The following is a 140,137-nucleotide window of genomic DNA, read 5'->3' as shown; positions in this document are numbered from 1 at the left end:
GCTAAAAAAATTCATTTTTTTCTTAAAATTTTTTAGTAATCCACTTTATAACTTTTTAGTGTGTATTATCCTACTAGTCCATTGATAATACATACAATTATAAAAATTTCAAATTTATTGAGAAAAAACAAAAACAATGAAATTTTAGCGAGACCAATACAGGCAATGGATTTAAAATTTAAAAAATATTTGAAACTCATTCATTTTCTTTATTGTTTAGGTGCTATATTTGATCCTAGAATTAAAATAACAGGTTTAGAAAATGATTTAGACACGTTAACTGAAAATTTACAAAACGAAACATATGTCAATCAACTAGGAGAGGTAAGAAAGTGACTTGCAAAGGTATATTTGCAATATGAAAACAGGTATGGAAACCAACAAAGAGGTAAAATACCCGGAGAAGTTGCATCAGAAGAAACAAATGAAGACTTCGACTCCTAGAGTGTACTTAATAGGCCAAAGGAACCCGAACCCGAAGCACAGTCTCCTCTTCAGAGGCACCAACAACGAATGTACTGTCCTCCATGCAATTACAGAGTAATGAGCTTCACTAATATTTAGAAACCCTCGAAGTGTTACCAACAGATCCACAACAAAGAACCAACTTTGATGTCTTAGAATATTGGAAAACCAAAAAAATGTATTTTTCCAGTATTATCAAAACTTGTCTTAGATGTTTTCTTTGTTCCTGTCTCAACCGTCTCATCCGTACAAACATTTAGTGCAAATGAAAGAAATTTAAATGAAAGCACTAAACTTTCACAAAAAATTATTAAAGTCCTCACATGTCTTCGAGATTGGGAACGATTGTGTCATCAAGATCAATACAAGGTTGTCGACGATACTTTAATATAATCATTTCAATTTTATAATATAGATGATACGGATGAGGAAGGTCTTAGTCATCCCCCAAATTAGTTGTTTTGTAAATTATAACTTATAAATTAATTGTCAATTATTACACTTTTTTTTCCTTACCAAGTTTTTGTCCCATTGGGTTTTTCTTGGTAAGGTTTTTAACGAAACAATAATTATTGTAATTTCTTATTTTATTTTTTGATAAATGAATAAATCTAATTTTTCTTGTATTACAATTTCATTATATTAAAATTAAATTAATATTTGAAATGTTAACAAAAAAAAAAAATTAATTGAATTATTGATATCTGAAAAGTTAACTAAAAGGTAAAAAAAATTTAAAAAAAAAAAAAAAAAAAAAATTATAGGCTAACTCGGCCCAGCCCACATCAAAACTCGTCGGGTTAGGGTTGACAGGCCGGGCTGGGCCAACCTTTTTGGCCAAGAGGCAGGCCTAGAGCGACTCGCCCTTGTTGGGAGGCCGGGCGGGTTATTTTTCCACCTTTATCCTAATGACGCAACCGTTCCCAATCTCAAAGACGTGAGGACTTCAATCATTTTTTGTGAAAGTTTAATCCTCCTTTCATTTAAAATTCTTCAACTTGCACTAAATGTTTGTTCGGATGAGACGGTTAAGACAGGAACAGAGAAAACATTCAAGACAAGTCTTGATAATACCGAAAAAATACATTTTCTGGTTTTCCAATATTCTAAGCATCAAAGTTGACTCTTTGTTGTGGATCTGCTGGTAACACTTCAGGGGTTCTCAAATATTGGTGAAGTTCATTACTCTGTAACTGCATGAAGGACAGTACATTCGTTGTTGATGCTTCTGAAGAGGAGACTGTGCTTTGGGTTCGGGTCCTCTTTGGCCTATTAAGTGCACTCCAGGAGTCGAAGTCTTCATTTGTTTCTTCTGATGCAACTTCCCCGGGTATTTCGCCTCCTTATTGGTTTCCATACTTGATTGGCATATGTTTCGTTTTGTAAATTTTCAGCTAATGTGTCTAAACCATTTTCTAAACCTGCTACTTTAATTCTAGGATCAAATATAACACCTAAACAATAAAGAAAATGAATGAGTTTCCAATATTTTTTAAATTTTAATTCCATTGTCTGTATTGATCCCGCTCAAAATTTCATTGTTTCTGTTTTTTCTAAATAAATCTGAAATTTTTATAATTATATGTATTACCAATGAACTAATAGGATAATACACTAGAAAGTTGTAAAGTAGATTAGCAAAAAAATTTAAAAAAAAGAATAAATTTTTTTAACTATATGTCAATCATTTTCTACCAAATAATGAAGACCTCTATTATTAGCTACAAAATAACTAATTAAATTTGCACAAGGTAAATATGAATCAAGCATTAAATAAGTACTATTTCATCTAATAGACATGTCTAATGCAAAAGTTCTAAAAGACATATTTGATTTTATACAAACATCTTGAAATTCAACATTTCTTTTATTACTACTAGTAATCCAAGCTAAAGAATCCTTAATTCTATCAATATTATTTCTAATTTTTTTCATACCACTTTTCATAATTAAATTAATAATGTGACATACACAACGTTGGTAAAAAAACTTCAAATTGTCATAAAAATGAAAATTAATTTAAAAAACATCTATAACTATACTATTAGCACTTGTATTATTTAAAGTTAAACTTATCACTTTATTAACAACATCATAATCTTCTAAAACTTCAACAATTTTATTATAAATTTGTTGACCACTATGATCCACATCCATTAATCTAAATCTCAATAAAGATTTATTTAATTTACATTTGTTATCAAAATAATGACTAGTCACACAAATATAATTTTATTTAGCCCTACCACTCCAAATATCAACGGTTAAAGCTACACTAAAATGACAACTATATATTTTATTTTTTAATTCTAATTTCATTTTCTCAAACAATTTTATTAAATCATTTTTAGTTACAGTTTTAGAATAACTTTTAAATCCTGAAAAAATAAATTTTTAATAAATCTTTCAAACTATTTATCTTCAACCATATTAATAGGTTGATCAGTTGCAGCAATATACAAAGTTAATTGTTTCCTATATACATCAGAATTATAACGTCAAGTAATACCCATATTAATTATTTGAGTTTGATTAGTTTCTCTATTTCCATGTTGAGTAATATGCTTATTAGTATGTATTTTTAAAGTACTAGTATCATTACCTGAATCAGCTTTATAAATATTTCCATAATACTTGCATCTTGCTTTCTTCACTTGAACTCTATTTTCTGTCTCGTAAAACTTATCGAAATGCACCCAAACGTCTCATTATGCATGTCGTCGGTTTCGACAACAACTGGTGAATCCGCTTCTGCTTGAGATGAAGTTGGACGAGAACGACTTCTAGAACTACCGGGAGCTGTAGCAGCATGGGAAGGAATCGAGAAAATATTATGAGGTGTATCTAGAGGTGGAAAAGTGACCCGCCCGGCCCGGCCTGGCCCAGCCCGCGGCGGGTTACTTTGTTTGGCGGGCCGGGCCTAACCCGCCCGCTAGCAAAGGCAGGTCGGGTTAGGCCCGCCATTTTCTTCAAAATGGCTGGCCCAGCCCGGCCCGCCAGCCCTAACCCGCCGGGTTAGGTGGCGGGCTGGGCCGGGTTAGCCCGATTTTCCTTTTTTTTTTTTTTGTTTTTTTATTGAACTTTTCAAATAAATAATTATAAATATAATTGTTTTTAATTAACTTTTCAAATATCAATAATTCAATTCAATTTTTTTGTTTGTTAACATTTCAAATATTAATTCAATTTTGATACAATAAAATTCGAGATAAGAAAAATATTCTTTATCAAAAAATAAATAAGAAATTATAAAAATTATTGCCTCGTTAAAAACCTCACCAAGAAAAACCCAATGAGAGAAAACTTGGTAAAGAAAAAGAGTGCAATAATTGACAATTAATTTACAAATTACATTTTACAAAACAACTAATTTGGGGTGGTTCACTAGGACCTCCTCATCTGTATATCTATATTACAAATTGAAACGATTCTACTAAAGTATTGTCGATAACCTCGTATTGATCTTGATGGCGCGATCGTTCCCAATCTCGAAGACATGTGAGGATCAATCATTTTTGGAGCAAGTTTAGTCTCTTTCATTTAAAATCCTCACTTGCACTAAATGTTTGTTCGGATGAGACGGTTGAGACAGGAACAGCGAAAACATCCAAGGCAAGTCTTGATAATACCGAAAAAATACATTTTGGCTCTCCAATCTTAAGATATCAAAGTGACCTGTTGAAAACATTTCGGAGGTTGCAAATATTTTTGAAGTTCATTATCTGGACTCCATGGAGGATAGTATATTAGTTGTTGTTGTTGTTGTTGTTGGTGGTGGTGGTGTTCTGAAGAGGAGGTTGCCGCTGTGCTTCGGATTCAGGTCCTCTTGGCCTATTTGCATTCCAAGAGTATAAGTCTCATTGCTGTTTCTTCTGCTACAATTCTCTGGATATTTCGCTTCTTGCGACTGCGGGTTCCCATATTGTTTCATATTGGAAATATATTCGAAAAGACTATTTTTTACCTCTCCTATTTGATTGACAAATGATTGCGTTTTGAATTTTCACTTAAATTGTCAAAACCATTTCTAAACGTGCTAATTTAATTCTAGGCAAATATAGCACCTAACTAAAGAAAAGGAATGGGTTCCCAATATTTCAAAAAAAAAAATTTCATTGCTTTATTGGTGCATTTAAAATTTCATTGTCTCTATTTTTTGTAAATAACTCAGAAATTTTTATAATTGTATGTATACCAATGGACTAGTAGGATAATACACACCAGAAAGTTGTAAAGTAGATTGGTAAAAACTTGAGAAAAGAATGAAATACTTTAGCTATCTTCCAATCATTTTCAACCAAATAATGAGGACCTCTATTATTTGCTACAAATAAAATTATATTAGCATAGGTAAACATGAACAAGCATTAAATAGTACTTTCCATCTAACAGACATATCTAATGCAACAGTTTAGGAGACATATTTGATTTTATACAAACTTCTTGAAATTCCATTTCTTTTATTACTTCCAGTAATCCAAGCTAAAGATTCCCTAATTCTATCAATATTTTTTTAATTGTTTTCATACACTTTTCACAATTAATAATTAGAACATGACATGCACAACGTTGGTGAAAAAACTTCAATTGTTAATAAAGGAATTAGTTTGAAAAAAATCTATAGCTTTACTATTAAAACTTGCATTATCTAAAGTTAAACTTATCACTTTTCAATAATATCATAATCTTCTAAAACTTCAACAATTTTATTATAGATTTCTAAACCACTATGATCCAATCCATTAATCTAAATCCTAATAAAGATTTATTTAATTTAAATTCATACAAAATAATGATAGTAACACAATATAATCTGTTAGCTCTACCACTCCAAATCGGCAGTTAGAGCCACACTAATATGACAAGTATGAAATTATTTTTTTAATTTAATTTCATTTTTTTAAACAATTTATTAAATCATTTCTAGTTGCAGTTTAGAAAACTTTTAAATCCTGGAAAAAATGAATTGAACAAATCTTTCAAAATATTTATCTTCAGCCATATTAATAGGTTGATCAGCTGCAGCAATATATAAAGCTAACTGTTCCCTATATACATCAGAATTATAACACCAAGTAGTACCCATATTAGTTATTTGAGTTTGATTACTTTCTCTATTTCCATGTTGATTAATATGTTTATTAGCATGCCTTTTTAAAGTACTAGTACCATTACCTGAACAGTTTAAAACCTTTGCACATATTTGCATCTTGCTTTTGACTTGAACGCCATTTTCTGTCTCGTAAAACTGTCGAAATACGCCCAAACGTCTGATGTGTGTCTGTCTTCGCTTTCGACGGCAGTTGATGTCCGCCTTGCTTGAGATGAAGTTGGACGAGGACGACGATTACGAGGACGACTTCTAGACCTAGTTAGTAAATACGGGTACGGCAAAAAAACGGTACGGGAATTTTACGGGTAGATACGGCAATGGTGAAAAATACGTTTGTAAAAATCGGTCATAAAATTGATATGGAAAAAATACGATTCGGATAATAACGGGTTTAATACGAACATTGTCAATAATACGTTTTGAAAAATACGGCAATAGCAACTTGGTTTTAGCACTTTTCAAAACATCCCCATTTAAATAATCCATGTGGTCGACCCTACAATATTTTCCTTTTAATTTAAAGTATATTTGAACAATAACTAAGACAGTATTTTTATCCTTAATTTTATAGCTACGCATACAAAGTTTGAATTCAATTAGTATAATTGTTTTATTTTCTGAATTAATGGACAGTACATTCAAAGTCAAATAATAATAGTGTTATGAAATCTAAAAACATGACAAAGTGCACATGGGTTTACAATTGCAGTTGGCGTTGGTGTAAACTGATGGTTTGTTGTTTTTCTTCTTCTTTAAGCCTGCCAATTCCAAATCCAAGCCCGACAATATTATTTATGAATTCATGCTTTTCTTTTGCAGTTTTGCCTTTACCTTTTGCTTTCATAGAGATCTTTAGTCTTTCATTTTGACCCATACACACACAAAACAACATAACTAAATGAAATATTTGTTAAAACAGATACCAAATATAACCTCACAAGCATTCATCAAACATGTTTCAAACAAATCTATCAATCCACCAACATAACAAATCCATCAATCCACCAGCCCCTATTACTACTACTCACACACCAACACCAACACAAACCAAACAAATCACCAACATACAAGATTCAAGAGAGTTAAAAAGAGAAGAGAAGAAGTGTGTAGCTTGAGGCTTGAAGAGTTGAAGTCTTGGACTTAAAGCTTGGAGAAGAGAGTTAAAATTTAAAAAGAGAAGAAAAGAAGAGATCAAGACTCAGAGTCAAGAGATGAAGAAAAAAGAGTTGAATTGTTGAAGATTTGAAGAAGAGATGAAGAATGTGGAAGAGAGAACCGAGAAAGAGGAGAAGGAGATTTTTTTTAATTTTAGTCAAACCCCACCAAAACGACGTCGTTTTGCCTTATCATGTAATTATTTTTTTGTCTACAAAAATTCGGCAAAAATTCGGCAATAATTCGGGTATAATTCGCGAATTATACGGATAGAGTATATAATTCGCGAATTATACGGCAGCCCTAATAAAATACGTGAATTCGCGTATAAAAACGCGAATTTACTAACTAGGCTTCTAGAACCACCGGGAGCTGTTGGAATCGACGAAATATTTTAAGATGTATCGGATTCTGAGACTGGGATTGGGACAGCGGGACTATTTGAATCTCCTGCATTCATAGTAAAATCAGCGGAACTAGGACTAGAATAGTAGTTTTCTTCATCATTGAAATTAAGGGGAGAGTCTATCCATTGTAGTTGAAAAAAAAATTGATGTAGAAGAAATAAAAATTAAAGAAAGAGAATTGGAATATGGAAATTGGAATTTTGAAAATTGGAAATATGAATTAAAAATTGCAAAAACTAATAAAAATTAATCCATTGTAGTTGAAAAAAAAATTGATGTAGAAGAAATAAAAATTAAAGAAAGAGAATTGGAATATGGAAATTGGAATATGAATTGAAAATTGCAAAAACTAATAAAAATTAAAATAAGAGCAAATTGATAACAAAAAGATTAAGAGAATAAATGAATAATTGAGAGAATAGAGATTAGAGAATATGAGAGAATGAGAGAATTTGAGTTGTGAGAAAAATATGAGAGTTTAGGGCCAATTTATAGAAAAAAAATGGGGAAAGGAAATGACGAAAAAGACCCCTCCAACGGCTATATTTTAAGGGTAAAAGTGTAATTTAAAAAACTAAATTAATTTTGTATTTTTTTAAAAAAAAAATTTTTTGCCCAACCCGCCAACGGCCAACCCAGCGGGTTGGTTGTTGGCAACAGCCAACCCGCGGGTTGGCACACCCAACCCGCCCGCAACCCGCCGGGTTACGGTCCTCCTGCAGAGAGGACAAAATAGCAACCCACGGGCCGGCGGGTTGCCATTTTGCAACCCGGCCCGCCCGAGGGTTGCTAGCGGGTTGGGCTCAACCCGGCCCGCCATTAAGGCGGGCCAGGCTCAACCCTCTTTTTACCGGGCCGGGTTAGGGTTGACCCGCCTAACCCGGCCCATTTTTTCCACCTCTAGGTGTATCGGATTCTGAGACTAGAAAAGCAACACTATTTGAATCTATTGCATTTATGTTAGTAAATTCAGGAAGACTAAGATAGTTTTCTTCATCATCGAAATCGATAGGATAAAAATATATATCCATTGTAGTTAAAAAAAAAAAAATTGATAAAGAAAAAATAAAAAGTTAAAGAAGGAGAATTGGAATTTGGAAATATGAATTGAAAATTGCAAAAACTAATAAAAATTAAAATGAGAGCAAATTGACAACAAAAATAATAATTGAGAGATTTCAATAGAGATTAGAGAAAATGAGAGAATGAGAGAATTTGGGATGTGAGAAAATATGAGTTTAGTCCTTATTTATAAAAAAAAAAAAAAAAAGGAAAAAAATGACAAAAAAGACCCCTCTAACTAATATAAAACGGCTATATATCAAAGGTAAAATGGATATTTGCAAAAAAAAAAATTATTTTTTAATTTTTTTCATCCAACCCGACAGGTTGACCGTTGGGCAACGACCAACCCGCCAAGTTGAAAACTCCCAACCCGATGGGTTGGAGGGTTTTTTTTTTTAAATAAAAAATTTAACTTATCGGGTTGACATATTAAAACCCGGCCCGCTTGACGAGGTATATGCGGGTCGGGTTCAACCCAGCCCACCTTTTAGGCGGTCTAGATTGAACCCGTCTTAATGCGGGCCAGGTTAGGATTGACCCGCCTAACCTGACCCATTTGTTCCACCTCTAAATTCACATCCACAAGTTCTTCTCTCCAGCCGGATGTCTTCTTCCTACTCCAAGGTCTTCCATGACTAGAGATGTTTGATCGTTGTTCTCCTGTTATTCGATCCGAATCAGGTTCGAACTCACTGTCGTCATTCTTAGTCGATCCATGTTCAGATGAATTGTAGTTCGAATCCACTAGTTCGAACGTTGATGTGTACGCGAATCTTCCAATGGTGCTTTGCTTTTTAAAAATGTCCTCATATAACTCCTTATACTAAAGTCCCTTACGAAAGAACTGCGTCGCCTATTTGTTATGTTGGTAACGAAAACAGACATACATTAATATGTGTTTGTCAAGGAAAAAGGCGTAAAACGTACGATGTCATAAATTAATATGAATTAAAAATATGAAAAGTTACCTTGACATATTCTCTCCAAACCTCTATAAAACATGCTGGCATTTGGTGCTGATGATCCCACCCAAAACGTGTGTGTTGCATAAGTTTGCGCCAAGCATTATAGGTATTTTTCAACCAGAGGAACTTAGAAACTAGTTGTCCTACGTCGAGCTTCTTCCCAACCAACGGTTCCAAATCAGCCAACATATTCTAGTAATCCATCGTTTTAATTGTAGTACCATGGCATTTTTCACACGCTCGGACAACAGAATCAAAAATTGGTGGGTCATCTCATCGGACCAGCTAACGTTATTACTCATCTAACAACAGTACGGCGGAACGACAAACAAAATTGAGACATTGTAATAATAAAGCAAACACAACAACACTCACATACGCAAATTAGACCCTCATAAACTAAACGTAGAGAAACTGTTACCTTGTTTGATCTGACACTACTTGAAAGCGTCAATACATGAGAAGATATGGGCAGGGTTGACCAACAACGTCTACAACAGACTCGAAGTCTATAAAAACATTGAAACTGCCTCCTTTACCTATAGTAGTATTGAATCCTACGACATAGCACTTTCATTACAAACACATCTCTTCATACGACAACTCCAAACCTGCAAAACAAATGGATATTTTATATTAGTAACAGTTAATTACAGAATTAACAAAAACAATATGATTTAACAATCTCAAAACGCACCGTTTTGAAAATATTTCCAAATGTTACAAAAAAAAAATAAACAAATTAAATTAACATAATATATTGTGATTTAAAATAAAAAATAGACGCCCCAACTACAAATTTCATGTTATCGGAACTTGATGATAAAATAGTCAAACCCAATTTTACAAATTTTGATTAACGAAATTGCCCCTTTCACATTTCTTTACCTATTAAAAAGGCATTTTAACCTATTTCAAATAAATTTCTTTTTACTGCAAATTACCCTTTCACATTTTCATGTAGTTCACATATTTCATATCATTTTCGTCTCCCCCCTCATCTTCCCTTTTTATTTTTTTGACCTTTTGATAAATCCAAACCCGTTTGGAACTTTGGTGGCTCTTGGTTGGAGGTGGGTGGCCGACGGTAACTTCACTGGGAAATGTGCACCGATGTTGGCAATCGGAAGATGGTGGCCTCGGGTTGGAGGGTGGCCGACGATGGGTGAACTTCACCACAAAAGGTGCGCCGACGGTGGTTAAAAAGGATGCTGGGCTCGGGTTGGATGAGGAAACCGAGATGGTGGCAGATCTTCAGTTCTGGGCGCCGGTGGTCGCGCTCGAAACTGGTGGCCTGGGGTTGGAGCAGGGTGGCCCAAGGTGGTCCGAAGAACTCGAAAATGGTGGCCGGTGATCATGGTCGTACCTGCTGGCCTCGGTTTGTCGGAAGAAACCGAAAGATGGTGGAGTTTCTTGAGTCTTAAGCGGCGGAAGACGGTGTTTTTGGGTGGTGTTTTTGTATGCAGGTGGAAGAGAGTGTTATGGTGGTTGTAACGTGGAAGGGGATGGCGGTACGTTTGTAATTTTTGAAGAATAAATATGGAAGAGGGTGGCGGCGGTTCTGATCTTTGAAGAATAATGTGGAAGCCGTGGTATAAGGTGGAAGTCGTAGATAAGCTGAAGAAGGAGAAAGAAGAGGAAAGAAGGAAAAAAAAGTAAACTGCCGTCACAGGTTTCCGATCTTTGAAGAGAAGGTGGAAGCCAAACTGAAGAAGGAGAAAAAAGAAGAACGAAGCAAAAATAAATAAATAAACTGTGGCTGTGATCTTTGAAGAAGAAGATGGCAAGGGATATATGAAGGTGGACCGTGGAAGAAAACTGAGAGGAAGGAAAAAAAAAAAAAAAAAAAGGAGAAAACATAAAAAAGGTCTGCACCGCCGCCTGCATAACCAGAAGTCAGGAATCAAATCTAAAATCTGATTTCCTGAATAATGCTTATTTAAAAAATCAGATTACAAAAAGTTAAATATAATAAGGAAACAAACGGCTTCCGTCTGGTCACGTGCGCTACAAGCTGTCCAAATCAGTTTCTAATTCTGTTTTAACATAAGGAAAATGATAGAGTTATCGAAAAGTTTACATCGAATTTATGTATCGAATAATGTGATAAAATCTTGACTATTGATTAATATTAATTGATAATAAATTAATGATCAAGATTTTACTACGTTATTCGGTGCACAAATTCAGTACACACCCGTCGATAACTGTAGCATTACTCTTTAACTGCGTTTGTTTCAGTTTTGGGAATACTACTTTTAGTATTCTCAAAAAAGTTAAACAGTAAAATACCCAAAAATTCAGATTTTTGAGAATACTACTCCCAATATTATTCAACTTTTTTTAAACCCCTTAAATTTGATAATTTAATTAAATATCCCTAAATATTTTTTTTAAAATTACAAAAACACCCCAATAATCCACATTTACCAAATTCCGGCCACCACCACCGGAAAATGGCCAGAATCTGGTAGGATGGCGCACTGCCGGCTGAATCTGGCCGGTAGTGCGCCGATCTAGCCTTTTCCGGCCAGATCCACGGTGGATCTGGCCGGAAAAGGTCAGATCTAAGGCCAAAGATCTGGTCGTTGGCCGTAACAGTCGGTCATGACGGCCAACAAACGGTCGCCGTCAACGACGACCGTTTGTTGGCCGTCGTTGAGAGCAAATACGGCCAGATCTGGCCGGAAAAGGCCATATCGGCGCATGACCGGCAAGATCCAGCCGGTTATGCGCCCATAAGGTGACTTTGGCCACCTCCGGTGGTGGTGGCCGACTGGGGGTGTTTGAGGGTGGATTAGGGGTATTTTTGTTCACTTTTAATGTTTTATTATAGGGGGTATTTTGTAAAAAAATAAATATATAGGGTATTTTATTAATTTATAAATCCTACATCGTAATACCCGCTCAATTCAACTTTTTTTTAACTTTTTTCAAAAAACTTTTCCCAAAACCCCCAAATTTTGAACCAAACAGAGCCTTTAACATTATTATTATTATTATTATTATTATTATTATTATTATTATGATTGAATTTGTTTTTATTCTCAATATTCATTTTTATTAATTAATTCATATTTACCGTAAAAATTATGTATTTTAGACGACACCGCAAAAATGATACATTTGGACAGACAAATACTATATATGCAAACACAAATCAGTAAAATCACATTTATCTCCCTCTATACACACACACGCACTGAAGTACTTGACTATTTGACTAAACACTCTTAACAGTAACATTGAAAGGAGATGCTCCTCAGCTTCATCATCTTCTTTGCTGGTTCTAGCCGCCCCGAATCCACCTTTGCATAAACGGGATTGAACATTTGTTGTTTTAACAAGGAAAGCATAATAATTTCACTCTTATATTTAGAGGTAACATGCATGCAAGATAGTTTTTTTCAATTTGAGAAATTTTATCTTATTCTTGGAAAAAGTTAAAAGGATATAGTTTGTCTCTTAGGATTTACTTATATAAGACAAGAAATAAAGAACAAATTGAAATTATTTGAAGGTGGTGAACGTACTCTCTTCGAAAGACTCTTTTTCAAGTAATCAGTGACTAAGAGTGTTCGTAGTATTGAATATCCATGATAACTGAAATACAATTACAGCAAAGAGATGGAGGAAAAAAATCACTTCATGGCTTTCCAAGTGCAAAATAGAGGGGACCATGTGCCTATTTCTTCAAAGTTTTCTTCCTGACCAGTGGAAATCACGGTCACTCAGTCTTGGGCACTCGGGTCATGCATAAGTTTTTAAATCAACAAAGAGTAATGAGATTTAAAAGCAAAAGTTCACCATTGAAGCTTCAGGAGTGACCAGTTTTGAGCACAACGAAAACATCTAACCTTTAAACAAAAGAAAAGAAAATGTATTTAATGATTAAATCTAGACATTGGAGCACAACCAGCAACAAAAAATAAAATGGAGTCTCTCAAGAAGTTCTGACAAGTTTCACAGACCAAAAATCAAAACTCTAAATTACAATTATAATCAGTTGGAGAGTTTAGTACTCCCATTTCTTCATTTCCATACCATCTGGAGGACTTCCTTCTACCTTCTTGGAACCAACTTCTTTCCAGTTTGTAGAGAGCACTGTCCCATTTGACTCCACCTGTAAAACAGGATCAACAACATTAAGATTTGACACATATTACAGGTTAGAATTAACACATAGATGGGGCCAAATTTTCTTACAAAAGATTTTTTCATGGCTCTTCTTGTGTCCTCATCAGCATCGGCATAAATGTCTTGGAAAAACTTGTTCAAAGCTGCATCACCATCTAGCTTCTCATCCTTTTCCTGGAAGACAGGTGACAAAGAATCATGCCTTTTACAGAGATGTATTTCTGAAGAGAAGTTCTCATAAACATAGAAACCAAAAAAAAAACCTAAATTTTAGGCACACCTCTTTCTTCACTTGAGCTTCAAGCTTATCCCAATCTTTTGTAGGTTTTGAGGATGGGTAAGTTGGTCGTTGAGATCCAGTAACTGCAAAATCAGTCGCAAGTATTATACTTGTTGAAAGGGATATAAGAAGAATGTTAAAGTCGGCAAGCCAATCACGACATTGGTACTGAAGCAACCACAAAAAAGTTCAGGCACAAGCTTTTCATTAGCTACCAAGTATCCTAGTCTACCCACCGGGTTCCCACCTCATAAACCCTGAAACTAAGCAGTTTGTCAAACATCACAAACAGTTCCTTCTATTTTCAAGAATAATAATGGGCTCCCCTGTATTATTTTCTCACTAATTACTAAAGAGACCTAAGCCATTTTATCATTAATGTCATCTGACTACCAAACATTAACAAGCCCATCAAAATTTCAAACTGAACCAATCAAAGTATTAATTATGCCGTCTAGTAGCAGAGCAGACATATGGCTACCAGACAAGAAAATTCTGAACCCTATTTGTTAAAAATATATGCATTTTGACAAACAAAAACAAAAGGCAGGTATATGAGTTTCAACATCTTCAATGACAAGGATTTTACAGTACTGCTGCAACAGAAAAAAATTCATTCTAGCTTCCCTGACCACAAATTAGAGATTTAAAACATTATTGTAGTTCTCCACATGGATTTACATCATGAACTCTATCAAGTAACTTATAAGTTGATCCAGCGTCTTACTTTAAGATTTTAAATTATATGCGCACAGGTGCATGATAATGTCTTCATGTAAGTGAAGTGAGTGACAAAAAATGTGACCCAAACACAAGATAACCTTGACATCAAAGTGAGATCTGAAGAAATTGTTATATTACAAGAACATCAACCTACCAGATGATACATTAACCCTTTGCAAAACTGGATTTTCCTTGGTGAATTCAAGAGCTGTCCAATGTATTGGTTCAGCTTTTGCGAGACGGATTTCAACTTTGGTAGACAACACATCATATCTGCACTTCGTGGGTATTATCTGTTTGCAAAAGACCAAAAAGTACAATAAGGATCAAAGACAAGTAAAAATTAATGAGCAAATGGTTCCAAAAAAGACAAAACAAATCCACTGCCAGCTAAGGCAAGAACATAAATCAAGACTTTATTCGCCACGCAAATAAATAAAATTTTCTGTTTAAAAAGATTTCCTAATTCTTAATCCCACACCATTATCAAAATCTAATGAAATTCATGAATTCTATGATTTTCCCTCCATCATCAAGTAAGAAATTCTAAATGTTGATATACTTCTGATTACTTACTGAAATCAATAACTACTGCAATACCTTTCCAAATAAGCGAGGTTGAAAATGATATGCCTCTTCACCGGGAACATCAATGCTAACACTTAGCTATAAAGCAAAAAAAAAAAAAAAAAAAAAAAAAAAAAAAAAAAAAAAAAAAAATTAGCCTTTGCCTGGTTTATCTATCTTTACCCAAAACATTAAAGAAATGAACCACAACACAGGTGAATAAGAATTGATGTGCATCATACTATCTGTTCACCGAAGTCAACAGAAACATTTTTGGCTGGTATCCCTTTGAAATATAGTCACGACACTTCCTCAGGCTTCTGGTAATGTTCATGCCTGACAGATGTCAAATAATGGTTACCAATTATCCCAATACAGTTTATATGAGAACATAAATCTATGACTATGAGATCCGCTATAATTCTATCCATATATAATCTGATCTCCAAATCATACTTGCCAGATCCAGTTTCTTTTTCTCTCCTTTTTTCCCTTCTGAAGTAACTCTCATCAACTATTATTATCTGATGTGAAGTTTTAGAAGTAATACAATAATATAAAAAATCCCCTATGGATATGAAATGGTTAATTTGCAAATATGTTTGTATTCTCCCTGTTTTAAAGCAAAAAATAACCATCAGAATTGGATCATCTTTTGAAATAAGCTTTTATTTGAGCATATATGAAATTGTGAGAAGAACACAATGGTAATATATGGTTAAAAGTCAAGTCTTAATCCTTTTTCCTACCTATCAATCACAAATTTTAGTGTTGTTCAGTTAAAAGCTGAAATTAGTAGAATTGTGGTCCATATATCAGTCACGTTCCCTTTCCTTCATTAATTAAATAAATTTACCATAGTATTACAACACAAAATCATAGGTAACATAGCTTGTGAGATGTTCAGGATAAAGTCTATCATACAAAAGATGAGGTTCACCTACTACAAGCCCTTAAAATTGTTTTGTCATGGAACCAAATATTGAATTGTCTTTTTGTTGTGAAACGGTATTAAAAAGCAAGCTTTAAAACTTATGTTCTAATAATACAGTTAGAAGGCATGCTTAACAAGGCTGTGAGTAAAGGACAATTGCTTAATTTTTGCAAGCTTGGCATGTTTGATATCTTACTCTAACTTAAGGAGAGTGATAGATTATAACAAGTTCAGGCCAATATATGAAGGTTGTGAATATCTGTTGATTAATGTATCAAGGTTGTCCCCTATTCTAGAGAGATAAATCACCTTCATTCTCAATCTGTTATCCTTTCCTTCTCTTCCTTTTGCAAATCTAACAATGGCATTGCAAAGGAATTAAAAGAAAATATCATAACTCATTCACACTCAAATCCCAAAATGTAAATGCAATCTACAAGAATGTGAAAACTACGAAGAGCAGATGATATTGACTTCTCGATGTACAGGACTTATTAAATTCAGAAAAGTCTAAACAAGAACAAATTTTAGCACAAACCTGAATTTTGGTTTGGCTACTGGTATCACTGTCCCCTGGTTGGGAAAGTTCAATTCTGGCTGAGCATCTCTTGTAGATACATCTGTTGGAGGCTTTTCTGATAAATCCTTTTGCAAATCACCACATTCCTCTGAAAAGAAACGCAAGGTCTTTAACTAAGATTAGAAGGTCACTAGATATTTTCATTAATCTGAAATTACTCTTTGGGTATTTCTTCTCTCTCCCTAAAATTTCTTGGTACCAAAAGGGTTCTACAGCATCTCAGGTTGATATAGGTCAATAAGCCTTCATTACTTGCACAATGAAAGAAACAGAAAAATAAAAAAAGCAGAAGAAAACTACAAACCAGCTATGCGCTCATTGCACTCTTCTATTAGGTTGGTGAATCTTGATTCTCCCGGTGACAGTGTGGCACCTGTTTCCAAGGCTGCCTTCGCAGTCTGATATTCCTCAAGCTTCATGCAAGCAGTGCTGCACATGAAAACGGAAGAATAAGGAAAATCAATTGGCAAGATTCCATCAACAAAAAACACCATACAAAGCACACAATTTACCCTCCAATCACATCAATAAACAACCAATGAGAGTCAAATGATACAAAACATGACATCCACGTAATGGACAAACAAACTAGTTTATTTTTCTTTTCAAAATAAAATGGGCAATGGTAACTGAAACTAAAGGTCCTTAAAACTGCTAACCCATAATCAGCCCTGAAAACATCATTCTTACCCAAATTTGGACACTAATAGAACCAAATCATTCAGCTTATATATTTCAAAATTATCCTTGTCAAAACTCCAATTCTCAACAAAACTGACAGAGTTGCTAATTGATTGCCTCTACAACTCGAAGGGCGGTCCAATCTCTCACAAGCTCATAAGTACAGAAGATATTTACCAAATCGTTGATTAAATAACAATGAAGAGATTCATCCACTAATGCGATAATATGAATACCATAATCTTATAATTGGCAGTAATAATTAAAAAGGAACATCTCAACAAATGATTAAAATACAAAAAAACAAAAACAAAAAAGCATCAATCAAAAATCTAATTGAAGTATACGTGACTCACGCTTTACGCAAGTAGGCTTTGGGCATTGAAGAGTCCAACTTAATTGCTTTGTTTGCATCCGACACAGCCTCTGCACGCAAAATAACAGTTAACAAAATAAGTTTATTAATTTTCAAAATTGGACACTGGATAATAAAAACTTTAAAACAATTCAAAGAAGGTGGAAAGATACCAGTAAAATTTAGGAGTTTGATGTTGGCTTGAGCGCGGTCAGCATATAACTCAGCGTTATTAGGGTTAATATCGATGGCTTGGGAGTACAGATCCACTGCAAGCTGAAAGTGGTCGTCGATGAAGGCCTCTTTAGCTTTCTTTTCGAGATCGGTAGCCATTGCAGAGTTGTAGTTTACAGAGAAGGAGAACTGAAACGAAGGGTCTAGAAGAGAATTGGAGCGACCGTGTTGTGCGAGAGTATGATTGACTTGATGAATTTATAAAGACGAAACGATAAATAAAAAGAGTACCAAACTACCAATTATTATTCCATTTCTTATTTAATTATTAATTCAGTCATTGGTCCGTATTAAGCTTGTTTAATTTACCATTTTACCCTTCAAACTCTGGACTTTTCACTTTTCAGGGGTGTCAATTGGAAATTTCCGATAATTCTCCGGTCCCTAATTCAGCGCCTTTTTTAAAATAATATTAATTAGATTAATTTATTTTTTTAAAAATAAGGTAAAGCAAGTATTAGTATCTGGATGAGAATCGCTTTCATTATTTTGATTTGGTCGAATGAACAAGTTAAGAATCCTGAGATTTTTATTTTTTCCATTTTTTGAGCATTCAAGAAAAGTATCATCCACAGTTAGACGCTGCATCTAAATTTCCTTGATGTTGCAAGAAAGATTCATTCATCCAACTTTCTAGAAATTTCCATCTTCAATTGACTTTCTCAATCATACAATTCCAAGTCAACAATTAATAGTACTTTCACACAACTCCTGCGAAATTTCATTCATAACCCGTTAAATTTTGAAGTACATATGGGATAGGTTTGAAATAATCTGATTCTGAGCTGGAAAACCAGCTGAGAAATTATTTTAAATTCAATTTAACCAATTTTATTTTACAGAAAATTCTCTACCAAGTTGTTGTTAGTGAGATTATTTAATTGAATACTACCAAGTTGACATATAAATTTTAATTTGGAAATGGTGGTGATAATGTTTTTAGAAAGGAAAGGGCGTTTACTCGTAAGCTTCGTTGATGCTTCTGTCCTGCGGAAATTAAGTTCCATGAAGCAGCAGTGTGAATGATAAATGCAAAAGTCTTGACTGATTTGTTAAAATGTGAAAGCCAACTTTCTAGCAGATTTACTTGACTATTCAAGGTAAAATAATTGGGTTGTGAGCTTAAAAGTTTCTCTCTAGGAAATTAGTAACTTCTCTGAATTTTCAGTTTTTTTTGTTTTTTTTTTTTTTTTTCAATGATCAGGGGTGTCCGGCCCTGGGACTCTAGAACTATCAGTTGGATGAGAATTCCAGTAGTCACCTTTATTAAGGATCAAGGTGAATTGAATTTAAAATCTCTTAAATGATATATCCAAATATCCTAATTAACTATTCGATCACCCAGTGCTGGTCATAAGCTTAATTCTCAGTTTATGGCTTTTACTAGCAAAATAACAAATTAAGTAATAGTAAATTCCAAAACTCTTTGACATTGTAAATTTCATTTAGAACCCTATATTATGCAGGTGAGATTAACACTTTTCTTCAAAAGATTACCCTTGAGACCTTTGCTTTGGTAGTCGCATTTTATGCTGAGGCAAGAAAATGCACAATTCTTTGAGCCTCATAAATAATAACGTTATTATATTTACCTTTTAAAATCAAACATTACATAAAAGATTTACCACGTGATGACATAAAGTCATAATGGAAGAAAGTACATGCACTAAATATTGATAGCTCTTATGTGCACAATAGTCCTTATGGTACAATAATTTCTATCTTGGGCACAAACACTTTGAATTAAACCTTATTCTAACTTAGTTATTCTTAACACTCTTTTTATATAATTTATAATAATTAAGTAGTCTTCAAAACTTTTATAAAAAATATTATTTCTTACAAAGGAGGGAAAAACAATCATATAACAGTCACCACCAAGAACACCACCACCAACGGCCTTGAAACCATTGGGGATAACTGCCACTAAGTAACTAAGTTCTTCTTAATGAAAATCTCAGCAGTTACACTTATCCCTTGTACAACAAAAAACCATGTCACTTCCCACGTAGGAAGCACACGTAAAAGATGATAAAAAATCGTTTTATGCATAAAACTTGAGACAACAAATGTGATAATGACACTTGGATATTGAGTTCATTTTTCTCTAATTATACGACCAAGTATACATTGTACTATATTATATACATTAAGGCGTAGAATATCTGTGACCATAAGGTTCTATCTGCAGCCCCAAAATTTTTTTAATAAGGTGGCTAGATGGGGCTTGTTGAATTGTGGCTCGAGCTCAAAGCCAAAAATACAAGCTAGGGTAGCACGCATGGTTAGGATAATTTCAAGTGAAAGATACACTCGGTAAAAATGAAGGATTAAGAGTGCTTTGTGATGTATATATTGACGATAGCCATAGACTAGAAGTAACATAACTACAAGTACAATTTTGATGACTAGTTTGATATATTTAGAAACTTGATGTGATTTTTGGATTGGACTGCAGATTTGGGGAGATGGGTTTGGTTTTATTTTGATGGGAAGAGAAGCTACCAAGATAAAATGGAAGAGTTTATTAGGTTGAGATAAGGGGCCTTGACCAACGGCAAAGAAGAGGAGTTTGAAGTTGGCAAGCCATGTGAGATAGAAAGAGGTGCAACCGGTGAGATTGAGAGAAGAGAGGCTTGAAGGGAGAGTGATGAAGAGGTAGAAGACTGGGAAGAGGGAGATGAGCCTTAAAAAACCCTTTGGGATTCTGGATGTTATTAGATATCAATAGCTCAAACATGTAATGGCTACAGTCCATACCTTGGTTAAGTCGTTGATCTCTCCTTCCATTTCTTAATTTGTGGCTCCTCTTTGTAGCTCCTCTCTCTATGTTTGTGTAGATCTCTGATCACTTAAATTTGAGAGGTTAATAACTTGCATTTAATTGGTTAGATTTGTGTATTAATTATTATTAATTTCTCTGTAGTGCGGGACTGGGACGACTTCTGAAAATAAAGGGAGAACGACATATTCCCACCCAAGGTTTGGCAAAACGACACTTCCGACCCTTTAAGTTTCAAAATGACACTTTCCCACCTTTCGTTAGGTTCTGTTATGTTTTTCGTTAATATTTTATTGAAAAGATGAGAATACCCTTAAATATTTGACTTTATCAATTTTTTATTATTTTTTAATTAACCAAAAAGTCAAATATTAAAGAGTCAAAAAAGAAAAAACAGTTAACCTACATAAAAAATTAGGAATAATGCTATAAAATTGTTTAAAATTAAATGACCTAAATATTTATTTATTAATTTATAATGTCATCAATATTCCATCACTATTATTCAATAATCTACTAAATTTATAATATTTTTCATTTTTACTAATTAATATAGAAAATCAATATTTCTAATTAATTAAATAAATAAAGGGAAAAATATATTTTTACACTTGAACTAATAAATAATAGAGTAAAGATTTTAACTTAACTAACTTTTTAATTTATAATAAACTAATTAAGAAATAAACTATTTAAAAGTATTTTTATCTTTTCAGTCAAATATTAATAGAAAACACTAATAGAACCCGACGAAGGGTGGGAAAGTGTCATTTTGAAACTTAACATGTGAGAAATGTTGTTTCGCCAAACCTTGGGTGGGAAAATGTCATTCTCCCGAAAATAAATTAAGAATGGACCATTTCAAGCCACGATCACATCACATTCAATGTTGAATATTTTGAGGGCGTTTGATTGGTGATAATGTCAAATTATTAGGGTAATGTCATCTTATATTACTTGATTATCACGTTTAGTTGTCAAGTAATATAAGATTCCGTAATCTTCAAATACCAATAGTAGTTACTATTGGTGATATTGAAGGTAATCTGATTACCTCCATTTTCTTAGGTATTCTGAGATTACCAGTGTTATCTTTTTTTGTTATAATTTTATCCTTTATTAATGAAAATTTTGGACAATAATGCCCTCATTTTAACATAAATTTACATTAATATCCTATTTCAATTTTACCCTTGTTTAACTAAAATTTTGGACAATAATGTCCTTATATTTAAAACAATTTACAGACCACCACTGCCACTCAGCCACCACCACCATTGCCACCCAGCCACCACCGCCGACAGCGGCCAACCACCACCGACCACCACCAAAAACTTGTCGGAGTCCCTAAAAAAGAACGAGTTTCAGTGGGAGGCTTCGCTATGGCCATTTTCAGTCATATTGATGGCCGAAAACGGCCATATCGAAGCCTCTTGGTCACGGTGAGCTGCTGATGGGGACTTTCGGAGAATTTTGACAGTGGTCTGCAGTGGCGGTAGGCTGTTGCAAGAGGTGGGGGTGATTTCATAATAAATTAAAGTTTTATATAAGCGGGGGTGTTTTAACTAAATCTGAAATATTGGGGGTTAAAAGAAATTATTCAAAAATTAATAATAAAAATAATATTATATTAATATTTGTAAAAGAGACAATTTAGTAATTTAAAATAACATCCCCACCAATTTATTCCCCATAACCAAACATATTAATATAACATACCCACCAACTAACCAAACATATTTTCCTAAAGATTCTCAATAATCTTCCAAGATAATCTATCTTTTCAGTAATCTAATATTTTCAGTAATCTAACAGTCCTGAACCAAACGCCTCTTAATATGAGGTACAGACCTTTTATATATTGACCTGTTAAATTTCTATATTTAGTATTATATTTATTAGTTCATCTGAAAAACTTAACATATTTCTGAAATTTAATAAATAATTTATGTACGAATCTAATCTCATTAATTCAATCAGATTATGAGAATCTAAATTTTAGCAGAATAAATATTAATTAATAAACATAATACAACAGATTTTTGGTAGTTATAAAACTCGAAATAAAACTACACTGAAAAAAATTAGCCCCCTGTTTGTTAAAATTAAGGTTTGAAACAATTAATGTGATTGTGCTAGTATGAAATCATTGTATTAATTGATATTACTTTTTTTATATATAATTAAGGTGACGCTAATATATTCATAACCACGACAGATAATATTTAAAATTGATATTTTGATTTTATTTACGTAATATTATCAAACTTATACATTATAATACATTAGGCAGTAAAACTTCTATATAGTCATAATAGTATAATAAAAAACATCTATATAGTTATAATGGTAGAACAAAAAACCTCTATATAGTCATAGAGTAATGCTAGGTTAGAGGTGACAATGGGTCATGCTAGCACAACCCACAATTTTTTTGGGACAGCATGAAAATTTTGTTTCGTGCCATGGCTCATGGGCCATGTTGTGAGCTTAGGATTTGGCATGTGGACCGACACGGTACAACCCACGAATTTAAAAAAAAAAAATTTAATTTTTTTGAGAAAAGCCTATGCGACATGTGGGCCAACCCACAAAAGCACGGCACGACATAGCCCATCGGCCATGGGCCTTGAGTTTTGGTTGTCTGACACGGCACGGCCCATGAAACAGTTGGACGTGGAAATTTTGGCCCAACACAGCCCACCGCTACCTCTATGCTCGGTCCACAATCTAATCTCACAACCCTAAACGGGGCAAATCGTCATTGATCAGCTCACAAAATGGGTTCCACCTTCTTGTATGGGTCCCACTTGCCTATTTGCGAGCTGCCACGTCAGGGATTGTAAGAGAATGTTATAGATCTAGCATTATTGTATAGTCATAATGGTGGGACCAAACTGATTTTATTACTATGAAAATGTGGTGTAGTTACAAAAAATTATTGTTTTGATTTAGTTATCCTATTGCAAGTAGTATAGAGGTAAAATATAAATTACATTAATAATTAATTAATTGTTTCAAAAAGCTTGTACATATATCTATATAGTTTGGAGAATATGCAAAGTCGTCTTAATAATATAAAATTTTGCATTCTCTTTAATGTTTTTCTCTCAACGTAAATTCTACAAATACATTGTACTATAACACAACCCATGCAATCTTCAAACAATTCAAGTGATACATTTCCTTCCTTTTCTAGCAAATCAACCATACCACCTAAGGTTAATACATGAACTCATAGCATATATTTTTTTTACAATATACATATAATTATTACTATATGAAGGCAAGTTCCTTAAGACGAGACCTAAAAAAATTATAACATATTATAATATGAAATTTATTCTTATTTATAACTAGCCCAAGTTGAGACCAAAATTTTTATGACTACATGGAGGTTATTCCTATTAGGGGTGTACTATCCGGGTGCCCGTCTAAATCCCATGGAACTAGAACCGATCGATTTCGATTGCTAAAAGCTTGGAACCAGAACCTGTGTTACAGGTTCCAATTTCGATTCTATGTATTCGGGAGAATTATATTACTCCCTACTATTCACAAAAATGACAAATACACCCTAAAAAATTTACAAATACACCACCAAAAGTTTACAAAAATTACAGTTCAGTCCTGATTTCTACCCGGGTCTTGGTTCTAGTTTTGGTTCTAATTCTTATAGTGGTGGAACTATAACCGCACAATACCGGTTCTAATTTTTTAGAACCACAGCCTCGAATACCCGCTTCTTTTTGTATATCCCCAATTCTTATATAGAGTATCACTTTAGATAGACTTTACTGTATATAAATATGAATCATTTATATGTGTAGTATTAGTGACTAGAAATTTTCTTAAAGATGTGAGAATATTTCTTGTGTAAAACACTTGGAAATATAATAAGTCTGTTTGGCACACTCTTCTCCCACTATCCTATTCTAAAAAGCCAAAAATACATTTATTTTAATATTCTTCAAAATTCATTCTTATTCTATTCAACTCAAAATATTAACAATTACCTTTCTCAATAAAAGTTTTAAATTTAACAAAAACACCCCCCCACCCAAGCCACTATCACCCATCTTGGTCGTTGTTTAGCCATCAACGACGAGCAAGTCTAGCCAGATGTAGCCGTTGACGGCCAGATCTATAGTAATAGATCTAGCATTTTTTGGCCAGATCCATGGTGAATTTGGCCGGAAAGGCCAGATCGACACACGACCAGCCAGATCCAGTCGATCATGGGTCATTCCTACAAATTTTGACCACTTTCCAGATGTGATGGCCAGTTGTCGGCAATATGTGGGTGGGTGGGGGTGTCTTTGTCAATTTATAAACTTTTATTGTTTGGGGTGTTTAGTTAATTTAACAAACCTAAGGGGTTAAAAAAATCTAGGGTGTGTTTGTTTTATTATTTTGGATAGGATTTTTGAAAAAGTAAGAGTTAGGTGACTATTACGAGGTAGGATTTGAAAATTAGCAAAAACACCCCTTAGGTTTGTTAATTTCTAGACACCCCTGCAATAAAACATTAAAAATTAACAAAAACACCCCCACCCATCCATTAAATACCGGAAGCTGACCACCACAGCTAGAGGGTGGCCGAAGTCGTCGTATCAGCACACAAGCGGCTGGATCTGACTGGTCGTGCATCGATATGGCCTTTTCCAGCCAGATCCACCGTGGATCTGATCGAAAAAGGCTAGATCAGCGCACTATCGACCAAATCCAGTTGGTAGTGCGCCATTATACCAGATTCCTGCCACCTTCCGATGGTGGTGGTCGGAATCTGGCAAATGTGAGTGGGTGGGTGTGTTTTTGTCAACTTCTAAACTTTTTTTGGTGGGGTGTTTAGTTAATTTAACAAACCTAAGGGGTTAAAAAAATCTAGGGTGCGTTTGTTTTATTATTTTGGATAGGATTTTTGAAAAAGTAAGAGTTAGGTGGCTATTACGAGGTAGGATTTGAAAATTAACAAAAATACCCCTTAGGTTTGTTAATTTCTAGACACCCCTGTAATAAAACATTAAAAATTAACAAAAACACCCCCACCCATCCATTAAATACCGGAAGCCGACCACCACTACCAAAGGGTAGCCGAAGTCATCGTATCGGCACACAACAGACTGGATCTGGCTGGTCGTGCGTCGATATGGTATTTTCCAATCAGATCCACCGTGGATCTGACCGAAAAAGGTTAGATTAGCGCACTATTGACCAAATCCAGTTGGTAGTGCACCATTATACCAGATTCTGGCCACCTTCTGATGGTGGTGGCTAGAATCTAGCAAATGTAAGTGGGTGAGGGTGTTTTTGTCAATTTCTAAACTTTTTTGGGGGTGTGTTTAGTTAAATTAATGAACCTAAGAGGTTAAAAATAATCTAGGATGTGTTTGTTTTATTATTTTGGATAGGATTTTTGAAAAAGTAAGAGTTAGGTGGCTATTACAATTACAAGGTAGGATTTAAAAATTAACAAAAACACCCCTTAGGTTTGTTAATTTACTAAACACCCCTGTAATAAAACATTAAAAATTAACAAAAACACCCCCACCCATCCATTAAATACCGAAATCCGACGACCATAGCCAGAGGGTGGCCGAAGTCATCGTATCGGTACACGACCGGTTGGATCTGGCTGGTCGTGGGTCGATATGGCCTTTTCCAGCCAGATCCACCGTGGATCTAACCGAAAAAGGCTAGATCAGCGCACTATTGACCAAATCCAGTTGGTAATGCGCCATTATACTAGATTCCGGCCACCTTTCGACGGTGGTGGCCGGAATCTGGCAAATGTGAGTGGGTGAGGGTGTTTTTGTCAATTTTGTAAAATTTTTTTTGGGGGGTGTTTGGTTAAATTAATGAACCTAAGAGGTTTAAAAAGAATTAATTTTTGAAATATTATTGTTAGGTAGAGTTGGGTGGTGGTTATTACGAGGTAGGATTTAAAAATTAATAATAGTTGAATAATTTAGAGTAGTATTTTGAGAACAGGGAAACAAGTGTGTATTTTTATTTGGAAAACGAATAGAATATTTAAACAAAAACCCACTTATGGGTGTGTTTGTTTCCCGATTTTTGCCCTATTCTATTCCTATCATTTCCAAAATACACATTTGTTTCCCTATTCTGAAAATACTATTATATTATATTTAATTATTTTTAAACCTCCTTAGTTTGTTAATTTAACTAAACAACCCCTATGTCGGAAGGTGGCCGGAATCTGGTTTAATGGCATACTACCAGTTGAATATGGCTTGTAGTGCGCTGATATAGCCTTTTCTAGCTAGATTCACTGTAGATCTAGCCAGAAAATGCTAGATCTACAGCCAAAGATCTGGCCATTGATGACCAGATCTTTGGCCGTAGCTAGTCGTCAACTACAGCCAAGATTTGGTTGTTGTTGACGACCAAACACGGCTAGATCTGGTTGTCAATGGCCAGATCTAGTCATAGATCTGGCATTTTCCAACCAAATCCACGGTGGATTTGGCTGGAAAAGGTCATCTTGGTGCAAGACCGGCTAGATCCAGTCGGTCATGCACCGATACGGTGAGTCCAGCCACCCTCTGATGATAGTGGCCGACTGTCGGTATTTAATGGATGGGTGGGGTGTTTTTGTAATTTTTAATGTTTTTATTACAGGAGTGTTTAATAAATTAACAAACTAAGAGGTATTTTTATTAATTTTTAAAGTTTACCTCGTTATTACCACCTAGGCTCCCTTTGGTTCATTATTCTGATAGTTTTTAGAATAATCTTTTGAAAAAAGTTAAATTAGGTGGGTATTATGATGTAGGATTTAGAAATTAACAAAAATATCTCTTATGTTTGTTTATTTACTAAACACCTCTATTAAAAGTTAACAAAAACACTCCCAACTCACCCATTAAATACGGACAGTTGGCCACCACTGTCAGAGGGTGGCCAGAGTGTTTTTGCAATTTCTAAAAAAAATATTTAGGGTGTTAAGTTAAATTAAAAAATTTAGAAGGTTTAAAAGAAATTAAAAAATATAGAATAATATTTTGGGAATAATAACATTTTACTGTTTAACTTTTGTAGGAATACTAATAATAGTATTCCAAAAAGTGAAATAAACTAAGCCCTACTTTTTTTTTTTTTAAAATACTAAAACAACCGAACCCATATAGGGTTTTTTTAATCTCAAAAACACTCGAGGCTGTGTAACTAGTCATAAGATCAATGCAACAATATCATAAACCAATGATAGTCTTATAATTGCAACGATGAACTCATAAATGTTAAAAAAAAAAAAACACATAAAATATTTAAACCATGCCAAAGAAAATCCCGTTACCAACTGTTCTTATCTAGCCGAACAAATACTACTTATAAAAGAAACCTTGTGCGCGCCTACGCCTTCCTAACTCAAGTTTAATTCACGCACTGCCGCTCGATTTTGATACCAACAAAACCAATAGATGATATCAAAATCAGTAACCAACATTGTAAACAGAACTGAAATTTACCGACTCGAAGAAACTTGTTCGCGGCTTATTTCATTATGCAACTCCAAGTCTTTCAAAGAAGGTATATGCATTCACAGCCCAATTATCAAGTTGAGTCTTCAGGATAAATTATTCTTAAACAACAATTTGCTCTCGCTTTACGTAAAATGCTCCAGAGTGGAAAATGCACGCCACTTCTTTGATGAAATGCCTCTAAAAGACGTCGCTTCTTGGACCGGGATCTTGTCTGGTTATGTTAAGAATAAAAAACACTACGAGGCGCTTGATTTGTTTTATTGTATGATGATTTCTGGTCAATATCCCAATGAGTTTACGTTTTCGAGTGTCTTGAGATCGTGTTCTGCTCTTGGTGAATTCAACTATGGAACTCGAGTTCAGTCCTATGTTATCAAATATGGATTTCAATCAAATCCTTTTTCGGGCAGTGCTTTGATTGATTTATACTCCAAATGGGGTTTCACTAATGAAGCTTATAAGTTATTTACATGTATGGAAAACGGTGATACTGTTTCTTGGACTACAATGATCTCTTCGTTTGTTAAAGAGCGAAAATGGAGCCGGGCTTTGCAATTTTACGTTCATATGATTGAGGCCGGTGTTCATCCAAATGAGTTCACTTTTGTGAAAATTTTAGCTGCTTCCTGTTTTCTTGGTTTAAGTTATGGAAGATTGGTTCATGGTCACATGATTGTTCGGGGAGTCAAGATGAATGTGGTGTTGAAAACTGCCCTTGTTGATATGTATTCGAGATGCCAGAGGATGGAAGATGCTATCAAGGTCTCAAATTTGACGCCTGAATATGATGTGTTGTTATGGACTACTATTATATCTGGGTTTACTCAGAACTTGAAGTTTAGAGAGGCTGTTGCTGCATTTCATGATATGGAGGTTTGTGGAGTAGCACCAAATAACTTCACGTATTCTAGTATCTTGGGTGCATGCTCATCAGTTCTATCTTTGGATCTGGGGAGACAGATTCATTCACGAGTGATTATGGCTGGATTGGAGGATGATGTGTCTGTTGGAAATGCACTTGTTGACATGTACCTAAAGTGTTCCAGCATGATAGAAAGTGGCTTGAGAGCTTTTAGAGTAATAAGCTCACCAAATGTCATCTCTTGGACCTCTTTGATTGCTGGTTTTGTCGAACATGGTTTTCATCAAGAAGCTTTTCAACTTTTCGAGGAGATGCAGGCTTCAGGAGTGCAACCAAATTCCTTTACAATCTCGAGTATTCTTGGGGCCTGCAGTACAGTAGAATCTGTAAGCCAACTGTCGAAAATCCATGGATGTGCTATCAAAACAGAAGTGGATGATGATATAGTCGTTGGGAATGCTTTAGTGGATGCTTATGCTGGGTTGGGATTAGTAGATGATGCATGGCAAGTGATTAGCAAGATGAGTCACCGAGATGCTGCCGCATACACAAGTTTAGCCACAAGAATGAATCAGATGGGTCATCATGAAGCGGCGTTGAACATCATAACTCACATGTATAATGACAATGTCAAGATGGATGGATTTAGCCTGGCCAGCTTCATAGCTGCATCAGCGAGCTTGGCTGGGGAGGAAATTGGAAAGCAACTTCACTGCCATTCCATGAAATCTGGATTAGTTTGCTGGATTTCAGTTTCAAATAGCCTAGTTGACCTCTATGGGAAATCTGGATCTTTATCTGATGCACACAGAGTTTTTAGGGAAATAACTGAGCCAGACGTTGTGTCATGGAACACATTGATATCTGGATTGGCATCAAATGGGTATATCTCCTTTGCTCTCTCAGCTTTTGATGATATGAGGTTAGCAGGAATCAAGCCCGATTATGTTACATATTTGATAGTGCTTTCTGCTTGTAGTCGAGGTGGACTGGTTGACTTGGGTCTTGAGTATTTCCAGTCTATGGAAAAAGTGCATTATTTATTGCCACAGTTTGATCATTATGTTCGTTTAGTTGATCTTCTTGGACGAGCCGGCAGGCTAGAGGAGGCAATGGATGTGCTACAAACTATGCCTTTTAGGCCAGATGCTCTGATCTACAAAACATTACTGGGTGCCTGCAAGATGCATAAGAATGTACCTCTCGGGGAAGATATAGCAAGGAGAGGGCTCGAACTTGACCCTTCAGATCCAGCATTCTATGTGCTGCTTGCAGACCTGTATAATAATACTGGCCATTCTGATTTAGCTGAGAATACTTTCCAGATGATGAGAGAAAGAGGTTTGATGAATCCTGAACCAAGCTCGATGGAATATGGGAACAAGATTCATCTCTTTATTGCGGGACATGCTGAAGATGGGGTTCATGAAGAAAATAGACTGAGCTATAACAGAGTTTAAGGATTACATATATCAATATGAAGACATGGAGTGAGATATTGTATATTAGGCTGCTGCATATTCAGTCTTTCAGCCTTCTAAATACATGAAAGACTCGTATAGTTATAACCTATATGCAGAGATTACCTTTAACATCTTATTCCTTGTGACTACTGATATGGACCATGGGGAGCATTGTGAGCCATGGAAAATGATTTCATTCCTTCATGATGAATGCTTGTGCAGGGCCATTGGTAGTCTTAATTCTGGAACGAGACTTTCCAAGACCTTGTGGATCAGTTCCCAGTCAGGATAGATGATTCTTCCGTCAGGTTAAAGTTTGGTATCTGCTTCCTGCTTATCCAGTGATGTTTTGACTAGGCTGTGAAATTTAGATTGTAATGCCTTTTACGAATATTTTCAATACTGATACTGTATCTGTCCACTTCTCCAGTTTGAACGAGGCCATTTACTTTCACAAGGAGAATGGGAAAAGAATTTGTGAGATGTTTTACAGTTTGGCAGCTTGAATTGAAGCTGATGGCTACTGTGTCAATCACTCTGAATGGCCAGGCTTATGAAATTTCAAAAGGCTTTAGCCCCTGTGAACTTTTGGAAAATACTGGAACTAACTACGGTTGCTTATTCTGCATAGTACATGACTATTGCAAAGCGAGCACGAAAATAATCCAAATTGTTTGCGCCTAAAAATCAACTCATTACCATGTTCTTCTGTTTTGGCGTCCTGAGCTGATGAATTCTGCAGTGGTTAAGCCGAAGCCCCATCCTCAATGTTTAACCTCCTGCGAAAGTAGTTGCTGCTAAAAGATTCTTCGCAATATCGAGTATAAATCTGTACGAATATGAATTGCACAGCAGTTGGAACTATTTCCTGCATTTGGTGAGTTGGGGAAAGGCGAGAAGGAGGGTAATTCTGAGGTCTCTTGTTCTGGTTTCAGGTTTGTGAAATCAGTTGCTCAGATGCCTTACAAGTAGAGGAAGATGAGTTACAGCTCCATTTAAAATTGCTTGTTTGGATTCTGGAAGTTGATACCAGAGTCAAGTTGTAAACAGGCGAAACATGATGAGTTTGAGTTCATTAAATTATAGAAACGATATTGTTGGACGAAACATGATGAGTTTGAGTTCCCTTAATTATAGAAAAAATATTGTTGGACATTCTGATTCATCTCCAAGGAGCTTGACCCAAGTGCTGACTATTTTCATTTTTCAATAGTGAATAGTTTCGCAAAATCTTCAGCATCAATTTCAGAGTAAATCAGATACAGATAAACAAGTTTGGTTCTGCACAATAGCCAGATGCTAATTTTGAAAGCCAAATGGTGATTGTGCCAGACAAATAAGTAATATCATTTCCACTGGAATGCACAAATAAGATGTGGTAAAACAAAAAAGATCTTGTAACACCTGTTCATCTCAAGATTATTAACCGGATAGTTCAAGCCTTTGTCTCATTAATCAAACTCTATTCAACCTAAAAACAGGCAGGATACAAAGTAACAAGATTAATCTTTAAGAAAAAACAAATTCAACCATGAAACTAATCGTTACTCCAGACAAGTGCCAGCAGCATATTATTCCTTAGGCTGTGACTCACCAGAGGTGACAGCAGGAGCATCATTTTTGGTAACAGCCTCCAATGTCTTGTAGAATTCCTCAGGCAGAGGACCGGGTCGGTGCAGAGGAACATGCTTGGGAACCGGTGCATCATTCTCAATAACTTCACATTCATAGTCATCAGGAACACCCCAAGGATCCCACTCTGCAATAAACCAAAGCACATTCTACACACTATTACTAACAAAATGTGAGCTGTTTTCATGAATTAAATGACAAAAAAATAGGTAATACAAATCTAACATAGAAATAAATCTTCGATTAAAATTATCGCATAGTTTGATGATTAACCCATACTTCAATTACTCAAGATAAGCATTCAACATACTGCAAGGCTAGTCTATCACTAACTGATTATAATAGGAGGCCTCACTAGAAAGGAGCTAGAAGAAAATGGAAGACATTAGCATCATGTCTAGACAAGTGAACATCACAATCTTATAAGTGAAAGGTACCAAGTTAAATGTGTCATGTAATTATCAAAAAGAGAAAGAAAGTTAGGTTGCTCGTATGATAAAAATAAGAATATATAGCACTTACTTAAGAATCGTTCAGTATTGAGCCCTTTCTGAACCATTTCTAGAACTTGAAGAACCGTATAAATAAAAAGTAATAATAATAATTCCACAATTAGAGATGTCAAATGACAAAGGGAAACCTTTTTAATTTAATCAAACAGAAATGTTGTGACAGGAACAAGAAAAAGAATGACGTTCATAGCTTACAGCAACATGAAAAGACTTTTTTAGCATCCAGACTGTTTGCAAACTCAAATGTAGCTTTGACACACTATTTTTAGAGTAATTAATCTTAGGGCCTGTTTGTGGTTTTTATCTTAAGTCTTAATGTCTAATTTTAGTGGATTCAAATGTTTTAGAATTGATTGTTTTTTGACTTATATCTGAAAAAGCTACAATATTTGGCTTTTATCTTGATACTAAAATATATAATTCCAATTTTGACAAAACCTTTATGCATTATGTATTTTTAGAATTATTTTATTTTTTTGTTATAATAAAATTTTTAAATATTATATCAAAATATAATAACATAGTTCTTTTTAATTAATAAATTAGTTTTGTTTTAATTTTCATAAATTTGATAATTTAAAATTGTTGAAAACATATAAAATATAAAACTATATTATACTTAATAAGGATATATGTGTCAAAACATTGGTTTTAAAATGCTTCTCCAATATAAAAACAAACAATTCAATACTTATAATCAGACATTGAAAATTAAAAAACAAACATATCAATCAGACTTGTACATTTAGACTTTTTCAAATAACAAATATATTCAACTTTAAGGCAAAAAAGAAAATGCCACCTTAGCCTCGTCAGAAAGTCCAGTATGTAAATCAAGCAGCATCTTGAATCAATTTGCAAAGAAACTAAATCACGGAAGGCTGCCAGGGGTTTCACTAGACACTTACATAAGGACCCAAAATCAGATTGGGAAGAACTGAAACTTCAGAATGAAGAAGTAGGCTACAAGCCCATTTTATATGGCTTTTTCTAGGGCAAGTTGTATTTCAATTAAAGGTTCAAAAATGCTTTTTTGATCATAGAGAAGCTCTTCTAATGTCTCCTTTATGAGCTTCTTCGGGAGCATCACTGTGAGCTGATACAGGAAGCTTAAATTTCATTAATTAGAACACTGAAATATTCAAACTCATTCATAATAACACTTCCACATTCGACACCCAGACTATCAACAACTTTTTGTCAGCGGTTGTGAAAACTCTACTAATTAATGTATTATCAGGGAGGCTATGCCTACGAGAATTCGTGCACAGCACATAAAATAATTTGCTAGAGCTTCTAAGCTAGTACCGCGTTGAAATTAATCATTCAAATCTTACCCTGTGCTTCAGTCCATACGACACTTCAAGTTATAAAAAACGTTTCATTAGGATGCCAACAAAAGAGTAAATTCCTGTGAAAATCTGTAACTTGGCACATAAAAGAATCGCCCCAGACAATCACATTACGGTTCCTAACAAAGGAGCCGGAAAGCTAATTGGAGCAATCAACAACATACCAAATTTTAAACCAATAAAATTTAATTTAATAAAGATAAATTTTTCACATTAAAGAAGAGTGAGCGAGTGAGTGAACGGACCGATCATTTTGGAGATGAGCGTTAGCTCGTCCTGGGCTTCCTCGATGAGCTCCTCAACCTGGCCACATCCGAGGCGTTTCTCGATCATTTCCCAGTCTTCTTCCTCTTGACAAACCTTGAGACGATGTTGTGTGAAGCTCTCCACCGCCTTACGGTATCCCTCATCTTCGGGAACGGCCTGGATCTCTTTTAGGGTTTTGCTGTACAAATTGATCAGAACTTCCCTCGCATTGGGAACCACATCCAGTCCAACGATCCCCGTCGTTTGTTTCACCTTGGCCATCAATGGCCGTGCGATCACGCGTAGGAACATCCTTCGCACTTCTCTCTTCTCCTTCCTCTCAAGTGCTGTACATTTGAGCGTGATATTGCGGTATGTTTATGCGGGCCGATTGGGAAATGGAGAGCTGCTTTTCCGATGTCATTTAAGTGAGAAATTCATGGATAGGCCCAATAGGCCATGCACAGGGCTTTGTTGGACCTGGCCTAAAACGAAAACTGACAAATAAATGGTAGAGGGTGTAGATAGAATTGCATAGGAATAAGGATAGAATCTGAGATAGATTTGGATTAACTAGTGAATATAATTGAAAGTAAATAATTGTAAAATCTAGGACACGAATTTTTTTTTTGATGATTAGGGTGTCCGGACCAGCTTGCGTGCACCTCAACTAATCTTCTGAAACCCTAAAATTATCAATCGAGTAAGAGCTCCAGTGATTACCTTTATTAGTAACAAGGTGAATCGAACTCAAGACCTCAAATAATAAACCTAAGGGTCATAATTGACCACACACTCAGTGGTGGTTTAGGACACACATTAAGACAACAATGGATAACCGATAACATATATGATCATTATAATGTATTTTTATTTATAAAAAAAAGTAAAAAGGCGTTTTTCAGTATATCAATTTTTTAATCCGTTAAAAAGTTTGATTGTATTTCAAAAATAGTATGATTGTGTTCTCATGTAAGCCCTAAAAAGTAAACATATTGACATCTACTGATTTATATTTAATATTAGAATTTATAAAATAATTCAAATTGCTTAATTATGGACTATTATACTTAAACTTGAATCCATAAACTAACTGTTATATCAAATATAATATTTCTCCTTTGATAATAATTGATATAATTTAACTATCAAATCAGTGTGAAGCATGAAGGTGATTAAATCGGAGTAATATTAAATCCCCCACCTATTTTTTTTATGACGGGAGGTTTTCAGACTAACTTCCGCGTATCTAAACTAATCTTTCAAGTCTCTATAATTACTAATCGAATAAGAATTCTAATGACTATCCCTATTAACAACCGAAGAAAAATTTGAACTCAAATATCTTAAGTAATATACTTAAGATTTTCTATCGTATGAGCCGATCATCCATAGATAAGTTTAAATCCAATTAATTCCACTAATTTTCTTGTTTTATATATATTTTGACACGTTGATTAGGGCTTCTGAACAGAAGGTACCCCCATCACATTTCTCCAAAAATTAGGTTAATTAATTAAAGATAAGATAGCTTAACAACTTGCATCATTAGATTCTTTCTCGGATAGCTTACGGGTGATTTCATGCTTGGAATGCTCTAGTTACATGTAAACACATAATTTATTACCCCCTTGCCTTCTTTTTTAATTAGCTTATAAAAATAGAAATAAAACAATTTCAGTTTGACCAAGTCTTATCTCTGAGAATGAAAAAATATTTGACCCTAGAAGTTAGAAGAGTCAAGTCAACACAACAGTATGAACAGATCAGACAGAAAGGGATCTCCAGTTTGGCTGGTTGTCTCGTGATAAAGCCAACTCAAATTCAGACTCGGTGTCACGGTTTCTAAACCCTTCCTTACATACTTGTTACCGACAACTTTTTATTAATTATTAAGATTAATAATTAACCCATTTTATTATTATTAAAAAACTTTAATTACTTGACTATATTCACTCACGGTAACATAGGATACTGATATTGAAGTCAATATTAACAACCAAAATTGTCCCTGATTTTAAGAGAACATTAGGAGGCTTTTAAGGGACAATATAATCATTTAACAAAGGAAGGAAATGAACCTTCTCCAATTAACTTTTCAATTATTGTTAAAAACATGTGCTGTTGCTTTTGTCATCTCATTCTCACCCTCCTGTATTGCATGGCCAATTGTAGATGAATTAATCACCTCATGATCATCATGATAATCAAATTAAATTAACAAAATCTTTGAGATGCAATTACAGATCTTATATTAATCAGATATTAACACAAATTTTAAGTAATAACTTTGAGAGAGTAAACAGCCAGATTTTTTCTTAACGAAATCTTTAATAGACAAAAGGATTGAAAGGAAAGTGTACAAAAATATCTTAAGTATACCGTTTCTGTACTCTACCAAAAGAAAATTAAAATAAGAAAAAATATTTTATATATGGAAGCCCAGCTCCGGCGACAGGCTCCACAGCCGGCGGTGGGAACTGGGCTGCTATGCTCTTACCCCTCTCCTCCTCCTCCTCCTCCTCTACTACTACCACCACTAGCAACACAAGAACTGAGCTCTTCAAGCCCTTTGAATAGATCTTCATTCACAGCGGCTGCTAAGTTTGGAATAAGAAGATCGTCTTCATCATCCTCTTCCTCTACCATCTCACTGTCCACGTCAGCTCCCTCTGATTGATTCTTCACTTCCTCCATGGCCGCTGGCGAGTGGCTCGTGGACGAGAGAGGAGAGGAGCATGAAGCGTTACCGCTTGTTGTGGTCGGCTGGGCCGTTGCATCTTTATTATTATTGGTGAGGGAAGTTTGAGTTCTGGAGAATTTGTTTCGTGTACTTCCCGCCAGTGAGTTTCTGTGAGTCGGACGAGGATGCGTGTGGTCGCCTGTATAACTCACAATGAACAAGTTGGGATCCGTGTTGCTGCGTTCCACTTGTTTTCTTGCTGCACACCCTTTTGAACTACTGCACCGGTAGTAGTTTCTGCGTAATAAAATTAATCATATGTAAACAGTATAGATTAATTATAATCATTATATTCAGATTCAGAGAATAAAGAAAAAAAGAGTGGAAGATTAGTGAAGGCTAAAAGAGAATAGACCTTGGATATGGGGAGCCTTTGATGGGTTTCTGCCCGTATTTACGCCAAGCCCACAAATCAGCGGAGAGATTCTCGGCCGTGACATGACATACCATTCTCTTTTGCGGGGTCTTCCTGTTGAAAATGGACGATTTTAGACATTTCTCTTTTTCTTTTTAATTTCTTTTTTTTGGGGTTCAGATTTAGACTCCGCCATTAAAAAGAAGAATGAGAAAGCTTGACTTACCTCTTTCTAGATCGAGGTGGCTGAGATTGCATGGGCCGTAACAAAATGGTCCCAGGGTGACTTTGTGGGTGTTGTTGTTTTTGCTGTAAATCTTGCTGCAGACGCTGTGATTGTTGCTGTACATGTCGTGGTAGTTGATTTTTGGGCTCTCCGAAAACAAAAAGAGGAGAGCTGGTGGGTGTCAGTGGAGAATTGATGCTTGTTTTCACTACTTGTTGTTGTTGGCTGTTCAATCCTCCAATAATAGAACTTGAAGAGCTAAAAATGTCATCTTTGCCAGTGGCGTTGGTGGTAGTAGTGTTTGAGAAAAAGGACTTGTAAGAATCTTGCAATTCTTCAAAACCATTGCTCCTCTCCTGTACAAGATTGGGAAAAGAAAATGGATCTTCCTCTTCTTCAAACTTCAAAGAAGCCAAAACAGACAAAGGATTCTCTGAAACAGTAGCGTTTTCATGGGTGATATTACTGGCCTCACGGGAGTATGTCGTGGTGGTATCAATGGCGGAAGAGCAACTTCTGACCACCGCGTCCAGATCCCAGTTCTCTGCAAAAATCCCTCTAACTGGATACAATCTCTCAGCCATTTAAGCAGACAAATCAACCTTGAAACTATCAATAAACCAATCTAGCTTTATGTTTTTCTGATAACTCTATCAGTAATTGGGCAAGAATTAAAAGAGAGAGAGGGAGAGACAAACAGAAGGCACAAAGGACGGCGCTGACTTTTTTTAGGTATGAAATAATAATAAATTAGAGATTTTAGACAGAGTAAGAAGAGAGAGAGGAATTGGTATGGTGGAGCACTTGACTTGGTAATTGTTAATTATTTATACACGAAGAAAAGAACAAAAATACCCCTATTGAAAAAAGCCAATAAAGCCTTTGTAATTTTTTTATTTTTTTGTGTGGGTATCATTAGTTTTCTCTCTCTAATGAGAAACCAAACTCCTTTTTCATTGACTTTGTTAATTGTCAAAGGGGGGACCCAAGGATGCAATAAGAGATAGTGTAACTGAGATGGTTCTTCAATGCCTATCAACTACCCTAAACGCTGCGTTCTACTTTGTTTGTACTCGAGATTTGGTTGGAGATTTGTATGTGAACTGGTCACTGGTGTGCATTCGTGGATGAAAGTGATACCACTCGCACTTTGAAAAGTGTGTGATTCACTCTTTGTACACATGAGCATGTTGTCATGACATATTTTGCCGTTGGGCTACATTCCACTTTAATGAGTTACAATTCGTAAGCCTGCGTGAGGGAAGGTTATATTGCTATGTTTAAACCTTGGAATACCAATCTACGTCTATTATTGGATTCATCCGATCTGATAATATTAATTTTGAGAATATTCAATGTATAAACTAATAAACAAAGCTTCTATTAATTTATAAAAAAAGCTTATAATATTTATTTCTGTCAGATAAATTAGATTTATAAGATTTTAAACAATTGATGAAGGTTTTATTTAAATGAAAATATGTTATGTTAAAATTAAACTAATATTCACATCTTAGGCTAATATCAATATCATTAAAAAAAAAAAAATGAAAATCTGAGTTGATCTCACTTGTATGGTTAAATTCGATACTCTTAATAATTTTATTTTTTTTAAATAAAGGACCCAGGCATGGAAATGCACGCGCTGTTTCGGGACGTCAACTTCATGAGCCCGAAAGTAGCTTTGACATGGTGCTTTGCACCTGCATGAACACATTACACATAATGAAGTTGATGTCTCTCCACCGTCAGTGCGCGCGTCTGTAAATGAAGGATGGGGGGTCCACAGTTCCATTTTTATATTTGGTCATTTTATCTCTCCAAAAGACCACTCACAGCATCTCTTCAACTCTCTAAAATTGAATGCAGAGAAATATTTATAATAAATAACTGAAATTCAATTTAAAAGCTTTAAAGCTCTTGTTTGTCACGTTGCAGTCTCAGGGGAGAGGGCTTCACGGGGCTGTCACTCGTTGACAGAGGCAAATAAATCCTGAGCGTTGATCAGAGGAACGTGGTAGCACATCTTCGTGATTTGATGGAGCCACATACTCCCTACAAAGAGACATAAAGGAGAAAGAAAATGTTCCTGTGTTAGTTGCCATATATGCCATCTTTAGGTGATGGATCTTGAACCATTTAACATGGGCTTGTTTTTATAGATGCTTTTTATGTGGGAATCTTTGCATTTTTAACGGTCTGGATTCTACAATAGTGTATGAGCAAATAGTCCTGTAAATCTTCCATAATTAAAATCTTTTAAATAATTTTCTTAATTAACTTTCAACATCATTATATAAATAAAGTGTATACATATAATAAAATATTATTTACAATTTAATCTATTGATTTTGTATTTAAATTTCTTTTAAAGTGTATACGATATAGACCACACCTTTATTCATTATGAGTTTTGTGTTCATCTCTTTGTGTGTAGATCGAGAAGATCATAAGTGATCACATCCTCATTGAATCAATCATTCTAAATCAACCATGGATTTTACATTAAATTTATATAGTAATTGATATGAATTATCAAGTATATTTTAGGGGTTGATATAAATAAAGATTTCCTCCCTCAATTACTAAGCAGTGAAAGCTGTTTTAATATATTTTACAATTAATAATTAAATAGTAAATAAAAGTAAAATTGATTAAATGTTTTTAACGTGAAATTGGCGTAATACCATGAAATCGTGATAAATTTTGAATAATTAAGAAGGGGAAACATAATTATTATAAACTTAAATGAATTAATTAAGGGCTAAATATAAATTACGTGAACTAATTGGAGAATAAAATATATAAAAAAAAGGTTCTAGAAATAAGAAGAAGAAGGATATCCCGTGCGTCATAATATTCTTTTTCCTACCTTCTTTTGACAAAAAGAAAGAAAAAATAAAAGTATATATTATGATATATTGAAGATGATAGAAGATTCGTGTATTAAAGAAAGAAAAAAAAAAAAAAAGTGAACATTAAATTGCCCAAAAGATACTTTTAATTTTCCTTCAAATTCACGATATATGAGTTGCTACAAAGGACTTGCAATATGTTCATGTATTAGAATAAGTAGACAAATATATTATATATATAATCATTTAAAAGATTAATTATTATAATTTTGGACCACCTAAAAGAATATATGATGCAAACATTCTTACCTTTGTCGTAGGAGGTCCATAACTTTTAGTTGTGGAGGAATGAGATCTTTCATGTATGTATAAATTAAATAATTCTATTCTATAAATATTGTTACAAAATGATATAACTCTTTTAACACCTTATTTGTTAAGTAGTACTAGATTGGATTGGATATAATCACAATACACTGCATTATTTAGCCTAATGTANATATGAGTTGCTACAAAGGACTTGCAATATGTTCATGTATTAGAATAAGTAGACAAATATATTATATATATAATCATTTAAAAGATTAATTGTTATAATTTTGGACCACCCACAAGAATAAATGATGCAAACATTCTTACCTTTGTCGTAGGAGGTCCATAACTTTTAGTTGTGGAGGAATGAGATCTTTGATGTATGTATAAATTAACTACTTCTATTCTATAAATATTGTTACAAAATTATATAACTCTTTTAACACCTTATTTGTTATCGTAGTACTAGATTGGATTGGATATAATCACAATACACTGCATTATTTAGCCTAATAGACTGTTTGACCCATCGATTCTGGTTCTGAAAAATTGGAATTGGGAATTCCTAGGTTTGATTTCGGTTTATGCAATGTTGGAACTGAGAACCGGATCTGAGCTCCAAATACCTTGGTAGAAATTGGGACTGAATTGTAATTTTTATAAACTATTAGGACTGTAGTTTAATTTTTTGGGGATAATTAAAATTAATCTAGGTACCCGAAACCGGAATCTATGTTTTAGGTTCCGATTCTAGGTTTCTAGGGACTGGAAGTGGATAGTTCTGGTTCTTGTTTCGGTTCCAAATCTCAGGAATCGGCTAATTTCAATTCCTTCAAAAAAAGTAGGGTATTCGAAACCGATCACCCCTATATAGGACTTTAGAATATCGCACTAAGTATTGGAAAAATAAACCCGTCCTCCTAGATTTTAGCACGTAGATTTATAAATATATAGTTGTATTTTATAAATATGGAAAACCCTAAGTTTATGATTAGTAGTAGATTTATAGCTATATATAACAGAAATTTATAATTACTATATATGAAAATGAATGATTTTTGTGGAAGTAAACGTCTAAAAGTAGAAGATCAACGTGTTTTGCAAAGTAAGAAACGGATTCATCAACGGCATAGATAGAATAGACATAGTGATCATAATAAGCTAACTGACCTAATTGTCAAATACAAGGAGAAACGGAAAACACCATTTTCAATTATATAAGACTTGATTGAAATATGTACACAGAATGAGAGATGGATGGAGGTTGGAGGTGGGGTGTCTGTCTTTATATCTTTATGAAACAGCAATAATAAGATAAGTGATTTGATTGTTATAATGATAATGAGATAACAGAGTTTTGTTGTAGAGGGGGTGGGTTAGGCAAGTTGTGAAAGAGAAATGATAGATATGAGATGATTGATGAAGAGAAAAAAAAACAATGAGTGGGAGCCGGGTATTGGGTTCGGCATCGGAGATGTCAAATATATATATATATATATATATAATTTTGCCAAAAGAGTTGAGATGGATGGATTTATGAGTAATTCATGAATCCCCATTCCCCACTAATTCATTTTTGCTTCTTTTGTTCAGCTGTTTATTTCCTCTTTTTAACTCCATTCGTTGAGGGAGATCAAGGTCATCACTGCCCACCAATTCATTGAATTTCATTTCAAGCGTGTTTTAATATATCACCACTTTTTAATGTGTGTTTTTCTTCTTAGTTATCATGACTGTTATTCATGTTTTTCAAAAACTATTTTTGTTTTTGTTTTTTATTTTCAAAATCGGTTTTGTTTTTTACATGTTAATAGATGATTATACGTCACAAGAGAGAAAGAACGGCACAGAAACGAAAGTGCAAATAAACCAACTAAATTGGATGCTTCGTTGGATTTCTTGGACTGGATTAAACCAAAGACAACAGGAAACTAGCACAAAAGAAAAAAAAAAGAAAAAATTAAAGTCAACTTTTTACATTTTTAGTGCTGCTTTTAAAGGATTTTGAGAATTATTCAATTATATGTGGTGAGTGTTTAGAGTTATATTGTTCTAAATTTTTGAAAAAAATTGTATAGAAGTCAAAACTTTCCATGAACTAAAAAAAATATCAGCCCAAATGGGAAAAAAAAGATCTTCTTTTTGACCTTTTCTCAAGGGATTTCCAAAACTACTTACTATCATGAATTGAGTCAAAGTAAGTAATGCATGCCTGCAAATGTCAGTTTGATGGAGTGTCAAAAGTGTACATGCAGAGAATCTATATTCTAGCTAGGTGAGGGCTAAGAAGAAAATGCAACGAAGAAATTATTTTATGACCCACGTAAATATGACAACTTTGTCTTGTTTGATGATGTAATGTGAACTAGATTCTGATCAAAGAGACGAGTTGATGAAATAGAAACAAAAATACTATCCATACAAAAACGGGGTCATAAAGTGATACCATCAGACCAAAAAAACAAAGAAAAAACGGAAAAAAGAGAAAAAGAGAGAAAGAAATCAAAAAAATCAAGGGTAAAAATTATCTTTATATGCCCCATTTATATATATCTTTGTAAAACTAGTATTGCTGGGATAAAAATTACAAAATGCCCATGGCTCTTGAAGCACTATATTGAATCTTTCTGAGATTGCCTGAAGAAACTCAAATTCTGCGTGCAAACTCATAATAACGAGGGGTTCAAGTGACTCCTCATCCAGACTTGGGGTTCAAAACTTAATGAAAGACCTATATATCTCATACTGCAGCTTGTTTCTTTATTATCATCTTCTTCGTATGTATTGCCATCGGGACTGTTCTTTCTTTCAGAAACTTTGGTCAGCGGGCACCCAGACGAAGATGAGAATAGGGGATGTTTTGTTTTTCATGTAGTTCTCAAAGCTGCTTTTTGTTCTTTTAATAGATGCAACTCGTCAGAGATTAATAGTAATTTGATTAATCTAAGAGGATCTTTAAGCCGGCTATTTTGGTTTTCCGGAACTTTATAATAATAGTAGAACTCCGCACTTTGCAAGAGGATTATGAAGAGAGAAAAAGAGAAGTATTTAACAGGATAATCTCTGTTTTCATATGTTCCTCATAGATGAAGAGATATAAACTGAGTAGATGACTGGTTTCTTTTCAATTAATTAACTGATCTTGACGATACTGGTACTCATCTCTAGTTTCTCCTTTTATTTTTTTTTTCGTCCGGGAAACAATATAGATGCAAAGTTTTAACTGTTATACATCTATCCTTCGAGTTTCAAGTTACTATTGGTACTAAGTTATACCGGATTCATAGCCACTCTGGAGCTTCAAAATTATTGAATGCAAGTACAGTGCAGAAGTTGCTTATCATAGCAAAGAACAAGACGAGGTACCAATAATTTCATGTATAAAGAACCAAAGTTCCAAAATTACAAGTCATACGGCCAGCACCAGCTCAAGCAAATTACCATCCAATCATACTTCACATCTGATTCGACAGGCTTTGCAAAGCAACTGAGCAATTAACTGATGATAAATGACCTGTTGAACAACGCATTACCAAATTTACATCTCTTATTATTTTTCTGACTTTCGAATAATTTTACATTAGAAGAAACTAGTGCCCAAAAAAGGTATTTGGTTAGTAAGGTTCATTTAGTTGCTTCCTCCACGAACAAATCGAGCTGACCCAGTCTTTGCCAGGCCTGAATAATAATCACCCACGTTTGCCACAAACAGTGGATCCCTATCTTCCATTTTGAGCTCGTTGCTACTAACACTGGTGGCATTTCCCTGATCGGTTTGCTCCAACTCTCTCGTTAAGTTCTCCATAGTCTTCTTTAAACTAGCTTTGCTCATCTGCCCTGTTTCCCCTGTTGAGATTCCCACCATTGTAATTTTTGGAAGAAAAGGATTTGGCTGTAAGTTTTGTTTTGTGCATTCTATAGATGAAGTGTTGGTTCTAGAAGATGTATTTTGAGATTGGTGATCTCGCTTTAACCATGGGTGACTAAACCAATCTCCAAAAGGAAATCGAAAATCTGGTCTCTGCCCGTGTTTTTCTAAACGCTTATCTTCCAATTGATGATCTGAAGTGCCATTATCTGATCCAGAATTGGCAAGGCAGCTGGTTGACTCGGAAGCTCTTAGAAAAGATGCTGCACTCCTGCAAACAGAATGAACACATTGTCATTATAGCGCATTGATGATGTATCAAGAAAATTCATATTTGATCATTTCATGAACATGCCACCATGCGTCTGGATGAGTTTTCAACACACTGCTGATTCTTATGTCAAGATCAGAAAATGGTTGAAACATGAAGTGTAAGGAAAGTTCAATGATCAACTTGTATAGAAATGCAGATTCTATTCACATGAGACATTAAACTGCTAAACCTACATGCCCGATGTAATTGGTAACAAGGAATTCTGATCCTCAAGTGAAGGCATGTATCATATATTACATAAATCTCACAATGCAAGCCGTCAAAAGTTGCATAAGATATACCTATTCTCAAATGAGTCAACCATGTAAGGAAATTTTGGTTGAATGCCAGTAGCTTTTCGCAACCACCTATTACCCAGAAGTACTTTGTCAACAGCATAAAGAAGCTGGATTTCAGCAGCCTTTGAAATGACACTTAAGGGTATTCCCGGATGGCCTATCTCATCCAGCACTTCTTGAACCTGAAGACATACTATTGTCAATCCAGAAAATAAACCACCCAAATTTATGAAAACAAAGACAGTGCACACAGACTGTTGTTTGATTTAATAATAAGCATTAAATCCTTATTTGAATTTTATTTATTTGCACAAAAAAACAGACTGTGAATTATTGATGCACATGAGAAGACAAAAATTAAAGTCATCATCCTATTACAAATTTTTAACAACTTAAAATAATTCTAAATCCCGTGAAGACAAAAAATTGCAGTTCCAGAGTTAGTCAAGAATGCTGAATAAATATATTAAAAGAATAATAATAATAGCAACCACAAATACTTCTTAATCTCCAAGTTAAATTTACTGCCATCACTGCCCTTCCAGCTTTCAGTAGCATACAGAACAAAAAGATTTAGTACCTCTGGAGGCTCCCATACACTATCTCCAATCTCTTCAATCACTTCTGCTGCCAAGTTGTCGTCAATTACATCACGTCGGCGCTGCATATGTCGAGTTTGAATTAAAGTATGGAAGTGCTGATCAACAGATTCTTCAAGAATGCTATCTAGCATGTCTTTATCAAAGAAGTATGGAGTGTACCTGATGAAAGAAACAGTAACACTCAGCATCAGATACATTGCAGAGGGGTATAAGAATATTTTAAGATGAATTGAGCAACTGAAGAAAGTAGGGCTTATATGAATAATGATGCAATAGAGTAAGTCCCCTTGAATAACAGGATACCAACATATTTATCCATTCTAAGCATGAATATGATGAAGAGCCAATCAGTCAGGCTCTCAATGTACCAAAAATTATAAAATTGAGTCAAATGTAACCCATTCAGCTGGGTCTCGCTATAGAAAAAGGTTTTATACAGTCCACTGACTGTAATTGTTAATCTTGTTTGTTTTATACAACAGAGAACACACCATTTTATTCCATCTGCTGTAGCTATTGCAATATCCAAATTTTGAGCACTGAAAACAGGCACTCCATCAATCCTTCTTCTCCCATCACTCTGTGGAATTGTCTTTAGAAGCTTGTTGGCTGCTTTGACCTGAGGGAAACAAATTTTTCTTTTCAAAATGAATCCCAGCACATTACAGGAGGCATATATTAAAAAATAAAAAGAAACACATTATAAGTACATTACCTGTTTCTCGTTTGGAACAAACTGAAATAAGTGAGGTTTATCCTGCATAGCACATAATAAAGATGATTAAAAGGAATTTGGTGAATCTCATAAAAGGAAATATCATCACAAACAAATGCAAGCAAGGTTTTCACCATAAATTAAAAAGAACATAAAGAAAATAATCCAATGAAGAAATTCATAATATAAAGGTTTGACATGTGCAAGAAGTTGACTAAGTAAAAGACTTAATAAAGTTTACACCTAGGAAAATCTGGTATTTTGTCTATATGTGGGTTTACATGTACTTTTCAGGACCAAAGCAAAATTGCCCATATGACTTTTTGGAGACGTCACTCAGATTAACATTATCCCAATCCCGACAATTTCTGATGACTACACGAATTGTGTTTCAAAATTGTGCTAACTTAAAGTAATATAATCTTAGTTAGAATTGTCTCCCTACATAATTTTAAGGCCAGCTTGAACCATTTTTTTCTTCAAACCAGTGCAGTCATTTGCTTATATTTTCCCAAGGCTGCATCATGCTGCCCATAAATTCTAACCAATGCACTAAATCATTTAGAATGAGTAATGTATACTTCTAAGAGCCATTCAAGAATATCACAGAGCAGGCAAAACAGGTCTATACACATACTATCACCAAGACCAGAAAAGATGCTCTCATAATGTTTATATGAACCTCCCAGATTATTCTTTACTTGGTCCAATTTTTGGGGTTCCCAAAGCAGAGTGCTCAACCCATTTATCTAAAACATCATTATTTTTAAAAGCTTCACAGAGACTTAAGTATCCTATACCACAGCACATGACAACACTAACACAACAATGAATGGAAATCGCATCCAAAAATGCATTGAAAAATGGCAAAGAAAATGCAGTTTGATAATCTAATATCTTCAGTAATGTGATATTGAAAAGGGCAGTTGAGCTGAAAAACACAGGTTCAAAAACAATTATCCAACTTGAACATACAAATAAATATAATGAGTGTCCACTCAAATAAAGTGAGCAGTACCTTAAAATGCTCATAAGCCAAATCAAGACGGCATGCTCCCACCACACCACTAGGAATATTTAGCTGCTTAACATATGCAACTGAAAACAAAAACGTAATCAGAATGCAAGATATTTTCCAGCAGGGGAGAAGTTAGGTTGATTACAATGATCATCGTGAGGGAAATAACAAAAAGGAAAAGGACAAAATAAATGATAAGATGACCCAAAACAGACAGACCTAACATCTCCAACAATCATCAACAAATCTATTCAAAGGTGAAGACCTCTAATAACTTGAGTTTGTAAATTGCCTTTTTAAGATCAACTCATTGGATAAAGTTCCAAAACACCAATAGAAGGAGTTAGTACTAAAAATACCAATAGAAGGACGTAGTACTAAAAATTTGTGAGAAAATTTAGCATAAGGAAGCAATAACCCAGGAGCGTATTAAATATTGGTATTGCAGGACGTGAGATGATAAAAATGGGCAAAAAAACTTAGCAATTGTTAAATCTCAAGTCATACCTGCGTCACCTAAATCCATGAAAAAGCGAAAGACAGGGCCTTTCCTTTCACTCTTAGTAATTGTTGCAAACATCTTCTTTAGCCACTCAGGTGTTCTAGAAATCAATACAGAATTAGTCAAACACTTCTAAAATATGGAGAGGAATTGAGCAAAGTAAGATACACAACACCAAATACTCCTAATGATACTACCACAAAGCTTATACTCATTGCATAGGGGACTCAAGGACCAGAAATAAGTATATATATATACAAACATAACTAATCAGTTTTTTTCAAATACCTTGGGTCCAGACCTGGATACATTCGTCAATGGCCAATTTAAATGACCAAATGTATTAAAACAAGCTAGGGTGATATTAAAACAACTTCAATCCTCATTCAGAAACCAATTAGGATTTCTTGTTAAAATGTGAAGCGAGTCTTGATTCTTCTTGTTCTACTTTGTCTTGAATTTGATGAGGAACCCTAAATTCCAATAACACTTCTATCAAAATTTTCTTATGAAAATTGGTAATATATAGCATCCATTTTGCAACTTTCTTCCCTACAAGTAAAATCAAATTGAGCCACTACACTCCCTCCCCACTCCAGTCAATGACCATTGAGAAATTTTTTTTACAAGTATAAAAAGCAGAATCATAAAGCCTATAAAGCATCCAACTGCAACATAACCAAGCTTCTGCCTTTGAACTAAACTATGATATCAAATAACAAGTTCTAACGAGTAATAACCTAAACACAACATTGACTAGAGAAACACATATATACACGCATACATGACACGTAAGCATAACGGTAACTGTAAAGACTAAAGATAAGAGATAAGGCGAAGAGGAAAAAAGAAAAAAAAACCTTTTAGAAATGAAGGGAATATCAAAGTGAGTAGAGACAGCCATGAGGCCGGTACCAGAAAGGTCGCACATGCTGAAAACCTGACCCACAAAGGCGGGCCCACCGCCCTTCCCATTGGAATTGATTCCAGAAATCCTGACCGTCGATGGGAAGGACTCGGCGGAGGAGACGCCCTTGGCGTCGGATTGGGGAGAGAGTGAGTCGGGCTGCGTGGACTCGGGGGGTGAACGAACTGAAGAGTCGGTGAATTTAAGAGGAGGGAAAGAGAGCTTGGAGGAGGGAGTGTAAGGTTGGGAGAGGAACGGCGGCGTTTTATTTGGAGGGGAGAGGAGAGAAAGGAGATTAGTGGTAGTGGTATTAATGAAAGTGGCTACGTTGTGGTGGAGAGGATTGGGTTCCGTAGAAGAAGCCATGGTTGATGGTTAAGAGCAGAAAAATTTGAAAGAGCAGGATTGCGTTTGGGAGTTCTAAAATTTGTTTGGACTTTTACAGAAGGAAAGATGGTAGATGGACTGTGGCTTTCGTTATTACTTATTATCAGGGGATTTTTTTTTTTTTTCCCCCCTTTCTCTAATTATAATTATAATAAAAATAATAGAAATAAAAAGTAAAGGGAAAATTTCATAAATATATTAATTTATTAAGTCATAAATTTTAAAAGCTCGTTAATAACAAAGAGATTTATAGTAAATTAATATTATTAAGTTATAAAATTTTAACGGTTCACTATTAATAAAAGGATTTATATTTTTTTTTCTAAAATCTTAAATTTTTTTTTACTAAACTATAGACACTTGCACAAATGGACACTTCTAATCGCCAATATGCAATTTCAGAGTAAGACAGATTCCGCATAAATGAAAATTAAAACATAATTTAGACATAAGCTGAAATGACAAATATATCCTCGAGATATCACAGGTCAGAATCGGAAACCAAATTCAACCCTGCGCTCTTATGTTATATTTCGGATCTCATAAGCAAAACCCAAGAAAACTCTCTCTCTTTCTATCTCTTTATAATTCCGCGCCATCGCTCGTACGAGCGTTAGCGAAGCAGATCGTGATCTGTTTAATTATCCATATCATTGCCTCTTGCAATTTCGAGGTAATATTTATTGTTTAATTTTTGATGTTTTTGTGTTTATTAATTAATATTGAATGCTGAATTTTGATGTAAATTTTTAGCTGATTTTATGTTTCAGTTCTGATATAATATTTTCCAGTAATTGCAGTTTTTCACTGATTTTTATACTGTTTTTTCATGATTAATTATATTTATTGATCAATTTCTGTTTATTTATCCTTGATTTAATTTCTTTTACTTATATAAAAATTAAGGAATTCGGCATTCTTTCTGCCAAAGAAATAACCTTTAATTGGATATTAATAGCTATTTTAATTATAAATAATTGACTATTGGTTTTTATGATTATTTCGATTGGATTGATTTTCTTTAGTGAACTTGAATCCAGGCAAGTGCTTAAAATATGCCAAAAGTTTTAAACTAAAGGTCCATTTTTTAATCATATATATATATTTTTTTGTAATGGGATATTCAGTGGAATTTGATCCACCCTTCAATTTTCAACCTTACTCCTCATAAATGGTATCCTTTAATGTTTTTAGAATATGTATAGGAAATACTCATGTGTCTGAGGAAACACTTGAATTTTGAACGTACTCTGGAGATGTATACCTTTTGAAAAATTCTAGCTTGCATCTTGAGTTGGACTTAGGTTGTGATGTGTCAATTGAGGAGTTCTAATGAGGACATTTTTGGCAGGAACAGCTACGTTTTAGACGTTGTTTCTGGTAGAAGGTCACGATGGCTGCTTCTGAAGAGAATAGTGCATTGTTCCCAATTTTCATTTTGACAATAATGGCCCTGCCTTTAGTGCCTTATACAATTCTAAAGTTGTGCCATGCTGCCTCGAAGAAAATAAAGAGCATTCACTGCCAGTGCTCTGAGTGTGCTAATTCAGGGAAGTATCGGAAATCTATATTTAAGCGGGTTAGTTCCTTTATTGACCTTTTCTGTTTCTTGAATATTCTTTGATATTTGATTTACCCATACCATTCACTTCTGCAATGTATTTGATTTTTTTTTTTTTCACAGATCTCAAACTTCTCGACCTGTAGTAACTTGACAGTAGTCCTGCTATGGGTTGTCATGATAGTACTCATTTATTACATTAAAAGTATGAGTAGTGAGGTAACGTTTTTCTCAAAATTTGAACTAGTTCCATGTATGATCACTTGATCGTTGTGCTTCAGTCAAAAACTATGTTACATATGTATTCTAGTCAATTGGATTTTTTTTGGGTTCTTACATAATACCCATTTTTCTTGCATGCTTATTATTATTGTTATTTTTCTCTTCTTTTCATGTAGATTCAAGTGTTTGAGCCATTCAGTATACTTGGATTAGAACATGGAGCTTCAGATTCAGATATAAAGAAGGCCTATAGGAGACTCTCCATACAATACCATCCTGATAAAAACCCAGATCCAGGTTGAAGATGTTTGAGTTCTTTTGTTTATATGGATGTGACTAGCTGACCTTGACTTTAACAAGAAAGATGAGGTTTTATATATCAACCTGTGCTTACTAGCCATTGCTTTTTATATTTTCAGAGGCCAATACATATTTTGTGGAGTACATATCTAAGGCTTATCAAGCTTTGACAGATCCAATATCACGTGAGAATTTTGAAAAATATGGTCATCCAGATGGCAGACAGGTAATGATCAATTTATCATGCTTTAAAAACCATCAGTAACTAGAATTTTATTTCCTCTGAGAATTTATCAATAATCCTCTTGAAGCTAATACACCAGTTTGTTGATGCAGGGATTTCAAATGGGCATAGCTCTCCCGCAGTTCCTGCTAGACATTGATGGGGCATATGGTGGCATACTTTTACTTTGGATTGTTGGAGTTTGTATTCTCCTGCCATTGGTGATAGCTGTTATTTATCTTTCAAGGTCATCAAAATATACGGGAAACTATGTAATGCATCAAACACTGTCAACATACTATTACTTCATGAAGCCTTCTTTGGCCCCAAGGTACTTATTTCTTCTTATTATTTTCTTTCTATTATTCTTGTCCTAAAACAAGTTATTATATTAACTATATATATGTCAAGTTATATATGCGCTGCATATATGGTAATTGAATGATGAAATGTGTCAAAGTAACTTTTTACTGGTGAGAACATGCATTCATGCATCTCTGAATTTTTGTGTGGCATTTATGAAAAATCATGATCATTATGGTTTCTGTGCTAAGCCTGTATCCAACTGCACTGATATTAACATACAAAGTCATGTTATTTTGATCATAAGTGCCCAACGATAAGCTGATTTCAGCTTTTGGCTTAGAAGTCATCCATACTCTTTGTACATATCAGTTTTTGAAGTTAGATGATGCTCAAGATTGTATATGTTATCTTACTGTTAGTTTGGAAGCATGAGTAATGTCCATCTTTGGGAAACAACTTAATAATGTTTCATAGTTATTCATTTTTTTGGATAAATCATGTGTATTTTACATATTTATGCATATTTGTTTTCCTTTTGTTATACCTTGATTATACAGCAAGGTTATGGAAGTTTTCATCAAGGCTGCTGAATATACGGAAATTCCAGTCCGTAGGACTGATGATGAACCTCTCCAGAAGCTTTTTATGTCAGTCAGGAGTGAATTGAATCTGGATCTTAAAAACATTAAGCAAGAGCAAGCAAAGTTCTGGAAGCAGTATCCTGCCCTAGTTAAAGTAATTTTGTGAACTCTGATTTAGCCATATTGAGCCAATTGCAAAATGTTATTTAAACCTTTTGTGAGGGTTCACATACTTACTTCTGCAAAAAATTTTCTATACAGACAGAACTGTTGATTCAGGCTCAATTGACTCGTCAAACAGATGCATTGTCTCCTGCTCTGAAAGGTGATCTCAGGCGTGTCCTAGAACTTGCACCTCGCCTACTTGAAGAATTGATGAAGGTAACTTTTGCTAATTGTGGATTATGTTCTCCAACTGCACATGATTCATAATGAAGGTATTTAATACTGTAGCATCTTTTGTAAGCCTGCACTATTGTCTTCGTATTAAGAATTTTGGTAGAACGACCTTAAGGCAACAAGATGAATCATATGTGATGAGCTTGCTTTGATTAAATTAGTTTCATGAAAGAGAAAAGGAAGTTGATTTTATCTTCAATCAAATTTTTTATTGTTTTTGGAGATCATAGATCTTTCACCTATGTAGCATTTTTTTTGGAGCTTCAATTGCTTGTCTCCTCACTATCCACTCTAGAGATTTATGTTCCAAATTCCAATTGGACATCCTTGTATATTATCATTGGACATTTTTGTGGGGCATCATGGAGGGTATTAATTTTGATAGGGTGTGATGAGAGGAATAGGTCTCTTGTTTATTAACTTCTTGTTTCAGTTTTGTTTTTTCTTTTGGCAAATGTTTATTTATTATTCAGTGAACTACTGATTTTTGTGTATGAGGTATTTAACTTTGAATAACTTTTTGAATGTATGTTACTTCTCTTGTGCCACTCTCTGACCATTTGTTGATGACATAAATCTATTTGGGCTCTGAGCCTCTTTGATGTTATTGCTTAACTCTCTGCAGATGGCACTTATTCCACGCAATGCTCAGGGGCATGGATGGCTTAGGCCTGCAATTGGGGTTGTTGAGCTTTCTCAATGTATCATTCAGGTGCTTAGTTATAAAAACTAGTTATTAATCATCTTCATAATAGCATCTTTTTTATTTCTTTTAAATAGCTATTAACAAAGACTAATTATTTATATCAATTATTTTCGCTGTTTTCATTCATTTACGATTGCTTGGGTTTCTAATGACTTAAATATAATGGACAATGTATGTAACCACTATAATCACATTTCAAGTTCCTGATTAATATTAGTTTGACAGCATTTTATACATCATGTACCCTTACTTAAATCTAATTCTGCCTAACTTAATGGTTCCTTCTAAATGTCTAGTATGCCTGGTGGAAAATATTGTTTTCCAATTTGTTGGTAATTATCTTGTTAATTTTAAAGTTGCTAGTTTGCACTAGACACTATTATACTATGGTTGTCTCATATCTATAATCACTATTTTGTGTCTTTTTGGTCGAGAACAATTTCTTGTTTGCAGATTTTGTTTCAGAAACATTTCCGCAGTTCTTTGAGGAAACATTGCTGCATGTGTGTTGCTTGTTATTTGATATTAATACATTCCTTTGTAGCTTGTTATCCAAACCTTTTTGTTATTTGGTCATATCAAAATTACGATTTCTGTTTGCCTTAATGGACTTGATGCAGGCTGTTCCTCTTAGTTCAAGGAAGGCTACTGGAGGATCCACTGAAGGTAATGCACCCTTCTTGCAGCTGCCATATTTTAGTGAGGCTGTTGTCAAAAAGATAGCTCGCAAGGTCAGTGCCTTAAACAGTGTGTTTAATTGTGATATAGCAGAAATTAATTTTTTAATTCAGCCTTCCGTTGGCTGTCAATTTAGCAATTTATATTTTAGCATTTATTGCTGCTCGCGTCATTTTAACAGCTTTTCTGCTTTGAAGGAAGATATTCTGATGCAATTTCTTCCAATTGGTTTAACTATAATACTATGTTTAGCCATTCTTAAGCTATTAGAATATTTTTATTATCTTGGATTTGACTGGATTAAACCCAAATGAAATTTCTTGGCAATTGACTAAAGAAAATGAAAAGTTGCATTCTACATTTGTGCATATTTGTATATAATTACCTTTTATGTTTTGTAAGATTTCCAAACATATTTATCTTTCATTTCAAGCAATGGATTCTGAGTCATATAGATGGGCTATGGAGTTGATTTTTTTTCTTCCTTTTATAAGCCTGAACGACTTGTGGACCTTCTTATTGAGACAAAATTGTAATACTATTTTAACTAACTGAATTAAGTGCATTATTTCGCTATGTTTTATGAGTCATTTCTTTTGATTTTAATATTAAGAGTTCTTGACTTCAATTGCAGAAGGTGAGAACATTTCAGGAGCTCCGGGACATGACCCTGCAAGATCGTGCTGAGTTGCTCACTCAAGTAGGTGGATTTTCCTCTGCAGAAGTTCAGGATGTTGAGATGGTATTGGAAATGATGCCTTCTGTAGCAGTTGAAGTTACTTGTGAGACTGAGGGTGAAGAGGGTATACAGGAAGGTGATATTGTCACAGTTCAAGCTTGGGTAACTCTCAAACGTGCTAATGGCCTGACCCGTGCCCTGCCCCATGCCCCATACTATCCATTCCACAAGGAAGAAAATTTCTGGATTTTGCTTGCAGATTCTGTCTCAAACAATGTTTGGTTTTACCAAAAGGTTAGTTTCATGGATGAAGCTGCAGCCATTACGGCAGCTTCAAAGGCAATTGAGGAGACTAGGGAGGGTTCAGGAGCTACTGTAAAGGAGACAAGTGGTGCTGTTAGGGAAGCAGTTGAGAGGGTGTGCAGTGGCTCCAGACTGGTGATGGGAAAGATCCAGGCCCCAGCAGAGGGTAATTACAACTTAACTTGCTACTGCCTGTGCGACTCATGGATAGGTTGTGACAGAAGGACAAACGTGAAGGTTAAAGTTCTGAAGCGAACTCGGGCTGGCACTCGTGGTCTTGTGTCTGATGAGGGACCCATTGTGGAGGATGGAGCTGATGAGGAAGAGGAGGATGAAGAAGAAGAGTACGATGATTATGAGAGTGAATACAGTGAAGATGAGGAAGATGAGAAGGATACAAAAAAGAAGGGTGCTGCTGCTAATGGTACTGTGGGTAAACAGGGAGCAAAACAGGAAGGTTCAGGCACAGATGATGAGTGAAACGAATAATTTGGTTGATCAATTTAAACAATAAGTCTTTTTTGTATTTTCGTATATTTAATTTTTTTTTTTTTTTTTTTTTTTTTAAAATTGGTGAAAGAACTCAACAGCCATCACCTGGGTTTTAGAACCCATTTGAGCACTTTCAGTTAAAATTTTCACATGACTAGCATGATATACTTCTAACGAACAATTTTTTACCCCCAATTTTTATTTTATCTAGTTAAGCATGCTTCGAATTTTAGTAGTGACCATTGTAAGATCAGCCACTTCTAGTGATATTACAGAACCATCTTTTAAAGTACAAGAATTGGCATTTTTGGCCAATGATACAATTGCTACAGCTTTTGTTGCATGATAAAAATACACAGCAAAGGGATACTGAAAAAATGGTGTTATTTGTTTTTCGATATTGCCTGGTTATAGATTGGTAAGGATAAGTTAAATAGGATTAAAGTTTCTTTTCCAATTGGCTTCTCTAATTTTTTATTTTTTTTGTTAGATTAGAAATAACGACCATGGCCAGCAGTTAATGCCCGTTATGGGCAACTGAAACGAAGTGCTTACACTAAACAAGCATACAACAATTGGACACCTGTGCTCAGTTCTTCTACGTTCTAACTCATGCATTTCCGTACGTTTTGTTTGATCAACTGTGTAACAATACTACAATAGACATTCTACAGAGTCCATTACATTTTAGTGATGACACATTAACACCCAACTTGATACCTGCAACTGTCAACCAAAAAGGATTGGGCGGGCACCCAAATTTCTTAAGCTGCTCTTTCAAGTAAAGGTGTGGGCAGCTTGACAAAGATTATCTCCTGTTTTACACCAAAATTGTGTGATCCAACCGCTGATTTTCAGTACCACTTATACATTTAAAAGAACATATTGCAGTTCCTTCCGACAGCAATAACTTGGCATGTTCACAGGAAACACCAATTCCAACCAAAAGTGTAGACAGAGATTAGTATGATATGATCAGCCAGTGACTATCATGAAGAAAGGTTAGCTTCAATGTTTTCATTTGATATTGCTTCAGCTTCCTTGAACAATTCAATTCTATTTGCCTCAGCTTCCTCAAACAATTCATCTGGATTTACCTTGCCTTCCTCAAATGATTCGTCCGGATATGCCTTGGCTTCCCCATCTAATTCATTTGGATTCTGGTTAGTTTCCTCATTCTTCTTACTGATGCCTTCAGTAGCACAATCAAACTCATTCATAGGTTTTGCTCGAATCCTAACACGTTTTCCTCTGATGTAACGATATTCCCATCTAGGTGGTGGGTATTTCTTCTTTAATTTCTTGTACTTGTCCAACATACCCAGCTTTTGGAAGACATTCCCCATCATAGAAACAATTGAAACATTTGGTCGTACATAAAGCTCCTCCATGTCAGCAAATACCTACGAGAGTAAACAACTAGGAATTACATTCCCAGACACAGCGGTACACCAGTATGCAATGTATAAACAACTAAAAAATTGAAATTGATCAGAAAAGAGAAAATAAAATTCAAAATTGTGCATCATAGTTGAGATCCCTGAAAAACCATATCAACCAGGACAATAATAAATAAATACGTAAACAAAAGAAAAATAAAATCCTGGAAGGATTGATGATAGTATTACAATAACGGAGCTGCAGTGAATACTCCACCCACCCAACCCAAACACATAATAATAACAGAGATCAAAACTGAGGATCAAAAGCACCAATTCGATATATCATCAGTCACAACAATGAAGAACCAGCACCATACAATCTTGGTAATGGTTAACACTTAACAGAGCAATGATATTTTAGAAATGAGTGTACTAATTGCGGATTTTATCTAGAATCAACATTTCCCCAATCTAGAAACTCTTAGGTAGTATTTTTTATTATATATAACATACATTTGAAAAAGTATTAAGATTAAGGCATAATTCCGACTACTTTAAAAAGTCTCCTTCACAGTAATCAATATAATTAAATCACATACAATCAGTTAACAGAGTTCAAACTTCAAAAAGAGAGAGTTCATGGCAATACCTCAAACATCTTGTCATACATGTCCCTATGATAGTATATGGAAATCATTTTATCAAAAAAAATGCGTGGGGTGCCTTCTAGGTTCTCTGAAAATATTTTAGCCCAAAGTTCTTCGGCTTCATCAAGTCTCCCATCCTCTGCTAAAGCATTCAGTAAAGTAAAATAGGTCCCCATTGTTCTCCCTTGACCTTTGCTCAACATCCATTTTGTTACCTACAACAATTCCACTGCATATGTTTTATTGAAATCTTTAATACAGACAGCCAGTAAAAGGAAAAGAGAAAAAATTAGCAAGTTGTTAATACCTGAATTATCCTCTTCCATTCTTTTTCATTCTCAAGAGTCTTCAATGCTTTCTTCACCGTAACAAGAGGAAACTCCAGTTCCCAGGCAATAAACGAATCAAGAGCCCCGTAGATTTCCTCTTTAATATTTGACAATTCCTTTATCTACATAAGCATCAACTAAAAGAGATTATTATCTCCAGAAGCAAATAACGTCAACTTCAGGTTGATCAATTGTCTTTAAAAATGTTCATTGACTACGAAAATAAGCCAAAACATTTTGAACCAACCAAAAGGGCAATCTTCAAATTTATCAGTTTCATTATTAAGTATAGGCAGGCAAAAATACAAAGAAAGAAAAACAAAAAGAGGAATAAAATTTAGGATAACATACACAAGTAACAAGCTTCGCGGACTTGGAAATTGTCCCAATTCTGTTTCTTGTTTTCCATACCCGAGGATATCTTGGTCTCGGACCTTTTGCAGCACATACCTGAAAATTGTTATCAATTTTATAGACAGTTAATATGATATCCAGGAACTACGTGACCAAAATATATGAAATTGAAAACCTTCTGCTTCTCATACTAAATTTCACTTCATTTACTTCTCTCTCACTCTTGCATTCAAATGAATCAAACGACAAATTCAAGAGAAATCATTTCATTCCCATTAAGAAACAAACATTGTTCAGTGAAATTTAACTTCTAAAGGATACACCATAACTACCAATTACTTGAAAACCTTACCACGACACTGCTGATACTCCTGGAACTCCTGGATGATTCCAAGCTTTGAGTAAAGAAGGGCAAAGAGTATCTCAAACAAAGCATCCTGTCAACGCAAGACAAAAACTTTATTAGTTCTTAATAGATTAACTCCCTCAAGTAATAGTTAAATGAACCAGAAAGAAACCTTTTCTACAGCATAAGGGATGTACACTTTTCACTACTGTAAACTAAACCCAAAACAGATTTTTCTATGGGAAGAAAAAATTTCAACTTTAAATTCATAGTGGATATTTTGAGCTGTAAAACAGTACTTATCACTCACTTTCAAAAACTCCTCTGTCTGATTACTGAGAAAATAAATGTTTTCTCATTGCTTGAATCCTGAGCGAGTTGAAGATGTTGCCGAGACCAGAGAGGATGAGTGATGAGTCGAGGGAAGATTTTTTTTTAATAATTTAAGTATCTGTTTTTCCCTATGATTTTTGGGATTTTCTCTCTGAATTTATTTTATTTTGTATTTTCCGTCACATCCAAACAGCTGAAGTATGGTAAAAACGGTGCGTTTTCACTCGAAAACAGTATGTTTAGTTTAGGACCGAAATAAATATCTCTTGCCATACTTAGTGCTTACCCAAAAAACAGAAATATCTCTTGCCACGTGTAACTTCAAACATACCCGATTGTAGTGGGAGAAACAGTTTAGTGTTGCACTTGATTCCTACCTTGCACCTCATCCTCGCACGACCTCTTCTTGAGCTAGAGAATGCTTGTGCATCACAAAATCTCCTAAGCCTTTTAAAGAAAAAAATAAAAATAAAAATATTTGAAAAAATGATGATGATGATTGAATCAACCATGGCCGCCCGATTTCCCGCCGGCGCTAATTTCTGTTCCTCCTCCGCCTTATCTCGTAACTCTGTCGTTGTTAATATTAACATTTCAGTTTCTGTTTTACTTTTCTCATATTTTCTCAGCAACCAAACATAGCTTTACATTTTGCAATTCCTAAACATTTTCGATTGTAGATTATCGTTCCATCTCTAACTCGGAGGAAGTTTCCGGTGTCCACGTCACCTCACGCCGGCTTGCGCACTGTGGTTGCTTCAGCACTCCTTGGTACTCTATCTTATTCTAACTCTTTATTTATTTTTTATTTTTTTCAATACGCTTTATCTAATTGCAAGAGATTAATAGAAAACGAAGCATTAGAAAAATAAAACTTGGACTCCTGAAAGAACACATTTGGGAGTGCTTTTGCAGAAAGTGTTTTCTGCAAAAGAAAATAAAAGCGCTTTTGCAAAATGGCTTATCAAGTACTTTAGCTCTCGAAAATGGTGCTTACTAAGTATTTCTGAATAAAGATAATCATAGAAGTGCTTTCGATAGTATTCAAAAGCACTCAGAAACAAACTATTAGTTTCTTAGTGTCTTGTTAAGAGTTATAGATGTTAAGATGGCAATGAATGTGATGATTAACTTGCAGGAATAAATTTCAAAGATTAAATGGCAACTCCATCGTGAGAAGAACTAGTCTTATAAGGAACAGGACTCGAGCATCAGCCGAGTATTTGGGCTCAGCGTCAGATCCTGTGAAGCAGAATGGGAGGCCAAGGTATCATCCTTTTGAGGACATTGCAGAGTCAACGTCAGAGAATAGTGGGGACGCTAGACTAACTAATGCAGAAACTACTAGGACCGTTATTGAGGTATTATATGGAGTTGACTCGGTATAAGAAACTCTGTTAAACCTTTCAATAGATAGACTTCCAATCATATTGATTTAGAAATGTTTAGACTACATTATTAGATTGGATCTGATGATGATAATCTGCATATTTAGATGTCTTACTAGGATACAATGCTTGAGCACTGTACTTTCAAACTGTCAAATAAAATGCGTTTGAAATCAGCCTCCGGAAACTCTTTGTTCTAATAAATGCCTTAAATTCACGACATTTATAAAATAGTCTGCATTGCTGTTTTCAGATAGTTTGCATACCTAATGTTTCCTGTAGTGTATCGTGGCCAGGTGAATAGTAAGGCAACGTTGATGATTACAAATTTGATTAATGATGAAGTCGATGATAACATTATTTGGCCAGACTTGCCTTATGTAACTGATGAACATGGAAGTAAGTCAAGTATATAAAGTTTGTCACTCCCATGTTTATTTTTATCAGTTTGAGCTTGAAATCCTTGTCTGGTGAACTGAAGCATTAGTGTAATCTGGGATGTGTTACAGATATATACTTTCAAGTGAAGCATGAGGAGGACATTTTGCAAAGCCTAACTTCAGAGAATAACATTATGGTATGGAATTTATTCTCCTGGATGGCATGCACACCTGTTACGTGCTTGTATGTAAAAGCACTAACATAGACATCACAAACTGATGTTTGGATGATGTAAGAGCTTGATTTTTAACATAAAAGGCAGAATAATGTTGTCTAGCCCGGCAAACAGAAAGAATATGCACTGATAGAAAATTCACTATTCTGGTTTTGACCGGGTACTCTTTTGTATTGTATTAAAGTCATTTGGAAACACAATTATATTGGTACTGATACTTTTACAATAATATTTTAGTTCACTGTGATTTGTTAGCACATATGCATTCTAATACCCCTTGTTTGTGTGTTTCTCATGGCTTACTAAGTTCATATTCAATGCAGCAAGTGATAATAGGCTTTGATACTACGGAAATGATCAAGGAGATGGAGTTACCAATATCGGGTCCATCAGAAATTGGTTTTGGAATTGAAGAGATTGAAGGTGAAGATAGTGATGTTGAAGATGATGAGGAGGATGAAGGCGAGGAAGATGACAGTTATGATGATGTGTGTTTCCTTTTCCTTATAAGATTTATTTTGGATTTACCCTTTAAAAAAAATGTTCTAGCTGTGTAGGATGACTCAATATATTTAAAGTTCTTGTTTCCAGGAATGGGATAACGTTCTTGAGGATGAAGATGAAGATGAGACACTTAGAGACTGGGCAAAATTGGATACTATGCGTTCTTCTCATCCGATGTATTTTGCCAAAAAGCTTTCTGAGGTAATTGTCCGTTGCAAATGTTTGATTCTTTGTCTGAACAAATGGAAATAGTTTTAGGAAGATAACCTCAAATTCATGTGTTTGCCATCATTGCATTTACTAATATTTCTTCATAGTTATTTTTATGCGCCACCTTGCGCCACCTTGTAACATCTACTTCATGTAAATAAAACATAATACCAATTTACTATGGTGAAGTCTTTAGTGAGCTTTTCTTTTCTTTCTTTCTTTTTCTTTTTATGGCTACATACAGGCTGCTTCAGATGATCCTGTAGATTGGATGGAGGAGCCTCCAGCTGGATTAGCTATTCAAGGCTTCTTAAGGCCTGCCTTAATTGAAGAACACTCTGACATCCAAAAGCATATATCTGGCAATCAGTCCCATGATGCCGATATTGATCAGGTCGGGATAATTGTAGAAAATGAACCAGAAAATCTTCATATAGTCAATGGTCATAGGCATGGATCAGAGTCATCCAAAGACAATTCGATCTTAGAAGAAGAGTCAAAGAAGGTTGATATCCCAATGAATGGGACTTCATTTTATAAGTTGGAGATGATTAAAGTTCAGCTCATTTTGGCTCACGGATACCAGGTATATAAAATGTTTCTGTATTTATAACTGTTTTGTGGCATGAGATAGTTTTCTTGTCAAGTTCTGTTTAATGCAGAAACATGTTATATTGACATCTGGAAGTATAACATCTTTGTCTGGATCATGGTATTTACTCTTTCATCAGCAAGCAGAATGGAATGCCGGTATAGTTCTTAGAAACATGTTATTATGGACATCTTGATACATCTTTTTAGCGAGGTTGCTTCCTCGTTTTGGCACTTACCTTAATCTTGCAGTTAGATCATTCTGACATTTTGATAACTGAAATTAGTTTGATAGTTCAGGCCCTAAAATCAGGTCATTTATAGAGTTTTTTTTCCCCACTTGAGCATTTTTCTCATTTGTTGTACTTGAGAAATATGAGGAGTTACTATTATGGTCTAATGGAGATATGCACATGGAATTGTTAATCAAGAGAGAATTGTTGCCCCCTTGTTGCTTTGGATGATCTTTGTACAATTATTTTAATATGAACTGTTGCTCCCATATTAGAAATGCAGACTTTGATAATTGTTTCACTCTGCTTCTCCATAGGCTATTGTTGAAGTAGAAGACGTCAGGACTGCTCAACCTGATGCTATTGTGCACTCAGCAGCCAAAATTATATCTCATCTGAAAGCTGGTGGAGAAAAGACCAAACAAGCTCTCAAGTCTTTATGTTGGAGATCCAAGGGTATTCAAGTGGAGGTAATAGAATTTGCTGATTGAGTTTCTGAAATCTTTTGGGCAAATGAGTAGATAATTTGTGCAAATGATTGAACTGTTGTTTTCTTTGATATGTTGGGTTACATTTAGTTCTATCTGCTCTTAGGTGTTGGAGGTGGGCATAATTCCCTAACGGCTGCAATTTTTTGTATAATTTTTGGGCATTGAACATGTTAGACTTTGATTTATTTTAGAAAGAATGGAAAGGGCTTAGGTTGTCCTCAACTGTTAAAGATAATCATGCTTTCTACCATAGAACATGTTATACTTTGATCTTTTCATGAAAGTTTTTGAAAGGGTACGGGCTATCCCGCACTGTAGAAGGTCATATTGCTTGTTACCCTCTATTGCATGTAGGCTTTTCCATATTAGAGAAGATTTTACCATATTTTTTCACCTTCCAAGTAATTTTAAGCCCATTTTTAAGATTTGTGAAGTTCTTTAATTGATTTAATGACTAATTTTCTTTGCAAATTACATCAGGAGGCAGCACTTATTGCTGTAGATTCTCTTGGATTTGACTTGAGAGTTTGTTCGGGGACACAAATCCAGACATTGCGGTTCGCATTTAAGACACGGGTATGCCACATAATTTTATGCTTCTTTTCAATATCTTTTGCTCATTTTTGGTGGGAAAGTATATTCCAAATACTGCAGTCTGCATTCAGTGTCTCAACTAGATATTGGGGCCTTTTAATAATATGCCTATATAATTGGACAGAACTGAGTATTTGACTCGTCCATCAGACCACCCATGTTTTGTTGTCACATTCTTAACCGTTACAAACTTACAATACTTATTATTGTGATTCTACATCGACTTATTATTGTGATCTCCCATCGGATACAAATTGGTTGGGTCATAAATTTAGGGAGGGTTAGCACTATCATCATATCAGTTAGTGTTCTGGATAATTAGCAAGTGCCCGAGCCCGAGCAAGAGCAAGGATCTAGATAAATTGGATGATTCCGGTCAAGCATAACATCAGGCAGTGTTAAAGTTTTCTCTATATGTCCTTTGCTATGTTACAGTCTTCTTTCTGAATAGAATATCCAATGTCTGGAAATTGACTTATGGGTGCCAAAAAATTTCACTTTACAGGCTACGTCAGAGTATAGTGCTGAGAGGCAGCTTAATGACCTACTATTTCCAAGGATCAATCCAAAGCCACAAAAAAGGAAACAGACAGACGTTACAAAATGAATGCTTGCACCAAAATCTAATTTATTTTTGGATGTGCTTTGTACATTATTGGGCCAGATGTTGATTATGGCCAATTTATGTATTTACTGAATGCTAGTCCATTCTTTTCCTAGTGTTACCTGTGTTGATTAGCCCCTCGTCCATGTTCAATTTAGTGCAGCAGGAAATATAAAATTATCAAGCTAAGTTGACACTTTTTGCACATAATTATAATTACTAAAAAAAAAAATTACTTTTATACTTTTGGTTATTCTTCAATTAATCAACTCCACCAAATTTCTCATAATATCTTCCTATTTTTATCACCCCATTTTCAAAAGCGTCAACTAAAGTATTTTGACTGCTAAGTAAATTTACAAATTTTTGTTTTCATATGCATGTCAAATTTTTGGTTGTCGGGTTAACGGTGCCGGTGAAATGGCGTTAAGTTACGGTGACGGTGTCTGGCGTTAAGTTACGGTGACGGTGACGGTGACGGTGACGGTGACGGTGACGGTGACGGTGACGGTGACGGTGACGGTGACGGTGAAATGACGTTACTTAACGGAACGACGAATTGACTTTAACAGCGGTGGCTGCAGCATGCCGTCAACTAACAGTAACAGCGAAGTAGCGTTAATTAACAATAACAGTGAACTGCCGTTAATCACCCCACCGAATTTCGCAGAATATCTTCTTTTTAAATCACTCCTTTCAATACACCAATTAAGTTCTTTCACTGCCAAAGCTGTGCCTCAAATTAGGAAATAAATTTCAACGGATAAATTAACCTATACTGAATGGCTATTCCATCACTAGAAGTCTATACTGAATGGCTATTCCATCACTAGAAGTCATCAAGTCTTTTAGTCCTGAAGTATGAATTCGAAGAACTATAATCCGTTTGGGATTGAACCCCAAATTTTTTATTGTTGAGTTTCAGTCGTAAATCCTTTATTCAGAACTGGATAGTAATAATAATAAAAAAAAAACCTGCATTGAAGCAAACTTTTAAATGGCAAGAAAAGATATATTTCATACATGCGAAACAAATCTAGATAATAATATTAAGCTTAAAACAAATAAAATTATTACTAGGAGTGATCTCACATTATCATCAACTGTAACTGGACATTATTAGCACACTGAATATTTGAATGACTTTTGATACTAATCATTCATGCAAGTTTTTGTAAATTTTCATATACCATTTGAGCTGCAAGAGCATCCACTATGCCAGAGCCAACAGACTTGAACACTGTGATCTCCTTATCATCTTTCCTTCCAGTTTTTGTCCCATCAATCAACTCCACCAAATTTCCCACAATATCTTCCTTTTTTATCACCCCTCTTTTAAAAGCACCCACAAGTTCACCAGCTTCAACAAATGCCCCCTCATTATCCACAAAAACCCTCCCTCTTCTTAAGGCCTCATCATCACATTCTCTCATACTGTGCTTAAATGATCCAACCAAATCCAGATGAGCTCCCACCTTTAATTTCTCACCTCTCACTAATGCCACCTGGGAGTTCGTTGCACAACTCACAATATCACCCATTTTAACAATTTCCTCTAAATTTTCATTACTGTCGAAACACACCCCCTTATATTCATCACTCTTGCTAAAATCCTCAACCAAGTCCCTCGCTTTTTTCATCGTTCGGTTCCAAATTATTACTCTCTGCAAACTTGGCCGAGCTGCTAAATGGGCCTTGATTAAATGGGGAGCCAAAGCGCCTGCACCGATCATAACAAGGACTTTGCTATCACTTCTAGCCAAGAACTTTGAAGCCAAGCCAGATACACATGATGTCCTATAAAGAGTCAGCACAGTGCCATCCATGGAGGCCAAAGTTTGGCCAGTGGATGAGCTGAAGAGCACGTAACTTCCGTGAATTCCGGGCAAGTTTAGGGTGGAGTTTTGAGGGAAGTAAGTGACAAGTTTGACACCCATGTAGGGAAAAGAAGGGGAGGAGGACCAAGAGGGCATGAGAAGGAGAGAGGAGGAAGGTGAAACTTCGAAGCTTTGACGGATTGGTGTGTGGATTGTCGGTGAGACTTTCGGAAGAGAAGACTGGAAGTGTTGGATCAGGGAGTTGTGGGTTAGGATGGAGTGGAGCGAATTAGCAGAGATGAAGATTGGGATGGTGGTTGTGTTGGGACTTGAATCACTGGAAGCCATGGATGAGAGAAATGAGGAACTGAGTTGGGCAGCTGGAGAAGGAAATTGCTAAGGAGACCAAGACTTAGCGTTATATCTTATATCTTGTGACTTATTAGGTTTTATTTTGGCTTAGAAAATTGATTTTTTGCTAATAAAAATGGAAATTTGAGAACATAAATACAAAACTCACGTAAAATTAACAAAAAAAAATTCTTAAAAACAATCTCAAAAATTGAAATAAAATTCAAAGTTAAAAAGAAATTGTTTTATTAACTCTTAGAAATACGTTTAAATTATATAATCAAACCCTAAATCGTTGTTTTAGTAACCAAGTCAGGGTGAAAACCCATTAAGTAGCCAAATCCCAAGACCAGTTTAACCGGTTTGACATGTGTCCAAAGGTTTGAACAAAAACACCTTTGGAAATTATTATAAATCCTTTCAGGTTTGAAATCTTGCAAAAACACTTCAAATACCACTGTCAATGTCGACAACCCGAGGCAAATAGGATCTGTTTTCGACAACAACACTCCCCATTACCACTAAAATACTCCCCTCAATCTCCTGACCAAAACTCATCTCTCATCCTTTCGCCTTGCCAATCGTCAATAACAACCTATTGTTACTGCTGATTTATTTTTATGATTTTCAATCGATTCATTCACCAGAAATCACCTTGATCGCCCCCATTCCACTCACCAACCCTTTCTTTTCAAAAACCTTAACATCCCAACCTTCAATTATTCACCACCGATTATCGTCCTAATTTCTAAGGTTTTCAATAAATAATGATATTAGTAACCTGCCTGATGAAGACCCGAGTCCCAATTCAACCAGTCGGGCAGGCCAGGCTTTAAAATATTGCTCTAAATTACATATTAAAGATTTGATTACTTGTTTTTTAAACATGCGGTCCTTTATTTTTTCTCTTTGTTTATAATAATTCATCCATTCACAGATATTCCAATAAAATATAAAATGACGAAACAGTGCATTAGTACAGTTTTACGTATATACATTGGAGCGGTAAAATTATGAAAATTATCTGCTCGAGAAAGAGTATAAACGTAATAAATCCAATATTGACTTGATGCAGCTGCCTCTGGCTTTTAGAAACACTTGCAACAAACCTAGTAAATTATTTTGTACAGAAAAACTTCACACACAAACCTTGCTGAGTCTCTCACTGGTGAGATTATTTTCTGGGAACCCCAACGACCCTACGTGGGTTGCAGCTTAAACATTGCACGTATTATTCAGGAAGTTATGGGTGCCTTCTTTCTCCTTCAACATTAACAATCTGTAGAAGAACTAGCTTTTCATTTCTGAATGCTTCACAACCTCGACCTTTTTCTATATCTGCCATCAGTCAGAAGCTTGAATGTTTATCTTGAATCCTCAATTGAAGTGCATTAGTTCAGCTTGAGATGCAGTCCTTTCAACAGCCATCCACCAGCCGTCATCTTCATCATCAATGTTTGCCTGCTTGTAACATGTAAGATAAATAATGAAAACAAGAAAGAAATGAATAACTGGGTGTGTTTCATTGTTCAAGAACATGTGAGCTTGAGGAAATATCATCTTTTTGCTTCTACTCAAGGTTAAAGAACTTGTATTGTTCATCCTATCTTGGTACTGGACAAGAGAGAATTCTGGATTACATATAAAACTTAGACGGTCACTAAAGTGATTCTTTTTTCGTTCCATTTGGAAAAACATGAAAAATGGTTCACTGAGAGTGGCTGATTCTAAGGTTCTAATACCACGGCACACTTGAGAAAAAGAAAATATCATATTGCTGCTTTTGACATAGAAACGGACAATGAGACGAACTAAATGGCAATAAAAGAACTATTTAAGTACACTAACCATGTTGCTGCTATCCCATGTTTTTTGCTTGTTCTCAATATCATTGGCAAGATTTATGGCTTCAATCCACCAAGAATCTTTACCACAGCTCTCTGTATTGTCGTCATCATAGCAACTCATATCCTGTTCCCAATAATTGTTCACAAGTTGGTATTCAATATTATTATCTGTCAACCCTCCATGCTGCATCATCTGTCTCGAATCAGAGGAAAACATAGGATCAGGGATGCTGTCCAATGGAATTGGACGAAGTGGAGATCGGTAACCTGGTGCCATCAACAAAATTAATTTCAAATTCATCATCCCTGTGCTGAGAAGAGGATATGAAAAGTTATACATGACCCTGTACCTCTGCAATCTGGATCATAGCATTTCTGATAATAAACAGCCCTTCTCAGATCAACAACATACATCACTGAAATTAAAAAAGTTTCTGTATCAGCAGTGCCTTACATCTTCATCGGTAAACAAATAGAAGTGCTAGGCAATGCAAAGGTTTTAACTGCAAACATCTTGTTGCTATTCACATGGTCAGATGAGAGCTTATGAAATGTGATATCAAGATTAGTGGAAAAGTTGACGATTACTTCAGAAAAAATTACAGACACTCATTAAAAAGTTCAATTTGTTAAACTAAATCAACAGTAAATTGATATTTCTATAACTAACAGATACAAATATAGAATCTACCATGATTGCTTTTATGCTGTCTCCCAATTCGCTCACAGTATCTATTTCTTGACATACTGTAGACAATCAATCCATACTCTGAGAACCAATACCAGCTCCTTATTTTTCCTATATTTCAACAACTCATCAGTAAGGTGATAAAGAAATGTGTAAAAATGGTATTTGAATTCCTTATTGTTTTGTTTACACACTTTGTCCTTGTTATTAAAGCATGAACGGGTTAACAAAGTGTATGATATTTGGTATTTAAAATGAAAGAAAATCAATTAAATTTGAAGCAGAATTCCACCTCAACAACATTTCTCCACAGCATAACATAACTAGCTGGTAACACTATAACTAACATTAGCGCTAACAATAACAATATGATAATAATAAAGTCCAAAACCATTTAATCAGAAAAAGGCGAAATAGGCGTTTAGATTTCTTCATCCAGAACATGCTCAACTAGTACTATAGAGTCCAAATGTCAAAATAAGAGATTGAAAGATGGTACCAGATACATCTCCAATGGATGCAATACATTCTATAAATTTGTCCAAAGCTGGAAATGGTGACTTTCCCATGAAGTACGTGGTTGACACATCACTTGAGTGGGAACTCAATGCAAATTCTTGAGAAGTACGACAATATTTTCCATAATTATTATGTAGCTGCATTAGAAAAGAATTAATTCGTTTATGGATAGATTATATTGTGATCCAAAAAGTGCAATCTTCTGGAGAAATATGAACAATAGCTTATCATACTATGAAGTAGCTCGACAGTGAAACTAATGGTGAGTCTGAACAAACCTCTGTATCAAATTGTAGGGTCTTAACACAATCTAACTCCAATTTGCAGACTAAAAGTTTGTCGCAGTCAGCATCCATGTTGCAGATCAAAGATGCCATGAACATGTCTTCTTCACACTGTTATTAGCGGCATATCTTTAATTATTTCAAGCCAAAGGGTAAAAAAGCACTAACAAGGATGATAATTGTCATAGTTAAAACTCAGCATGCCCTTGATGGCATAATCTCAAACCCCTAGGACTCATCCTATATGTAGGGAGTGAAATCAAGCAATAATATATATTATTGTATTTTAATGTTGAGAAATGATACAGCCTTCTTGTTTGGGGTTAACAGTAGTAAAGGAGCAGTGATAGAACTACTGTATTAATTTTTGCTATGTTTAAAGAAAGAAGAAAGGCAATAGCTGAAATAACATTATAAAATATTAAATAAAAAGTATCATACCATGCCCTTACATTTGAAACGCCCAGTAGGTAAAAGGAAAGAATTCTTCCCTGCCTTCGAAGATAGAGCTAAACGAAAGCAACGATTTCTGGAGTAGACAGCAGTGTCCACAAAAAGTTGACTTGGGGATTCAGCAGAGTTTGAATCTTTCTTTATGAACAGCTTTTCAAAATTTGCATCTCTTTCTCTTGCACTTCTTATCCGAGAGCATATCTAATAATATGTGATCACATAGTGACAATAGTTGATATCTCCAAGAAAAAGAATACTCCATCAACTAAAAAAGATTCCTTTTCTTGCAGCCGCATAACGAGGCTACAGAGAACGCAGAATTTGTATAGCATTATACTAGTCCTAGTAAACTCAGAGTCAATACTCTAAAATGAATTGTAAGCAGGAAAAAATTCAGTTCCAACAGCCATCTTTAGATGGAAGTTAGAATGATTACACAACTATATTTATTACAAAGTAGACAGTTAATACTTAAAAGTATAGCATACCTCAGTAACAAATGCACCTGCATGCGAGTTGTCCTTGAAAGCAGTCTTTGGCATGCGCATAATCAAATGACGAGAGAACTTTTCTGCATGTAGGTACCATTAGAATTATTAATTGATTTTAACCACCACCTAGCTCGTATTGAAAGAAAATGCAAGCTCAACACTTCTTGAGTTAGAAGTCTGTTCAATATTGAGTAATCAAATGTAGAAGACATTTCAAACAATAATAGAGGAGTGAATATTAGCACCAAGCAGAATATCGTACCTGTAGTAGAGGAATCAAGCTCTATTATCCAATCTTCATTTCCTTCAATAGAGTATTTGTCAAGCAATGCTTGTAGAGTGATGGATATCAAAAGATCAACCATTTCATCTCCATCTTTTTCAGGATTATCCCTTTTATTGAACTCCAAATCAAAGTAAAGGTGACATGGTAAACCCTGGAAGCAATCCACATCAAAGTGTAAGAACAGATACATAAATATTAGCTTTGTTCATAAATAATTTCAAGCGAACAATAGATCACAGTGTATTAATGATGAAGCGTTGAAGGAGTTTGTCTCTAGTATCCTGATTTCGCACCATATCAAAAAGTCAAACCTTTGAGTGTTTCCTAGCATATTTTCCGTGTCTCCCAAATGAACTTTCTACTTTTGATAGACAGAATTGTATTATATAGAAGAGAAAAAAGAAAATGTTACTCATGGACAAAATTTATCTTTTTTTTATAGATTTTGCAAGATTAATCATTTCCTGACTGGAATATAATCACTATTTCCGATTATATGAATGTGTTTGTGTGTGTACAAGTGCTTTCATTTGTGGAAGGGATTTAGAAGCTTTCACCTCCTGAATCACTTCATAATGATGACGAAAGTTTGGGTCCATAGTTTTGTACCTGAAATTAGAAGAATCAGCACAAGAGAATAAAATAAAGCACCTCAATTGATGATAGAAATTTATAATCGACAAAGAAAAATAATATAGAGAACCTCTGCCAGAACTCCTTATATGTTGAAACAAGAAACCTTCTCTGTCCATTGAAATGGTCTTGATAACTATAAATATGAACATTTGCATGACCTTTCACAAACTTGATCGCTTCATCTTGCCTTGGAAAGGTAGCCCATACTTCCTTCCTGAGCAAACATATAGTCAGAGTCAGGTAATAGCATTAGAACTACACTAAAGTGAACAGAGCCATATTGAAGCTATTACCTAATAATATTGAAAAATATTTGAAGCAGTAAATAGTAGAAGCTGAGTTGAACAATGACCTTAAGTCTGATTTATCCTGTTTAGAGAGATCAACACGTATTTCATGCAACAATCGCAATAAGCTCAATGGTCTTTTCCGAGGCACACCATTTGGAGTCCCATAAAATACAACAGGAGAAATCTGCCCGCCACAGTTAGATTTGTTCACTTTAACTGTCGACAAACCAAGCTGAAAGAAAAAAATATATATAATTCAATCAAAACTCTGAAACTGACTAGAGATCAAACCTCCCACAAAAGAAACAAAAAGAGTAAACATCAAAGATTGATCTATAATCACTTTATTATTCATTGTTGACTCAAAGAAGTAAAATTTCATTTCTTCAAAGGAAGAAGAGTGTATCATCATAATGTACAGTAGTAAAGAAAAAATCTTCACAAGTAAGAATATGATTCTCATACAATGAAACAAGTTCTCTTCTAGGACACAAATGATATCTGAGACTTCAAAGACTTACTTAACTATGGTTATTAATTTGACCTCTACTAAACATGAAACAAAAACAACTCGCGGAGCACATACTTCTTCTGGGCAGAGCTGTATATCTGTTTCAGTTGAATCAGTTGTCTTTCCACGGCATGCTGATCTCGGAGATGGAGTACCTGAAGCTGTAAACACCTCATGCTTTGCACCTTCTTGCTTCGGTTTGTTTTTTCTTCTTTTTCTTTCTCGCATAGCAGATGCTAAGAATTCAACAAAAAGAACAAAATCTAATCATTAATTTTTTTCTTTTTTGTTTTCTAATTAAGAGTACAGCATCATTCAAGCACATTTAAAATGGAGCAGCAAATCACACAATCAAATGGTTGAAATGCATTCATAAGCAACATTTTAGTAACTGGTAATCAAATTCATATCCTATCATATTATATGCAGATTAAAGTTTTTTCCCCTTCAATTATCATAAAATTGAACTACACTAAACACAATCAAAGAAACAAGCAGACACTCGAAATTGCTACCAAAATTGCTAAATCAATAGCCAATCTATACCCTAATTGTGAATTTCTATAAACACAAACTTACGTGGAGGAGAAATGCCGCATTTGAAGCATTGGAAGAGTCGATCAACGTCGTCCATGGTGTTCTTGCTCGTGTTCGTTTGTGTGATTACTGAAAATTCTGTTTCTTGAAGGGACCGACTTTGGAGGGAAATTTTGGTGCCCAATCCACATTTCCTTTTAAAACTGTAAACAGTTCGATTGAATTGACTTTAAAAAGGAAATGTTTTTCCATATATATCCATGTGAGTAATCTAAATTTAAAAAATTTAGAGAAATTATTTAATTAGCTGAGCTCTAATTTAGGGTGTGAATTGATAAGTAGCTCCAACGCGAAAGGTGTCTCAAAAATTAACTTAACCCAATTTCCCCCCTTTTTAAGGACGAAATTGCCCCTCCATATATAAGCTTCATCCAAACTAACTTCCCTTCCTCTCCAAATTCAAATCAATTTCACGAGATTTTGATTGAAATCCATCAAAGAAAGGATTAGACTTGCAGATTGATCGACCACCGATAGGAAAATTATAGATACCGCCTTGTAAGTCCTATCAGTGATTGATGCCTCCCTATTAGTCACTTCTTCTCTTCAATCTTGTTTTTTTCCAAAATAGTTTTTTATTTTTTACTTTCTTTTAAACCTCCTAATTTTGTTAATTTAACTAACACCCTTAAATATTTTTTTTAGAATTACAAAAACCTCCGGCTACCCTCCGATGGGTGGGTCGGCTGTCAGTATTTATGGTGGTTGGAGGTGTTTTTGTTAACTTTTAATATTTTATTATAGGAGTGTTAGTATAAACACACTAGGAATATTTTGTTAATTTCCAAATCCTACATCGTAATATTCGCCCAATTTAACTTTTCAAAAGATTATTTTAAAAAACTATTAGAATAATGAACCAAATAGAGCCATAGATACGCCTGTAAGTCCTATCAGTGATTGATCCTCCCTATAGTCACTTCTTCTCTTCAATCTTGTTTTTTTCCGGAATAGTTTTTTTTTTTTTTAACAAATACCCTTTGCAGTTGGTTTTTTTTTTTTTTTTTTTTTTTTTTTTTTTTTTTTTTTTTTTTTTTTTTAAATCTCAATAAAAATAACATATCTTTTGTCAATCTTTTAATTCTCTTAGATCTCAATAAAATCACATAATATCACCGGTAGAAAATCAAAAAATGTAGGCTGCATTTTTTTTTTTTGTTATTTTTTCCTATCCTATTTATATCCTACCCAAAATATATATTTGTTTCCTATTCTCAAAATCCAATCATATTATATTCAACTTAAAATATTTAGATTCTTTTAAACCCTTTAGCTTAGTTAATTTAACTAAACACCCCCAACCGGCCACATCTAGTCAATTATACGCCATTCCGGTGACTTTCGATCACCATTCGGCGGTGGTGGCAGACTGTCGGCATTTAATGGGTGGGTAAGGGTGTTTTGTTAATTTTAAAACTTTTATTGTAAGGAGTGTTTAACTAAATTAACAAATGTAAGGGATTAAAAAATAATCTTACAAACACATTTTCAAATTCAAATCCTATCCTCGTAATAATAACCTAACTCAACTTTTTTTAAAATACGACTCAAAATAATTAAACAAACACAGTCGTAGTTATTTGGTGAGGATTGTATTTATGGAGAATAGGGTAGATGTGTTTTTTCAGAAGAAGGTGAAGAAATGTGAATGGGGGCAAATTAAAAAAATTAGTTTTGACTATTTTATAGGAGTAAACAACATATTCCCACCCGAAGTTCTGTGAAATCCTAACTTGATTCCCCTGATTTCATTTATTCTAGATACTCACCCTTAAAGTAACACAATTAGTGACTGTTAGATTATGACGAGTGCTATTATTAAATTGGCCTTCACCTTATTCCAAACCACCACCATAGCCCATTCCAAACCACCCCATCCCAAACCACCATCGCAGCTGACCAAACCACCCCATTCCAAACCACCACCACAATCGACCAAACCATCGCCACAACCGACCAAACCACCCTATTCCAAATCCAACAGCCAACACCTAAAATCACACCATTTCAATAAAAAAAAACAAAAAAAAAACATAAAACAAAAACAAAAACATAAAACAAAATAAAAAATAAAAACCCTAAGGAAAGGGGCTTCAATTGGTGTTGAAAGGTGAGAAATCAGGAACGGAAAGCATGAGATTATTGGAGAGGGCTATTTGATGAGTTGAATGGTGGGCTCAATGAAGATTTTCGGTGATGGGCAGGGCCGTCTCTAGAACATTTGTGACCCTAGGCAGGAGTTACTTTGGGGCCCTCTAATAATATAAGCATATATTAAAAAAATTATTATTATTATTATTATTATTTTGTTGCCTTTTGAGATGAAAAATCACTAGGAGATGTGAACATCAATCGGCAGGCTAACAAGGTTAGGTTGGTGGGGGGTTTTGGAGAGTAGATGTTGGAGAAGTGATGGGTGGTGAAATGGGTGATTTCCAATGCCAAGATTGATAAGAAAAGCTTGAGAAGTCACGGCCCAAAAGGTATCGATGGCCGGCGATTGGCAGAGTAAACGGATAAGGTATGATAGGGGTTTTGGTGAGAGGGCTGAGGGGAGGAAGATGGTGGTGTCGGGGAAGGCCAACAATGTCGGGTACATGCCAAAAATGCTGGAAATGGCTGTCGTGTGGTGGAGTTGGGTGCGAGATTCATCAAAAATTAGTCAAATCGAGGGCTATCAAGGTTGAGAAATGATAAAATGATGATTTCGGTCGATTTTGGTGAGAAAATCGACAGAAACCAAAATTGACTGAAATCAACTCCAAACCAGTGGCGGCAGAAGAGGGCTGGAGATGATTTATGTGAATGTCAAATTTTGGGATTGAAGTGGAGGTGAGTAATTTGAGATATGTAAATGACTATTTTAGTCTTCCATTGTTAAAAGAGATACAATGTGTTAATTTACGGGTATAAACTAGAATATATAAAACTAGAGGTACAAACTTTCTATTTTGTTAAACTTTGGGTGGGAATATATGTAAAAAGTTTATAATAAATTTTGGCTTTTTTGGTTTTTTTTGGGGGGCCCCTTGGCTTAGATAAGAAATTATAAACCATTTTTATTTTTGTAAGATATTCAAAAAAAAAAAAAAAAAAAAAAAGATGTATAAAAAATTTGGGCCCCCATTGTTTTGGGGCCCTAGGCAGGTGCCTCACCTGCCTACCCCTTAAGCCGGCCCTGGTGATGGGTTGGCCGGAAGATGGGAAAAAGAGGAAGATGGGAGGAGGAGGTGTGGAGGGAAAAAGTAGAAGATGGGAGTAGGAGGCGGAGATAAGGAAGAAATGGAAAGGGAAGAAGATGATGATGAGAGGAGGAGATGGAGAAGAGGAAAAAATGGGAAGGGAAGATAACAAAAAAAATGAAAATAACTATTTTAACCCTTAACTGTTAAAATAAATGAAATGGTGTTACTTTAAGGATGGGTATTTAGAATAAATGAAACCAAGGGTATTAACTTAAGATTTTGCTAAACCTCATGTGGGAATATGCCGTTTACTCTTTTATGATATACATTCCTCTTCTGGGCTAATTTTCATTTCATACTCTAAAATAGGACTTAATAATATAATTACTCAAAAATTTAAAGTAAAAAAATAATTATAAAATACAATGAATCAACTTGATTATCCTTAATAAAACATATAAAACTATGTTACATCATACTAGTACATTCGTTTAGCATCTAATCAATTGATATCTTAAAATTGTCTTACAGTTTATGCATATGACCTAATAAGAGCAAAAGATTGAACCAAGCAAATACTTCACACAAAAGTGAAGATAGAATTTAAAACTACCAATTTTATGGTCAGAATATATTAAAAAAACTTTAGACAGGTGTTTGTTTATGAATTGCTCTGTCTGTTTTTTCTCTCCAATTAGTTAATTAGGGATGATTTTCACATAAAATAATATCGGTGCGTTTATTTTAGTATTTTAGAAAACATAAAAGTTGAGTGGTTATTACGAGGTAGGATTTAAAAATTAACAAAAACACCCTCTAAGTTTGTTAATTTACTAAATACCCTTGTAATAAAACATTAAAAATTAACAAAACCACCGCCACCCACCTATTAAATACCGGAAACCGGCTGCCACCATCGGATGGTGGCTAGAGTCACCATATTGACGCACGATTGATTGGATCTGGTCGTTCGTGCATTGATATGGCATTTTCTAACAAGATCCACCGTGGATCTGACCATTGACGACCAAATCTGGTCGCGTTTGGTCGTCACCGATGGCCAAAGATATGACTGTCATTGATGGTCAACGACGATCATATCTTGGATATCGTTGACGACTAGCTACGACCAAAGATCTGACCATAGATCTAGCATTTTTCGGCCAGATCCATGGTGGGTCTGGTTAGAAAATGATAGATTGATGCACTACCGACCAGATCCAGCTGGTAGAATGTGGGTGGATGGGTGGGGGTGTTTTTGTCAATTTCTAAACTTTTTTTGGGGGAGTGTTCAGTTAAATTAACAAACTTCAGAGGTTTAAAAATAATTAAATAAAATATAATAGTATTTTTAGAATAGGAAACAAACATGTATTTTGGAAATGATAGAATAAAAATATAATAATACTAACCTAATAAACCCCTCTCACTAACCCCATGTGGGAGTTTGTGATTAGCTTGATCAGTCGAGATTTATTAGTAGATAGATAGGATTTATGTGAACTGATAAATTGTGAACTAACATGTGACGTTTGTGAGAGAAAATTAATAAAAAATGTTTGTGCAAATTGTAGGGTTACTCATAAGGTGACAAGGGCACCCATGAGTACACTTTAAACTATAAATAATGACGAATGCATCTTACTTGACTTGACTTGATTTGACTGAATCTATTTTTGATATGTACTTGGCACAATTCCTGGTGTTTAAAGATTACACGTGTCCCTCTAAACGTGGTATTGTTGAAACTTTGACTACAAAAAGATAAGAGTGAGTGGCAGACAGAGACAAAAATATGCCCCGAGCCATTTCAGAAACTACCAGCGCCGGCTGAGTCAACAGGGAGCCTTTTTTTTTAAAGGTTTACTTACCGGTAAGAGGCCATTATCATTCTTAATTATGGAAAGTTACGTAATGAAGTAGGTATCAGATTGTTCTTTCTGTACCAGTTACTCATTCTCAATTAGTTATTTAACTGGTGCAGTATTATTTGGTGTTCATAAAGTATATGATAGGTTCAAATACTCGTGCATATCTGTTACTAGCTTTTTGTTCAATACGCATATATCTGCCTGTCACTATAGTCTATATATATCTTCCCAGTTCTTAGTTTAGGTTATTCTAAAATCTGTAACAATCGCGAAGAAACTATAAGTAAATATTGACCATTATTTTATATCAAACTAATGCGGGTTTAATTTTAAACTTTATTCACACAAGCATCTTTTATTTATAAATATCCAAAGCTTATAAAATAGTTTATACTTTCATTCGCTAACGATTTGAGCTACGACAAACTTTGTTTCATTACTGATTAGATTCTGAGCTCCAGAGGCAGTCCAGTAACGTAGACGAAAGTATTGAATAGTTGATGGTTCTGAGACTGAGATTGATGTTGCAGTGGTTAAGTGCTGATGCAAATATGTCAGGAAAAATACGCTAGAATTCTAAGAACAAAAGCAGAAGGCATATTTAAATAAACAAAAAGAATAGCAGAATCTCAGTGAGGTTGACAAAGAGTTAAACAAGGAAACTTATTCTATTCAAATTTCATAAAACATTATATACTTGGTCAGCAAGTGCGACAACTGGTATACCAACTTAATCCCTTGATTTGTGAATGTGGATGACAAAGCTGATACTGACTCCGCGGGCTTCCGCGATGCTTCGTCTGAATTATTTTATCTGCAAATAATTGCTTTAATGCAGCTACGGATGGGGTTACATGAATAGTGCTTCAAGTGGGCATGTAGTGGCATTGGTTTAATGCAAAGCGATCATTTGTGCTGAGCTTATATTAATTAAGAAACTGTACCTTATTAGTAATCTGACATATATAATGCTGACACAAAAAGGTGCCATTAGAGTAAACAAAAAATCTTATCATGATAAAAAATTACATGCTCCTTCATGAGTGCCAGCCATAATTGATTTTTTTTTTTTTAATGGTCAGTGCTAATTAATAGGGTTTCATCCACTAATGATTATCTGACCAAATGCAGTCAATATTTATTTGAGTTATTTTTTACGAAGGCATAGGGTTAAGTACTGTTTCTATTGGCTTTTGTAGCCTCTGGCTTTAGGATCATTTTCTCAAAGCCTCTTGGCACTCTTAAGAGGTCACGTTGAAACCACTCTATGATATATATGTTTCTTTTGATATATGAAATAATTTTTTATTTGATTTCAGAAAGTGTGTTATTTTGCCACTTCACTTGCTTCATCAATAATTTAGTAAAAAACATAAATTAGGTGTCGGATTGTTGAGCGTGTAGGACTTCTTTTCACCTGCTCCGTATTTCATTTTTTTTTTTTTTTAAACCTTTTTCAACGTTCATATCATTAGCATCATCACCTGTTGATAATGGAATATTTTATGTAGTATTTTCTAAGTTAAAATGGAATGGAATGACTTGAGCCATGCATGCACGCTGCAGAATCAGTTTTCTTTCTGTTCTAAAGAGCAACAGAAGCTGTAGGTCATTGGTAACTTTTAGAAAGAGCATTTTTCATTTCTAAATTCTAATGGTTTATCAACAGTTATTCTAATAAGGAATCATTGTCATCTTTCCTGTAATATATATCTAGTGTAGATATATATTACATGCAGCTTTTATAATTTATATATTGGCGGTTGGGTTTTGTGTGTCCGATGACGTTACAGTCGGTGTAATTTCTCCTTTCCCATTGTATTTGATCCAAAACAAGAAACACCATACTCTCTGTCAACTTATAGCAAAGCAAATTCTATATATACCAGACTGACTGAGTCACGCTATCTTCATTCTTTTTCTCTGCAGCTATATACTTGTATCTGTTATTCTCCTTTCTGCAACACAATGGCTGCAAATGACGTGCCTTGTTGTGAGACTATGTTCTGGGTTTATCTAGTCATATGTGTGGCTCTTGTGTCTTTTGCCGGCCTCATGTCAGGCCTCACTCTGGGACTCATGTCCCTCAGTTTAGTTGATCTTGAGGTCTTAATGAAGGCTGGCCAGCCCGAAGACCGAAAGAATGCAGGTCATTATAATTATAATCATTTATTAGTTTCAATCCATTGACTAAATTTATAATCATCTTCTAAAGCATTTTAAACTTATTTTAAAAATTCTTAATGGCAGCAAAGATTTTGCCCATTGTTAAGAATCAGCATCTTCTACTATGTACTCTCCTCATAGGCAACGCCTTGGCAATGGAGGTACTTATTTTACTTGCCATATAAATTTTACAATTAGCTAATCTTTCAACTATAGGTCTAAAATTCTGAATTCTATCTTTAATTGCTAAGGCCTTGCCCATTTTCTTGGATGCACTTCTTCCAGCTTGGGCTGCTATATTGATATCAGTCACCCTCATTCTTGCCTTTGGTGAGGTAAAATCTTGGCAACTGAAAATTGTGTTTTACAATTTGTTTATGGTTGAGACTTTTTATATCTTTCTTTACTCTCTGGTCAGATTATTCCTCAAGCTGTGTGTTCTCGGTATGGACTGACTGTTGGTGCAAAACTGTCTGTTGTGGTTCGGTTGATCGTTATTGTTCTCTTTCCTTTATCTTATCCCATTAGTAAGGTAGTTAATTAGCTTCATTGTATGTTAAAGATTGATACAAACTAATTACAGTTGATGCGAGCAATAGAACTTGTTTAGTTTTAATATACTTCTGGGGTTTCTCTATTGGTAGTTGCTGGATTGGCTCCTCGGCAAAAGACATTCTGCACTTCTTCGGCGGGCAGAGCTCAAGACACTGGTAGACATGCATGGAACTGAGGTTCGTGTCTAATCTCTAAACTTCTTCTTCCGAAGCTGAAAGTGATAAAATTTATTTGATGTTAATTCCCATATTCAAATTTAGGCAGGAAAAGGTGGAGAGTTGACACATGATGAAACAACAATTATCAATGGAGCTTTAGACATGACACAGAAGACAGTCAAAGATGCAATGACCCCAATTTCTGAGATATTTTCACTTGATATAAATTCTAGATTGGATGAGTATGGCTATTGATCTTTCACTTCCCTGTCTCTGCATGTATTCTAAACCCTATCAAACTCATAGTAGGTATTCTTCTTAGGAAAACGATGGGACTAATAATAAGCAAAGGACATAGTCGCGTGCCTATCTACTCAGGAACCCCCAAAAATATTATTGGCCTTATTTTGGTAAGATAGCTGGAATTATACTTGCTTATTTGGTTTTGAAGGAATAAGCATATTTGTTACAGTATGTATTCACTGTCATTCATCATTTTATAGGTGAAAAATTTATTCACGTATCGTCCTGAAGATGGAACCACGATTAGAGATCTTACTATTCGGAAAATTCCTAGGTATGACATTTTCTTGTTAAATTAAATAATTTGACTTCTTGCCATCATGTTGACAGCTTTATAAAATTTATATGTTTTAATTTGAGCTGATTATATGAGCAATTTTGAAAATCTGCAATAGGGTGCAGGATCGTGTACCGCTCTATGATATACTAAACCAATTTCAAAAGGGTCACAGCCACATGGCCCTTGTTGTTAAGAATGATATTCGGGAACCTGCAGAAATTGCAAAAGCCATGCCTAGCGTCTTAGAGATAAATATTCATTCAAATTCAAAACAGGATCAAGCAGAGCTAAAAGGTATATCTATTACCTCTGAATGGGGATGAAGTTAGAGTTCAAAGCATTTGTGGCATCTAAGTTTATTACATAATGTTTTCAGGAAGTGGTCATCATTTTGATCAAAATGAGAAGCTCGATGTCTATATAAATTCACCCTCTGTGAATTCTAGCGACACTGATATTCAAAGTTCAATAGTAAATAATACCAATTTGCCTGTGTACTTGAAGAGATGGGAACGACGTTATGTAAATCTTTCTAAAGAAGAATTGGATTCTCTTCCCATTTTAAATGAAGAGGTCACTGGAATCATAACACTAGAGGATGTTATGGAGGAACTGCTACAGGTCAGTGTTTAGATGAACTGAAAATTACTATATTTGAGCAAGGGTAAAAAAGAGCATATCTTATGTAACTGATCAACTTAAAACAATCTCCTGAAGGAAATATGCTTAAATTTATATAATATATTATTTTCATATATTAGTCCATTATTACAAGGATGGCTTCCTGATACTTGAATTTTTTTTCTGCAGGAAGAAATACTTGATGAGACTGATGAATACGTTGATGTCCACAGCAAGTAATTGCCTTTTTATTTTTCCTCAGATTCAGCTAATGTATTATCATTGCCCATGCTATTCCCTAAGTCAATTAATTTCACTCTTTCAGAATTAGAATCAATATGCCAGCTTCTCAAATATCACCTCCTGGAGGGGCGTTTGCTTCTCGTCAATGGAGAACTCCTGCGGCATCCGCACTTTCTCCATTATCTTCATATAATCATTCTCCAATTCTGCGTTCACCAGTCTCACCATATATTCAATCACCATTTACAAGACCAACTCTATCTGCATCCCCCGGAAAACTTACGCCTGATTCTCCAATTATACCTGCAAGCACCGCTCGCTATTCACCATCCTTGCAAAGGGTAACTTGATCACTTTACTATCCATGAATATGCATATGCCGGTTTCCTATAAAGATATTTTCAAAGCAAGTTTATAATTGTCTTGCTTAAGCTAGTTGGTGCTGCAATTGTTTTGAGGAAAAATTTAAAAAGTATTTCTGCATTTTGCTGACTCCATATCTTACTAGCAGGTTTCAAGAAAATCATATGACAAGCTGAGAAGGCCAGAGGGTATGTAAGAAATGAAAATGCAAATATGTCATATTGAAATGACTTAGCCAATTTCACTTTTGTTTATACCTCTCATTCCTATGGCTAATTGTATTTACTCGCCCCATAAAAATTATGCTCATTGAATACATTGATGGAGTTTCCTTTCAATTAGAGATCTTTTAGAACATATTTTTAGTATTACTTTCTATGGTAGCACTGAAAACAGCTTTCCCTGTAATAAGATACTATTTTTATAGTTTATAAAAGCATCCTTAAAGAAAAAATGGGAAAGGCAGAGGACAATAAGGTCTATCTACAGAAAATAAAAACAAGAAAAATCTTCCCAAAATATCATAAGATAAAGCCAAAAATGTTATGGACAAAGGTATCAGAACCACCATACATTTGTTTCGGATAAGATAATTATGAGCAAGAAGAACATACATTCATACTTGCATGTGAGAAAAGCTATCTACAGCTTAAGGAAGTTATGAACACTCTACTTTCTTCACAAAAACCACCTCTTCAATTCCCGAAGCCTTCTCTATGGAGTCCAGGAATAACAGTAATTCACTCCACAACCATGCAAAAACTAGTAAACCAACCCAAAAAAACATGGAAACTACACGCCAACGCCAAAGGCTTTGGCGCCAGAACACCAACCACCATAAAAGAAAGTGCCAGTAGCAACAACAACAACAATAAAAATGATGATGACCATCTTCCGCAGGTAGTTTTGGAAAGAATAATAGTGAGAATCTTGGTGGCAGTTGGGGTACCATTGGCTACTGGTATAGCATTGCTCAACTTATTTGGTGTGGTGAAGGAGCAAAAGTTATGGGATGTGCCATTATGGCTTCCACTGTTGACAACTTTCATAACTTTTGGAATGTCTGCACTTGGGATTGCTTATGGGCCACTTTCTACCAGCTGGGATGAAGAGAGGAAGGGTTCTGTGCTTGGACTAGAAGAAGTTAAGCAGAATTGGGTTGAGATGTGGAAAGAAGAAAATGAAGATATCTGAAGAATTGAAAGATTAAACATTATGCAATTGTAGAATTGAAAAAGAAAAATTGAATGTAATGTGTCTTACACCTTTTTCTGAAACATAGCCATGTGAGCATTTTCTACCCTTCTGGAGCATTGGTTTCTTGATTGGGGTGTTGCTTTCTTCATCTGATGCTATCTCAAAATGATATCTTACTGATTACAGTTTTCTCTGGAGGCAACGATTGTGAGACATTTTCCTAGTTGGGCATGTATATCTTCGAAAGGTCATATATCTTCAAAAGGTTGTGTCCATATCTCAAAGGGTTTTCTCAAAAGTATCTTTGGTATCAACAATCCTATATAAGAAGTAAGATTTTCTGTAAAAGTATACAAAAATAAGACTACAATTATAATATAATCAAAACTCTCTCAAGTCTGCTTCCGTTTTGTGCATAACACAAGTAGATTCTTAATTGTATCCTAAAGAAATTCGTTGATCCTATTTACACAATAAAAGGCTAAATTTCCTTACGAAAGTGGCATTGATACACGCTTTGAAGTTGGTTAGTATTATTCTAGTTCTAACAACGGTTGCCTAGTATTTTACTTGGACTCTTATTATGATTTCTATAAAAAAATGAAACTTAGTAGCAACTAAGCCCATATAACCTGATCTGCTTATAATTCAATTTTGAACAGGGAGAAGATGTACTGCTAATATGCATTTGATCTGATGCAAGTTCAGTCATAGCTTATTCAGCTAAGCTGCTGATTCCCAATCTGAATTAGGTTTAAATTGTTGAACAGAGTAATTCCCTGACTCATCTTTCAATTAACTTTTGCAGATTAATTTAATTAATGTCGACCATCTGGTTCCAAGGGATTGGTTTGGCTGGCAAATATATTGATGGTAAGATTTATTGATTGTCTTAATCTATTCTATGTACTCTTATTCCAAGTATTTGGGAAAATTGAAGAATAACAGATAATTTATATGGTTTTTCCTTTGTATGGGCTCGCTGTCAGTACGCTGCTGGATAACCTGCTGATGAATGTGATCCAACACAGCATCATTAAGTATGATCAGGATGGATCCACTGCACTAGTCACTTATTTGTAACTGTATTGGAACACTAAAAAATATCAAGGATAAAATAATGATATGGGCTTTTTAAAATTTTTAATAGCTTATTGTTACGGGCATCATTAACGGTTAGTTAATCTAGCGATCTTGCAGAGTTAACAAAGTCAAAAGGGAGGGAGACCTCCGATGCTCAGGTCTATAATTAGCGGTGTAAACGAGTCAAGTATCATCTTAAATGAGTCTAACTCGATTAAGCATTAGACGAGTTCGAGTTAAGTAACGAGTCAACTGAGTCAAGAAAATTCAACTCGTGACCAGACCCGGCTTAACCCCTAGGCAGGTGAGGCCCCTGCCTAAGGCTCCCAAAAAAGTGGGCCTAAAATTATTTTTTAAAGTATTTTTAATATATTTATAATTTTTTAATTCTCATCAATCCACCATGTACTCGCCTATGCCTATCTCTACCCAAAATTATTTTTTTAAAAGTTTTTTAATATATTTATAATTTCTCAATTCCCATCAATTTTTAATATATTTATAATTTCTCAATTCCCATCAATCCCATCCGACGTCCAATTAGCCATGCATATCTCTAAACTTAAAACACAATTGGTGGCTCATTTTTCCGTTGAAAATTGAAACATCTTCACGCAACTCTCCAACTCTCAAATGTCAAATCACATCTCCTCTCTCTTCCAAATCTCTTATATAAACCTCATTTCACTTAAAGTTTTCTCATCTTTTACTCTTATTATTCTCAACTTAGTTCACTCTCTTTTTCTCTCCTTTCTCATCTCTTGTCTCTCATTTCTCATCTTTATTACGTAAATTTATCAAGTGAATGTGATTTAAATTATTATTATTTTTATGCAAGGTAATATTAAGAGCTTTAAATCATTTTACTCTTAACATTCTCAAATGATTTTACTTTATATTTGATCAAGTGAATAACTGATTTATATTATTATTTTTATGCAGGGTAATAATATAAGATTTTGGAGTATCAGCACAGCAAAAAGCAAAATCAGGAGTATAAATCAGGTGCTAAAGTTCCTTCATAATTTTTATAATTATTTTTATTTTAACGAAATAATATTAAGAGCTCTAAATTATTTATTCTTTGAATATAGATGTCTACTAGGAAGTGTGAATCTGGATTTGAAAAACGTAAGAAAAAAAAAGAATAGAAGAACTAATTCAATCCCAAAAATGTGCACTTGATAAATTTGTTATTAATACAATACACCAAATGCTAGAAAAACTAAATGAAAATTTAAATGAAAAATCAATTGCAAATTGTGAAGAAATTTTTAAAGATAACAATTCAAATTCATCAAATACTAGTGAAGAGTCTCATGAAAATTTAGAAGAAGAAATTCTATTCGATAAAAATGAAAATATTAATGATAAAGATGAAACAACTATTAAAAATATTTATGACCCGGTACACTGAAATAATTTGGACACAAACTTATGTGATTTATTAGTTAAGAAAGGTCCAATTAGACAAGTTTTAGATTTTCCAAGAGATGAAAATTCTAGACGCTTTTCTACAATTTATTACATTCGAAAATTACCAAATGGAAAAAAACATGATAGAAAATGGCTAATATATTCAAAAGAATTAAATAAAGTATTTTGTTTTTGTTGTAAATTATTTAGTTTAAAAGCAAATACAATTCAATTAGCAAATGAATGGTGTGGAGATTGGAAAAATCTTAGTGCCAAGCTTAAGAGTCACGAAACAAGCAATAAACATGCTATAAATATGAACATTTGGGTTGATGTTGAGATGAGATTGCTTAAAAACAAAACAATTGATAAATATTTACAAGAGAAAATAAATAAAGAGAAAGAGCATTGGAAGAATGTACTATTAAGAATTATAGCGGTTGTAAAAAATCTTTCAAAAAATAATTTGGCATTTCGTGATACAAATGAGAAGATTTATCAAGAAAATAATGGAATTTTTTTGAGTTTAATTGAAATGATTGCTGAGTTTGATCCAATAATACAAGAACACCTTAGACGTATTTAAAATGGAGAAATTCATACTCATTATCTTGGTCATAATATACAAAATGAGTTGATAAATATTTTAGCATTAGAAATAAGAAATACCATTATTAAAAAAATCAAAGAATCAAAATATTTTTCAGTTATACTTGATTGTACCCCAGATACAAGTCATCAAAAACAAATGTCACTTATATTAAGATGTGTAGATATTTCAATAAGTCCAATAAAAATAGAAGAATACTTTATAGATTTTATAAAAGTGGATGATACTTCTAGTCAAGGTTTTTTTAATGTTCTCACAAGTATATTAAAAAATCTTGAACTTGATGTAAATAATGTGAGAGGACAAGGATATGATAATGGATCTAATATGAAAGGTAAACATCAAGGTGTGCAAAAAAGATTCTTAGATATAAATTTTAGAGCATTTTATACACAATGTAGTTGTCACAATCTTAATTTAGTTCTTTGTGATATGGCTAATTCATATGCTAATGCTATTACATTTTTTGGAGTGACACAACGTATATACTCATTATTTTCTTCTTCTACAAAACGATGGAAAATTTTGCAAGATCATGTTTCTAATTTGACACTTAAGCCATTATCACAAACACCTTGGGAAAGTCGTGTTGAAAGTGTTAAAGCAATAAAATTTCAAGCTCCACAAATAAAAGATGCTTTATATCAATTAGCAGAAACTAGTGAAGATCCTAAAACAAAAAGTGAAGCTATTTCTTTAGTAACATATGAGATTGAAAATTTTCAATTTCTATTAGGCATGAATATTTGGTATGAAATGTTATTTGCTGTTAATACGGTTAGTAAATATTTACAATATAAAAATATGGACATTGTTGTTGTAACAGATCAGTTGAAATGTCTTGTTTCATTTTTTGAAAAATATAGAGAAAATATGTTTACATCTTCTATGATTTCTACTAAAGAGATGACAGAGCAAATGAATATAGAACCAAAATTTCATGAAAAACGTATAATAAAGAGAAAAAAACAATTTGATGAGAATGAAAACGAAGAGATGAAATTGTCTGCTGAAGAATCTTTTAGAATAAATTATTTCACATATTTAGTTGATCATGTCATTTCCTCACTTCAAAGTAGGTTTGAACAATTTGAAATATATAGTAATAATTTTGGTTTCATTTATAATATAAAAAAGTTAAAATTGCTTGATGATGATAGTTTGCAGAAACATTGTTTAAATCTTGAAAACTTTTTAAAATATGACATGCTCTCTGATATTGATGCTTTAGATTTATATTCAGAATTAAAAGTTTTAAAAGAAATTATAAACATGAAAATTAAAACACCACTTGAGATACTAGATTTTATAAAAAAAGGTGAATTCTTTTCCAAATGCATGGATAGCTTATAGAATACTGTTAATTATTCATGTTACTGTAGCTTCAGCAGAAAGAAGTTTTTCAAAGTTAAAGTTAATAAAATCTTATTTGCGTTCAACTATGTCACAAGAAAGATTGGGTAATTTGGTTAAATTATCAATTGAAAAAGATTTGATTTCTAAACTTGAATATAAAAATTTAATTAGTGATTTTGCATCTCAAAAGACAAGAAAAATAAATTTGAAATAATTTTTTAATATATACTTATATTATTAGAAGGCCCCTAAAGTAATTCTTGCCTAGGGACACAAATGTTCTTGAGACGGCCATGCTCGTGACTCGACTCAAGCTAGTCTGACTCAACTCAAGCTCGTCTAACTCGACTCGAAAAGCTCGATTATGACTGGATTAGCGCAAACTCAATTATGGCTCGATTACGGTTCATTTGACCCTTTTTTTATATAACCTACAAATCTTGTTTTACACAAATCAAATCAATTTTTTTTGTAAATTTGCATCCAAATCAACATAAATCACATCAAAATACATCAACAAATTACACAACATAAACAATGATTAGTAATGTGAAAATAAGGTTTATGATTTTGGGGAAATCATTTATGCGAGTTGGGTTAATTGGGGTTAAGGGTTAATTTGCAATTTTTTAAACCTTTTACACATCAAATTACAAGAGAAACCTAAAACTTGTATCTTTTGCAGAAAAGCCCTAAACAAGCCACTATTGACTTGTGAGCCAAATTGAGCCGAGCCGGGGTAGACTCGAACTCGGCTCGGTACCTAATTCAAGTCTTACTCGAGCCGACTTGGCTCGATTAAACTCAAGCTGAGTTCGAGTATTTAACGAGCCGAGCTGAGCCGACTTGTGAGTGGCTCGGCTCGGCTAACACCCTTATCTATAGTGCATTCTATATGTATATATCAACTCCAAAAAATAAAAAAAAATAAAAAAATTGCCAACTAAGGTAGAATGCAGGAAGATATTTACTATTTTCTATCATGGTCAATCCCAATTCTTAACCGGTGTATCTTTTCACTGATAGGGCAAGTAACACATACCTGCTCAATCGAAACTACAGATAATTGCATTTACGTTTTTGGGGTTTGGGTCTAGTAGTGCAGATTCTATAATTTAAATTATTAGGATAAATTCCTAATTTTAGTAGACGTTAATCTATGTAAGAATAAAAGGAATGATTCACTTATACACGAAATAAAAAAAAATTGGTGATTTATCTTAATTCACTAGTTTTTATGAAAAAAAAAAGGTTATTTTAAAATTAATAGTTTATTAGCCTTTTAGTTTTTTTTTTTTTTTAATGATCAGAGCGTTCAAGCCAACTTTTAAGCACCTCAACTAAACCCAATTTTCCAAGAGAAGCTACAAATATGTGGTAGGTGGCGTCAAGGTGGTTTGAACCTAAGAAGTCAATGAAGAGAGCAAACATTCTTAATCATCAGGTCATAGGAGTGTTCATCATAACCTGTTTTTCCTTTAATTTATTTTTTATTTTGTTTAATTTTGTTTTTAACTTCCATATGATTATGTTTCCCACCTTACTTGGTCTGAATCTCAGTCAAAATTCTAAAATCTGTGTTTGTGTGTGAAGAGTATAGAGAAATAAATTTTGGGATTTAGGGTTTTTTAATTTTAAAGTGAAAATCGGCTTATAAAACCGATTATGGTTAACCGGTTTTATAAATTTTTTAAACCGAATCGGAAATTCGGTTTATGTATTTCCTTGAATCGAAACCGAACAAATTTTTTGGATAATTGGAAAGCCGTTTTAGTTATCGGTTCGGTTCGGTTCAGTTTTTGTATTTTTTTTAACACCCTTACCAGACCAACCTATTGGGGTTTAGTCTTTAGTTTTAAGAGCGTATTTTTCTAGTCTTTCAAAATCTAGGACCCTGACTGGGATCAAAAGTTTAGAGTGGATATCTTTAATACCACTATAGAATAAAGTATTGCTTGAATTAAAAAAGCAAACCTTAAACCTTAAATTCAAACAGATTTTCCTATCTGAGTTCTTCATGAATCTTATTCTAATGGTTCAAAGTGTATGAAATTAAAAAAAGGGGGGTGTCATATAAGAAACCACTTGAAGAATTATCTCTACGTGGAGGATTGGCTGGCCACCTTACTTTGATTCACGATAAGTACGTTTCATTCATCAAAATCCTCTGGCCGCCTCAATTTGATTTACGATAAGTACGTTTCATCAAACTAAATGCTTAGGAAGATACAAGAGAGTCGAGAGAAGTAGTCAAGTTTAATTTTTCAACTTAGACGGCCATTTCTTTGCCTTCTAACTTTTTTGAAAGCAACTTGTTCGTAATCCAAGCCTTTGGGTTGGCTTTTTGCGTATTATACTTTAATGATATAGTTGGAGTGACCTCAGCTCATAGATTTTCAAGAGTCTTAAATAACTTGAAAGAGACTGGCAATGGCGGCACCATTTATCACTAATTTGTCCAAATTCTAATGCCTTTAACCCCACATTAAAAGTAAATTTTGAAGAGAAGAAAGGGAAGAATATGGGATTGGGAAGGAAAGATGATAACTATAGAAAGCTTCAGTTTGTAACGTAGTGCGTGAAAATCTATAATGCAAGACAAGTCAGCCGGCTGATCGCTACAACTACAGATACAGAGGACAAGAAAAGGCATATATATATATATATATATATATATTTTTTTTTTTTTTGGTATCGATTTGAACCAGTTTGTGCATATCTGAGCTAATCCCTTGAGATCCTGAAGTTAACAATCAAATAAACCTTTAGTGGTTATCCCTTATTAATAGTAGTCAGCAATTCAAATTCAGGATCTCTTGAGTAGTACACCCAAAAACCCCAAAGTGAACCGTCAAACTATCAGAGGTGGTTAAGAAAATGCATATTCTTGCCTATTTTCTTTTTTCTGTTTAGTTTGAGCCTGGGAGCTCCATTAGGACGCCTATGCCCATCTCCCTCCTTTGTTTGGAGCATGCATGCTCCCTTTTGGGCATTTGTTCCATCCTTTTGTCCAAAAAGATGGGCACCTATGATCTATCTTCTTTAGACCTCTTGGGGATATCCATATTCTTTGAATCACATATTCAGTGAATGAATCCAAGTTTACTCGGAGCTGAAAACGAGACACATAAACTAAGTTATTTGAATGATGTAATATTTTTGTTCTTGCTGNAGTCTTTAGTTTTAAGAGCGTATTTTTCTAGTCTTTCAAACTCTAGGACCTTGACTTGGATCAGAAGTTTAGAGTGGATATCTTTAATACCACTATAGAATAAAGTATTGCTTGAATTAAAAAAAGCAAACCTTAAACCTTAAATTCAAACAGATTTTCCTATCTGAGTTCTTCATGAATCTTATTCTAATGATTCAAAGTGTATGAAATTAAAAAAAGGGGGGCGTCATGTAAGAAACCACTTGAAGAATTATCTCTACGTGGAGGATTGGCTGGCCACCTTACTTCGATTCACGATAAGTACGCTTCATTCATCAAAATCCTCTGGCCGCCTTACTTTGATTTACGATAAGTACGTTTCATCAAAGTAAATGCTTAGAAAGATACAAGAGAGTCGAGAGAAGTAGTCAAGTTTAATTTTTCGACTTAGACGGCCATTTATTTGCCTTCTAACTTTTTTGAAAGCAACTTGTTCGTAATCCAAGCCTTTGGGTTGGCTTTTTGCGTATTATACTTTAATGATATAGTTGGAGTGACCTCACCTCATAGATTTTCAAGAATCTTAAATAACTTGAAAGAGACTGGCAATGGCGGCACCATTTATCACTAATTTGTCCAAATTCTAATGCCTTTAACCCCATATTAAAAGTAAATTTTGAAGAGAAGAAAGGGATGAATATGGGATTGGGAAGGAAAGATGATAACTATAGAAAGCTGCAGTTTGTCACGTAGTGCGTGAAAATCTATAATGCAAGACAAGTCAGCCGGCTGATCGCTACAACTACAGATACAGAGGACAAGAAAAGGCATATATATATATATATATATATATATTTTTTTTTTTTTTGGTATCGATTTGAACCAGTTTGTGCATATCTGAGCTAATCCCTTGAGATCCTGAAGTTAACAATCAAATAAACCTTTAGTGGTTATCCCTTATTAATAGTAGTCAGCAATTCAAATTCAGGATCTCTTGAGTAGTACACCCAAAAACCCCAAAGTGAACCGTCAAACTATCAGAGGTGGTTAAGAAAATGCATATTCTTGCCTATTTTCTTTTTTCTGTTTAGTTTGAGCCTGGGAGCTCCATTAGGACGCCTATGCCCATCTCCCTCCTTTGTTTGGAGCATGCATGCTCCCTTTTGGGCATTTGTTCCATCCTTTTGTCCAAAAAGATGGGCACCTATGATCTATCTTCTTTAGACCTCTTGGGGATATCCATATTCTTTGAATCACATATTCAGTGAATGAATCCAAGTTTACTCGGAGCTGAAAACGAGACACATTAACTAAGTTGTTTGAATGATGTAATATTTTTGTTCTTGTTGAAGCTTTTTCAGTTAATTATGTCTGCCGAAAATGTTAAAAAGAATCAGAACCTGCTTATTCAAAACAGATTATGCACCAGAAGTAAAATGTTCGCCAACAAAAAATTGATTCATTAATACCAGATCCACCGCAACAAACATGAAAGAAGAACAACCCATCATTGCCTACTGTACATATGAACCACACACAGGTTCTGCATAATCTAATTTTTTTTACTAGAAGAACCAAATTTAAGATTTCCTCTTGTTATAGATTCCTTGTCAATTCTTCCAGAACTCCAAAAGTTTAGCAGATAACACAGGCGTTAGGATCTTCCTCTGCACTTGTGACATAATAATGTGTGGTCATGTAAGGATTATAGGCTTTATAGGCCTTGATGAGCTCGGCTACATCGTCTTTTTTAGGCTCATCCTTTTTCTTATTATCATCTTTCTTTTGCTCTTCTTTCTTGGGCTCTTCCTTCTTCTTCTCTTCTTTTGCTGGTCCAACCGATACTATCTCTGTGTGACATAGCTTTCTCAGTTTGCCCACTATACTTACTGGATCAATGTCTCCAATTACTGTCAATTTCTTGTCCTTCATGTCCATTGCGATTGATTCAACCCCTGTAAAATTACACCACACAGCAACTCATATTGGTCAATTTTTCACCTTTGGCTAACAGTGCACAGATCAAAGTTACGGTTTTTCATTTTAGTTCATTTCCGAGAAAAAAAGAAAAAAACAAAGGAAAAGCTTAAATTCAATACCTGAAAGGCCAGAGACTGTCTTCATGGCTTTTTTCTTGATTTTGTCATCGTGTAGTTCCACTTTCAACACTGCTTTCTGTGATAAAAAAACAAGATCGAATACAGTTAGGAACCTTATAGAAAACAGAGCATGAGCCTAAAAGATAGAGAACCCAGAGCAAAGAGAAAAAACCCACCTTCATTTTTACTGTCTTGAGAGACCTGAACTGAACTTAATTGTAAAAGAAAGTTGCAGATCAGAACCCCGAATTCTGAACGTGCAAGATGATAAAGAAGTATATTAGAATAGGAAGAGGAAGAGGAAGAGGAAGAAGAAGAAGACCAGGAGCAGTGCCTAGAGAAGCTTAACGGACTTGGTGAAATGAATGAACCGTAGCTTATAATTTATATTGAAAAGAGTCAGCTGAGTCAACTGAGGCGAAGCTACTATTAAACAATAATTATTAACGACAACAACAGTTTATGGTCAAGAAACGCAATTAATAGTTGGACCAAGAAATAAAGTTGAAAAGCCCCTATTTTGTAGAAACCTGGAAGAAGCATTCGTCGGCTTTGTTTAACCTTTTGAAGAAAAGGCTTAAACGATTTATCTAATAACGTACAGATATCTCCTTCCTGGAAGTAACTATTATCAGTCAAGGACTGCTTACTGATGTCCACAGCCAGTTGACTGAATCTAGTCTTCGTCTACGCAATCAATCAGTGAATGATAAAGCGGACAAACAAGCCACAAAAACTTGTAATCGAAGCGTGTTCTCTTAATGAATTGGTCTCTTTCCATCACGTGTAGGGACAATCCAGTCAACTCAAGGAACATAAAATAGCTTCAGTGGGTGTTTTGAAGATTGTAAAAATTAGGGAGATTCTCAAATTGTGTGCTGTGATTATGAAGATGAACTCACATCTGATGATATATTAATATTATAAGGTTGATTTCACATGGGGTTCAGACATGACAGCCATGCCTAGTTTCTTAATCTCAACTTAATTTAGTTTGTTAGGGCTAAGTATGGAGTAATATTCTGATTCTTGCAGCATTTTTCACGGCCAAATCACATTAAAGACTAGGCTACCATACGACACTAACAGTAAGTGAAGTGATATACTTATGTTTTTTTTATATCGGATCAATTCTGGGCATCTGAATATGCAACTTACCCTTTATATATTCATTATTTTACTGACAATTGGATCTCGAAAAAATTTCTTATCATTTTCTGTTGGTGCTGATAATGAGAAACCGAGTATCTATTTTCAACTCAGTGGGCCAATCCTTCAAATGCGTGTGTGAAAGTGAGAAAATCTGTATCGTTGCTTTTTATGAGAAACGTGGACGTGGTTAAAGTATACACCCTTTTGCGCGAAAATTCCAAGTTTTGAAAGGGTACGAAGAAAGAAAGTTTCTTTACCGATATATTCTTATTTACTTTTATATTTTTCACTTTAGTGGTGAAAGGACACAGGACACCCGAACAAAACTAACAATTTCCCCGCCCAGACCCAGTCGGGCCAGTCCTATCGTTACAAACCCAAAGCCTGGTTATTTTGTACACGTTGTCGGGCTTAGACCGGGCCAACCAAGTTTTAAGTTGGATTTAAATTTAATCTTATTTAATATTTCAATAATACCTTAATATAGTATAGATGGACAACAAATGGAGAGAGATATATGTATCTAACCATCACTGGATGATCGAATGATTAATTAAGATTCTTAGATATATTACTCAAGAACTTTTGAGTTTGATTCACTTCAACCCCTAATAGGGATGGTCACTAGCTAGAACTCTTACTCCACCAGCAATTTCAAGGTCTCAAAAGATTAATTGAGGGACACACAAATTGACCCATATATCCTTAGTCATAAAAAAAAAGAAAAAAAGATATATGTATCTAAATAAATATAGAGGCTATATAAACAATTTGTATTACAAAAGGGTTTTTATATCATGCTAAAAAGTTAGAATCGCAAACTATAATACATTTTCAGTCTATAATGATATCGAAACATTATTGATCACTCAAACATTATTGACAAAATGGTATTACCTTCTAAAAAATTACTAATATAAGATATAGGAATCCAAAAATAATATCCAATTTAATTTTACAGAACAAATCCAACAATAATATCTCAATTTGATATTGAGAGAGATTGGGATAATAATGTTGGATAACACGTCAGAGAGACAGCAGACTGTTACAATAAACAGGGTGTTTAAATCATAATTGTACAAGGATCTCCCACCTTGAGCACTAAGCCGAAAACATTAAACAACATTAATGTGCTGTGTCCGGGCTAGTCCACTCACTTACATTTGAATTTGATTGACGCATAATCTATATGGCCGACCACCCACCTTTTCCAAGATGGCTCAGTTCAGTTTGGTAAGTACTTACAGTACCAGCACTGAAGGCCATTTCCAGCTTCAGGTCAAAAGAGAAAAAAAAGAAAACAAAGAACGCCATGCCACTTTCTTTGATCCACTGTGACTCCAAAGTCCTATCCATCGGCATTATATGTTGGCATGGCGTTGCTATTGAGGCCAATGATAATAGGATGTGAAAGAGAAAAGTTTATCAATGCTTATCAAAAATACCTTAAAGGGCCTCGTCTTCTTCCTTCATGTATGCAAATGAAACTGTCATTCATATACGAGTTACTTATGAAACAATATGTAGATGCAAAATCTACTTGTACGGAAAGGGGGACTGATCCCATGAGGTTGAGGTCACTAGCGATCTGCTGCACCTGCACATGTAAGAAAACAAGCGTGAAGCAAACGGAAAACACCGGGGTGGTGTTTGCCGTAGGCACTCCAACGCTTAAGTCAGCAAGGCTGAATGAGGCTAGTTTAGTGAGGGTTAGGGAAAGGAAAGGTTATCGAAAGTCTAATCGGGGACTATGACTACAGCTGTAATGCGAAGTTCTCAAGTGGGAACTCTAGGGTCTGAAGGTGTAATGTCTTCATCCCTTGTGAGAGGGCTGACTTGTGTTTAAATAGTGACTGCAGGGTCTTCGAATCCCGGTGGGACTGGGAGTACTTGTAACGGTGGTTTTCTAAAAGAGTGGAGCTTTTGGCTCCCTTATCTCAGTAGGAAAGGGAGTCCCAACGCACCTAGAATACAGACCTTAGACGAATTAGGAAAGTGATTGACTTCCTTAGTAGAGTTCAAGTAGTACTATAGTTCGTAGGCGACTGTGGGCTCCAAGTTGATCGTAAGTCTAGAAGGTGTTCTAAGATCAGAAGGCCTGGGTCCAGATGGTGAGGAACTAGGAAAGCATACCGAATGGGCCTCATTTGCAGAACTCTGATTTGGGCCCCATCGGAATTGGGCTTGAGCTTTCAGCTTTGTTGAAGGTGTCTTCGTCTTTGGGCCTATTTGGGTCGAGGACATTTTTTGGCCCTAATAGTTTGCCCTCCACTCTATGAGTTAAGGAGTGCTTAGCTTAGAGAGTAGGCATTGCTTGGAGGTGTATTTGGTCGGCCTTCGCGACTGACCGGTTGAACTTATAAATGTGTTGCTTCTTTGTTCTCGGGAACGAATGGTATAACTCTTGTTGTCGATGGGGCATTTGGTACGCTAGTGTACTGAGTCGAGGTGAAACATAGTCATGGACACGTTCGATGCATCCGACCGAGTGGAGGAGTGGAGTCGACCCTGTTGGACTCGCCCAATGTATTGAGTCGAGAGGGAGCATGAAAGAATCTTCTCGAAATACCCTCACTCGGTCTGTCCTCTTGAGCGGGAAGGTGTGTGAAGCCTCCCATGACGGTGTACTCGTTCGAAATGTCGGGGCGAATGGCTGGGTGTGTGAGTTGTCCCTTGGAGGTGTCCTCACTCGGTGTACGGGCCACGTGAGTGGGTGGGAGAACCATTCCATGAAGTTGTGCTCCCTTGGTATTTCGATCGTGACTAGTTCGCCCATCCGTGATGATTGAGTGGCTTGGCACTTTAAGCTTTCGCGATGCTTGTCTCAGGGCCCAAAGGCGAAGTTAACGGTTTCAGTCTCGAAGCCCAGTCGGGAGGGCGTCCTGAATGGGTGAAGTACCAGAATGCGTTGGCTTGGCCCCAGATAATTGGTATGCTTGAACATGCCAACTCGGTCGGATCAGCCACGTGATCCAATGTGGCACTTACGTGAGATCGCAATTTCTAAGCATGCGTGGATCCACTCCACGTGTGCGGTGGAGATTCTTCCTTCGTTTGGGCAGGAATTTGAAAAGTCAACTCGCCTAGGGCAAAACAAGTCTTGCCATGTGGACTGTCGATGGGATAGTCATTAAATGCAATGTCTAAAAGCTTTTGGGGGATACTTCGTCTTTCCTAACAGAAACTGGAGAGTTTTTCTTTTTTCGCAATGTTTTGCAGGGGAATACTTTAGCGACTTTGGGATTTTTCCGGCACTTTTTCACGGTAATCGCTTCTTCTGGGTCCTCTCTTTCTGATTTTTGAATTTTGTTATTGCTTTTGGTTTGTTTCTAGGATAGTCTTGTGTCGTTTTAAGGTGATTTCAGGTATGTAGAGAAAGAAATCCAAGAAAAAGGTATTCAGGTTTTTCTCGTTTATAAAGAGACTGGTTTGATTGTTTGAGTTTTACTGTGGTTTGTGTTTCTGGTGGAGCGGGGTTGTGTTTGTATTTGGGTTTCTGGAGAGATTAGGGGTGATTTGAGTGGGTTTGTCTGGTTTCTGACGTGTTTGGATTTTTGACAGAGGTGGAAGACAAAACCAAGTTATGGGGTGTCTCGGTCTGCTTGACCGAGTCGAGTAAAGGGGTCTACGTTAGGTTTTGGTTGTCTAGAAAAGTTAGGGTACATAGGTCGCTTGGTCATCTTGACTGAGTGGTAAGAGAATTGTACGGTAAGGCAAAGTCGAGCAGGCATTCGATCGCCCAGACCAAGCCAAAGGTAACACAGGGTTGGGTACCATTGTTTTGAAGAGTAGTCAGTCGGTGATTCAAGGCAAGTGAAGCTTTAGAATGGAGTTGGGCTCTGAATTGAGAGAGGTCGGTCATTCGGGGTGAATGGATAAAGTGCTCAATGTCAAGGTCAGGGTCGAGTAGCTCGAGTGGGGCTGAGGCAGAAGTTGGGGATGAGTACGAGAATGCCCCAATCATGGTGATGATGCCCGAAGGTGGGGTCGTTCCAGTCGGTATACCAACTGGGGTGAACATGGCTGCCCGTGGATCGAGTGGCGCCACCCCGAGTGATGATGAGTTGGATAGGCGGGGGGGAGTGGGGAAGACTCCGATAGAGTTGGTGATTCTGAGAGTTCACCCTCTACCAGTAGTGGCTCCGAGAACGAGCCGAGTCGGCCTGGCAGTGAGATATTGAGCTGGGATTACCCGCCTTTGCAGAAGGACAACGATGTGTGGCGGATCCGGACGATGTACCACATTCCGGAGTTCGTCGAGGTTAGGGCACTGCAGTCGTACAAGCAGGTCGACTGGGAGGCGAAAGGCTAGATGAGTGTCTACGAGAAATAGTTTCATGATGGGCTGAGGCTTCCCATCCCTCGTCTTGTCTAGGAGGTCCTGAATCATTTCATGATCGCCCCATCCTAGATTATGCCGAACGGATGGAGGTTACTAATGGCACTGGGGGACCTTTACGTGCGGAACCAAGTGATGTTTGGGCTACACGAGCTGCTATATTCGTATCTCCTAAAGGAAAACGACAAGGACAAAGGTCGATATCTAATCAACCTTAGGCATGATCGGGCTCACCTTGTGACCGACCTTCGGTTGAGTGACAAGAATTGGAAGGAGCGGTACTTTTTTGTGAGGTGAGGAGGTCTTCGGGGAGAGAGGCCAGGGCGAGATTTCGTACACCTGGCGAGCGACTGGTGAGAAACTTTGTCTTTACCTTGGATTTTGATTACTAAAATCTTATTGTGTTTCTTCTTTGCAAATCTTGAATTCAATCGAGTCGGGTAGAGTGGGGATGGCTTGGACGTGTAGACCTAGAAGATTTTAGCCATTCCAAAAGCGCAGAGGGATTGGTAGGTTGTATTGGAGGAAACTAACCTCAGGATGAGTCATTTTTGGGTCGAAGTAGGAGTGATCCAGCGAGGTATCCCCTTCCATTCGTTAAAGCAAGCCTGGAGTGTGCTGCTCATTCGCTACTGCAATCATATTTTGTTCGATAAGTCGAGGCTGAACCCACTAACTGTTTAAGAGTTTGCGATTGTAGAAAAGCTAATGAAGAAGTTGACCATCCCAAGTACGAGCGAGTCTATCGCAAGATGTCGCGAGAAACGGAAGAGGGAATCCTTGGCCAGAGAGGAGAGGAAAGCGGAGGATGTGGTGACGACTCTACCAAGTCGTCAACCTGCGGCCGGAGCTAGGTCATCCAAGATTGTGGTCTTGGATGAGGAGACTGAGATGCTTATTTTTAGCATCCCGGCTTTCTCGTCGACTTACTCGAACGCAGCTTCCATGAGCTAGTTAACCGACTCATTCCTATTCCTGACGGACGAAAGCCGTTTGAACCAGATGGGTGCGGTCGCGGCCATTGACTTGGGGGTTTCTTGTGCTTTCCAGGTTTGAGCCGAAGTTTTACCTTATCGTGTTTATTGTGGTCATATACTGATCAAGTTGTTTTGTCATGCAGGCATTCACCAACAGCCTGCACCTAATGAAGTCCACTGTGTCGCAAGAGAAGAGGATACAGGATGTATCCAAATAAAATGCTAGTCTGCGACACAGAGAGGCGGCGGCCCAAAAAGCCGAGCGGGAGAGCCAGCAGCGTCTAAGAGAGGTTGAGGCCAAGTTGGACCGACTGAGGAGAGAGTTGGCTGAGAAGAATGCAGAGGTCGACTCCCTGAGGGAGTAGTGCCTCAGTATCGCTGACGATGCCATCATCAGGGCGCGGGGAGAGTTGATGCTGTTGGTTTAGGCTAGGAACACCTCCCATTGGAACTCGGATGAGGATATCCAGCTTATGCGAGAGATGGAGGAGGAGGAGGAGGCTGCTGGGCGCGCAAAGGAGCAGGTTGATGATCAGATATTCGACCTTGCTAGCCAGCCAGGACGATCGATCACAAAGGACGTAGGTGACCGGGCTGTGGGGGCGAGCGCTGGGGTCGCTGATAGGGTGAATGAGTCAGAGATGGGTGAGATGACTCGCACCGATGATGTGGGCCATGGTGCCCCTTAGGTTTATTTTTAGTCATGTATTTTGGGGCATGCGATGCCCTTTCATGGCGTGTGAGCCTTCTTTTTGTACTTGATACTTAGCTGCTTGAGGCTCTTTTATCTTATACTTAGCCGTCAGTGGCTTTGTATTTCTACTTGCGTTTCTGTTTTATTATTTTCCTTGTGGATGAATGATTTGGTTGCTTGATTGTTTGTAGATGTATTAGGGGTTGAACCGACTGCTTGTGCTGTAATTTTGACGAAGCCAAGTGGCTGAGTCGTCTAGACTGTCTAGTAGATTGGGTCGATGACTCGTTGATTGGAGGTGCAAGTATTTCAATCGGTCTGGGTCGACTGAAGATGTAAATCTATAAATCGGTCTGGGCCGACTGAAGGTGTGAATCGATAAATCTTCTAGGCCGATTGAAGGTGTGACTTGTGAATCGGTCTGGGCCGATTGAAGGTGTAAACTTATGAATTGGTTTGGGCCAATTGAAGGTGTGACTCATGAATCGGTCTGGGTTGACTGAAGGTGTAAACTTATGAATCGGTATGGGCCGATTGAAGGTATGACTTATGAATCGATCTAGGCCGATTGAAGCTGTCAACTTATGAATCGGTCTAGGCCGATTGAAGGTGTGAATCGATAAATCGATCTGAGCCGATTGAAGGTGTGACTTATGAATCGGTCTAGGCCAATTGAAGGTGTAAACTTATGAATCTGTCTGTGCCGATTGAATGTGTAAACTTATGAATCAGTTTGGGCTGATTGAAGGTGTAAACTGTTTTATTGTTGAATAGTACTTTATGGAATTTGGGCCATGAGGCCGACTGACGGTGAAGGAGGCGGATAGGCCTACTCATCCTTTTAAAAACAGAAAAAGGAAAACAGAAATGTCGATGAAGGAGTTAAACTAAAAGTAGTAACGTTTGAGATTGACTGCATTCCAACTGTTGCTGATGTCTTTGCCTTCGGGGTTTGGAGTCAGTAGGCGCCCTTCTCTACTTCCTTGGCGATCTTGTAGGGACCCTTCCAGGTGGGGCTGAGCTTGACAGAGTTGATCTCCCTAGTGTTTTGAAAGACCTTGCGGAGGACCCAGTCACCTGTTTTGAATGTTCTGACTCGGACGTTGTGGTTGTAGTGTCAGGGGGCCTACTGCTGATAGACTACATTGCGGATGTTCGCCTGCTTGCGTAGTTCGTCAACGGTGTTCAGGTTGTGGCAAAGGTTATGGCTGTTGGCTTCCTCGTCCGCCCATTGAAGTCTAGTGGAAGAGACTGATACTTCGGCTGGGATGACTGCTTCAGATCCATATGTGAGGGAGAAAGGAGTTTCGTCCGTGGATAAGCGGACTGTAGTCCGGTAGGACCAAAGGACCTCGGGTAGCTTATCTGCCCATGCACCCTTGGCTTTCTATAGGCACTTCTTTAAAGTCTGCATAATGGTTTTGTTCGATGATTCGGCCTGGCCGTTGGATTGGGGGTTGCGGGGGCTAGAGAAGCTAAGCTTGATCCCCCACATGTTGCAGAAGCCTTTGAAGCCTGAACTGATAAATTGGGATCCATTGTCGGTGAAGATTTCCTTCAGTATCCCAAACCTGTAGATGACGTGTTTTCAGATGAAAGTTTTTACCTCTCGGTCTTTGACTTGTGCGAGTGCTTTGACTTCGATCCACTTAGTAAAGTAGTTAGTGATCGCCAGCATGAAGACTCGCTGCCTAGGCGCGGTCGGGAGTTTTCCAATTATATCTATTCCCCACTTCATGAACGGCCAAGTGTGAAAATGAAGTTGAGTCGCTCAGGCAGGAGGTGTGAGACGTGGGTGAACCTCTGACAACTGTTACATTTCTTTACATAGGTTGTTGAGTCGATGCGTATAGTTGGCCAATAGTATCCAACGGTGATCACTCGATGGGCAAGGCTGCGTCCTCCTACATGGTTTCCACATTCGTCTTCATGGAGTTCGGCGAGAACCTGTTTGGCTTCTTCTAGGCTTATGCCCTTAAGGTATGGGCCAAATAATGACTTCTTAATGAGTTGACCCTCATATATGGTGAACCTGGCGGCTTTTGCTCTTAGGCGGCGTGCTTCACTCTTGTCGACTGGGAGCTTATTGTGTTCTAAGTATTTTACCATTGGGGTCATCTAAGAGTTGGCTAGGTCGATGTCCATTACTTCTTCGGGCGACTTGTTCGTTGGTCGTTCCTTCTAGTTGGCCAGCCATTGGAGGAATAGTAGAGGGATGGATGACTGGGAAGAACATTAAAGGGCTGAGTTGAGGTTAGCAAGGGCGTCAGCATGGGTGTTCTCCGTTCTTGGGACTTGGGCGATGGAGAATTCTTCGAAGGCAGTCTGTTATTCTTTGACCAGGTTCAGGTAGGCTGTCATCTTCGAATCGTAGGCTTGGTAAGTGCCTTATAGCTGGTTGACCACGAGTTGGGAGTCAGACTTTACCTCCAGCTTCCTTACTCCGATTTCTTTGGCTAGAGAGAGTCCAGCGATGAGAGCCTCGTATTCAACTTCATTGTTGGTGCACTTGAACCCACATCGTATGACTTGTTGGATGACGTCTCCTTCTGGTGTAGTAAGTACGACACCGAGCCTGCTTCCATTCACGTTGCTTGAGCCATCCACTGAGAGAGTTCACTTTGAAGGCGATCTGTTATTCATGCACAATAACTCTTTTTGTGCTTGGACGGTGGTGTTCGGGGTGAAATCAACAATAAAGTTTCCCAGTGCTTGGGATCTGACGGCGGTGTGTAGTTGGAAAGATATGTCGAACTCACTAAGCTCTACGGTCCATTGTGTGAGACGGCCTGATAACTCTGGCTTATGTAGTATCTTCTTGAATGGGAAGGAGGTGAGTACGACTATGGAGTGGCATTAAAAGTATGGCCTGAGCTTCTTGGATGCATGGACGAGAGCAAGTGTCAGTTTCTCCAATTGATTGTATTGTGTCTCCGCGTCGAGGAGTGATTTGCTTACATAGTAAACCGGTAGTTGCTTCGCATTATCCTCCTGAATTAACACTACTGAAATTGCTTTTTCTGAGACCGCCAGATAGGTGTAAAACTTTTCCCCATCCATAGGCTTGGAAATGAGTGAATGGGAGGTTAGGTATCTCTTCAGCTATTGCAAGGCTTCCTCGCAGGAGGGGGTTCATTCAAACTTCTTAGATTTCTTGAGCGTGTGGAAGAAATGGTGGCATTTGTCGACGGATTTGGAGATGAAGCGGCTTAAGGCGGCTACTCGCTCTGTGAGGCGCTAGATGTCTTTGATGTAAGTTGGTGATGGTATGTTGACGATCGCTCGGATTTGGTCAAGGTTGGCTTCTATCCACGTTGAGTGACCATGTATCCCAAGAATTTCCCTGATGAGACCTTGAACGAGCATTTTGCTGGATTCAGCTTTATGTTATACTTCCTTAGGATGATGAATGTCTGGCTGAGGTGGTCGAGGTGCTACTCGGCCATGAGGGACTTAACGAGCATGTCGTTAATGTACACTTCCATGGTGTCCTCGAGGTGTTCGGAGAACATTCTGTTGATTAGCCGCTGATAGGTAGCCTCGACGTTCTTAAGACCAAACGATATCACCTTGTAGCAATAGGTCCCCCTCTCTGTAATGAAGGCTGTTTTCTCTTGGTTGTCTGGGTGCATCAAAATCTGGTTGTACCCTGAGAAGGCATCCATGAAGCTTAGAAGTCTGTGGCTTGTTGTCGCATCGACCATCATGTCAATATGTGAGAGCGGGAATGAGTCTTTAGGGCATGCTTTGTTTAAATCTGTGAAGTCTATGCAGACCCTCCACTTTCCATTTTTTTTCTTCACGACCACAACGTTTGCCAGCCAGTCGGGATGGTGGACTTCTCTGATCAACCCATTATTCAGTAATTTGTCAATCTCCTTATGGACGATTTGGTTACGCTCTGGTGCAAATTTCCTATGCCTCTGCTTCACTAGGGGGTGATCCAGATCTATGAGGTGGTGGACGATTGCCTCTGGGCTAACTCCTATCATGTTTACGTGAGACCATGCGAAACAGTTCTGGTTTTGTTTGAGGAATTCTACAAGTCTCTCTCTTATTTTGGGCCCGAGGCGTGAACCTATCTGGGTCTTCCTTTCGGGGTCGTTTGGGTGTATCTACACTTCATCCAACTCTTTTATAGATGGTTGATCTAGCTCGGTCGGAGGGGTTGGATGAGACTGTAGTTGCTATGAAACATGACCTTTTCTTTTGAAGACGTTTTTGTAGCAATCTCTGGAAGCCTTAGGATCGCCCTTGATTTCCCTTACTCCCCATTTCGATGGAAACCTTATAGTTTGGTGGAAGGTGGATGGAACAGCTCGCATGTCGTGGATCCAAGGTCGGCCCAAGATGACGTTGTATGGTAAAAGACAGTTGAGTATTAGAAAAATGGTTTGCTTGTTGACTCCGCTAGTGTAAACGGGTAGAGCGATTTCTTCGATGGTGTATTTCTACTTAGAACTGAACCCGACCAGTATGGTTAGTCGTCTGCTGATGTTTGTTTCATCCAGTCCCATGGCCTTCACTGCTTCAAGGAAGAGATTGTTTGTCGAGGATCCCCGGTCTATGAATACTCTCTTGACCAGGATGTTGGCGATCTAGAGGGAGATGACTAGAGCATCGTGATGAGGGGCGACCAGGGTGACTGGCTCATCATCTTCAAACTGAATTACCTGGTTGATGTGCGACCGAGAGGGCGGATGGATGAATTGGACTTCATGGTAATGGTTAGCTCGGGCGTAGCGCTTGGCTGAGAAATAGCTGACCCCACTGATCTCCGACCCTCCAGAGATAATTGAGCAGAACCCCTTTGGTGTAGGTTCTCGTGGAGGTGGAGATGTTTCCTTCAAGCTTCTCTAGCCCTTTATCCGTCAATAGATCTCAGAGATGTCCCCTCTTCAGTAGTGCTGCAACTTCCAACCGTAGGGCGGTGCAATCCATGATGTTATGACAATGGTCACTGTGGAATTTGCACCATTTGGTCGTGTCCCTGCTCGCTTCGGGATTAAGCTTGTTCGGCCACTTAACGGTAGGTCCCATCCCTTTCATAATTGCCACGACCTGGGTGGTTCGATGTTAAGGTTGTACTTTGGAACTTTGTATTGGCTCGATCCAGATGGTCTGTTGTCGGCTTTAATTGGCTGGCGGTCATATGGTTTTTTGACTTTGTTCAGATTGCGTGGAGGGGGTTGGTAACGAGGCTCAATCGATCTGGACTCTAGCATTCTTTCATTTCACCTTTGGTGACGGTCGTCGTACTTGGCATGCCTCATCCGGTTCATCTCATCTTCCTCCCACCTTATTTGAATCACAGCTCTAGCTAAAACGTCGTCCATCGTGGTGCAGCCGAGCTTCGTTAGGTCTTTGTATAGTTCTCCATCTGGGAGGAGACCCCTTCTGAAGGCGTCTACTGCCGTCTCTAGGTTACAGAAGGGGATGAAGATTTTTTCTTTGTTGAATCTGCTGACGTATTCCCTCAGTGGCTCCCTCCTCTTCTGATAGACTCTATACAGGTCGGCCAATAGTTTCTTGAGTTTCTTGCTGCTGGCGAATTGTTCAAAGAAGGTGTCGGTGAGCTAGGCGAATGAGTTGATTGAACAGTTTAGGAGGTTAGTGTACCATTGAAGAGCTGGGCTGGAGAGGCTTAAACCAAAGCTCTTACACATGTAGGGTTTCCTCAATGTTCGGGGTATCGAGATGACAAACATCCACTGCTTATAGGAGGCTATGTGGTCATCTTGGTTGGTTGTACCATCATAGGGCTTCATGCTAGGGATGGTGAATTTGTGTGGCATTTCGGCTAGCACGATTGCATCCACGAAGGGTGAATCGGCATAGTAGTGAGGTTGGCTCCTTTTGGTAGGGATTGACATTCCTGGTATGCGCCTCATCACTGCCTTTATGTCGGCTAGTCTTTTGGCCAATATTTGTTCCATGGGAGAGGCGAATACAGCTAGGTCATCCTGATTGACTCGGTTGGCCACATGATTCGTACTTGATGCGTTTTGTTAGGTCAATCCGCGTGGTGTAGCCTGACGGATCATTCTGTCGTGTGCCGCTTGGTAGCCTAGATCCCCATTCATTCCCTCTGGTTGGGTGACTCCCATTGCAACCGATCAGGTGTTTCGCCCCACACGAACTGTAAGGAGGGTTATTTGGAATTCGCTGGGTCCGTTGGGATGGATAGACTCGAGCGGGATGGTTTGAAGGAGTAGGGGACCACTCGACCCATGAGGATGAGGCGGGCCGAGTGGGGTTTGGGTAGGGATGGTTGACTGAAGGTGAGATGAGACGGCGAGGATGGGTGGTTCTTGTTGTAGCGGGCTTTCTGTCACTTGGACGCCTTGATCTCGTGTCTGAAGCGGATTGACCGAGAGTGGTTCTATTGGAAGCCCCCGTTCACTATGAGTCAGGGCTGAATCGTCAACTAATGACGAACATAGTTGGCGTGGGTCTGTGCTCTGGAGTTTGGAAAGGTTGCGTAGACGAAACTATGGCGCGGAATCGATTGGGTTGTACCTAACAAGGCAGAAGCTCAAGATCATAAAACTAACTGACCTTTTCTTTTAGAGACTAGTTTTCAGCCTTGATGGAGGCGTTTTCAATCCGAATGGTAGTGTTCTCAGCTTCCAGTGTGGCCACCTTGTTTGAGTGTTGTTGCATGAGGGCGGTTAGAGCCTCCAATCTAGCCTTGAGGCCAGGATTAGTGTTATCAGAATTTTCAGCCATAGAGAATTTCTTTACGTAGCAAGGTTTGTGAGATGAATGATTGCCAGAGGCCCCACGGTGGGCGCCAGACTATAGATGCAAAAATCTACCTATACGGAAATGGGGACTGATCCCGTGAGGTTGAGACCACTAGCAATCTGTTGCACCTGCACACGTAAGGAAACAAGCGTGAAGCAGACGAAAAACATCGAGGTGGTGTTTGCCGTAGGCACTCTGACGCTTAAGTCAGCAAGACTAAATGAGGCTAGTTTAGTGAGGGTTAGGGAAAGGAAAAGTTACCGGAAGTCTAGTTGGGGATTGTGACTACGGATGGAATGCGAAGTTCTCAAGTGGGAACTCCAGGGTCTGAAGGTGTAATGTCTTCGTCCCTTGTGAGAGGGTTGGCCTCTGTTTAAATAGTGACTGTAGGGTCTTCGAATCCCGGTGGGATTAGGAGTCCTTACAGCGGTGGTTTTCTAAAAGAGTGGAGCTTTTGGCTCCCTTATCTCAGTAAGAAAGGGAGTCCTAATGCGCCTAGGATACGGACTGTAGACGAATTAGGATAGTGATTGACTTCCTTAGTAGAGTTCAAGTAGTATTGTAGTTTGTAGGCAACTGTGGGCTCCAAGTTGATCATAAGTCCAGAAGGTGTTCTAGGATCAAAATGCCTGGGTCTAAATGGTGAGGAATTGGGAAAGCATACCGAACGGGCCTCATCTGCATAACTCTGATTTGGGCCCCATTGGAATTGGGCCTGAGCTTTCAGCTTTGTTGAATGTGTCTTCGTCTTTGGACCTATTTGGGCTAAGGACATTTTTTGGCCCTAACACTATATAAATGTAAAATGGGAATAAGTAATTGTGATGAAATCAGATCTTAGGAGTGGTTAAGTTGAAAGACATCACATTTGAGATAATTGCTTTTTATTGTCTCTTTGTTTCGGCAACAATATTGCTTCTTGTTCTTGATTCCTTTTCCTCGTATTAGGATTTACTAATAAGGTGACTAGGTGAGAAAATGAAGAATATTTGAAAACAATAAATATGACTAAGAATAATGTCATATGCATTAATCATCAAACCGGTGACAATTTTTTTTGTTTTTTTTCTTGATTTATGTTGTTGCAATTTCTTACACCAATGAGAAGTACATGAACCTTCATGGAAGTTCGCACAAGGGTTTATCATAGACCAAGAATATGATGTTGAACCAATGAGAGAAATAATATCAATGCAAGTAAATAAATAAAGAGAACACAAAAATAGTTTTTAAAGTAGTTTGAATGCAAAAAGCAAATCATATGTTTACTGTTATCTTATTGCTTTTCTAGTGTGTTTTGGTGTGTTTACAAAAGACTATTTACTCTCAAATGAGACATTTGCTTTTAGCTATTGAGAAAAATAAAAATTCGGATCTCTTCTTTTGGGTGAGGGGCCCCTATTTATACTGTTGCATATGTGGATTTACTCATGAAGTAATTCTCTCATCGCATGACACGTGGCTTGACAAACCACCCTTATTAGAGACTTACTAGTAAAGTAGTTTTTTTATGAGATGACAGACGGCCTAAATGACAACTTAGTTCTAAACCTTACTATTGAAGCAGCCTATGATAACCTTACAAATGAAGTAATATCTTCATCAATAATGCTACGGACACTGAAAACCTGCATGGAAATTTTGCACCGAATGACGTGTCAACTGAGTTGACGCAGCCACGTAGCATATTAACAAATATTTCGCGAATGAACGGATGTCCATCAAATATGGACAGGCATTCGTGATTATTGGACGACCGTTCATTTTAAATGGACTTCCGTCCATGAGAAAATAACAATGGACGGGCGTCCGCCTAGAATGGACACCCGTCCATTGTTTAAAATAAAAAAAAATTAAAACAAAAATTATGGATACCCGTCCATATATTATAGATAAGCGTCCATATTCAATGGACGGGCGTCCCTACTAGATGGACGCCCGTCTATTGTTAAAATTAAAAACAAAAGTAATGGACGGACGTCCCTCTTAGATGGATGCCCGTCCATTTCCATCCATTAAATAGGGAAACAGGTGTTCTCATATAAGTGTCTTACGGAAGTTCATCACTTGAACTGCATACATCATTGTAGTCAAGGGGTCTGCCATCTACAATAAAAAATAAAGTAAAGAAACAGGTGCCATGGACTTTGGCCAAAAAATTTTACACACAAAATGAGTTAAATACTTGTTGCTTGTTGGTTGGTGTCAAACTTGTTATATCATATTGTATAAACTGGTGCAGTTAATGCTTGTTGGTTGGTGTCAAACTTGTTATATCATATTGTATTCAATGTTGGTTGGTGCAATTAATGCTTGCATTCAATACTGGTATATCCTTTATTTCTCTGATTATTTGAGCATTAAATAAATTTAAAATTGTTAATATTAAAAGATCTGTCCATTTTTTATTTTTAAAATTTTTTGAATGGGCTTCCAAACAATTATGGACCCCGTTTATAGTCAATAGACTCCCATCCATATTATATAGACTCCCGTCTATTGTTATTTTGATATAAGAATTCGTCCAGATTAATAGATAATCGTCCATTTATAATGCATAAACGTCCATAAATTATGGACGGGCGTTCCTACTTAATTGAGTGTCCGTCCACTAAATAGGGACACCCGTCCATAATGTATGGACAGACGTCCATGATTTTTGTTATCAAATTTTTTTAGTTTAAATTATAGATAGACGTCTTTATAGGTAGATTTCTGTCTATATTTAATAGACGGTCGTTCATTCGTAAAATATTTTTTAGTATATTACGTGACTCATCGACTGAGATGACATCTCGTTTAGTTTAATATTTTGATACAAACCACCTGTGTCTATAACATTATTGTCTCTTCGTAGCATGACACACTGTCTGAATAAATGCACAATCACAGAACACATAGCGAGGGCTCATGCTCCATCTGCATTGTCACAAGACACGTGCATGAATTTACAGTACAACAGTTTATAAATTAAAACTTTACATTATTACAATTTTAGCCTTCATTAAATTAGACGTGACATTGTTTAACATGTGAAACAAAAATTAGGCCTCCGTCCACCGTATATATATATAATTATGAAGGCCGGAAGAAGCGACAAGAAAATATCAAAGAAAAGAAAGAATGACTGGGTCAGTTGTGTGACAAAAGTTGGTCCCACTCAAAATATCTTCTACGACAATGTGCTTCTGTGAGTGGCTTACTATCATGTGCATCGTCCTTGGCCACCCAGCACCTTAGACTACATCGCACCACACGATCTTGCTCTCCCTCATCTACTTCCCCCGCCACGTGTTCCCTTTTCCCATTGAGGTTATCTCTTCATTTCCCTTTCTCCCTCGACCGACGCTTCTCCTCTTCTAAAGCTACCTCTCTTCAGAAATCTTCACCCGCACTCACGATCACCGTAAATATTTGTTAGGTTAATAAATTAATTAAAGTAAATATTATATGCAGAAATCAATATAACACAAATTAATTATATCATTTTTTTAATTTATTAAAGGACAAAAGTAAATCACATGTTCTAATAATGATAGGATTGTAAAGCTCACATGTATCTTAATTCTTAAGACACATCGAAATCACTCCGTTAGAATATTATATGTTAATTAATTACAAATTAAAAAAACTATAAAGAAACAAATACATACGTGGCACTCGGGATCATGCTTAATTGATACGCTTAATTATTAATCCCAGCCACACAGGGTCCTATGTTTCGGTCTTTTGACGTGGCATACTTTCATTGGTCATTCATCCATATCAGCAAAAACCTCACAGTATCCAATAATAAAACCCGTGAATAGTCATATAAAAGCTAACTGCTTCACCTAATCACATTTCATCGTAGTTTCAAAGCTAAAGCCCCCCAAATTGTTTTTTTATCTCATGGTATCCAAAAACCCGAACCCATCTGAAGGATTCTACTTGGATCCGAATGGAATGGCGTTACCTGGACTCAGACCTTTTGCCACAGCCGCGACAACAGCTGCCGCTCCATCTACGGTGTCTTCGTCAGAGGATCCGTCAAAGAAGATCCGAAAACCCTACACTATTACCAAGTCTAGAGAAAGCTGGACCGAACCCGAGCACGACAAGTTCCTTGAAGCGCTTCAACTGTAATTGAACGCATCTTTCATCTCTTTAAACTGTTCGTTGTGTAATTTGTGTTTCTGTCGATGGCTTTAAGGGATTTGAAATGATTTTTCTGGCTGTATGTTTTGTATTTTCGTGTAAATTGGCTTTAAATTTTGTTTGGATTGCGAGAAAGTTGAGTGGAGAAAGAAAATTCGCAGTCCTTTGTGATATTTAGTGTGACTATGAATGTGTTGAGCTTCAGTTTTGTTTATTAAGAATTAGTAGGAGAAATTAAGAAAATGAATATTTCTGAGATTTGAAATTTTAGCTAGTTTTACTTTTACTTTACCTTAGCTATTGAAGTGATGTTCAGATTTTTTATTTAATTGGAAATTTGTGGATGTGTTTAGTTGCAATATGGTTGTTCAGAGAAGTAGTGGGAAAATTTATGAAAGTGGACTTTTCTAGATTTGGAATTTTAGTTCATTTATGTAATTTATTTGAATTTTGTTATCTTTAAGAGAAAGCACTTCATTCTGGGTGAACTGCCATATAATGAGGTAGTATTATTATTTGCGTTTCAAAATTTTTTTGTTAGGAGGAATAGCTTAGTGTGAAGCAAGTAGAATAAACTTGAACAAGTGGAAATATATTGAATGGTACACTTAAGAGAGAACCTATGCCATTAGCTTTGCGCCAAAGAGAAGAGAATTGTTTGTGCAAGTGGTTCATTTACTTGTTTGGTGCATGTAATACCATTTCAAGTTTATTTTTGTGAAATCATGCAATATAATGAGGTCCAACTGGAAAATCTAAAGGCATGATATCTTCTTTTAAGGGCTCTGGAACCATAGAAAAGGTATGACTGTAGGTGCTTGTGAGTAGTCTATGCTGTATGATCCTCGTGAATGAAGCATTTTATAAAAGAATTCTAAATATTGTTTAAAAATTTCAGGATAACTGGGTTCTTTATTCATGGAGAGAGATTATTGTCTTGGAGAAATTCATTTAAGGTTGAAAATTTAATTGAATATTTGCAAAGACAAGGAACATTTGATATGAATTCTTATCTTTACTATTATGCTTTTGTCCCCTGATGGTTTTTATGTTCTTGTGATTGTATTCAGCTTTGACCGTGACTGGAAAAAAATTGAAGCATTTGTTGGGTCAAAGACAGTCATTCAGGTACACTGAAGTCCAGAACTCCCTATTTGCAATATCAATGTTTTTCATGCTGGTACCTATTATATTATTTCATTTTTTTTCTTTTTTAGTTTTTTTTTTCTCTTTATTATGGTGTCATTTTGTTGGGGTTTTGTTTTAAGTATTTCCGTTACCTTTGCTACTTCTTTCTCGTAATTTGTTGTCCAGCTGCGTTTATTATGTGTGGGCTGTAAATTTCCGAGTTTTTGGTTATAGATTCAGCTATTTTACTCTTCTACTAATGGTTAACAATACACAATAGAAATATATAAGAATTGGAGGACTCTGTTTTGCAGATTCGCAGTCATGCACAGAAGTACTTTCTAAAGGTTCAGAAGAATGGAACAGCTGAACATCTACCTCCTCCCAGACCTAAAAGGAAAGCTGCTCATCCTTATCCTCAAAAAGCCTCAAAAAATGGTGAGAATAGTTAATTTTGATTTTTGAAGTATGTTTAGTGGTCACTATGCAAATTTAATGTAATTCAGTCTCAATATGACACTCTTAACAGCTCCAGTGCAATCACAAGTCTCGGGTTCCTTTCAACCATCTTCTGGTCAACTTGAACCTGGACATTTTCTAAGTCCTGATACCTCTTCAATGCATATGATTCCAATGGCTAGTGCTGCTGCATCTTCCTGGACAAACAATGTCCAAACAGTTGGTTTATCACATGTGACAAAAGGTTAGTCGTTTTACACTCACTGTAATATCAATAATATCAGCTTGATTTATGCTAGCTCTATAAATCTTTTTAAATGTGTTATGTGCTTTGTAGGGCCAGCAGTGGCAAATAACCGAAGCAGTTCCACTGAGAGTACTCCAAAAACACGAGCCGGACGGGAAATGACTGATCAAGGAAATCATGGTCATTTAAGAGGTGATACATTCAACTTTAGCTTTATGCTTATGGTACTTATTAGTCATCCATACCCTTATTCTCATTTTTTTTTTTCTTATTAGCACTTACAATGCCATTTTTGTTGCAGTCCTGCCTGACTTTGTGCAAGTATACAGTTTCATTGGCAGTGTATTTGATCCAAATGTTTCCGGTCATTTGCAGAAACTTAAAAAGATGGATCCTATAGATGTTGAAACGGTATTTTACAAATTGAATTTGTATTATCTCGGTCATTGTTGTTGTATAATATCAAAGTTTTTCTGGCCATATAATTAATTTTCTAATAGCAAAAGTTGTTTCTTAATCCTAGTCAATCATTGTGATTTTAGTTTGATGTTCTGTGGCTTTACTTTACATTGCAATGATCAAATATTTACTTACCTTTCTGGCTTCTGCACAGGTGCTGTTGTTGATGAGAAACCTCTCAATAAATTTGACTAGCCCCGATTTTGAGGATCATGTAAGTGTCCTTTCCCCTGCTTTACCTTTACCTCTTTTTTTTTTTTTTTTTCTTTTTTTTTTACTGTTCCACCGTTGTGTTTTCATATTCCGTCTCCCATTGTGATCCTTGGGCAGCTTGTGCTTTTTACTTAGGATTGTGATCACTGGATTGGATCACAATGAAAAATTAGCTTTTGCCTTGTTGTTAATGGGCTCTCATTTTTTTTTTTTCCTTTTTGAATGGATGCAGAGAAAGCTGCTTTCATCCTATGAAATCGAGACAGAGGCGGCCAACTATGGTGGTGCAAATAATGTCCTTATTAATGATCAACAGTGCAAAAATGTTGCGTAGTTTCGGTAGGTGACTAGAAATAGATTAGATTTTACTTGATCATATGTACCTATTCTTTCCTTCATTTTTGTGTAACCAATACTTACTTTCATCTCCTGATTTGCTAGGAGAACTGAGTATCCAATAACTTCAACAGCCAACCTAGTATCAAAGAAAAGATACACTGGTTGTCACTGGTGTCTCCAGTTGGATAGACATTTGGCTGCACTGTCTGACAATACACTCACCCACCGTGTCAGGTTCATGTATATATTTTTTGAAGAAAAAAAAGAAGGGCAAGAAATCGTAATAGAGGAGTGTACAGTTCAAGCTTGTTTTATGAGGGTTAGCCTGTAAAGTGATGTATTACTGTTTTTGGTGATGTATATGCATTGTTCTGTATACCTCTTGTAATATTTTCCTAGAACAAGTATATACTAGTTTCAAATTTCCGGCTTAGCATGTGTGGTGGTATGTAATCAATGTTTTAAAACCCGGCCCAACCCGGCCGGTTTAATTGGTTCAATTGGGACCTAGAAGCTTCAACGGGTCAGGTTTCTATTTTTCCTATTCACCCAAAACCCTAGGATTTGGGAGAATGATCAGCGAACAATTGACAACCGGGATGTTGGGGCTTTTGAAGAGAAAGTGTTGGAGAATGCAATGGTGGTGACGAAGTTGATTTTCGGTGAGTAAATCGATCGAAAATCGAACAAACTAGCAGCGGCAACAATCGGCTTTTGCTAGCGATTAGTGAGGCTAACGGGAGTGGAGTGAGGTGGGTTTTAGTCGAGAGGAAGAGGGGAGTAATATCTAAGTGATGGGAAGGGTTGTTAGCGCCGACGTCGATGAGATGGGTGTATTTTAAGGGGAATGGCCTCAAGGGACGATTAGGTTTACATATGGGGTGTTGTTGCCGCCAACCAGTCATCGGCAGATTTGTATTTGGGGTGTATTTGCTAAATTTCAAGCTTATAAGGATTTACTTGTAATTTTTAAGAGTGTATTTGTTGAATTTTATAAGTGTTTGTCAACCTGTTTGACCGCCGGTCAAATTAGTTAAGCTAGTCAACTCGGGATTCGACAACTTTGTCAGCTTTTACCTCAGGTTGGGTTTTAAAACATTGTATATAATTATTGTTGGATATAAACAATTAAGGCAGAAAACTGAACATACCCTGTTGATATTTTATATCTTCACTGATATGAAAATAAAGTTGTTTGGTTGATCTCTATCAAGTTTTGTACGCCCTTTCCTCCGTTGCATTATTTTGACCTAGTGAAGTTTATGGCTACAACTAGTGGATTAGAATGATTATTTTTTATGTCATTTATTATTTTATTACGTGCTTTGCCTGGCAACAATTCCCATGCAAGAGATTTAACGCAACAAAATCCATGACGTAAATTGAAAAATATCTCACAGCTAAAGCCATTAACACAAGAACTTCCATCCTAAAGTACTTATTTTCACTCTTCAAGGCCATTGCTGCCGAGGCAAGCCTAATAGAATAATGTATAACTGAACAAATTGAACGAACGGTGGCAAATAAACAGCACTGTGTTAGCTCTTCAAATATATTCATTCATTTTCTTTCTTTTAATATATATATAGTAAAATCCCAACTTAAAGTGAATGTACGATATCCAACACATTCGATCTCAGTTTAAATTGTAGTAAAAAATAAAAATATGGAAGTCAAATATCCAGTATCACCAAAGAGATTAACATCCATGCTAAAGTTGAACTCATGTAGCACATCTATATTCAGCCAAATTGTTTATTTTCCATACCAAAATCCCATGTCCACCTGTTTGCTGAAGATTTCTGAATTGTGACCATGACCAGCCACAGCAAGAGGATGTGCCTGCCTTGATCTTACTTCCATCTCCAAGAGCCTATTGTAGGCTGCTTTATCACTGATTCCACCGACAATATGACCTGAAAACACCACATAAAAACAGCAACCAGTTAAGACTCATTCTTATCAAAATTGAATTCCAAAAAGTAGTAACAGGTCAAACACAAACATAATATGTTAAAATTATGAGCTTAGCATAATTCCGAAACTGTGTAGAGAATACTCTACCTGCAATTGGCATGTCAAGGCCCTGATAGTATTGTTGTCCATAATATAATGGAAGATTTTGTGTTGGGTATAGTAGCTCCTGAGTATAGCAATTCATTTCATTACTGGGATGAAGAGAAGGTGAACCTCTTGGCAGTACACCAACTTGGTGAGGAGAAGATTTGCTTGGAGTGGGCATCTGCTGTACTGGTGGACTATTGATAGGATGTCCAAACCTCCTTTGGTCAGCTTGAGGGTGCTGGAAATGACCAGAAAGCACATTTGTAGAAAAAGGATGGAGTGGTTGTGGATTATAAAGATAGTTCTTTGAATCTAAGGGCCTTGTCTTATGACTCATTTGAACTTCTTGAGCATCTGAAGATCTGAAAAATACCTTCACTGGATTTATATGGTGTTGGTCAAATGATGAAAAAGATTGCTTGCTATGCATACTTTGATAAGAAGTCTCCAAACCCAGCACATCGTAAGAATCAAAAATAGGACCATCCAAAGCAAGTTCAGTATATATTTCCTCACCACGGTTGAGACTAAGAGCTTCTAGCTCATCAGAATTATCAACCTGGGAATTCACGGTAAAAAAATCAGATTTAACTGAACCACCTTCAGCTGAAAATGTGGAGTCTTGTGGAAGTATGAAGTCATCTACTGTAATCAAACTGTCCTCATCTGGTAAACAAACTTCTTCTATTGAATCAGCACTTTCATCAAAGCCACTGACAGGACTGAGCTTGGACTCTGACTCACTTCCAAGGTTATATCCTATATTGGTCTGGCTATCATCAGAGATCGATATACTCTCCCCAATTTTACTCACTGCAGTTCTCTTACAACAGCTTTTTGAAATAATACCTTCACAATTAATCCCAATGGATCTAGATTCATTGACTGCTGGACAAAATATTTTATTATTACCACTAGCTGGAAATGGAAATTCACGAGGCTTCAACATATCATTTCCTGTAACCATGCCAACAGAGTGTGCCTGAATACCTGCAAATTCTGTTGTTTGTGAATCCTTTGCAAAACCTGTTCAAAATTTGGTTAATGAGTCAGATTTTTTCATAATACCAAGTATTTCTTTGAATGTTAAGCATTTTACCGTTATCTCCAATTTCAAGAACGAGGAATTTACCTATGGAAGCCATGCTTAGCTTTGAAAACTTTTCCTTATCTGTTTGGTCTGGCTCCTCTAGAAAAGAGAGAAGATGCCGAGATGCACCATGCTCAGCAACAGAATTTGGCTGCCTGTCCTTTTTTTTATAAGATTTCCAGCCTTTAACAGAGTGACGCTGAGTTAAATAATATTCATTGAGCTCAGACAGCATGGATACTTCAAAATCTTCACCAGTAAGAACTCCTGGAATCACATTTGGTGTATGACAATTGTACAGTTGCTCAGAGATTACATTGGTATCAGGAGTGGAGGTAGAAGCAATAAGCTTTGGAGCAAGTTCATTTCTTCCAGAAGATAGATTTGTGGAGTTGTGCCCCTCAAGTTTCTCATTCCACACAGTACCCCCTTTCATTTCGTTAGATGATGTGCTCACAGAAGGCTTGTTCTCTATGGAAAAAAGAGAAAACATTAATTTTAGTTTCTCTATGTAACTAGCCTCATTTGATACTGAAGTTTTTTTTGCATAAAATACATTGTTTAAAATTTAAAACTTTCAAACTCAGATATATGATACAAGTATACCTTCAAGAAACTGATGAGCAGAATCAGAAGAATGAAAACTGTAGCCTTCCATGTGATCTCTTCTAACCTCAAAGGGCTGATGAGGCAATAAGAAAAAGGACACCAAACATATATTTATATCATCGTTTAAAAACTTCAGTGTTGTATTCATTAAAAGTTTCACTTTCAGGGAGAGAAACGATGAATAAGCTGGTTAGCATGCATTCAACAAAGTAGTAATTTGAAGTTAGTACGTAAAGATTATAAGATTTACAGCTAACTGTGTGCCTAAGATTTCCAACCAGCGTAGTAACCAATTACCTCTGATATTGAGGAATTGATTAAGGACTTTGTCCCAAAATTCATGGTTTTATTAACCAGGGGAAGTAGATTTTCAGCGGAAGTTTGTGCATTAAAATCAAGCCCAACAGGATCGGTAGCTGGAGATAGGGATGTCAAAAATTCGTCTGGTTCATTGTGTTTGCTCACAGGACTGTTATAATTTCCAGAAGCCTCAAGGGGTTTGGCAACCTCTGGATCCAAGTTCTCTTTATACTCATCACACGTTTTATTTTGCTTCTCTTGAAAAGTTTTATGCTGTTCCTTTCTCATCAGCTCAAACAAATCTAATTGAGGGAACCCATATTAGCATCAGAAGATCAGTTTACCGTTAAAGCTTTACTGACTGGCTGGTTGACTGCAACCATTAAGGCAAGAATGCAAGTCTGTAACTACAATGGGAAATTAAAGGAGATTTTACCTTTTCTCCTTTCATCCTCAGCCCTATCCCAAGTCAGAAGCTCAGACGAACCAAATGTCTCATCATTATTAAGGTCTTCACTCTCTGTCCTAGAATGAACTTTTGCCTGAAAAGAAAACAAATTCTGATAATGAACCATACTTCTTTGGTATAATTTTTCAAATATAGTTTTCCTTATATTCTGGACCAAAAAGGACAATGAGCATTATCCAACATTATTTGTAATCACATCATCTGAGGCTGTGAAGATACTACTACATCAGTACTGGACAAAAGATATTTTCTACTCTCAATACCTTACAGCAATGGGGAGGCTTATATGCTGCATTACTCCTTTTAAGTAGATTATAACCTTTGCCTTGAACCAGTGAAGCAGAATCTCCAGAAATACGAGATACCCTAGGAAAAGCACCACTTCCTAAAATTCCAAGTTCAGGATTTGGGCTTGGATGTCGAGATAGGTGTCCGTGAAATCTTCTAGAATCTGCATTGGGCTTTGAATGTTTCAACATACCACAATCTTTCAAGCAATTCTACCTTCCATTATGAAACTATCCACAAGATTATAAGCATGAGATTTATAACATGCTAACTTAATAACTTTGAACCTCCTAAAGGCATATTTTCACCAAAAGGTTACTGAATGCACTACTAAGTTGATTGGATACATTTCAGGTGACACATGGTGTTTAACACTGCACGACCACCAGTAGTACAATCTTAATCTGATGGCCAGCTGTAGAAGCATGGGCTCCAATTAAATGAAGGATGTATGCATTATTGTAAACATTAGAAATTTGAGCCTTTTACCAGTGCCTTCTTCAAATGCAAAATCAATCCTAAGCATTTGGCCAGGCTCGAAAAAGAGGGAATGATCATGGCAAAGAGTCTATTCAGGTTCATCAGTTTTGTCACTATCAAGCAGAAGCTCTCTTTAGAAACTAGTGACTAAGGTTAAATAAAAAGTTAAAACAAATCTTCCCCTTCCTCTTCTTTGGGGCTTGGTTACAAGAGAGAGAGATATAATGTCAGAAGAATGATAAAGATTAATATGGACCACTATGCATTTCCTTTCTGAACTTTTTTAACAGCCGGATACAGCATGAAAGGATATCTTTAATGACAGAGTTCCTTCAATTAAACTAAATCTGGACATTTAACACAAATTACTAAATTAGTGTTGCCTTAATGACTTCTCACCACTATAACCTTTGTTAGTCAGCTAATTTCAACTTCATTTTTATTCCAACCATATAGAACACCATATTCATTTAGATAGTGAAAATACTCCAAATGTTCTTTATTATCCAACTTACTGGGAGGTATGTACTGTGATTTATTCAAATTCAATATAAAGCCATGAATATTATTAAAGTATAGATTTTACTAAAACATTCTTTCTCAAACAGAATTCATGATGACATGGTATCAGCATCAAAAGAAAACTAATAACTCCATACAAACTTGAGAGGCTAAAGTCAGTATAAAAAATTAAGTGAATAGATTAACTACATACCTGAACCATGGCAAGGATGCAATAATCCAGTCCTAGAATCAGGAATTTCCCTGTAACAAAAATTTTAAAAGAAAATCAAAACAAGGATTATAAATTTCAGCACAAATGTCAATCCTGGCTATTGTTTATTAGTTACCACTTTCTTACCCTAAAATTGATTGGTCAAGCCCACAAGGTAAACTTTTGCAAGTATCCAGCTCAGATAAAGAAAGGAGAAAGTTTCTGGTATATGATTTTATTGATTCTCTGAACAACAAAACAAGACCAATTCAAACATTATAAAAAAAAACAGGGATAATCTGTTTTGATGACTAATATGCATTAATTTACTACAACAATTTCAGTTTCTAACTCTTTTTTGTTTACATGGTTAAACTCTTAGAAGTAAAATTTTTTCTCTACTTTTTCCTGATACACCCATTTGATAGTTAATAAGGTGAACTTTCACCAACTTTTTATAAGCCATAACACATAATTAATTTTTTTTCCTCCCCTACCATTTTTTTAGCAACCAAACACATAACCATAAATTAAAAAATATAAAATATAAAATTCAACAGAACTGAGTTACAACCTGAAAACATCAACCACCAGAATAGAATACAAATACATGTTTTTAAACATTTGCTCAAACTCTGCAGTATCATGATTTCATTTAACTGTGCCAGTGAACATTGATCCTGACTCTCTGATCATTATTCTTTCATTGCTATACAAGCAAAGCTATTGTATCTAACTTTGCTTAAAAGTAAAAAATTTAGCATATCAAAATTAATTCACCTAAAACATGCCGTACTTTTTGCGTGAATAAAAACTCTAATCATTACGATCTTTACGCTGAGGATTAACTCGTTTTTGTGATCAAATAGGAAGCACAGACAAAGTGGAGAATCAAACTCTTACAACTAAATTTAAAAATTTCACCAGAAAGTCGGTGACTGAAGTGTAAGGATCTTAAAAATTTTCACCAAAAGTTTTTAATGCGAAACAAACACATAATTTCATTTCAATCCTTTTCTATAACTTTCTCAGCAACCAAACAGGTAACTATAAAAATAACTTTCAATAAATTGTCTCGAACTTAAAACATAAACACATAATAGACTTTGAATATTTACTTATGAAACTGTGGAAGTTCATCATCTGACTTTGACTGTTCCAGTAAAATGTAATCCTCACTTGCTGATCTCATTTTCTGCGGAAAAATACACGCCATGAAAACAAGGCGACTTAGCTTACAAGTCCAAAACTTAACACATTAAAGTTTCAAATCACCAAACAAATGCGGTATAGTATGCTGTGTGAGTCTAAACCCTAACGGTGTCTATCTTTTCACAGAGAGTAAGACATTAACTTGCTTTTGTATTATGAAAGCTACTGCAAAAGACAAAATGGAGAATGCAAAACTTAAGTAAAAGAATTTTCTCGGAAAGTTGGTGAGAAAAAGTTTAGGATATTTATGTTCTTAACTGGCTAAATGAGAGTTAAATGAAGTGAAGAAAGAGGTGAAGGTGATTTGCAGAGAAGGACCACCTCCTTGCGTTGTGCGTGAACTGGTTATTGTGCCAGAGTGGCAGACTGGCAGTTGGAGTCTATATGTAGGAAGAAATAGGACCTGCAGTTTAGGGGGAGTATACTATCTGTCAGCTGCTATTTAGTTTAAATTGTAGAAAATTAATTTTATTAACCTTTTTTTACACACTGATTTTGCCATTTATATGTAATAATAAATGATTAAAATATTCTTTTTGGTAACACAATTAATAATGTCATTAATAAGAATAGCTTTTATGATTATATTAATATATGTATTACTATATTATTACTAAATTCCATTTATTTGAGTTTAATTACAACGTCCTTGTATATCATAATTGAAACAGGTTATTAATTTCTTTTTAATCCCCTTGTACATGTAAATGTTACACTAATGTTTGATCAAGAAAAAGAAAAGAGTATCACTATATTTTAACTATTTTATTTATTTATTACATAATATAAAAATAATAAACTTATCTTTATAATATACAATTCCTTACAATAAGATATGCTCATTGCATAAATAAATAACTTTTTTCAAAATTTAAATTATTTGATATAGGGGTGTTAAAAAAAATGTAAAAACCGAACCGAACCGAAAAACCGGTTAACCGAAAAAACGGTTCGGTTACGGTTCGAAAAATTCAAAAAACCGAATTTTTGGTTCGGTTAACGGTTCGGGAAAAAATAAAAAGCGGTTAACCGAAACCGGTTTTTTGAACCGGTTATATATATATATATATATAATAAAAATAAATATTATATATTAAATAAAAAATAATAATATTATATATTATATATTAAATAAATAATAATAATATTTTTAATGTATCGTTAGTAGTGGTCAATAGATATATATGAATGTCTAATTTTTATTTAGATATGTATTATTTATATTTACAATTTAATTTAGGAAAAAATAAAAAAAATAAGTTTTATAAAAAAAAGGGAAAACCGGTTAACCGAAAAACCGGTTTTCCCTCTAAACCTGTTTGATTTCGGTTTGGGAATTTTCCCAAACCGAAAAACCTGTTCGATTCAAAAAAACGGTTAACCGCTTTTGAACACCCCTAATTTGATATTCATGCAGACAAAACTTAGGTGGGTTTTGGAGGCCCATGAAATTCCTTTTAGCCCGATAAAAATTACAGTAGCCCAATTAGCGGGTCCGAAGTGACCTGTATAAATAAACAGTCAGTTTACTAGGGTTTACCTTCTGCCCCGAAAGTAGCTCTACATTTCTCTTGCTCCTGTAGCTGCCGCGAGAAACCAGCCGGACAGAAAGGGCTTATCTTATTTTCGCTTCGCAGCCATGGTGACTATTTCTGTCTTTAACTAGTGTTGGTGCAGTCTAGCTAATGGTTAATATGTTTAACGATGTTCTTCGTTTTATGTTCAGATTATTCCAGAGAAGAACCGGAAAGAAATCTGCAAATACCTCTTCCAAGGTCCGTCTCTTATGATTTACTTGTACTCAATCATGAGTTCGTTTTTTGACTAGTTAATTTGTTTGGTTACTGTTCGCTTCACATTTTAGTATTATAGATGTTTCCAGATCTTATGCTTTCTGTAATAGCACATAGGGTTAAATGATCTTGTGTGTTCTTTACGTCGATTTACAAATAAATAATTAGGATGATAACTGTGGTTGGTTTCCGTAAAAACTGCAGTTTCGCTACGGTGATTTTAATTGCTTTTTAATAGTAGAAAACTTGAGCCAACGTAGTGTTATAATTAAGCTAAACTAAGTCTCTTTGTTGGAATTGCTTGGTACTGCTGGATTAATGTATTGCAACTGCAACCTAGCACTTTTAATATATATTATTATACAAGTAACTTTCGGCCTTAATTAGTGTCAATAATGTTGTTTATAATGGCATTTTATGTCAAAAGTGTGACATTCTCCTCGTAATGTGGTCTGATAACATAGTATGCCTAGGGAGATTCTAATATACAAAATTCTGGCATGCTTTCCTGCACTTTTTGGCGGTTGATCAGTGATATAAGGGTTTTTTTTTTTTTTTTTTTAAATGTTGTAAAACTCCTTTGGATCCACAGAGGGAGTCTGTTACGCAAAGAAGGATTATAATCTCGCGAAGCATCCAGAGATTGATGTTCCCAATCTGCAAGTGATTAAGCTAATGCAGAGCTTCAAATCCAGGGAATATGTGCGTGAGACATTCGCTTGGATGCACTACTACTGGTATCTTACCAATGATGGAATTGAGTTTTTGAGGACTTACCTCAATCTTCCATCAGAAATTGTGCCTGCCACCTTGAAGAAGTCTGCAAAGCCTACTGGCCGCCCTATGGGTGGCCCTCCTGGTGATCGTCCAAGGTATTTTATTTTTATTAATTATTCTTTTTTTGGGTCTTAATTATGTCTCTGTTGGAGTGGTTTTACATTTTTCAGTTATAATGTGATTGAAAATGTTATTATTATTTGACCTTTAGGGGCCCACCTCGCTTTGATGGAGACCGTCCAAGATTTGGTGACCGTGAAGGATACCGTGGAGGCCCCCGTGGTGGTGATTTTGGTGGTGAGAAGGGAGGAGCCCCTGCAGATTTCCAGCCATCCTTTAGGGTACTTTCTCTTTATTTGAAGACCTCACATTTTGATTAGTTTGTATTTTGGTTAATGAATGAGAGCCTGCATTTTCTTTTCATTTTCTTATTTAATCATTTTCCATAATATATGCTTGAGTGGCTGAACAATCAAAATCTTTAAAAATCCACTTAAGCAAGTACCGAAATGGCTGTTGTCTTGTTCCATTTTCCAACTGGTTTCCTTGTAGGACTACAGATGCACCCACTTTATATATTCAAGAGCATTGTGTTTTTGGATGATTATGTGGTACCTCAAGATAAGGAATCGAAGTAGTGATTAGGATGAATTTTTAGGGGCTGGTTGCTGATTTTACTTCTGATTATGTTTGCTATTCAATATTGCATTCCATTGTGAATGCGCCGGATTGAATTTGAGCAATATAAGATTAAGATCAATGACATACTTGAATTCTGTCTGGTATGCATGAGAAAATCACATAAATGATTAAATGATAGAGGAGTCTAGTTGGAGAAAAGGTTGCTTTAGTTACATGGATGCTTGCTTCTTATTTGTGGAGAAAGAATTATGAAGCATCTAAAGTACATTGTTGACTCTGTCCCTTAATTGATTTAGTTATCAATCTTCTTTGCTATAGTTTTATTGAAGGAGAGGAAAAGAGGATACTTATTTTTGGGTTTTTGGTTTAAAATGAATGAATACTATGTTCTGTTGATATGTGGTTACTCTCCTATAAATTTAAATTTTCACAAGTGCTGAAACTGTATTGTTTTCATGGGTAGATTACATGTCTCATATGTGAAACTAATTGCTGTTTTGGCCTGCAGGGTGCTGGTGGAAGGCCTGGCTTTGGTCGTGGAGGTGGAGGTGGAGGATATGGCGCAGCTCCTTCAGGTTCAGGATTTCCTTGAAATGAAGATCGTTCTCTTAGTTGAAGTTTGTCTCAAAGTTAGTTTCATGTCTAAGAACAGATCTAATGCCTTTATTGAGTTTTCTATAGTGTTTTGTAAGCTTTAAAGTAGAATATTAGGAGCTTATTATGAGATCTTTAATTTTGTCCAACCTTGGTTTTTGATGGAAATGGAACTCTCATCATTATTTGCATCATGTTATTTCGGGGGTAATTTGATGTTTAGTGCAAGAATTATAAACATGGCTGCGATCTAATACATAAACTATTCATTTGTTGTGCCCCCCCGGGGCTCGTGGTGGAAAGAGTGTTTTTATAAGCGTAACTTTTACTCCATGTCACATCCTTGGGCGTATCTTGATTTTCTCGAAGACGAAAGGACTTTGCATATAAAAAAATTAAGGAATTTGTTTTTGATTATGCACTATCCTTCGATTCTTGGATGTTCAAGATTTCTTCTCAGATGGAAGTGCACGCATTGTGCCGTTATTGCATATTTAGAATAGGTACCGTTATTGCATATTTAGAGTAGGGTTAGTTTGTTTTAGGTTCGGAATACTATTATTAGTATTTCTAAAAAAGATAAACAGTAAAATGTTATTATTTTTAAAATATTATTTTATATTTTTTAATTTCTTTAAAACCTTCTAAATTTATTAATTTAATTAAATACTTTCAAATATTTTTTTTAGAAGTTGTAAAAATACTTCGATCACCCTTCAACGGTAGTAGTCAGTTGTCCGTATTTAATTGGTGGGTTGAGGATATTGTTGTTAATTTGGGTTGAGGATATTGTTGTTAATTTTTAATATTTTATTATAAAGGTGTTTGGTAAATAAACAAATATAGGGGATATTTTTTGTTAATTTTCAAATCTTATATAATAATATCTGCCTAATTTAATTTTTTTAAAAGATTATTTTAAAAATTATTATAATAATAAATCAAATAGAGCCTTAATATTTTAAATAAGATTTTTTGATTGCGTTTGTTTCATTATTTGCAACCGGATTCTATATCCTATTAACCAAATAACGTTTGTTTTATTATTCACAGAAACTATTTTGAAAATCAAATTCTGATACATTACTTTTTTTTTTTTTTTTCTGTCCTGACTGCTTCACCGTCACACCTGCCTCTCATTGGACTAATCTACTGTAAAACCATCTTCCTCTCAATTCTAACAACACAATATAATTTTAATAAATCATATTAATATATTATTTTAACAAAATATAATATTAATATTAATAAATCATATTAATATATTATTTTAACAAAATATAATATTAATAAATCATTTATAAAAAAATATATCAATCAAATATTCAACACAAATATCAAAATTAAAATACTCTACCAAACACATATTCTTTAAATCATATTCTCGTAATTATAACCCTATCCAACTATCTAATACTATCTCTAAAATTTTATCCAAAATAATAAATCAAACGTACTTGATATTTTTAGAGTTGGGTGAGAATAACGAGATAAGATTTAAAAATTAACAAAAACACTTCTCTAGGTTTGCTAATTTATGAAACACTCTAATATATAAAATTTTGTAAAATGACAAAAACACTCCCACCCCACAATTGTCAGATTTCGGCCATCATCGTCAAAATCTGGCGTTACGGCGCAGGACTGGTAAGATCTGACCGTTCGTATGTCGATATGACCTTTTTCGGCTAGATCCACCACAGATCTGGTCGGAAAATACTAGATCTACGGCCATTTCTAGCCGTCAACAACGACCAAAGATATGGTCGTTGACGACTAACTATGGCCAAAGATCTGGTTGTCAACGGCCAAAGCTTTGATCGTGAATCTGGCCGAAAAATGATAGATCAGCATACTACCGATCAGATCCAGTCAGTAGTATATCATTATACCAGATTCTGACTATTTTTTGACGGTAGTGGTCAGAATTTGATAAATGTGAGTAAGTGGTGGTGTTTTTGTTAATTTTTAAGCTTTTTTCTGAGGGTGTTTAATTAAATTAATACAATTAAGGGATTGAAAAATAGTTAAAGAAAATATAATAGCATTTTGAGGATAATGAAACAAACAGTTAGATAAGATTGAATACAGGATATGGAATAATGAAACAAACAGACCAGATACGGTGAAATATTCAAAGCCCTCATCTCATCTCTCATATGCTATAGCGAGTTTTCGCGGATATATGCTTCATCCCTTCTTGCGTAAATTACTGTTTAAAAAACAGAAAAAGGATTTTAATCATTAAAAGATTTAAGGAAAATCGTCTAAAGCATTTTCTCTTTGCCGCTTGTGCTTTTCGGTTGGAGAAATATGCTTCTATAACTAGAGAATCGACCAGTCTGAGGTTGTTACTGTAAAAATATGCTTCTTCAACTAGTGAATCAACCATTCTGGGATTGTTATTGTAAGATTTAATGCCCTCAACGTATCAAATAGATAAAGTATAAGTGGAACAGAAAAGTGTGAAACAGCCTTATATTGACACTTTGGCAAGGTAGAAATGGGACAAACTAGTTACTAACACTGCTTACGACCTTGCAAAACAAAAAACAGAAAACGAGACTCATACAAAAGACAGGAAGGGACGATTTATGAGCTTAACCAAGCACATCTCTAATTACTCGTAATACTTATTTGCACATCCTAAAACTTAGTCAACCTCCTCCATCTTGCTCTCCTCAGCACCGTCTTCCTCCAATGCGGGCATGTCAGTGTCATCCTCGGCAGTCTCTTCCTCATCAATGCTAAGACCCAATTTCAACATCCTATGAATCCTTGAAGCGAATGTGTTTGGATCATCAAGGCTGAATCCAGAGGTCAAAAGAGCGGTTTCGAATAGCAGCATCACTAGGTCCTTGACGGACTTGTCATTCTTGTCAACCGCAGCTCTCTTTCTGAGTTCCTCCGTGATTCCGTTGTCAAGGTTAATCTCCATTGTCTTCTTGCTTGACATGTATGAACCCATGCTGTTGTCCCTCAAGGCTTGGGCCTTCATGATCCTCTCCATGTTAGCACTCCAACCATACTCTCCAGTCACCAAACAGCAAGGAGAGTCCACAATTCTGTCAGAAACAACCACCTTCTCAACTTTATCGCCCAAGATATCCTTGATTATCTTGCAAAGGTCTTCAAAAGACTTCTTCTTTCCCTCTTTCTTTTTTTTCTCTTCCTCGGTCTCCTCGTCAAGTTTCAATCCTTCCTTTGTGGTGGAAACCAGCTTCTTGCTGTCATATTCCGTCAACTGACCAACGGCATATTCATCAATAGCGTCAACCATGAAGAGGACTTCATAGCCCTTCTTCTTGAGTCGCTCCAAGAATGGAGAGTTCTCAACAGCCTTCTTGCTTTCACCAGTAATGTAGTAGATGTCCTTCTGACCTTCCTTCATCCTGGTGACATAATCCTTCAAGCTTGTCAACTCATCACCACTCTTGGTTGAGTGGTACCTGAGCAGGTCTGCCAACTTGGCTCTGTTCTGGCTGTCTTCATGGATACCCAACTTCAAATTCTTCGAGAAAGCCTTGTAGAACTTGTTATAATCTTCCTCATTCTCCACAATCTCATTGAACATTTCTATGCATTTCTTCACAAGGTTCTTCCTGATTACCTTTAGGATTTTGTTCTGTTGCAACATCTCACGAGAGATGTTGAGTGGCAAGTCATCAGAATCAACAACACCCTTGACAAATCCAAGGTAATCAGCGATAAGCTCCTCACAGTTGTCCATAATGAACACCCTCCTGACATAGAGCTTGATGTTGTTCATCTTCTTGCGGTTGTCAAAGAGATCAAATGGTGCCCTTTTAGGGACAAAGAGAATTGCCTTGAATTCAAGTTGACCCTCAACAGAGAAGTGCTTGACAGCAAGGTGCTCTTCCCAGTCATTGGTCAGGCTCTTGTAAAAAGCAGCATATTCATCCTTGGTGATCTCTTCTGGCTTGCGCAACCAGATGGGTTTCTGCTTGTTGATCAGCTGCCACTCATGAGAAACCTCCTTAATCTTCTTCTTCTTCTTTGATTTGGTCTCTTTCTCTTCATCAACGTCTTCAACTGCACCTTCCTCCTTGTAGGATTCATCATCTTCATCGTCACTGATTTCTTTCTCGGTTGTTTTCTCAGTCCAGAGGTAGATAGGGTAGCTAATGAATTCAGAGTGTTTCTTTACAAGGTCCTTAATTCTCCGCTCTTCCAAGTATTCAAGCTGCAAAAACATATTTGTAAGAAATTCCATCAGTAACCAATCACATAATATACATCATGAAGTACAACTTAGATATTGAATTTATGTTTTTACCTGATCCTCCTTGAGGAAGAGAGTCATTTTGGTACCCCTGCCAAGCGGCTCTCCACTAACGTCCCTTATAACAGTGAAGGAACAACCAGCTTGTGATTCCTAGATATACTGCTCATCGTCATTGTGCTTTGTGTGACAGCCACCTTCTCTGCAACAAGGTAAGCAGAGTAGAAACCGACTCCAAATTGACCAATCATGGACACGTCAGCTCCAGCCTGCAAAGCTTCCATGAACTCCTTGGTTCCAGATCTTGCAATTGTACCCAAATTATTCACCAAATCTACAAAAGTCAATAAAATAGTCAACATAATTTCAAAAGCCCGATAGATAATTCATCTTTCTCTGCAAAATACATTCCAATTCTAAAGCTTCAATCACAATCTATCAAGCATGATGATAGTATGCACTGAATTCTAAACATTCATATCGGGAAAATTTTAAACATTTCAACTGATATTCGTAATATTCATAAACAGAGCAAGCATATAATTGAGTTTTGTTACGCTGCTTCTAATTACTGTTTACGAAAATAAGTGAAAACAAAGCACTTACAAAATAGGAGGAACAAGTAAAATCAGTTCCACCTCTACAGTAATTCGATGCCACCAATCAGAGTAGATTATACTGCACTGTAATCTACGTTTCCATATCATTCATTCACTAGAAAACTTGAAACCAAATTGAATTTCTTTTTCGTGATGGTCATAAATATAATAAAAACACAATCGAGTTTAGATACACTGCTTCTAAAGGTCAAAAAATAAAAACGCATATAAAAAATGTAGAAAAGTTTAATTACCTGCTTTGGTCATCCCGACACCGCTATCAATGATAGAGAGAGTCTTGTTAGCCTTGTCAGGCACGATTCGAATGAACAACTCCGGCTGAGCATCAAGCTTGCTCTTGTCTGTCAAGCTCTCAAATCTGATCTTGTCTAAGGCCTATACCATCACCAAATCCACAACGTCATTAGCCTCAAAAGTCAAAACCACTAATCAACAAAAATCGAAAAGCCAAAACACAAATATTTAAAACTCAGCAGAGAAATCAAACACGTACATCAGAAGAATTACTAATGAGTTCACGAAGGAAGATCTCCTTGTTGCTGTGGAAAGTATTGATGATCAAACTCAACAGCTGGTTGATCTCTGCCTGGAAGGCGAAGGACTCAGCATTCGCCATTGCTCCTCAAGAAAAAATTAATAATAAAAAAGCAAGGAAGTCTTTTGATTGATCGAAGCGAGATTGCTTGTACTAAGAGATATTATAGAGCTAAGTTGTGCAGAGTCGAAGATTTGGACGTATTTATACTAGAGAGCTGTGGAGACTCTGCTCTCTGAAATCAACGGGAAAAAAGGAACAAGAGAGGTTCTGGATTGTTCGGATAAACGATGTCGTTTTTATTTGAATTTCCTGGTTTTCTCACGTTACGGTGTTATTTTAAGGTCGTTTTCCTTGTTTTCGCGGGAAGGTTTTATGGTTTAATTGGTTAAAGGCTAAAAGGTAGTTTAATTAATTTTCGAGGGTAGAAATAGGAATTCGAGAAAGTTCGTCCAGCTGTGCAAGTCTCGAATGTTCTTTTCTTGAGTGACCGTTTCTTTGTTGACGAAGACTCCGCTCGTGTTTCGACTTCTGCACTTGTGCTAAGTTGCTGACAGCGAATGTTCGCACCCAAATAACTAGAACAAATGAACAATTGTCCAAAGGAAATAACCTTTAAATAACTAAAAAAAATTGTATATCTATGAATTATATATAAAGTATTATATGATTGAAAATAAACAATTTAATGAATTACTAATAAATGATAATTATAAAACAATATTATGCCAAATTGTATATCGAGTCTAATACTTGATTGGTACATATACCCAGGGGCAGATTCAGCCAAGTTTTGTCTATCCTCAATTTTTTTTTTTTTTTAAATACTAATATGTATAATTTCTAGATTTTGGTAAATTCTAACAAAAATATCAATGTATTATTAGTTTTTATTTTGGCCTACCCTAACATAAATTTCTGGATTTGCTACTGCATATACCTTTATTCAAAAGTAATTCTATGCAATACCAGACCTGGCAAACAGGCGGGCTAGGTAGCTACGGATAACAGGTAAAACAGACATGGGTAAAATTTTTTCACAAGTAGGAAAATGCATGACCCGTCCCCGCCTGTACGGGTATGGGTCAACTCGCAGGTCACCCACAAAGAATGAAGTTTTTTCATTTATTTTTTTCCGCTACTTTTTGTTATTCAAATTTCAAACTTAAAAATGTATACGGTATTAATTTAAAAACTTGGTATAAAATTCTTTTATTAGGCTTTCAAAACTTGGTTAATTTGATTAAATTAATGGACAAACACAAACTTGATTAAATTTCACCAAACATCATTATCAACATTCAACATACATATTAATAGATTACTTCAAATTTCAAAAACATCATTATCAACATTCAACATATATATTAATACATTCAACACAATTTCATCATCAATTTCACCAAACATACATGGTAAACAAACTTCGTAGTAAACATAATAAACAAAAATAGCAACAGAATTGTTCAATTGAATTGACAAATTCTATTACACAATGTTGGTGTTAGAAGACGCCCTTGATTCCCTAATCTCTGCTTGGGCTAATGGCACAAGAAGCTGAGCATCATCAATTTTCATCTTCTACAATTAACAAAATTTAAAACATTTAAAAGATAAGTTACCTATCTTCATATATTAACAAACTAAAATATTAAAACATGTGAAATACAAGTTAACATGTTACCTTTAATTTCAAAACTAGAAATTCATGTCCGAGTGCATATCAAANATTTAGTTAACATTTCAAAACTTGATAGCCTTTTAATTAAATGTAAACTTCAAATGTCTTTTTAATAACTTCCCCCCACTAATTACCCTTAATCAATAATATGGCTATTTAGTTAACATTTCAAAACTTGATAGCCTTTTAATTAAATGTAAACTTCAAATGTCTTTTTAATAACTTCCCCCTTCTTTTTCTTCGATGGTTTAGTAGATTTTTAGTGTTAGGGTTTGTTTGGAAGCTCTGCATTTTTGTTTATGAGATGTCTTAATTTGAGACTAAGTGAGATTGATTCTATGTATCTCAAGTCTTGGTTTACTTGTTATGTGACCGTTGGATTGTGATTTGGGGTATTTAAAACCAACGGATTGTAAGGTGCCCATTTCTATTCTAAGTAGTCAAACTTCAAATTTCATTAGGGTGATTTTAAAACCGGTTAACTGATAATCGAACAGATAATTCGATTCACTTAATAATTGGATCAAAGGATAATTCGGTTTGGTTTCGGTTTAGATTATCTTTTGAACCAAAAAACCAGTTCGGTTTGAAAAATGGGCAATTTGGTTAGGTTAACGGGATTTCCACACCCCTAATTTAACAGCTAAAATTTTAGTTGCCAGACACATTAATTTAGAACTAATTTTTTAGTTTCCAAATAATCATTTTAGTTGCCTATGATTTTCCTTTGGCAGGAATACGAAAGTTGGTTGGGAACATAAAAATTTCAATTAATTTTGGCAACTAAATCCAATTTAATTGCTATAGATGCTTTTTTGCAACTATTTTTAATATGCACAAAATAATTTGTTGCTAAATATACCTTGGACCCTTTGTAATTATTGTAAAAACTTGGATATTTCGATAATTTTGTTATTCTGTGACTAATCAAAATAGTTATCAATTAATTGACAAATATTTGTCATCTAATTTAGCTACTATAGTATAGCTGCCAATAATTGTTTTCTATAACAAAAAATTTAGTTGGGAAATCACATATTTAGATACTAATTGTTCCGCTTTACCAGGAAAAATTTCTGCGCAAAATTTGCCAACTAAATAAATTAGATGTTAATGTAAATTGTTTTGCAACTAATTAAGTAGTCGCAAAATATTGATTTTAGACGCCAAATGTGGGAATAAATGGTCCCCAAAATTTTATCCAACTTTTGCCGACCAATTGCATTTTAGTTGTTAAATGTGGGATATCTGCAACTAATATTGGTCAGTTGCTAAAAATTTGGTTATAGAATATACATTTTCTTATAGTGTTTGGGTTAATGGCAAATAGTTATGTAACTTAAATTTGCTTTACGTTTTTAACATGGGTCAACTGTTGAGATTATCAAGGAAAAGGATTCAGCTTGGATACATACATAGTAATATTCTATGTTTGGCTTAGTATTTTTACCCATATTCTGGATCCTATTCTCCAAATAATGTTTGGCACATTATTCTAGAAATATTACCCTATTTTTTTAATTACTTTTAGACCCCATAAAGTTATTAATTTCACTAAATACCCCTTGAAAAAAAAGTTTAAAAATTAACAAAAACACCCCTATCAACCCAACTTGTTAGATTTCGGCAACCACCGTCGGTGATAGCCGGAATCTGTACAACGGCCTAACTTCCGACCAGAAATGGCCAGAAGTTCACCAATGTGGCCTTTTCCGGCCAGATCCACTACGGATCTGGCCGGAAAAGGCCAGATCTGGCCTTCAACGACGGCCAAAGAAATGGCCGTCGTTGATCGAAAACGATGGCCACATCGTTGTTTGGCCTTTTCCGTCCGTCGACGTCCATAACAGACCGTAGATCTGGCCTTTTCAGAATAGATTCCGGCGGTGGTGGCCAGAATCTGGCACTGCAGGTGGTGGGGGTGTTTTTGTCATTTTATCTGTTAGGGTTTTTAATTAAATTAGTAAACCTAAGGGTTTTTTTACAAATTTTTAAAATTTACCTTGTAATACTCCCCTATCCAATAACCCAATACTATCCCCAAAATCCTATCCAAAATAATAAACCAAACGCACCCAGGTTTTTTTTGTTTTAGTGAACACTATTAAGAGTAGAAAACAAAACACGACTAAGAGAATTCCAAAAACATAAAAACAAAAGTCAATGAATTGATAATTTTTTATTAACTAATTGAGGAATATTACAATACACTTAATATAAGAGTAAAGTGTAGAAGATGAGCTATCTACAACTGACTAAACAATTATGTCAAAAACGACACCGTTGGTTACATGTACAAAGTGATCCTCATTAGTTTGACAGATGACAAACTAATCCTTCTTTCTTTTATATCCTAATATTCCCCCTTAAATTGGACCAGGCTTTTCTAGATTAACAATTTCTTCACTAATTTTGTTCAGCATCTTAAAAAAAATAAAAAAAATAAAAAAAATCTTTATAGCAGCTTTACTACAATCTTGCTTTCAACTTGAATAATTCTCATTTTAACAGAGCTCCAGCTTTCAACTTTAGCATTTCAACAAGCTATTCAATCTGTCTCAGCTGGAATATCCTCCAATATTTAAAAACCAGTAGCTAACTACAATTTAACTCAAAACAGTTGCTTCAAACTTCTTGTAATAATCAACAACTCCAGCAAATCAATAAAGCTCCAAAAATGCAATAATACCAACTGAAGTGAACTTCAGAATTTCCAGTGCAACTAATCAATAAGGCTTCAAAATGCAATAATACCAACTGAAGTAAACTTCAAAATTTCCAGTACAACCAAACTTATACCAGCTCCAATATGCAACAACACCAATTAAAACTTCAAAATTTCTAGAACAACCAAACGTATACCAACTCCAATATGCAACAACACCAAATAAAACTTCAGAATTTCCTTCAGAGTTTCCAGTACAACAACAACTGAAACTTCATAATTTTCTTCAGAGTTTCCAATACAACACCAACTAAAACTTTAGAATTTCCAGAACAACCAATCAACTTATACCAGTTTAACTAGGATCCTGCTTTAATAACAAAATTTTAGCTAGCACCAATCAAACTTTGAATCTTGACTAGTTTACTTAACTGACCAGTTTGCTCATTGCCTCTTTTCTAACAACAATTAACTTGTTTCTCAACTCAGTAATTTGGGCCACTGACAAAGCTTTGGTTTGTACATCCCTAGTTAGTAAAAACGTGTATTATAGGCGAATTGTACGGACAGCCATATAATTCGCGTATAAAACGTGCATATACGTATATTGTAAAATCTGCCGTATAATAAGGTTTTCCGTATAATTCGCGAATTTTTGAAAACAAAATAAAAAAATCTCACACCCCCAAAACGACGTCGTTTTGGTGGGTTTATACAAAAAATTAAAACAGATCTGGTTCAGTCGTTCTTCTTCAGTTCTTCGGCAGTCAGCAGCAGTTCTTCTTCCTCAGTTCGGTTCTTCTTCTTCCTCAGTTCTTCTTCAACTTTTCTTCCTCAGTTCTTCACATTTTCAACTTTCTTCATCTCTTGTTCTCTTCTTCCAGGCTTCAACTTCAAGTTCGAGACTTCAAGGTACACACTTTACACTTATTCTCTTCTCTTTGAATGTTATTGGTTGATTGCTTGTGTTTGTGTTGGTGTGACTTGTGTTGTGACTTGTGAGTAGTAGTAGACTAGTAGTAGGAGGGGCTGGTGGATTGATGGATTTGTTTGAAACATATTTGATGAAATGCTTGTGAGAAACCGAGAGTTATATTTGTATTTGTTACTGTGGTTGGTCGTGAGGACTTTGGGCTTGATTGGTTGTCTGGTTACACGAATGGCTTGAGGGGATTGTGATGGATAGTGGCTTCTTTAGAGGGCGTGAAGATGTAGCTAGATGGGTTGCTGGAGTGATTTGATCTATTTGCTTTTTTGGCTTCTGTCGGATCTTAGTTGGGAAGGGAATGAACTTTATTTGGATTTATTGTTCCCGTCGAATTCTTAGGAAAAAAACATTTTCCCTCAATGTTTAAAGTCTTGCATCAAGACTGTTAGCATCGCACATTTTGAAGGCTGGTATAGGGAAGTTCTTTTCTTAAAACATTTGCTTAGGAATTCAAACGTTTTGGAGAGGCTTACAGTTTTTTGTGGAAAGGACTTAGCCAGAGATTTGCGGAAGCTGAATGGGATCAACCATGAGTTACAAGCAATTCACAGTTGTGAAATTGAGTTTCGTAAAGGTTTTAAGCGTGATTGAGACCGTGATCGCATTTTCTGATAATTTATACATTTAGAAGTCATTTGTTTTGATGACTGCATAATTGAATATCCATGATGTATTGACACTGAACCTGGTGTGCTTTGGTAGCTTGCCTGTAGAAAATTTCAGTACCTTGTTAAATTCATATCTATATTATATTTTTATATAATCTGTGTAATGTGAAGTGTTGATGCCAATTTTAGATGTGTTTATATTTTTAGCTGACTTACTTTCTTGGTGTCACTGCATCAGTATAATTTTTATATCAAATTTTGGCATATTCTTGAGTGTTGATTGATCAGTTATTAGTAAAAACATAGATGGATTTAATGGAATTTCTGAATTAATATATTAGATTAATATACATTGGATGATGTGACTCTCTATTATTTAATTGTAAAATAAAAATTATTTCTTATATTCAAATAAATAAATATACTATATAATCCAATTCTAACCAATAAATAAATATACTTCAAAATAGTTTGACTATAGTACTAGATTAATTTCAACCCTCTTATCCCAAGGCCTGAAAAGCAGAAGAGGGCTCATCAATAACGTTAAAATTATCACATCTCATAACCCAATTCTGGTCAAATAGTTCATATGAAGAATAATGTTATCTCCACACTGTAAACTAGTTTATAAGAACAGTTAAGAGTGAACAAAACACGAAACTCATTGAAGAAACTAATACGGGCCGTATTTTTCAAAACGTATTATTGACAATGCACCGTATTAAACCTGTATATACCCGTACCGTATTTTTTTCGTATCCGAATTTTATGGCCGAATTTTTATAAATGTATTTTTCACCGTTTACCATATTATACCTGTATAATTCCCGTACCGTTTTTTTGCCGTACCAGTATTTACTAACTAAGAGTACATCAACAGGGTACATACTGGATAATCAATTTTTTAGCTCACAATTTCTCTCTAATATAATGAGCATCTTTCTATATGTTTAGTCCTGGCATGGAATACAGGATTGGTTGCCAATGTTGCTGCACTCACATTGTCACACCAAATGATATGAATTGATAAACCCAACTTTATAAGCATACTTTGAAGCAAAGTAATTTTTGTAGTTGTGTGAACCAAAGCTCTATATTCTGCTTTAGTTGAAGAGAGAGCTACAACCTTCTGCTTCCTTGAACTCCACTAAATTAGGTTAGGTCCCGTGTAAACACAGTAACCACTAGTTGATCTCTTGTCTTCCAAGTTGCTACCCTAATTAGCATCAGCATAGAAGCACATTCAATGTGCTTGCTAGCTTGAAGTGTAAACCATAGTCCATTGTGCCCTTAATGTACCTCAAAATTCTTTTGCATGCCTACCACTGCAGTTCTGTAGGGCTTGCAAAAACTGACTTAGTTTGTTCACAAGAAATGAGAGTTGGATATTGTAAAGCCCCTATTGTACTTCTGTAAAGACTTGGATCAGGGAAAGGAGCACTATCAGTTGAGCACAATTTAGTGCCTACAGTTATAGGAGTAGAGCAAGCACAACACTCTAGTATCTTAGGTTTGGAAAGAAGATCAAAAGCATATTTGCTTTGCTTTAAAAGAATACCAATAGCAGATTTGATTGCTTCCAGCCCAAAAAAAGTAGTGTAAAGAACCAAGTGTTTTAAGTGCAAACTCATCATTCAAATCTTTCATAAGCTGAGTAATGCAAGTGTTATTAGAACCTACTATAAGTATGTCATCGATATAGACAAGAACATAGGTTAGATGAGAGTTTTGTTGAAGAACAAACAAGCTCGTGTCAGAAACTGAATTCTAAAAACCTTTGTTGTGAAGAGTCGTTTTTAACTTATCAAACTAGGCTCTTTGAGCTTGTTTAAGTCCATATAGGGCTTTGTTGAACTTGCAAACATAAGTAGGTTTACTGGGGTCCTCAAAACCAGTAGGTTGTTTCATGTATACTTCCTCATGTAATGTGCCATTTAAAAAAGGCATTATTAATATCAACTTGTTGGATATCCTACCCATTTGTAACTGCTAGGGTAAAAATTATCCTTATTGTAGAAGGTTTAACCATTAGACTAAAGGTTTCAAAGTAGTCAAGTCCAAGAGTTTGTTGAAAACCCTTAGCCACTAGGCTAGCTTTGTACTTTTGTAATGAGCCATCAGAATTGAATTTAGTCCTAAAAACCCATTTATTCCCTACAATGTTCTTATCAAGAAGAAAAGGAATACGGATCCAAGTTTCATTTTTTAGTAGTGCATCAAACTCTATTTGCATCGTATCTCTCCACTTAGGACTTTTAAGAGCTTAAAAAATTGTACTAGGCTTAAAAATAGCTCCACAAACCTCTGTACTAATAAGGTTGTACAATTATCCTGATTTAGATTAACAAAAAGATGATTAACTATTGTTTTGGATCTGGTCAAGATGGGATGAGAGTTGGCAATAGTAAATGTGCCAAATAGCAAGTTAGTGGAGAACTTTGATGATGTGAGATCAATCTCAAGTGAGCAAGTGGGGAGAGAATGTAATGATGGAATGACAAGAAGAGTTGAAATTGAAGGACATTTATGTGGTGAAGGATGAGTTTGTGATGTTAGAGAAGTATATGTGTTGTTAAGATTTGTGTGAGCAGAGTTTGAAGATGGAATTGGTGTTGTTTGCACTGAAGAAAGATCAGTAGGTAAAAGAGCATGTGACTGAGGAGAATAATCTGGAACTGAAGAATCAGTGCTTATTGTTGTGATGTTATCAGATTGCCTTTGAGAGCTAGTTATTGTAGTAGGATCTTTAAAAGCTAGCTCTATAGGAATAGTATTTGAATAGCAGTGTATAGAAATGAAAGAGATGTGTTAAGTGTATCATATTGAAAGTCAAGCACAGAAGGGTTTTTAATAGAATTTGAACTAAAATTTGAGCTAAAATTGTTTGAAGAAAAAGGAAACTCTTGCTCATTGAATTTGACACTAGGTGTAATAACAATCTTACCATCAGACCTCAAGCATTTGTAACCCTTGTGAACTAGACTATAGCCTACAGAGACACACTTAGCTGAGTGAATACTAAACCTGTGTTGATTAAAGACTCTAAGAAAAGGAAAACAAGAGCATCCAAATACTTTCAGACTTTCATACATAAGGGATTTTTTAAAAAGTTTCTGATAAAGAGAAGTATTATCAAGAACAGGTGTAGGCATTCTATTTATCAAATAGGTAGCAATTTCAAAGGACAACCACCAAAATTAGAGAGGCATTGATGCATGTGCAAGTAATGTATGGCTTGTCTCTACGACATG

General features: G+C 35.7%; 15 protein-coding genes and 1 pseudogene across 17 annotated transcripts; 6 read left to right on the top strand and 10 right to left on the bottom strand.

Moving 5' to 3' along the window:
* Positions 1-12,953: 12,953 nt before the first annotated feature.
* Positions 12,954-17,873, bottom strand: LOC116127867 (protein SGT1 homolog B-like). The gene is made up of 11 exons (XM_031413530.1): positions 17,601-17,873; positions 17,429-17,498; positions 16,696-16,820; positions 16,350-16,479; positions 16,038-16,166; positions 15,120-15,174; positions 14,911-14,976; positions 14,465-14,603; positions 13,588-13,670; positions 13,377-13,481; positions 12,954-13,293 (listed from the first exon to the last, which is right to left on the bottom strand). Exons 1-11 carry the CDS (start codon positions 17,758-17,760, stop codon positions 13,186-13,188), a joined length of 1,170 nt encoding a protein of 389 aa, XP_031269390.1. The 5' UTR covers positions 17,761-17,873; the 3' UTR covers positions 12,954-13,185.
* A 10,012-nt stretch (positions 17,874-27,885) lies between these two features.
* On the top strand, positions 27,886-31,358 carry LOC116128003 (pentatricopeptide repeat-containing protein At5g52850, chloroplastic). The gene is made up of 2 exons (XM_031413673.1): positions 27,886-30,592; positions 30,704-31,358. Exon 1 carries the CDS (start codon positions 27,886-27,888, stop codon positions 30,268-30,270), a length of 2,385 nt encoding a protein of 794 aa, XP_031269533.1. The 3' UTR covers positions 30,271-30,592; positions 30,704-31,358.
* Positions 31,359-31,647: 289 nt separating this feature from the next.
* LOC116127947 (probable NADH dehydrogenase [ubiquinone] 1 alpha subcomplex subunit 5, mitochondrial) lies at positions 31,648-34,422 on the bottom strand. The gene is made up of 2 exons (XM_031413605.1): positions 34,015-34,422; positions 31,648-32,032 (listed from the first exon to the last, which is right to left on the bottom strand). The coding sequence occupies exons 1-2, from the start codon at positions 34,325-34,327 to the stop codon at positions 31,845-31,847; spliced, it is 501 nt and encodes a 166-aa protein (XP_031269465.1). The 5' UTR covers positions 34,328-34,422; the 3' UTR covers positions 31,648-31,844.
* A 1,821-nt stretch (positions 34,423-36,243) lies between these two features.
* Positions 36,244-38,019, bottom strand: LOC116128007 (probable WRKY transcription factor 27). Its single transcript, XM_031413676.1, has 3 exons — positions 37,340-38,019; positions 37,114-37,227; positions 36,244-36,995 (listed from the first exon to the last, which is right to left on the bottom strand). Exons 1-3 carry the CDS (start codon positions 37,921-37,923, stop codon positions 36,512-36,514), a joined length of 1,182 nt encoding a protein of 393 aa, XP_031269536.1. The 5' UTR covers positions 37,924-38,019; the 3' UTR covers positions 36,244-36,511.
* Positions 38,020-43,869: 5,850 nt separating this feature from the next.
* On the bottom strand, positions 43,870-49,166 carry LOC116128051. Its single transcript, XM_031413721.1, has 8 exons — positions 48,684-49,166; positions 47,829-47,923; positions 47,322-47,401; positions 46,304-46,345; positions 46,080-46,207; positions 45,567-45,747; positions 44,990-45,168; positions 43,870-44,645 (listed from the first exon to the last, which is right to left on the bottom strand). Exons 1-8 carry the CDS (start codon positions 49,094-49,096, stop codon positions 44,135-44,137), a joined length of 1,629 nt encoding a protein of 542 aa, XP_031269581.1. The 5' UTR covers positions 49,097-49,166; the 3' UTR covers positions 43,870-44,134.
* A 467-nt stretch (positions 49,167-49,633) lies between these two features.
* Positions 49,634-55,802, top strand: LOC116127934 (dnaJ protein ERDJ2A-like). Of its 2 annotated transcripts, none has more exons than XM_031413585.1 (11): positions 49,634-49,790; positions 50,469-50,696; positions 50,802-50,897; positions 51,077-51,197; positions 51,320-51,426; positions 51,537-51,754; positions 52,287-52,464; positions 52,572-52,691; positions 53,335-53,421; positions 54,036-54,146; positions 54,728-55,802. In XM_031413585.1, the coding sequence occupies exons 2-11, from the start codon at positions 50,511-50,513 to the stop codon at positions 55,553-55,555; spliced, it is 2,052 nt and encodes a 683-aa protein (XP_031269445.1). In that variant the 5' UTR covers positions 49,634-49,790; positions 50,469-50,510; the 3' UTR covers positions 55,556-55,802. The 2 variants fall into 2 exon arrangements, with proteins under 2 accessions (XP_031269445.1, XP_031269446.1); XM_031413586.1 differs by having other exon boundaries at positions 49,640-49,790; positions 50,475-50,696.
* Positions 55,803-56,155: 353 nt separating this feature from the next.
* On the bottom strand, positions 56,156-59,104 carry LOC116127941 (pentatricopeptide repeat-containing protein At4g21190). The gene is made up of 6 exons (XM_031413598.1): positions 58,936-59,104; positions 58,632-58,716; positions 58,277-58,375; positions 57,904-58,047; positions 57,599-57,811; positions 56,156-56,970 (listed from the first exon to the last, which is right to left on the bottom strand). The coding sequence occupies exons 2-6, from the start codon at positions 58,713-58,715 to the stop codon at positions 56,557-56,559; spliced, it is 954 nt and encodes a 317-aa protein (XP_031269458.1). The 5' UTR covers position 58,716; positions 58,936-59,104; the 3' UTR covers positions 56,156-56,556.
* Positions 59,105-59,363: 259 nt separating this feature from the next.
* LOC116128011 (uncharacterized protein At3g49140-like) lies at positions 59,364-64,283 on the top strand. Its single transcript, XM_031413682.1, has 11 exons — positions 59,364-59,523; positions 59,639-59,729; positions 60,097-60,319; positions 60,643-60,745; positions 60,856-60,923; positions 61,286-61,450; positions 61,554-61,667; positions 61,921-62,262; positions 62,818-62,970; positions 63,472-63,567; positions 64,091-64,283. The coding sequence occupies exons 1-11, from the start codon at positions 59,445-59,447 to the stop codon at positions 64,190-64,192; spliced, it is 1,536 nt and encodes a 511-aa protein (XP_031269542.1). The 5' UTR covers positions 59,364-59,444; the 3' UTR covers positions 64,193-64,283.
* Positions 64,284-65,228: 945 nt separating this feature from the next.
* Positions 65,229-66,423, bottom strand: LOC116127940 (protein SAR DEFICIENT 4). Its single transcript, XM_031413597.1, has one exon. The coding sequence runs from the start codon at positions 66,352-66,354 to the stop codon at positions 65,350-65,352; it is 1,005 nt and encodes a 334-aa protein (XP_031269457.1). The 5' UTR covers positions 66,355-66,423; the 3' UTR covers positions 65,229-65,349.
* Positions 66,424-67,376: 953 nt separating this feature from the next.
* LOC116128010 (DNA-directed primase/polymerase protein) lies at positions 67,377-73,127 on the bottom strand. Of its 2 annotated transcripts, XM_031413680.1 has the most exons (14): positions 72,942-73,125; positions 72,438-72,598; positions 71,914-72,083; positions 71,629-71,775; positions 71,483-71,534; positions 70,902-71,076; positions 70,637-70,719; positions 70,137-70,349; positions 69,690-69,806; positions 69,392-69,548; positions 68,896-69,003; positions 68,555-68,620; positions 68,206-68,471; positions 67,377-67,818 (listed from the first exon to the last, which is right to left on the bottom strand). In XM_031413680.1, exons 1-14 carry the CDS (start codon positions 72,994-72,996, stop codon positions 67,735-67,737), a joined length of 1,854 nt encoding a protein of 617 aa, XP_031269540.1. In that variant the 5' UTR covers positions 72,997-73,125; the 3' UTR covers positions 67,377-67,734. The 2 variants fall into 2 exon arrangements, with proteins under 2 accessions (XP_031269540.1, XP_031269541.1); XM_031413681.1 differs by lacking the exon at positions 68,896-69,003 and having other exon boundaries at positions 72,942-73,127.
* Positions 73,128-79,983: 6,856 nt separating this feature from the next.
* LOC116127944 (DUF21 domain-containing protein At5g52790-like) lies at positions 79,984-83,985 on the top strand. The gene is made up of 14 exons (XM_031413601.1): positions 79,984-80,164; positions 80,266-80,342; positions 80,433-80,516; positions 80,600-80,713; positions 80,826-80,912; positions 80,997-81,136; positions 81,217-81,304; positions 81,398-81,471; positions 81,593-81,771; positions 81,854-82,098; positions 82,288-82,334; positions 82,424-82,682; positions 82,853-82,892; positions 83,605-83,985. The coding sequence occupies exons 1-14, from the start codon at positions 79,984-79,986 to the stop codon at positions 83,811-83,813; spliced, it is 1,824 nt and encodes a 607-aa protein (XP_031269461.1). The 3' UTR covers positions 83,814-83,985.
* Positions 83,986-92,951: 8,966 nt separating this feature from the next.
* On the bottom strand, positions 92,952-93,936 carry LOC116127976 (heavy metal-associated isoprenylated plant protein 39-like). Its single transcript, XM_031413639.1, has 3 exons — positions 93,793-93,936; positions 93,617-93,692; positions 92,952-93,472 (listed from the first exon to the last, which is right to left on the bottom strand). The coding sequence occupies exons 1-3, from the start codon at positions 93,796-93,798 to the stop codon at positions 93,153-93,155; spliced, it is 402 nt and encodes a 133-aa protein (XP_031269499.1). The 5' UTR covers positions 93,799-93,936; the 3' UTR covers positions 92,952-93,152.
* Positions 93,937-111,363: 17,427 nt separating this feature from the next.
* On the top strand, positions 111,364-114,755 carry LOC116127932 (protein REVEILLE 6-like). Its single transcript, XM_031413584.1, has 9 exons — positions 111,364-111,649; positions 112,736-112,793; positions 113,108-113,231; positions 113,323-113,496; positions 113,590-113,691; positions 113,801-113,910; positions 114,113-114,172; positions 114,404-114,510; positions 114,613-114,755. Exons 1-8 carry the CDS (start codon positions 111,420-111,422, stop codon positions 114,503-114,505), a joined length of 960 nt encoding a protein of 319 aa, XP_031269444.1. The 5' UTR covers positions 111,364-111,419; the 3' UTR covers positions 114,506-114,510; positions 114,613-114,755.
* Positions 114,756-116,139: 1,384 nt separating this feature from the next.
* Positions 116,140-118,114, bottom strand: LOC116127835. Its single transcript, XM_031413493.1, has 3 exons — positions 117,707-118,114; positions 116,575-117,600; positions 116,140-116,426 (listed from the first exon to the last, which is right to left on the bottom strand). The coding sequence occupies exons 1-3, from the start codon at positions 118,098-118,100 to the stop codon at positions 116,266-116,268; spliced, it is 1,581 nt and encodes a 526-aa protein (XP_031269353.1). The 5' UTR covers positions 118,101-118,114; the 3' UTR covers positions 116,140-116,265.
* Positions 118,115-123,267: 5,153 nt separating this feature from the next.
* LOC116127953 (40S ribosomal protein S10-1-like) lies at positions 123,268-125,765 on the top strand. The gene is made up of 5 exons (XM_031413610.1): positions 123,268-123,379; positions 123,464-123,512; positions 124,123-124,402; positions 124,519-124,648; positions 125,458-125,765. Exons 1-5 carry the CDS (start codon positions 123,377-123,379, stop codon positions 125,539-125,541), a joined length of 546 nt encoding a protein of 181 aa, XP_031269470.1. The 5' UTR covers positions 123,268-123,376; the 3' UTR covers positions 125,542-125,765.
* A 2,243-nt stretch (positions 125,766-128,008) lies between these two features.
* LOC116128001 lies at positions 128,009-131,213 on the bottom strand (annotated as a pseudogene).
* Between the last annotated feature and the right edge of the window lie 8,924 nt (positions 131,214-140,137).

This window comes from Pistacia vera, unplaced genomic scaffold (assembly GCF_008641045.1).
Source record: "Pistacia vera cultivar Batoury unplaced genomic scaffold, PisVer_v2 Contig196, whole genome shotgun sequence".
NCBI lineage: Eukaryota > Viridiplantae > Streptophyta > Magnoliopsida > Sapindales > Anacardiaceae > Pistacia > Pistacia vera.
The sequence above is the reverse complement of the archived record's forward strand: the minus strand, read 5'-3'. Positions and strand labels throughout refer to the sequence as shown.

What these genes read in the sequence shown, in the direction of transcription:
- LOC116127867 (XM_031413530.1), bottom strand. Translation starts at nt 17,760, where the DNA reads ATGGCTACCGATCTCGAAAAGAAAGCTAAAGAGGCCTTCATCGACGAC. An exon ending in GTGCAATGAGCGCATAGCTG is followed by an intron (nt 16,480 to 16,695) that starts GTTTGTAGTTTT and finishes GTTTCTTTTCAG; the next exon opens with AGGAATGTGGTGATTTGCAA. An exon ending in TTGACTTCGGTGAACAGATA is followed by an intron (nt 14,977 to 15,119) that starts GTATGATGCACA and finishes TTTGCTTTATAG; the next exon opens with CTAAGTGTTAGCATTGATGT.
- LOC116128003 (XM_031413673.1), top strand. Translation starts at nt 27,886, where the DNA reads ATGATATCAAAATCAGTAACCAACATTGTAAACAGAACTGAAATTTAC.
- LOC116127947 (XM_031413605.1), bottom strand. Translation starts at nt 34,327, where the DNA reads ATGTTCCTACGCGTGATCGCACGGCCATTGATGGCCAAGGTGAAACAA. An exon ending in GCTCATCTCCAAAATGATCG is followed by an intron (nt 32,033 to 34,014) that starts GTCCGTTCACTC and finishes GGTTTATTGCAG; the next exon opens with AGTGGGATCCTTGGGGTGTT.
- LOC116128007 (XM_031413676.1), bottom strand. Translation starts at nt 37,923, where the DNA reads ATGGCTGAGAGATTGTATCCAGTTAGAGGGATTTTTGCAGAGAACTGG. An exon ending in CCACCTCGATCTAGAAAGAG is followed by an intron (nt 37,228 to 37,339) that starts GTAAGTCAAGCT and finishes CATTTTCAACAG; the next exon opens with GAAGACCCCGCAAAAGAGAA. An exon ending in AAAGGCTCCCCATATCCAAG is followed by an intron (nt 36,996 to 37,113) that starts GTCTATTCTCTT and finishes TTTATTACGCAG; the next exon opens with AAACTACTACCGGTGCAGTA.
- LOC116128051 (XM_031413721.1), bottom strand. Translation starts at nt 49,096, where the DNA reads ATGGCTTCTTCTACGGAACCCAATCCTCTCCACCACAACGTAGCCACT. An exon ending in CATGGATTTAGGTGACGCAG is followed by an intron (nt 47,402 to 47,828) that starts GTATGACTTGAG and finishes TTTTGTTTTCAG; the next exon opens with TTGCATATGTTAAGCAGCTA. An exon ending in ACAGCAGATGGAATAAAATG is followed by an intron (nt 45,748 to 46,079) that starts GTGTGTTCTCTG and finishes TTCTTTCATCAG; the next exon opens with GTACACTCCATACTTCTTTG.
- LOC116127934 (XM_031413585.1), top strand. Translation starts at nt 50,511, where the DNA reads ATGGCTGCTTCTGAAGAGAATAGTGCATTGTTCCCAATTTTCATTTTG. An exon ending in GTCATCCAGATGGCAGACAG is followed by an intron (nt 51,427 to 51,536) that starts GTAATGATCAAT and finishes TTGTTGATGCAG; the next exon opens with GGATTTCAAATGGGCATAGC. An exon ending in TACTTGAAGAATTGATGAAG is followed by an intron (nt 52,692 to 53,334) that starts GTAACTTTTGCT and finishes AACTCTCTGCAG; the next exon opens with ATGGCACTTATTCCACGCAA.
- LOC116127941 (XM_031413598.1), bottom strand. Translation starts at nt 58,715, where the DNA reads ATGCTTTGTTTGAGATACTCTTTGCCCTTCTTTACTCAAAGCTTGGAA. An exon ending in GGAGTATCAGCAGTGTCGTG is followed by an intron (nt 58,376 to 58,631) that starts GTAAGGTTTTCA and finishes AACAATTTTCAG; the next exon opens with GTATGTGCTGCAAAAGGTCC. An exon ending in TGTATGACAAGATGTTTGAG is followed by an intron (nt 56,971 to 57,598) that starts GTATTGCCATGA and finishes TTACTCTCGTAG; the next exon opens with GTATTTGCTGACATGGAGGA.
- LOC116128011 (XM_031413682.1), top strand. Translation starts at nt 59,445, where the DNA reads ATGATGATGATGATTGAATCAACCATGGCCGCCCGATTTCCCGCCGGC. An exon ending in AAGATGACAGTTATGATGAT is followed by an intron (nt 61,451 to 61,553) that starts GTGTGTTTCCTT and finishes TCTTGTTTCCAG; the next exon opens with GAATGGGATAACGTTCTTGA. An exon ending in TTTTGGCTCACGGATACCAG is followed by an intron (nt 62,263 to 62,817) that starts GTATATAAAATG and finishes GCTTCTCCATAG; the next exon opens with GCTATTGTTGAAGTAGAAGA.
- LOC116127940 (XM_031413597.1), bottom strand. Translation starts at nt 66,354, where the DNA reads ATGGCTTCCAGTGATTCAAGTCCCAACACAACCACCATCCCAATCTTC.
- LOC116128010 (XM_031413680.1), bottom strand. Translation starts at nt 72,996, where the DNA reads ATGGACGACGTTGATCGACTCTTCCAATGCTTCAAATGCGGCATTTCT. An exon ending in CAGGTGCATTTGTTACTGAG is followed by an intron (nt 70,350 to 70,636) that starts GTATGCTATACT and finishes ACATATTATTAG; the next exon opens with ATATGCTCTCGGATAAGAAG. An exon ending in GTTTCAAATGTAAGGGCATG is followed by an intron (nt 69,807 to 70,136) that starts GTATGATACTTT and finishes CGCTAATAACAG; the next exon opens with TGTGAAGAAGACATGTTCAT.
- LOC116127944 (XM_031413601.1), top strand. Translation starts at nt 79,984, where the DNA reads ATGGCTGCAAATGACGTGCCTTGTTGTGAGACTATGTTCTGGGTTTAT. An exon ending in CGAAGACCGAAAGAATGCAG is followed by an intron (nt 80,165 to 80,265) that starts GTCATTATAATT and finishes TCTTAATGGCAG; the next exon opens with CAAAGATTTTGCCCATTGTT. An exon ending in GCAACGCCTTGGCAATGGAG is followed by an intron (nt 80,343 to 80,432) that starts GTACTTATTTTA and finishes TTAATTGCTAAG; the next exon opens with GCCTTGCCCATTTTCTTGGA.
- LOC116127976 (XM_031413639.1), bottom strand. An exon ending in GACAGTCTCTGGCCTTTCAG is followed by an intron (nt 93,473 to 93,616) that starts GTATTGAATTTA and finishes GTAATTTTACAG; the next exon opens with GGGTTGAATCAATCGCAATG.
- LOC116127932 (XM_031413584.1), top strand. Translation starts at nt 111,420, where the DNA reads ATGGTATCCAAAAACCCGAACCCATCTGAAGGATTCTACTTGGATCCG. An exon ending in TTCCTTGAAGCGCTTCAACT is followed by an intron (nt 111,650 to 112,735) that starts GTAATTGAACGC and finishes GATTGTATTCAG; the next exon opens with CTTTGACCGTGACTGGAAAA. An exon ending in TCAAAAAGCCTCAAAAAATG is followed by an intron (nt 113,232 to 113,322) that starts GTGAGAATAGTT and finishes CACTCTTAACAG; the next exon opens with CTCCAGTGCAATCACAAGTC.
- LOC116127835 (XM_031413493.1), bottom strand. Translation starts at nt 118,100, where the DNA reads ATGAAAGGGGGTACTGTGTGGAATGAGAAACTTGAGGGGCACAACTCC. An exon ending in GCTAAGCATGGCTTCCATAG is followed by an intron (nt 117,601 to 117,706) that starts GTAAATTCCTCG and finishes AATTTTGAACAG; the next exon opens with GTTTTGCAAAGGATTCACAA. An exon ending in CCTTGACATGCCAATTGCAG is followed by an intron (nt 116,427 to 116,574) that starts GTAGAGTATTCT and finishes TGGTGTTTTCAG; the next exon opens with GTCATATTGTCGGTGGAATC.
- LOC116127953 (XM_031413610.1), top strand. An exon ending in CCTCCTGGTGATCGTCCAAG is followed by an intron (nt 124,403 to 124,518) that starts GTATTTTATTTT and finishes TTTGACCTTTAG; the next exon opens with GGGCCCACCTCGCTTTGATG. An exon ending in ATTTCCAGCCATCCTTTAGG is followed by an intron (nt 124,649 to 125,457) that starts GTACTTTCTCTT and finishes TTTGGCCTGCAG; the next exon opens with GGTGCTGGTGGAAGGCCTGG.